Source organism: Zootoca vivipara, chromosome 10 (assembly GCF_963506605.1).
Source record: "Zootoca vivipara chromosome 10, rZooViv1.1, whole genome shotgun sequence".
NCBI lineage: Eukaryota > Metazoa > Chordata > Lepidosauria > Squamata > Lacertidae > Zootoca > Zootoca vivipara.
In genome coordinates this window covers 41,530,241-41,661,356 of record NC_083285.1, presented here as the reverse complement: position 1 = coordinate 41,661,356, position 131,116 = coordinate 41,530,241, and the positions used below count along the sequence as shown (strand labels likewise).

General features: G+C 43.8%; 6 protein-coding genes across 10 annotated transcripts; 3 read left to right on the top strand and 3 right to left on the bottom strand.

Moving 5' to 3' along the window:
* The first annotated feature begins 14,451 nt into the window (after positions 1-14,451).
* Positions 14,452-30,151, top strand: CSDC2 (cold shock domain containing C2). Its single transcript, XM_035128440.2, has 4 exons — positions 14,452-14,583; positions 23,374-23,617; positions 24,444-24,566; positions 24,809-30,151. Exons 2-4 carry the CDS (start codon positions 23,442-23,444, stop codon positions 24,969-24,971), a joined length of 462 nt encoding a protein of 153 aa, XP_034984331.1. The 5' UTR covers positions 14,452-14,583; positions 23,374-23,441; the 3' UTR covers positions 24,972-30,151.
* Positions 30,152-30,196: 45 nt separating this feature from the next.
* On the bottom strand, positions 30,197-49,368 carry PMM1 (phosphomannomutase 1). 2 transcript variants are annotated; one of them, XR_004693379.2, is made up of 9 exons: positions 49,246-49,368; positions 45,181-45,298; positions 43,276-43,352; positions 42,420-42,511; positions 41,266-41,365; positions 40,853-40,928; positions 39,331-39,446; positions 35,194-35,501; positions 30,197-31,724 (listed from the first exon to the last, which is right to left on the bottom strand). XR_004693379.2 is itself a non-coding variant. In XM_035128346.2 (8 exons), the coding sequence occupies exons 1-8, from the start codon at positions 49,318-49,320 to the stop codon at positions 35,379-35,381; spliced, it is 777 nt and encodes a 258-aa protein (XP_034984237.1). In that variant the 5' UTR covers positions 49,321-49,368; the 3' UTR covers positions 33,912-35,378. The 2 variants fall into 2 exon arrangements, 1 of the variants encoding a protein (XP_034984237.1); XM_035128346.2 differs by lacking the exon at positions 30,197-31,724 and having other exon boundaries at positions 33,912-35,501.
* Positions 49,369-54,182: 4,814 nt separating this feature from the next.
* On the top strand, positions 54,183-84,218 carry XRCC6 (X-ray repair cross complementing 6). Of its 4 annotated transcripts, none has more exons than XM_035127667.2 (14): positions 68,375-68,500; positions 70,130-70,148; positions 70,564-70,657; positions 72,468-72,580; positions 74,081-74,219; positions 75,985-76,239; positions 76,972-77,155; positions 77,414-77,600; positions 78,809-78,977; positions 79,929-80,090; positions 81,368-81,497; positions 81,627-81,727; positions 83,487-83,600; positions 83,823-84,218. In XM_035127667.2, exons 3-14 carry the CDS (start codon positions 70,579-70,581, stop codon positions 84,020-84,022), a joined length of 1,833 nt encoding a protein of 610 aa, XP_034983558.1. In that variant the 5' UTR covers positions 68,375-68,500; positions 70,130-70,148; positions 70,564-70,578; the 3' UTR covers positions 84,023-84,218. The 4 variants fall into 4 exon arrangements, with proteins under 4 accessions (XP_034983556.1, XP_034983558.1, XP_034983553.1 ...); XM_035127662.2 differs by having other exon boundaries at positions 83,820-84,218; XM_035127665.2 differs by lacking the exons at positions 68,375-68,500; positions 70,130-70,148 and adding an exon at positions 54,183-54,204 and having other exon boundaries at positions 83,820-84,218.
* On the bottom strand, positions 56,259-67,138 carry DESI1 (desumoylating isopeptidase 1). The gene is made up of 6 exons (XM_035127668.2): positions 66,758-67,138; positions 63,456-63,477; positions 62,946-63,015; positions 61,534-61,643; positions 60,780-60,902; positions 56,259-59,284 (listed from the first exon to the last, which is right to left on the bottom strand). Exons 1-6 carry the CDS (start codon positions 66,846-66,848, stop codon positions 59,191-59,193), a joined length of 510 nt encoding a protein of 169 aa, XP_034983559.1. The 5' UTR covers positions 66,849-67,138; the 3' UTR covers positions 56,259-59,190.
* A 570-nt stretch (positions 84,219-84,788) lies between the features above and the next one.
* SNU13 (small nuclear ribonucleoprotein 13) lies at positions 84,789-88,419 on the bottom strand. The gene is made up of 3 exons (XM_035127670.2): positions 88,269-88,419; positions 86,745-86,865; positions 84,789-85,514 (listed from the first exon to the last, which is right to left on the bottom strand). Exons 1-3 carry the CDS (start codon positions 88,269-88,271, stop codon positions 85,252-85,254), a joined length of 387 nt encoding a protein of 128 aa, XP_034983561.1. The 5' UTR covers positions 88,272-88,419; the 3' UTR covers positions 84,789-85,251.
* A 154-nt stretch (positions 88,420-88,573) lies between these two features.
* Positions 88,574-129,311, top strand: MEI1 (meiotic double-stranded break formation protein 1). The gene is made up of 32 exons (XM_035127808.2): positions 88,574-88,651; positions 89,425-89,748; positions 90,648-90,771; positions 91,976-92,026; positions 94,097-94,170; positions 94,454-94,559; positions 98,613-98,816; positions 99,640-99,770; positions 101,654-101,768; positions 102,267-102,383; positions 103,589-103,688; positions 104,270-104,404; positions 104,701-104,815; positions 106,446-106,537; positions 107,629-107,770; positions 108,983-109,094; positions 110,593-110,653; positions 110,961-111,058; positions 112,669-112,738; positions 112,848-112,995; positions 114,165-114,449; positions 115,708-115,873; positions 116,984-117,088; positions 117,842-117,952; positions 119,477-119,658; positions 120,924-121,005; positions 122,139-122,329; positions 123,439-123,520; positions 124,835-124,941; positions 126,419-126,550; positions 127,786-127,895; positions 129,138-129,311. The coding sequence occupies exons 1-32, from the start codon at positions 88,574-88,576 to the stop codon at positions 129,181-129,183; spliced, it is 3,996 nt and encodes a 1,331-aa protein (XP_034983699.1). The 3' UTR covers positions 129,184-129,311.
* The last annotated feature ends 1,805 nt before the right edge of the window (positions 129,312-131,116 follow it).

The window sequence follows — 131,116 nt, the reverse complement described above, 5'->3', positions numbered from 1 at the left end:
TATTTTGATACTTTCTTAAATATCTGGTTTTAAAAGGAATAAACAATTGTACAATAAAATTGCAACATAATATAGCACACTAGATAAACCTGCTATCAGAGTTTTCCCCTGACCTGACTACAACTATTCAAAAAGGGGAATGAATCCCACTAGGTTAGAAATCTAACATACTTGCTAGACCTCTGCTGGGACACCCATTGGATATTATAATATCTTGGCTTTGGGATAACAACTGTACATTGGGGTGGCTGTAATTTCCCATTGAGAAAATAACAAGTTTGCAAAAAAAAACCCCACTGACAGCTAAGGATGATACCCCTCCCAATTCTTCCTTCAACTGCAGTTAAATGTTTTCAAATGTAATGCAGTTTTGAATTACTGCACAGAAAATGACTTAAGATTATAAGACCAGTACTGTGTCTAAATCATCTCTGAGGTCCCCCATGACCTGGGTTTAAGCGATCAGAAGCTTATTCATGTACAACAACAAAAACTCAGGCTTCCTCCAACTTGGCCCTCCAGATGTTTTGAGACTGCAATTCCCATCATCCCTGACCACTGGTCCTGCTAGCTAGGGATCATGGGAGTTGTAGGCCAAAAACATCTGGAGGGCCGAGTTTGAGGAAGCCTGCTGTAACTGATCCAAAGACTATTCTGTAGTGACCCATGTAGTTGTCATATTCAGAATTGCTCTGTCAGCTACATTAAAATCAGCCAGCTTTCACAATAGCTGCCACAACCTTGCTCCTTCTATAGCCAAATAGAAATAGTTCCAGGGTGTACATAGATAACTGAATTTTAATTGATGCAGTGCACATTTCTTGAGTCACTTCCTCACATTTCTCTATACTCCCCTATGATCTGGGAATACTAGTTAGAATGCTATTATGGCTTTCTGATATGCAGGACTTATATGCTCCGTGCTTTTGATCAATCTCACATTCAGTTGTTGCAAAACCACAAAGATTAAGTGCTCAAAATATAATACACACTGGGAAGCTGCCTAACTACTATATTATTCTTTTCCTGAGTTCTCAGAGGCCTGCGATAATGTGCCCAACTAATGGAGTAGGGATTTTTTTCCTCCTCCTGCAGCACTTAAATACAAATTATTCACTGCCATATTAAAAACAAAATGGTGAGCATGAATGAGTCAATACTCACTGTGCACTTCTAAGAATGGGTTCCCCTGCTTAACTAAAATGAACCTGTTCCTTGCTTCATGGATGGAGGATTAGTACCCCTCCAGATATTTACAGGGCTGCACCTCCCATCATTTCTGACAATGAGCAATGATGGCTGGGACTGATGGAAACTGCAGTCTAGCAACCCGGGGGGGGGGACACAGGTTCCCCACCTCTACAGCAAGGTTCCTTCCACTCACTTGTCAGTCAGATACATTGCTACTCTTCTGCATCTGGAACAGGAGAAGAACCCTCCTAGAGGTCCATCTAGTTCAGCATGTGGTTCTCACAGTGGCCAGCCAGAAGCCGAAGGGAAGTCCACAAGTAAGATGAGTGCAATGGCATTCTCCCTTGTGATTCCCAGCAACTGGAGTTGCTGCACTAGTCCACTGGAGATAAATGTGGTTGGGACATAATAGTTAGTTTTAAATTGATATTCTGCCCTTCATCTGAGGATCTTTCTTTGACGATCACTCATAGCCGAGTAAGATTGTCTTCCATAAACACATTCTTAACAGCGAGTCTCTTAAGTGACTGTGGAGGCCAATTCTGGATCCCCATGTCCTTTCGCAGTGGGGGTCATAGGTTTCCAGGTGGGAGTTGATCACAGTGAGGGTTTGCCAAATGTGCCTTCCTCTTAGCATGTTTCTCCTTTTAACCCTGAGTTCGTCCTTATTCAAAGTCCATGACACCTTTGGTAAAGGCTGTTCTCCAACTGGAGTGCTCACAGGCTAGTGTTTCCCAGTTATCCGTGCTTAATATGTTATATTTTTTTAGATTTGCCTTGAGAGTCTCTTTAAACCTCTTTTGTTGTCCACCAGTATTTTGCTTTCCATTCTTGAGTTTGGAATAGAGTAGTTGTTTTGGAAGATGGTAATCAGGCATCCGAACAACACGACCAGTCAAACAAACTTGATGTTGAAGAATCATTGTTTCGACATTGGTGATCTTTGCTTCTTCCAGTACACTGGCATTAGTTCGCTTGTGCCAAGTGATAGGTATTTTTTCCCCGGAAACACCATAGATTGAATCTTTCGAGGAGTTGGAGATGGCGTTTATAAGTAGTCCATGTTTCACAAGCATACAGTAAGTTTGTTAGTACAATAGTTTTGAAAACAAGCATTTTGGTTTCCCTTTGAATGTCCTGGTCCTCAAACACTCTGCACTTCAATTGGGAGAAAACTACACTCGCAGAGCTCAGGCGATGCTGGATTTCGGCATCAATGTCAGCCATGGTGGAAAGGTAGGAGAAGTGATCAACACTTTCCAACGTTACACCACTGAGTTGGATTTGTGGCACTGCAGAGGGGTTGTTTTGTGCTTGTTGGTGCAGCACTTTGGTTTTATGGATATTGAGCAAAAGGCCAGGTTTTCCATAAGTTTCTGCGAAGACATTTAGGATAGTTTGAAGGTCATCCTCTGAGTGTGCAAACATGTTGTCATCAGCATACTGAAGCTCTATGATGGAAGTTTTGGTAACCTTACTCTTTGCTTTCAGCCTTCTCAGATTAAAGAGCTTTCTGTTTGAAGATCACAGGGCAGTTAACACTATAAAAACCACAAAAATTGATAACATAACAAACCAGTAAATCCCACCCCCAATTTAAAAGGCCATCGGTTGTTTAATTAGCCAAAGGCCTAGGAGAAGAGGAATGTTTTTGCCTGGCACCTAAAGATATGGAATGGACATAATTCTACAAATGGAGAGCCATCACAGAAAATGCCCATTCTTGTGTTTCTATCCTCTTGAATTTGAAGCTCCCATGGAGGGGGCACACAAAGAATGGTCTCAGATAATGATCACAGGGTCTGGGTTTGTTCATATGGAGAGAGGTGGTCCTTGAGGCATTGCAGTCCTGAGCTGTTGAATGCTTTATAGGTCAACACCAGCACTTTGAATTGGGCCCAGAAACAAATTGGCAGCCAGTACAGTCAGGAGAATATTGGTGTTATATGCTCAAACTATCTTGTTCTGGTGAGCATCCTGGCTGATGAATTTTGCACCAGATTGTTTTGTTCAGAACTGATGTTCAGTCTCTGAGTAGAACTTCCACGTGCCTTCAGAATTTTTTGTGACCTTGCACTGTCTTTATTCATGCTGCATGTGCAGAAATGCCAAATATACACTCAGGTGCTATAAAGTCACTAATGTTGCTGTTCTCACTTCAGGTCAGCAGAATTGTAGCCTTCTAATGTTGCAGTAGCAATCTTGCCCATATAGCTGGTGCAAGAGCCTCATACTGTACTTCATTCCAGTCTTGTACTGTATATATTTGAAATGAAAAAGGGTGACACCGTTTCCTGGATTGGCCACTGGAGAGCAGGAAACAGCATGGCTACATATTCTAGGCTTTCTGTACATAAATGCAGCACCCAGAGAGGGATAGATAAGGCTTTTCTGACAGGAATATTGGAACGATTGCTGCCTAATACAGGAAGCAGTCATGGTTATATAAATTCCTCCGTTATATCCAGCTCTCGTCTTATTTAGATGTGTGACTATGCTCTTCCAGTATATTTCAATGGGACTTGGCCTGTTTTGCACAGCAGAATATAGCCCACCCACCTCACCAAACTCAGAATAATAGCAGCCATTTTCTTTCTCAGGAACATAGTAAAGGATTAAGGAAGGGCAGCTGAATTGATTCCTGTTGCACTGTAACCATCCCAACCTTCTTGCAAACTGCAATCTGGAGACCATTTGGACAGCACAAGGCCCATTCATTTGGTCAGGACTTGTGCCAATAGCACTTTAATGTGGCTGCCTGTTTGTACAACACAGTACAGAACAGACCAAAGGGAGATTGGCAGCATTATGAAGAAGGGCCAAATCCCTCTTCCTGTCACAGCTTTCTTTATTGGCATTTCCAAGACTAAAGAACCAGATTGTTGTTTTCCAGACTGCTAATCCAATGTGTCAGAAGTGCCTCCATCTACTTTACATGCTAAGGAAGAAATGGTGCCTGCAATACTGGATAAAATGGCTGCTTACTTTCATAGTATGTCACTCCATGTTCCTCTTCTCACAAAATGCTTCTCAGGTTCTACATGAAGAAAACAGAATGCACCTCAAGTGGCACCAGGAAGGAATCTTCCCCAAACTTTGTATTATCAAGTAGCTTGAAAAAATGGAGGAGGGATTACCTGGTTGAGGAAAAAAACAAACCTTTTTGCATTCCAAAATAAGATAAACTGACAGATTTCAAATCAGCCACCATGAATCCCAGTTCCTCTGTCTGAAAAAACAATGAAGAACATTACCCAAAAAAAGTTAATTGTGTATTCTGACTGAACATAAGAATTGACATAATACCCCCATGCTGTATAATTGCTGTATTTTGTAATTAACAGTATGTATATATACTATATATGGAAGCAGAGCCGTCCTTCCTATTGGGGCTACTGGCGCGTTGCGCCAGGGCGTCAGCCTCTCAGGGGCGCCCCAGCGAGTGGGGGAGTTGCGTGACTTTGCCGGCAGCTTCCCCTTTCCTTGCATGCCGGCTCAAGTCGCGGCGCCCCGCCGCATACAGCCCGCACCTGCTGTTGCCACGGAAGAGGTGGAGGTTGGACGCGGCACCTCCCGTATCAGCTTCCCGCCCTCCCCCATGCTGCAACACGCGTGCTTCGCCAGACTTTCGCAGTGCGCAAGGGCTGCCGGGAGGCGGCCGGCTGCCAAGGGCGAGCCCCCTCTGCCCTCGGCGCTGTGTCCAAGTCCTCCGAGCGCGCTGAGGGCGCAGCAAGGCAGCGTCCGCTGCCTTCCCTACTCAACCCCAGGAGGCAGCTGCTGCCTCTCACCTTCCACTGCAGATCAAAGTGTAAAATCTTGTAAAGACAGACCTTTTTGCCCAGACTTTCCCTGACCTATAAGACTGGACCCTTATATTACCGAATTCTGTATTTATAATGTTCATGTCCATGGTCCTTCATTCTCCCCTGTCACCCATCCTCATTATTTCCACTGTCCTTTAATAATTCTCTTCAGGGCATCTCCTGCCTCTCTTCCCCTCCACCTCTTCCTTGTCCATGTTAAATATCCTCCTCAGGATATTCTTTCCCCAAACTCCATTTGGCATGTCAACCCTCCCTCACATTTCCCTCCGAACTTCCTCACCAATTCTCATTCTCTTTTTCAGTCCCTCCCCAGTCATCACCCCCAATACCCCCTTTATTGTATCCCATTATTCTCCTCAGGAGCCCCTTTTCCAGGTCCTGAGAGCTCCATTCTTCTTCTTTGGCGATCATTCGTAGCCGAGTAAGATTGTCTTCCATAAACACGATTTTAACAATGAGTCCGTAAGTGACTGTGGAGGCCAATTCTGGATCCACACGACCTTCCACAGTGGGGACATTGGTTTCCAGGCGGGAGTTGATCACGGTGTTGATTTGCCAAGCGTGCCTTCTACTTAGCACGTTTCTCCCTTGCGTCCTGAGATCGAGTTTCTTCAAAGCCCATTACACCTTTGGTAAAGTCTGTACTCCAACTGGAGCACTCTCCCTGTCAGGATATTCAAGAACCCTTTCTTTTATTTCAGGTTCTCTTCTGCCCCCATCCATTTAGCCACTCCCTTTGTTATTTTCTTGCAAGAGACATTCACTTGCACTTTACCCTCCCTCCCTCCCTCCCTCCCTTCCTTCTTTCCTTCCTTCCTTCCTTCCTTGCCTTGCTTCAAATGGGCACTTTTGTTACCCTGTTTGATCTCCCCTGCCTGTCCCTCTACTGCCCATTATTTTACTTAACAAATTCTAAATAAGCTTTCCCTGTTAAAAGGATTTGTGGCTGGTTGCCTGCTCTTCATGCTGGGCCATAGAACTATAATGGTGAGAACATGCTGTTATAAATTTATTGGTGTCTCTTGGGCTAGTCACACTTCTCTGAAGTCTCCCAGCCCCACTCACCTCACAGAGTGTTTGTTGTGGAGGAGGAAGGGAAAGGAGAATGTTAGCCGCTTTGAGACTCCTTTGGGTAGTGATAAAATGGGATATCAAATCCAAACTCCTACTCCTCCTCCCACATCCTGGTTATAAAAATGGAAGCAGCTACTGCACATTTTTTTAAAAAAATTCAGCACTCTTGAGCTGCTCAGATGATGCAGCTTGACTGACCAGCTATCAGGGATCCTGGATGAGTTATGATGTCAACCCCAGAGGGGCATAAAAACTGAGATAAATAATTTTGGTATAAAATGCATGTTACCACATATTTCTTGTGATACAGCAGGGAGTCTGAAAATATGAAAGACTGACCAAGACTCTACGGAAGCTTTGTCAGTCAGATTAAACAGTACTTGGCCATATGGACCAATAGTCTGTCTCAGTATAAGGTCTTATATGTTTATAAAATCCATTAAGGAATTGTTTCTGCTAACAGGGGATCCTAGAGTCAGTTAAATGTATCACAGTGATTTACAGAAGCCTCACAAAGAGATTGCCAGTGACTGCAAATTCTGAGATTTCATATTACCTTGGGTTAGAAAGTAAAATATCAAAGCTATTAAGAAAAAAAAGCCTCGAGCCTGTCTAAAATCAGTAGCTGAGCCACTCAACTCCCAAAAATGGTTCCACTTTACCATAATGGCCCAGTATAACAGTAAACACATTCCATAGGCATTAAATTAATCATTAATTATACACACACACTCTTGTTTTGTATTTATTTGCATTGGGAACTTGCTTTCACCTTTCTACAATGCCTAATTGTATTAGGCAGTTTTACAAACATTTCATGATAATGAGGGTCATTATAATAGCAACAATCAGGGTAACACATGGGGAATTAAGTCATTGTTCTCTGGTTTCTAAATTTGACTAACAAAATGGCTTCCCTTCAGGATCCACTCTGTTGGTTCTCCTCATACAATGTGCTATGCTGTTCTCTGCACTCACAACTAGCCGTCTAGAGACCTTCAAGGCTTCTGTGACTGGCCATGGCTGTCTCAAAAGCACCCGTCTCCTTTCTAAAAATTAAATTATTTATCATTAATTCCTTTCAGACAAAAGCTTTTTATCTCACCAAGCAGAATCTCCTTCAGCAAGGGTGAAAAGCAATGTACCAGAAAAGCACTCAAAAGGAACAACTATCAGCATCATACTTGGAAAAGTCCCATCTCCCTCCCACAAATTACATTTCTAAAAAACAAAATAAATCAAAGAATGCAGCAATCCCATTAACAGCATTCTCCAGAAAACTGCATACTGCGTCATCAGCTCCCAAAATGAATATTTCTGTTTAAAGCACTGTGACATATTTTCGCATGACTGGAACACGTAAGCATATAAGTTTATGGCTTTGCAGAGGTGGGGGTTAGAAATCTGCATGGCTCTCATCACCTGGAACATGCGTGACCCATGGTGTTGCAGAATCTGGCAGCTTAACTAGGATCCAAAGAAACAGAATTTATCAGCAAAGTTTCTCTCAGTTGCACAGCTGATTATGCAAAACATAAAAGCATCCAGTTCTAAGCAGCTGAGTGGTTGTTGTTGTTGTTTTTCAAAAAACATTCTGCAAGCTGGACAGACCAGAAATAGATTTCTTTTTATCTATAATCAGAGCAGATAGGACAGCGTTAGGAAAACTACAGGGGGAATGAAAGTTGAGTGCAAACAGCATCACTATTGTCTCGGTTAAATGTTAGATGTGTGTATTTTTAAAAATAAACACATCAAATATATGCAAAGGAAAGACATGCCAAGAAGGCCTTATTTACAATATTTATATTATATCCCCATGGAACTGACACAGTTAGAGGTTCCACAAAATATTTGTTCTGCAGTTGTAAAAAAATGAGTCTTTCAGTTTGGCAGCTCCCACACTTTGAAGCTCCCTGCCTATCAACATCAAGTAAGTGCCTTTGATGAGTTCTTTTTGATACCTGCTAAAAACAAATTTCTTAGGGGTACTCTCATTTTCCTGCTCATATTGAAATAAAGTCCCTCAATGAGGCAAAACTTAGATTCACAAAATGGTTAGGGGTATGCGTACCCCTGCGTACCCCCAGAAAAAGCACTGTATACATATATTACAAATACCTATTTTCAGCATTGTCTTCTATTTAAGGGCTGCCATATGTTCAGGAATCACTCAGAAAAATGGCGTCTGGGCAGAAAACCCGGACGTATGGCAAGTTGTGCTATTTTTATAAATAATTTCTTCAAAATCTAAGAAAAGCCCCAACATTTTATTCCCCACCCCCCAGAAAAGCTCAACAACTCTTCATTTTGGGGAATATAGCAGGCCTATATATTTACAACCAAGTGGTATATAAATGTTCTTAAATAAATAAAAGATTCCCCCCCAAGCCCAGATCTGTTTACAGAGGGTCCTCAGGCTGGTTTCCTTTCAGATACCAGCCAAGCCTAGGCTTGTTTAGCTTCAGATCACACCACTGTCTCCTGGACAGAAATAGTCTGGCCAGTTATTCATGCTCTAGTAGTGTCCCCATTTAGATAACATTAATGCATTTTGCATTAGGCTGCCTTTGAAAACTGTTTAGGAAATTCAGTTGGCACAAAACACTGCAGCTAGCCTAGAGTACTGACCACAACTGGGTATTTGGAACACATCTTGTTGGTTTTAAAGCAGCTGTACTGGTTCCCAATCTATTTCCAGGCACAGATCAAAATGCTGATTTTGACCTTTAAAGCCCTATGTAACTTAGTGACGGTGTGCACATCCCGGACTGCTTACTCCCAGATGACTGTCTGGAAACTTGGTCATTTTCACAGGACGTTTTTGGGAACTGCTTACCTTCAGAGGTGAGCTGGCGGATGGAGACCCAAGAGATAAAGCATTTCACTGGTGGCACCTGCCTCTGGAAGTTTTGTGTGGTGCCAAACCTGGTGGCCTTTTGGTGCCAGGTTAACACCTTTTTATTTGCTCAGGACTTTTATATGTCTTTCTAAAATATCTGCTTAGCTCTGGAATTATCTTGTTTTAACATCAGTTTTGTTGTTCTGATGTTTTTAATTTTGTTATAGCATTTCTATTTTTATCTGAACTGATTTAATTACTGTTTTCACCATTAGTCACTCTGGGAATCCTAAGGGGTTGCAAAATGGGCTAAAAATGTTCCAAATAAACCAATGAACAAGACCTTTAGGAATTTTCTGGGGTAAACAAAAATACATTTAGGCATTATTGATTTTTTAAATTTGGGGCTATGTATGTCCCTTTATAGGGACGTGGGTGGCGCTGTGGGTTAAACCACAGAGCCTAGGGCTTGCTGATCAGAAGGTCGGTAGTTCAAATCCCCATTACGGGGTGAGCTCCCGTTGCTCGGTCCCTGCTCCTGCCCACCTAGCAGTTCGAAAGCACGTCAAAGTGCAAGTTGATAAAAAGGTACCACTCCAGTGGGAAGGTAAATTGCGTTTCCGTGCGCTGCTCTGGTTCGCCAGAAGTGGCTTAGTCATGCTGACCACATGACCTGGAGGCTGTATGCCGGCTCCCTCGGCCAATAGAGCGAGATGAGCGCCACAACCCCAGAGTCGGTCATGACTGGACCTAATGGTCAGGGGTCCCTTTACCTTTATGTCCCTTTATTTCTCAAAAGTAGCATTTATATCTGCAATTATGTACCTAATCATTTTGCACAAACTAGTTTTAGCTCTGTAGTAGATTTGAACCCAATTCACAAAGAAGCCATCGTTTATTTGGCTCTTTATTTATTTGGTACTTATTCTGACTCAGAAAAGCATGTTATTTGGACCGGTCCCTGTGACATATGCCAATGCCCACCATGAAATAAACACCAGCATTTAATATTGCAGAAATATGCCACCTTATTAATTACACCTGGGAAGGAATTGGGCTCCCCATTACTGGCATTTGTTTCTCATTGATTATGCATCAAATGTAGGAGTGAAGAAGGAGAGAGGGGCAGCTGTTCAGCCATACAAAAGAAGGAATGGGCTGATTCCCTTTGGTAGAGGATTCACCCACTGGGTCTAAAACAGCATCTCCCCAACCTTCAATTGAGAGCATTTGCATTCAGGTCTCAGCTCCAGTCCCTTGTGAATGTGAACTTCCTGGCATCAGGACCAGCCTTCCTTTGTGTATGTGGTGCCTAGCAATCTCCCCTAATTGAAGCTTCTGTGAGAAATTGCAATAACAGATGCAAACAAAACACACTGCTGAGGGCAAGCAATTGTGAGGGCGTACTGCCAAACGGAAGCCTCAGAGATCAGCTCCACACAGGATATGGCTTGTCTTTTAGAACAAAGTAACAGAGATGCATCAGGGACGCCAGGTTGCAACCTAGAGAACCTGTCTGTTGGCTTAAAAGTTTCCCAAGCAGTGAGAGAAGAGACTGTCTCTCTGAAGGGCCACAGCTCAGTTTGATATTTTGCATGCAGAAGGTTCCAAGTTCACTGCTATCTAAAATTTGAAAAAAAATCATTATGATGGGAAGACTTCTGCCTGGAACCCTGGAGAACTGCCATATCAGAGTAGACAATAATAGATGGCAGGGGCGTAGCAAGGGGTGTGTGGTAGGTGCAGCCTGCCATGGGTGTCCCCACTCCTGGGAGTGATAAAATGGTGGGTGGCACTCACCGCAGGGCCTGCAGCATGCCCAAGACACACGTCTCTCCTGGGAGTGATGCGGTGGTTGAGCACCCACAGCCTCCGCGCTGCCCCGAACAGTCCGCTGTTGTCACCCCCTCAGCTGTAGGGTGGCTGAGTGGGAGGAGGCAGGCAGACTCCTTTGAGGCCCTGCGGTGCCCCTGCGGGCGGCTGGCCCTGCGCCCCCAGGCGGTGGCGCCCCAGACGCCTGATCAGCTTGCTCAGTCGCTGCAAGATGGACCAGTATTTTATAAAGTAACATAATCTATTAATTCATCATCTATCAATAAACACACAGCCCTGTCATCTGCTTTCTCTCTGCTTTCATATGCAACATTATGTACCAGGAGTCATGGGAAGACAGATGACAGGACTTTTAGTGCCCATAGCAGACAAATTTAAAGCACTACATAACCTTAAGCTCCAATGATAGCCTGAGTTGCCCACCCAATGGACATGGTTCCATAATGAGCCAACAACATCCCTGTTCAGGTGTTTTTCCTGAGCATGATTGTCCAACTCATCTAAGGGATAAGCCTCACTAAAAAAATCCCCTTGGGCTTTTTAGTTTAGATAAAAGGCAAGTAAGAGGTGACACGGCAGAAATGTATAAAATCAGGCCCAGCAAGGAGAAAGTGGATAGATAAAAAGTTTTTCTCCCTCTCGCATAACACTTCGTTGGACATCCAACGAAGCTGAGTGTTGGAAGATTCAGAACACATTTTTAAAAATGCTTCTTCGCAAGAACGTAGTTAAACTGTGGACCAGGAGGCAGTGATGGCCATGAACTTGGATGGCTTTAAATGGGGATTAAACAAACCAATGGAGGATAAAGCTATCAGTAGACCCAGGTGGCGCTGTGGGTTAAACCACAGAGTCTAGGGCTTGCTGATCAGAAGGTCGGTGGTTCGAATCCCTGCAACGGGGTGAGCTCCCGTTGCTCGGTCCCCGCTCCTGCCCACCTAGCAGTTCGTAAGCACATCAAAGTGCAGGTAGATAAATAGGGCCTGCTGGTGGGAAGGTAAACGGCGTTTCCATGCACTGCTCTGGTTTGCCAGAAGCAGCTTTGTCATGCTGGCCACATGACCTGGAAGCTGTCTGCGGACAAATGCTGGCTCCCTCAGCCTATAGAGTGAGATGAGCACCACAACCCCAGAGTCGGACATGACTGGACCTGATGGTTAGGGGCCCCTTTACCTTTTTAGCTACTAGCTATGATGGCTATACTCTGCCCCTCCATGGCTAGAGGCAGTATCTCTCTGAATGCCAATTGCTGGAAATCCCAGGAGGGGAGCGTTGGTTCAAGAAAAAACACATGCATATCATAGAATTGAAGAGCTGGAAGGTACTCCAAGGGTCATCTAGTCCAACTCCCTGCAATTCAGGAACTTATACTCATACTAGTCATGAAGCCCGTTAAATTAACGGGTGCTAGAACAGACCTGTTGCTCTAGCAACCTCGGGGACATGCGCAGAGCTGACATTGCTCACCCGCCGCCACTTGTAACGGCCGCTGCCGCTTAGAAGTAAGTCCACGCGAGAAGTAAACGGCCTCGCGAGTGCGCCTGTGTGGAGACACGGGGCTATCTCGCACGTCCTCTGGATTCTCTCGCGAGAGCTGCTCCGAACACCGAGAGGCTGAGCTCCCTTACGTGCCGGCCAACGCGCTCCGTCTCTGCGCTCCAAGTCCCAACGGCTGTCCGTGAGGCACATGCGCAGTAGCGCAATCCCACGGACACAGGGACTGGACGCAGAGACACTTGCACTTTATTATAGAGGATTAGATCCACTAAACTTAAGGGATCTAAGTTATTAATAGCCATTAATCTCTTTGAATAAAAGTTGGTTGAATACAAGCCTATCACAGCTATGTAGGATCCCAGGCATGACTATTTCATAGATGAAAAGCAGACTGGGCTCCTACACCTTTAATAATTGTGTAGAAAGAGGGAACCTCAGCCGGTGTAGTTTGTCATGCAAGGTTGATAGCAATAATGACACGCAGTTCTGGCTAGGGTGGTCAGATGCAACAGAGCTCCTGCACCTTTAATTGTTGCATAGAAGCAGGAATTGCAGAAGCTGTAGCTTTCTATGCAAACCACGCCTGCTGACATTCCCTCTTCTATGCAACAATTAAAGGTGCAAGACCCCTGTGTGCTGTTGCATCTGGCCATCCATGCTAGTCTTGGCTGCCCCACTGAGGTCAATGAAATTTAGAGCCTACCGTAGCTTCACATCTGCAGTAGCTCAGGCCTCTGTTACACCAGTCTTTGATTAACATATCTGTATGGTGACCAGAGTACTTATGCAGGTGCAGCCATATATCACTTCTGCGAGTCAAGTTGACCTGCCCAAAACCCTGGGGTTTTGCAAGCACCTCCATTCTTCTTTGTACTTGGTAATGTGTTGGTCCATAAGGGGGGAAAACCAGTCCCAACTACAATAAGGCAAGATCTTTATTGGGACGAACCAAAGTGTCACAGAAATGTTGCAAGCTTTTGAATTCTCCATAACTCTTTGTCAGGCAAGATGTTACACAAAGTGGGGGGATGATGACAAAGAGTACAAAAAACCAAGATGATGTAATAATAGCCATGAGGTCAACTGTTCAAGCTGTCTGCAAAGAAGGTGGGACTGTCTGGTGTGACAGGCAATGAAAGCTCCTGGGGGTTTCCTGAAACTGGACTTCGGAAAGCCTGCTCTATGAAACAGGAAGCCCCTGGGCGCAGAACTAAATCCCAGAGAGGGTGCAAAATGCATCTTTTCAGGCAGCTAGTATTTGATTTAATTAGATCAGTGTTTCCCAACCTTGTGCCTCCAGATGTTTTGGGACTACAACTCCCATCATCCCTAGCTAGCAAGACCAGTGGTCAGGAATGATGGGAATTGTAGTCCGAAAACAGCTGGAGGCACAAGGTTGGGAAACACTGAATTAGATGATCACTTGCCTGGGGTGTTTAATGTCACCGGTTTTTGCAGGGCAGCTTTTTGGGTGTGAGTGTATTGTTCCATCTGCTTTTGTGTGCTGCCTTTGAGTGTGTGAAAAGGCAATAGAAACAACAAAGGAACATGGTGTAGTACGGAGGATCCCATGGTGGCCAGCTACAAAACAGAACAGGGTGGCCTTGAGCCAGTCTCTTAGCTGAACCCACCTCACAGGGTTGTTGTGAGGATAAAACGGGGAGGAGGAGAACTATGTCCACCACCTCGAGTTCCTTGGAGGGAAGGTGGGATACAAATTTTAAAATAAATAAAAACAGAGTTTTCCCTACCCCTCTTAAGAGCCATGTATTAGCTAGTGCAGCTTGCTAGCCATGCACGACAAGACTCTTCATATTAACGCTCTCACCTGTAGAAAAAGGATTACCTCTGACAGATATTTCCTTCGGGAGTAACAGGGTCAGGGCACTGCTGGATCTGGATGGACAATTAGTATTACATCCTTAGCTGGTTCATATCCGGGTGCTCCCTCCAAAAAAGAAAAAAAGTATTGCACCCTTAGGTACCACTGTGGAGACATTTTCACATGGACCCCCAGACATGGCGGTTCCTCGTCGTTGTGAACCAGCGTCCATTGCAGATAACCCAGTTTCCTTTCCCCCTCCGTGTCTCTTTAAAGTGCGGAGCAGAAGTTCCCCCTCCGAATCCCTCCCACCTGCCTCCCTCGCTGCTCTCCCATCATCGCCCTGACGTCAGGAGGAGGAAGGCGTGTGGGTGCGTGTCACGGCCTCCCTCCCCCGTGTTTAAAATCCACCAGAAGGCTGCTCGTGAAGAGGGAGGAGAGCGAGCAGGGAGCGGAGCGAGCAGAAGCCTTGCAGCAGAAGGAGCGCCGTTGGCCGCAAGGTAACTTGCTCCGCGGGCGCGCAGGGATGCTTTGTGGATTGGCGCCGGAGGCGGGGAGGGAGGTCCCGCGGGCTTCAGACGAGGGTGGAAGGGGACACATGGGAGAGGCCACGCCGAGGAGGCGCGAGGAAGGTGATGGAGCCGGCTGCCGAATGGTCTCGGCGTGGGGTGATTCGCTTAACTCTTTTGTGTCGTGGCTCCCGGGTGGGGAGAGAAGGTCCTCTGGCGCTGGGAGCGGAGAGGCGTGTCCCGTCTGCGCGCGCCGGGCGATTTCAGCTGGGGCGAATGGCTGTGGGGAAAGATGTTTTCCGTGCAGGTGGTGATGGCGAATAGCTGCCTGCCTGTATGGTAGCTTTGCTTTGCAACCGAAGGCTGGGGTCGCCTTTCTCGATTCCTATTCCAAGGGATGAGGGATCTGGTCAGGAAGGTGTGTGTGTGTGTGTGTGTGTGTGTGTGTGTGTGTGTGTGTGTGTGTTTAAATCTGCTTTGGCACCTAACAAGTTATAATGGACACGGCAGCAAGTCAAAGAAAGGACTAATGTGAAAGCAATAACTGAAGCTTAGTGATAGCCCTACAAAAAAACCCCAACAACCTAAAGTAGTACAGTATTTGGTTTGCATGGCTTTTGATGAAGCTATCAGAAGGTGCTATGGTTGTTTGGAGTCCCCACCCCTTTTTTGGTCCTGCCTTTCTCCGCTCCGCTGCCTTTCTTCTTTTCTCTCTCCCACCCCCACCCAAATATCTTGTTTCCCAGTTCCAAGGATGCTTCTGTATTCCGATCATAAAGATGGCACTTGAATCTCATTGGATAATCGGCCTCTTGTAAATGTGACTGCTTAACCAGAGCTCCACCAGAGGGATGAGACTGGCTGTTTTTAGATAAGGGGTTTGAGGCCTTGAAGGACGTAACCCAATTTTTTTGGGGGGGTTATAGTTATTTAAAATTTATTTCTTGTTGTAGTTCTTTTTCACTGAAGAGTTATCTGTCTGGAAATGAATGAGTAGATTAATGTTCTCAATTGCATGACACCATTATCACCAGTCTTGGAAGGAAATAGGCTTTTATGAGCATTGGCTAGATAGCCTTTGTATGTTGTTGTTTTTTTAAAAAAAAACCTGCTAGATACAAGTCTATGGAGAACAGTATTGGAGAGAGAATAAATGTAACCTGTAACCTGGTTACAGGTAACCTGGAAATCTGTAACCTGGAGGAAAGGATTCAGACCCTCTTTATGAATGTGGTTTATTTAAGTCAGGCTTCCTCAAAGTTGGCCCTCCAGATGTTTTTGGCCTACAACTCCCGTGATCCCTAGCTAGCAGGACCAGTGGTCAGGTATAATGGGAATTGTAGTCTTGAAACAGCTGGAGGGCCAAGTTTGAGGAAGCCTGATTTAAGTGTTTATGGCTGCTTGTAGTCTGTTAAGAATAATCAATATGTTATAGCAAACCTCTTGGGCGGTGTGCTTTTAAGATGGGCATGTTAAAAATGGTACTCTGTTTAATTCTATGACTATGGGCCTAATAAACTAGTTGTGGTACAAAATCATGTTTATTAGTTCACGTGTATGGTCCCAGTGCATGTACAAACTGCATGTGTGGTCAGGGACTATGGTTTGTTTCTAGGATGGGGCATACGCAACCTTTTGGATGTTGGAGTGCAAGTCCTATCAACCCTGGCTGTGGTGGATGGTAGTTAAGAGTCCAACAATATCTCAAGGCCACGGGTTCACCTTCCCTCTTTTGGGGTTTCTAGCTCCATGTACAATCTGTGTATCCATAGGAACTGTATGGTCTAGTACATGAAAATTGGGAGTGGGCATTGACGCCACAATCCGGCTCCTTTTGTGCCCATTTGCTGTCTGCACAGTGATCGAGTGAAAAGCCCTCTGGCCTGGTGAGTTCATGGCAAAAGCAAGAACATGGGAACTTCCTGTTCTGGAGCTCAGCATGTGCATAAATTGACTCCATCTCTCTCCCACTGCTATTGTTTGAAGTAGAGTACACATGTTATTAGTCACAATCCATAGGTATCCTGTAGTTTATTGAGAAATACTGTTGTTTGACGTGCTCTCTCTCAAACCAGCTTCCAGTCAATTAGAAAACGGAAGCTGTGGTTAGACTGAGGAGTTGTACACTTCAGGCAGCTGTTGAGCATGTGACAGCTCCCAGGAATTGGAGTTAGGTGCAGGGAAGACAAATCCGGTGATGCACATTGGGTAAAGAAGGCATCCTCACCTTTTTCTCAGGAGTGAAAAGCAACATTAAAAAAAATGACTTGAAAAGTAGAGGGGAGACATGACCTTGATGAGCTTCAAGCTGCTAATGTGGACATGGGCAGAGGGGCATCTGCCCCCCCCCCAATTAATAAAAATACATAGCTGAGATTCTGCCCCCTTAACAAAAGACTTGCCACCCCACAAAAAATCCTGGCTACGTCCACATAGCTTCAGTCTCTTAGCCTCTGGCCCTGCCCAGATCTATAACCACAATTTAGATTGCAAGCCTGCCTGTAGGACAGAGCAACACTGTCTGCCTACACAAGTTTGGGGTTCCTCTATTTCTGGAGGCTTGCAAGCCAAGAAAGCATACTTTGTTTTCTATCTCCTTCATGGGTTCTCCCTCTCTAAAGTTTTAGGTGTGGCTATATATGGGAAGGTGCTAAGAATAAGTATGCGTGTTTATTTGGTGGAAAGGGAGAGGCTTCCACAAACACCCTGCATAAATGAACACTCAGTTCTTGCCTTAAGAAAAATAGTAGTTTTATGATGTCTTGCATAGAATATTGAGGACACTTGATGGATACCAAGAGCCGAATGTGTCTGTGTATCTCTGAAAGGGGCAGGAACCGGAAAGACTTCAATCAATTTCCACTTAAAAATGCAATTGCGGATAACTAGTTTAAGATGCAATGCTTGGAAGTAAGTTCAGAAGTAACACCACAGTGGGGTTGCATCTAAATACTGTAGATGTGTATAGCAGGAGCAAGCAATCTGTTGCCTTTGGTCTAATTTAATGTGGCCCTTAGTCTAATTTAATAGTGGCAAGGAAGAGAAAATGAAGAAAGGAGTGATAGAAAGAGACACACAAAATAGGTGAGAGGACCTCTGGCCCTTTTCACTTTTTGTTCCAGCCCTCCCAGCTTCTGGCACTGAAATTTCACTGATGGTACGTGGCCTGTGACAGATTACTCCAAGGGAACATGGCCCTCGATGGGGGAAAATATTCCCCACCTTAGATGCATAGGGGTGGTTAGCCTCTGAGAAAGGTTAGCCTCTGAGAAAGAAGATGGGAATCTTTCAGGTGGGAGAAGGCCCTCTTTTAGCCTCAGATTTTGTGTGAGTACAGTATATTTGAATTATGGTGCTGGAGGAGACTCTTGAGAGTCCCATGGACTGCAAGAAGATCAAACCTATCCATTCTGAAGGAAATCAGCCCTGAGTGCTCCCTGGAAGGACAGATCGTGAAGCTGAGGCTCCAATACTTTGGCCACCTCATGAGAAGAGAAGACTCCTTGGAAAAGACCCTGATGTTGGGAAAGATTGAGGGCACTAGGAGAAGGGGACGTCAGAGGACAAGATGGTTGGACAGTGTTCTCGAAGCTACGAACATGAGTTTGACCAAACTGCGGGAGGCAGTGCAAGACAGGAGTGCCTGGCGTGCTCTGGTCACTGGGGTCATGAAGAGTCGGACACGACTAAACGACTAAACAACAACAGTATATGTACACACACTTGTTTCAAAAGAACGTATGCATTGATACACCACTCTTGCATCTTAGTATTAGATGGGGTGGTGGTGGTGGTGGTGGTTCTGAGCAATGAAACATGAGTGTGCTTTCTGGGCAGTTGGATTCCCTTCAGTCTGACAAGATATTTCAGGTATGTAAAAAGGATAATTATGGGATTTAAAGATGAGGGGCCTGAGAGGAAAGAAGGGATTGGTCTGCGGGACAGCTAATGTTAATCAAATGTGTATGTACTGTAGTAGTTTAGCGAAAAGTGCCATCTGAGAGATTTGCCCTGCCTGCTGCAGTGGTGGCAGGGCTGGGGTGAGTCTGGGGCTGTTCTCTATGTAAGGCACTTCCACTGGGACTAAGGAGGAGATGGAGGAGCAGTGTTAGAAACTGGGATAGAAAAACTAGGAGCCAAACGGCTTCTGGGACCTGGGTTGTTAGGCGCCAAAACATAATGTCTAGTTGCCAAACTGGGGGTCAGGGGTCGGCAATACTTTTAATTTATTATTTTGATAAGCATGAACTAATGCGCAATTCACGCAAGTGACACATTATTCACACCACATTTTTAGCAGACATTGTTAATACATGTTTAATTTGGTGTTCGTTGCCTATGCTTAACATATACTTCGAGGCTTCAGATCACATACATTTCAGTAATTCTTGAGTGTCAGCCAGGCACAAAAAATGGCACCCAGACTTTTTGAGGTGCTCACAAATGGAGAATCTTTAGGAGCAAAATGCGCCTAGGTCCCTGCTAATTTTGAACCTGGAGGAGGAGGAGGAGGTTGTTGGCTGCTGCCACCCAGTGGACTGGTTGTAACTATGAAGATGGGGGCACTGGTTGAGAGTAGGCTGAGGTGGGCGGGGCAATGCTTGTGCCATATATCACAGGCCTCTGCTGCCATGTCCTATTCTTACTTTTCACCTTTTATTAATTGTAACACCTGAAAAAGCTCAGGAGGCCTTGCATAGTTGGCAGGACTCGTCTTGAAACAGACATTTTTTGGGGGTAGAATCTGTGGTGGTTGTTTCATGATGAAGACTGGTAATGCGTGTGGTGTGCCCTAGGCCTTTATAGCTGGTTGCCATCATGCCTTATCTGTGAGTTTCCCAGAGCATCTGGTTGAGGGACAGAATGCTAGATCATGTAGACCAGGCCTCTGTGTGGTCCTCCAGGTGTTGCTGCACTACAGCTTCCATTAGCCCTTGCCAGCATGGCCAACGGTCAGGGATGAGGGGAGCTGTAGTCCATCAACATCTAGAGGGCCACAGGTTCTCCACCTTGAGGTACTCTTTTGTTCCACCCACAACGGTGGTTCTTGTCATCTTGGCACCCTGGAAAGAGCTGCTGTAAAATGTATTTTGTTAACAGTAGTTCAAGGGTTTTTGAACAGGGAAATGAAGTTTGGTATGGGACAAAACAAAAATATATTATTTGGACGCCAAAGTTTGATCTTCTACATTCTTTTACCTCCTCTCGCATTTCTTCTGAATTTCCTATTATAGTAGGCCTGTTAGCAGACTTACTGCAAGACAGTGTGATTTCAAGGGATTAATGAAATAGTTCTGCTGCTTTCTAAAGCTGCAAAGTACTGTAGTTACTGATGCCAAGTGTTACTTCTTTTCATCCTACTAGCCTGCCGTTTAATCCATTGGCTATGAATATACAGAGAGTGAAATCGCACCCATAGAACATAATGATGGATATCTCTTGAGGGATGACTTCTGACTACCCGCCAGGCTCCTCTGTTCCAGTAGGGCTACAGTATATGGGCCTACAACACCCACAGTGGAAAGCCATTCCACTTCCTGTGAACCAGAGAATGGCTAGTGACCATATACATCCAGTTCCTAGGTATCCATGGCACTCATCCTTTCTTCTGGAAAAGGACTAGTGGGCCTAAAGTTGAATTAGGATGACGACTCTTAAAGATGAAACACAGCTTCTGGCATATTTTCTCCCATCCCTGCTGAGCGGAGAGCAAACCTCTTACACTGCACTAGCTAGTTCCTGGTGGGTAGGCCTACCCACCTGTCAGTCCTTTTATGTCCAGTGATGTCAAGTGACTTGATTTCACATGAAGGATTAAGAGGAGTGCACTCCAGGTGCACTCTGATTCTCCTTTCCAGCTGCTGACAGATTTTGGTACTTTTTGAATCCGCCACCTTTCTCTGTTGTCACATTCAAATATAGTGCTTAACTCTACCAGCAGCTAGAAAGGAAACATTGCTTCTTTCCTAATTCTTCCTCTGCATCTCTGCAGCTTGACCCTGTGGGTTTATCTGTTCTGTGCTTGATGCCTTATGACATCAGGTGATAGACAGGTGGATAGAAGTGGGTATAGTTTAGGCCCAGGGTTTCCAAACGTGAATCTCCGGCTGTTCTTGGACTATAGTTCCCATTGTTCCTGGCTACTGGTCCTTCTAGCTAAGGATGATGGAAGTTGTGGTCCAAAAACAGCTGAAGACCCAATTTTGGGAAACCCTGGTTTAGGCTAAATAGGGAAGCTTGGTGAGCCAAATTATGTTTGCAGACTGGAGGTTATCTGGCCTTAGGCCTGTGTTTGGCGCTGAAATACCCTTGGTCACCATGATGGATGACATATGGCAGAAGGACTGGGCAGAGGTGGCTTTAGGGTACTGTGACCGGTTTGGCTGCACTGGTTGCTGGCACTGCAACAATGATGTAGAATGGAGGGCAAGAAGCAGGGGTGGGTGGGTTTGTGCTGAATTTGAGCATCACACAGGGCGCTGCTGAAATTTGAGAGCCCAAAGTCCGCCACTGAACAGGAGAGTGTGACCTTGCCGATTCTACTGGATCTCTTGGTGACTTTGATACCACTGTATCATTCTATGTAAGCTGTCCATGTTGGTGGTGTGTGTGTGTGTGTGTGTGTGTGTGTGTGTGTGTGTGTGGCATTCCTCTGTAATGGTTGTGGTCAAATAGATAATTCCAGAAGACTGGGCTCAGGAACAGCCCAGGCAGTTACACCATGGGGTCCCATAGGGTTTCAGCTTCCATGCTATTTTAACATTTCATATGAAACTAGTGAGTGAGGTCATCTAGATATTCCAAGTGAGGTGCCATCAATATTTCAGTGGCATCCATCTCTTTTTCTCCTTTTCATCTGACTCAGGTGCTGAATCAGTGCTTGGGAACAGTAATGGTCTGGATGAGGGCCAACAGATTGAAGCTCAGTCCCGACACTCTGGCTTGGAAGTGCAGCTAATTCTACTTCACTTCTGAGCCATGCCCTGTGCTAACCTGAGTATGAAGTATAACTCTGTTAACTGATCAGATATTCTTCTGAGACAAAACTGATCAATAGAGTTGCATAAAGAATTGGTCAAAGGCAACCGTAAATTTAATTTTAATTTATGTTTTACATTTTTAATATGGAATACTTTGTCATTGTAATCTGCTTTGAGACCTAGATGGTGAAAGGAGCTGGATATAGTCTTTAAAAATAAATAAATCCAGTTAACATCAATAATTTACAAGCAACAAACAGGGAGGCTGATAAGAAATTAGTACAAGGCCAGCTTATCACAGAACAATTTTGGACTTGCGATTTTACTTCCTTGTTTAAACTATTGAGTGTTGGAAGCCTTAGTACAGCAAATTGCCCTCAGCTCTACTCCTGGATATTAGAGGGCTTCCCTTCCTTGCCTTTGGCTCTGCGGCTAGTCTTAAACTGAGTGGTTAAATACTTAAGGTCAGTGGGAAAGCATTTCACTCTAAAATGAGTGTATTTTGTTGCCTTCTTCCCCTATTGCTATAGGGACTAGTTTTTGAGTTGGCCAGGAGTTGTTCCCGTGAATCTGTTGTCTTTTGGTGCCCTAATTTAGTCCTGTCCCCTGGTTAGGAAGCTTGCATGATTTCTCTGTGTTCTACTATAGCATTATGTAAACACCCATTTTGGCGAGTGAGAAGGAATGCAAGTAAATAGGCGCCTGCTGCTAACCAAATAGCTGAGCGCTTAAATCCCCATTCTTTTGGCTTAGTGACAGGTTCGTGCTCTTTGAGTCAGCTGGTTTTCCTCTCCCTCTGTGTCTCATGCACACCCCTATACCTACCTAGTTACCTTTCTTTTCCTGGCCACGTATTGTATTGCTGTTACTGTAGCATCACAGTGCCTGCAGCATCCTTCCGTTTTTCACGGCAGGGTGGACTGGGGGGGACCACAGGGGAGCACGGGAAGTGTAGATGATTTGGGCTTGTGAGATCACTTGCAGAAATAATTCCTTTAGCCTTGAAGTGACAGCTCACGTAGCAAAAGGAGAGAAAGCAAATGATGTTATAAATCCCACCAAAGATTAACAAGCTATATATTTGGAGGATAATACTGGAGCCATGGACGTCATGCAGCCACCTTTTAATTATCTGCACAGTTCTGTGTGGATAATTAATATGGTTAAATAAGCCTGAAGCATCTGTGTTGCAACTGCATCTAAAGGGGGGGGGGGCTTTTCTTTTCTTTTTGCAATGTGGTGGTCAAAAGAGACAGACCTGAAATGTCATAGGAAGTGCCGAAAGGTAGCATTGTGTGATGGAATGTAATTATCCAAACTGAGCTGCAGCGTTTTTATCTCTTTTAGAAGTGACATTAAAATGGTCTCTGAGGTTGGGCTGATCTGTGCCTCTTCAGCATTGCAGGCTTTCTACAAGGAGTAGCCAAATTGGTGCCCGCCAGACATAGCTGGACTCCAGCTCCCATTCTCCTGACTCGTTGACCATGTTTGCTGGGGTTGATGGAGTTGGGAGTCCAACACACACTGGCTACCCCTCCATTAGGCAGTTGGTTATGATTCCAGAAGCTCCATCTGGCTGCCTTTTCAGCCCCAGGCTGCACAGTTGCTCAGTCAACTAGTTAGAACTATTTATTCCTCTCTGAGCTAATGACGACATGGACACAAGTTTTTAAGTAGCCTGGAATGCTGCTGTGGAAGTCTCCATAGACCATTGTCTTTGAGCCCACAGACGTGCTGGTGGCACCACTGTCAATCAGCTTTTCCATTACTTAAGACTCTTGTTTTTCTGTTTTCATGACAGGTTGATCCCAAAGGCTGAGAGTTGTTGATCACCTCTTTCCTGTTGACATACCAGAGGACAGCCACACCATGTCATCTGACCAGACTTCTCAGGCCACTGTGCCACCTCTCCACTCTCCAAAGTCACCTGTGTGGCCAATTTTCCCTTTTAACAGAGAGGGAAGCCGGATCTGTGAGAGAGGTGCCCACCTTCTTCGAGACTTACCCAGCCCACTTCCCACAAAAAGAACCAGGACATACTCTGCGTAAGTAGCCAGACTGTGCCACTAAACTAGGAATCACCAGGGTCATTTTTTTTCATTCTAAAATTGGTTAACAATTAGACTTTGACCATGTGGAATATACCAGGACAAGGAGGCTTGGGGAGAGGAGGAATTGAGTTTGTTCTGAATTGTACACATTATTTGATTGTGGTTGAGTTATGACAGAGTTCTTTCAGACTTTGATGGAAAGTGGTGGTGTGAGCAGACCACGATGACACTGTTTTCTGATAACTTCGGTTAATTCCCAGTCAAATAGTCCTATTGAATCATTTTGTATTCATACCCCAGAGTCTTCTGAGCAGTCATTGGCACAAACTATTAATCTTGCAGTTCATGAGCAATGCTACCCTTTCTTGGAGCCCATCAATTGTACGACCTGTGAGGCTTTGAGGAACCTTACGCATCTGGATTAGAGTACATTTCTCGGGGGGGGGGGAAGAACTCTAAAGCAAAGTAAGAGTTTCCTTACCAATTCTAATTCACTCTTACCACCTTACCACTCTTCTAATTCAAACTTTCCCCAACATTCCTAGCTATGGTGGTTGTTGAATTGAGAGATGTTAGATTGTGCAAGTTGCTTTTTAATGTAAGTTTTTTTAAAAAATGATATCCTCTGTCAGATTTCAAATTTTTTTTGAGGCTTTGCTAAATTTGTATAAAATTTTGTTCCAGCTATAGTCTGGACTGTGGGGGGAAATGGGAGCCTTGAAACCGTGAGGTTGTGTAGAAAGGTAACACATGAACATTTTCCTGGCTGGAAATGCCAGTGTGGTTCAGACTGAGTCTCAAAACTCTTTTTTCTTCCTAGGACGGCTCGTGCTTCCGCTGGTCCTGTCTACAAGGGTGTATGTAAGCAGTTTTCACGCTCCCAGGGCCACGGCTTCATCACCCCAGAGAGTGGCACAGAGGACATATTTGTACATGTGTCTGAGTAAGTTCCATGGCTGCAGAGCCTTTAACATCTTATGTTATGATGCAAGTATCTCATGTCTGAAGAGTCACTGCTCCTGTCTCTCTCCCAAACCCTACTTGTGTCAACAGTATCATTGTAAGTACACATTTATGAAGGAGCCCTGTTAACCTGGATGTTGATAGATTTATTAATAATAACGATGATGAATTAAACAGAAAATTAAGAAACTGCTGAGATGTTGTTTATTTTCTCTTTTTCAGCATCGAGGGGGAATATGTTCCAGTAGAAGGAGATGAGGTCACATACAAAATCTGCCCCATCCCACCAAAGAACCAGAAGTTCCAGGCTGTGGAGGTGGTGCTTACCCATTTAGCTCCACACACAAAGCATGAAACGTGGTCTGGCCAAATAATTGGATCGTAAACTTCTTTTTGAGCCTGCAGGACAACCCCACCGAGGAGGTGGGGTTGAATGGTGTGGTGGGTGGTGGAACTGCTGGAGCAATGGGAGAGAGCCCAGGCTGGCAATTCTTGTTTGCAGTGTGACATGTTGGCATTTATGTTGTCTTTTCTAAGATTTACCTTTTGGTTTGTAGCTGTGCTTTTTTTCCAAAATGGGAAGCAGGAAGTGGAAAAGGGTTGCTGGGTGGATTTTCTCCTATGTCTCATGAGCTCATAATTGTACCTGAATAGGCAAAGGAAGAGCTCTGGGTTTTTTTATTTGGTGTGTGTTTATCCAGAAAGGCAGACTGGTATTTGTCTCGCTGCTACCTTAAATGCATTAACAAAAGTCTTATCTATTGTGCTGCTCCGTTTAACAAATTATCCCATTGCTTTTTCAACGGGCTGGTCCAGGCAGTCCATCCAGGGAAGTTTGCATTAAGCTCTGTTGTTCTTCCCAGCCAGAGCAGGTATTAAGAGATGCAGTAATATTTTGTAGGGGGAGACAATTGCACATTGCCTGAAGACAGTGTCTCCCAGAGCCCCACACAGATTGTGCCATCTTCAGAGACACATGTAGGTATGTGCTTTTTGTCCCATCTTGTCCCCCTACCCCTACCCAGCCACCTTGCCCTGTGTAAGGGACCACATGACTTGCACTCCTCTCCCTAAGTCCACTGATGTCGCTCTTGTTGTCTGTTGAGATCAGTGGTTTGGCTACCACAGCTAGGCAAACTTTGGCAACCAGATTACTGGTTTGGTGACAGGTGCTGCTTCTCCCCCACCCCAACACCACCCACGCACACACACATAATTGCAAGTTGGATGTCTAGTATCTCAAGGATGTTGAGCAAGTAGAGAGCAAGTAGAATGCATCACTGAAGAAGCAGTTTCTGAAAACTATCAAGATACATGAAGTCCCTCTCTTGAGTGGTATCCACAACTGAATTTGTCAGATCTTTCTGATATGGCATAAAATAAATTACTTTTCTTACTCAGTCCCCTGACTGAACCAGGAGACAAGAATTCAGGGGTTGGGGATTTGCGGTTAACTGGGCACTGGGCATGATCATCAATGTGAACTTGCGATCATAAGCTGTCTTGGAAATGTCAGATCCTGTGCTGCTTCTATTTGTCCAAGGCATGATGCGAGTTACTTTGTGCCAGAAGCTCTGAGTATTAAATTCTTTGGTATTATGCGGCAGTTTAGGTACCTAATCCTTCAGTTAAATGATGAATACACATTATTGTGAAAAATGCTGGTCTGTTGTTCTCTGTGCCATTGATACGGGTTTACTTCAATAGCAGATCATTCTGAATGCTATGTTGCAAGGAGTCTTCATTTAAATTCTGTTGAAATCTTTCCCCCTTTGGCAGATTCTTGCCAGTGGCTTTTTATAAGAACAGAAATCAGAAACGGGGGAGCCGGGAAAGAGAATAAATATGTATGGACACTAGAACAGGTTTTCTCAGGGTAAGGTGATCATTTGCTCAGACTAGAGGTACACAAGAGGGTACCCTTTAGTTGTTGTGGACTACCACTCTCAGCAGCCTCAGCCAGCATGGCCAATGGCCAGGGCTGATGGGAGTTGTGGTTCAGAACACCTGGAGGCACTATGCTGGTTACCCCTGCCTTAAGCATAGCCAGTTAACGGAAGGCTAGACATCCTTTTCAGTGTTGCAAAATATGTTCCTACAAAGTCTAAGATTGGAATCTTCTTGCATTGGATTACACAAACCAATTGAAAATCTGCAAATAATACTTGACCTGTCACTTTAAGTTCTTCCATTCTAATTGGACTCTATGCTCTCCTGTACGTAGCAGTGGTTTGTTCCAGAAGGCCCCAGTTGTGCTCTGTATCTCATTCCCAGCTTGTTTCACTTTCCAGATTTCTTGATAGCAGTGATGTGGTGGTAAGGCGTTTATGGTACAGACATACAAGCCCTGCTCAGACATAGTCATGGTCTTCCTGCCTTAACTACTGAGATTCTCTCTCTGCCCCCGTCCCCCATCCTGTTACTCCTAAAGTAAATGCAGCTGCACTCTCTGATGGCAGTGCAGTGTCTTAATTTGCAACATAATGTAATGCCAGAAGAATCAATACATGTATCGTTTTCCTATTGGTTTCAAACAGAAGATAATAAGTTGGGAGAGGTTGACTTCTAAGTCTTCGCTATTAGACTATTACCCTGCTGACATTACATTTCCCACATGTATTAAAATGTAAATCCCCTCCCCAAGACATTTGTCTTGCTTAAAAATAATGCAATTAAAAACAATACTGCAGATGAAAGCGTTTTTGCTAGAAGAATAATCTATTTTAACATTTGAAACAGAACAGAGCCTCTGTGACGCATCTGTTTTATGCTCTTGGGCAATGTATGGTGGTTCTTGGCCGTGGATGTTTGCTTTGAGAATAGCATTTTGATTTTCTGCATCTCCAGAGATGTAGGCTTTAGTATTGTCTGCATGTGTTTGCGTTTCTGAATGTTGCAGATCATGTTTCCTCAAGATGGATGTTTGGACGTTCTCCTACTCTTCCTACTATTATCCTAACCTGTACATTTTGATGGCCCTCTGTGTCCCTAGTTCTGTAGTTAATGAGGGTCATGTGCACAAGAGATGGAGGAATCGTGTATCAATCACAAGATTCATGGGCCAGTAATTGATAATGGGCTCTAGTGGCATTGTATCTAGTTATGTTTTGGTTCTTGTCCAGCCTTCCCCAAATTTTACTTCTCTCCCCAGGATATACAGGGTCATGTCTAAAGCACAAGCCTGATTTCTAATAGATGTTCTGAGTAGAAAAAAAATTCCCAGGATAGGGTGTGCATGTTAGGAATTTGCATGGTGTCAATCAGTTGCTAACCTCATTCTGAACAGTAAACTGGTAAGTCTAAAGCTTCTTGGGCAATATCATATCGGATGTTGCTTGACCTTGCAGAGGGGCTGAACATGCATCGTGAAACTTTTGTATGATGCACTAGAAGTGTACACACCACTGTTGTAGGAGCTAAGAGGGGTGATTAAGTGGCAAGTATGCACGTGAGAGGCTTAATTTGAGAGTTGGAAGGAGCCTGGTAGATAGAGCCCAAAGTATGCTGGAATCGTGAGAATGAGACTGGTACAAAAAGAATGCTTTTTGTACTTGCGGTGCGTCTTCAGAGGCTTTCATGTGTGGTGTGTGGCTGTTTAATGCACACCGGTCCTCTGTGGTTCACATCTCTGGGACTTCAGTGACGTTGGTCCTCTATAGCAGCGTTTCCCAACCTTGTGGTCCAAAAACAGCCGGAGATACAGTTGCTCTACAGTATAGAGCAGAGGTGAGGAACCTTTGACCCTCCAGATGTTGCAGAACTACAACTCCCTTCAGCCCTACCAAGCATGGCGAAGGACGGGGGAGCTGTAGTTCAGCAACATCTGGAGGGCCCAAAGGTTTCCCACAGGTGGTGCAGAATTTGCACAGTTGGGTGCTGGAGTATGACTGTGCAGCCAGCATAGACTGCATACTCTGCAAGAAACAGGTGTATAATGGCATCCTGGTGTTCTCTAGCATTATAACATCACACTTTTTTCTTCCTTTCCAGGAGCACTTCTCATGTTCTCAGTTTAGCACTACAGTGGAACCTCAGGTTGCGGACGTAATCCGTGACGGAGGCACACCCGCAACCCACAGCATTCGTAAACTGCAGCATTGCGTCTGCGCACGCACATGATGCGATTTGGTGTTTCTGCGCATGTGTGAGCGGAAAAACCTGGAAGTAACCCTTTCCGGTACTTCCGGGTTTCCAGTGGTCCGTAACCTGAAAACGCGTAACCTGAAGCATTTCTAACTTGAGGTACCACTATACAGTGTCAACCCATGATCACAGGAAAGTCTGTGCAGATGCCCAAAGAGGGGAGTATTTCCCTCCATGTGTGCTGACAATGCTGGAAGATTAAATGTAGTCCTGTTAGAACACTGGGGTTATATCCACACCATACACTTAAAAGCACATGGCTTCCCCCAAAGAATCCCGAGAAGTGTAGTTTAAGGGTACTTGGCATTGTAGCTCTGTGAGGAGGGGACTGCATTTCCCAGGATTCCTTGGAGGAAAGTGTATGGTGTAGATGTGACTTGAGTAGCTTCCAGTTAAGTATGTGGGCTTTGGTTTCTAAATGAAATGAGGACTGGCCCTCCAGAAGGAGCACATGGTCAGATGGATATGTCTAGAATGGTTTTGGGTTCATCTACAGGTTAAACGAAATCATGAGTCTTTCTGGAACAGACTAAGCATTGCAGGTATATTTTTGAATATAAACCCTACATCTAGAAAAGAGTGCATTGTTGAGAGGTTCTGACCTAACCCACCCCTGATGTGCTACTTTCCACATACAGGGAACCAAAAACGATGACACCACCTCCTTGTACCTATATGTTGAAGGAACAACCTGGAAACTCTGACAATGTGAATTTTCTAAATCTGTAGCATACTATTGCAAACACAACCATGTGGTGTCGAAATAGCACTAAAAATGGCTGCCAACTACATTCTAGGGAGGGTGTTGGTTTTCTCTTGCTTCTGAGACTAGTTCTTTCCAAGTTCTAATCTGTTTCTGTGTCCTCCTTGGACTAAAAGGACAACATCCAAAACTATGTGTCTTGGAGCCAAATTGTACAGAGGGGCTTCACCTCTGTAATCGAGATAAAATGAGAGGAGTGAGGTGTTTATTTTAAAGGCCTTTAAAACTCAGATGCATGTGCTTTTGACATAGGCATAGACACTGGGGAAGGAACATGTTTTAGTTGTTCCCTCCCAAGGTGAACAAACAGCCCAATGGAGGAACGAAGCAGGAAAAGGAAGCCATTTCCCATGGTGCATCCAGACCCCTGTGTGTGACCTGCTTCCTGTGACAGCCAGAGGGACTTCCTGCTGCTGTTCTGCTTACATTAAACACCAGCAGCTCCTCGCCTCTGCCCCTCCCCTTGAAGGTGCAATAGCAGTGGAAGTGCCACAAAATGGCATCTTCTCTCTGGGAAAGCTTTTGATTCTTTCTGAAATAATCTTTGTTACCTATGGCGTGTCTGTGTTTTTACAACTTTTGGTGTGGTCCTTGCCTGTCTGACCCCGTGTTGACCTTTGTAACACCGGCAATAAACCATTAAAGTGACTTTCCCACAAGTCTCTCCTGTTTTTGCGTTTTTCCTTTATAGGGTGGTTCTTTGGTACAGATGATACCAGAATGACGTCACAAAATCTGGATCTAGGGAATTGAATTGGGTGGCTAGTCTTCAGGTGTCTGACTGTCCTGTTCAAGACAGGTGGAAAGACTGACCACCATGGGCCATATACTCTGCCCAGATGGCACCTTAGGAAATATGTAAGGACTCACCTCACATCTAAAGTCCTCTTCAGGCACTGATGTCTAATCATGTAGGAGGTGTGGGGCTGTTCTATGTCTGACCACCTCCTGTTTGGTGGAAGATCTAATTGGGATTGTAAATACATTCCACTAAAGGCACTCGCAAGCCTCCTTGTGATTGGGAGCCCCACTTGTGTAGGGTTCCCACAATCCCTTTGCAGACCTCCCTGCTCAAGCAGAAACTCTAGTGTTGGAGGGGATGAGGGCAGCATGTGTGCATCTGCCCCTCCTGCAGTTAGGCCACGTTCACACCATACATGCAAAGCACAATATCACTTGAAACATTCACTGCTTCCCCCAAAGAGTTCTGGAAGCTGTAGTGCCATAATCCCTCTCCAAAGGAACTCTGGGAATTGTGAGGGGAAGAGAGGCCTCCCAACAACTCTCAACACCCTTAGCAAACTGCAGCTCCCATAATTCTTTGGGGGAAGCTGTGGTATCAGTACTTTGAATGTATGTTGTCAATATGGTCTAAGGCAGGCTTCCTCAAACTCAGTCCTCCAGACATTTTGAGACTACAATTCCCATCATCCCTGACCACTGGTCCTGTTAGCTAGGGATCATGGGAGTTGTAGGCCAAAACATCTGGAGGGCCGCAGTTTGGGGATGCCTGGTTTAAGAGGACAACAGCCATACATGTAATCATCTAGCACAGGATGGGCTATTTTGAAGACAGTAGCTTTTCAAAGTTTCAGGCAAAGTGTTTCTCTCCCTCCCATCACGAGCTTTTATGTGGAAATGTTAGGGCAGCTTCCCCCAAGCTGGTGACCTCTAGATGTTTCGGACTAAAACACCATTATCCTTGGCAATTGGCCATAGGGATTGGGGCTGACTGAAGTCCAACATAATCCAGGCTGGATAAGGCTCTGTGAGGGAATTGTATCTGTGACCTTCACAGATACTGTAGATGGTTGGTCAAAATAAGCTGCCAAGTTGTTACTGTTTGTGCTTTTGTTTGTTTGAATTTGAGCAAATGCAAATTGACCAGAAATAACAAAAACAAATAGTATTGATTTCCTGTGCCTTCATTATTATTAGTATTTAGTTCCACATTAAGTTACAATATTGAACTACAAAGCATATAAGCCTGGGTGTAGGAGCTCAGCTGCCTGTTTGTGATGCATTGAAAATATATATATGAACAGCTGCCTGTGAGCAAAAACCCACAAATTGGTCAGTAGTAGACATCTGGTTTTCACATAAAATTTAAATAAGGATACATTTCTCATTAACTGAATGTTGCCTTTTCTTTTTTCTTTTTGTCCATTCTAAAAAACGCAGTCGCTCTGTGTCGGAATCAGTTCCTTCCTGTAAGAGTCATTTAAATATCTCCTGCTGAAAAGAGGTGGTGGGTAAAAGGGGAAAGGAGGAGTAATCTCTTCAAAACAGAGTTAAACCAGGCACAAGTGAAGATGCAGACAAGTAGACACAGTACTAGGTGAAAACATCATTGATGCAACTTTACAAACCAGACTTCTCCAGCCTGGTGTCCTCTGTTTTAAACGCCAGTGTCCATCAGCTACATTTGATTTTGGTAGCTGCAAGGCTGTCAGTCCTGGAGGGCACCAGGCAGTGACAATCACCTAAGATAAACTCCCTCCTTGCTACCCTTTATTTCCAAATATCCATTCATGCAGGTAGCAAGCTGCAGTCCTACCAAGTCCTGTCAAGTTGTCCCTTTTTTTAAAGGGAAATTCCCTTATGCTGAATCGGCTTCCTCGTGAGAAAAGGGAAAGCTTGACAGCTATGAGTCCTACACTAGTGTGTTGTATATAAACAAACCTTGCGTTCATATTCATATGAAAGTAGCTGGAAGCATTCATTGCAGATATTATGAGCTACGTAATATGAACATTCACTTTGGAGAGCTCCATGTTCCACTGAGTAGGGGAGGGAATAGGGCAGCCTATTTTCTACTCATAAGAGGCTGTCCTGCCCTGACAACTACAGCTGTCACTTTTTTCCCCTGGAGTTTCAGTTGAACTGTACAAGCTCTGATCTGCAGTGCCATACAAAGCACACAGCCTGCCTTGAGGCAGAGGGTGAGAGTACAGACACAGTTTCTGAGACCTATGGAGTGTAGATGGCTATCTTCTAGTGAGGAGTACATAATAAAAGGGTCGTGCCCTTTCTCCATTAATCTTTTTTGTGCTTTCCTCCTTTCAGGAATCTTGGAGGGGACAGCCTTGTAGGACAGCAGGTATACTGAATTGATTTACCTGTTGTTTAAAGGGCACATACACTCTACCTGTGTCCTCCTTACGCCCTGCTCAGATGTGCTATGGACTGGATGTCCTTCATGGGTGAAAGAACCTCTTCCCCTTGAGATATAGCTGGACTCCCAGTGTCCAAACCTGAAGTGGTCATTGGTGATGGGAATTATAGTCAAGTCACAGCTTCTGTACCCTTGATCTATTGGCACTGACAAAAAATCTTCATCGGCATAAATTTGTAAATATGCAAATGATCAACCCATAACTGGCTCCGAGTGAAATACATTGTTGGCTTATTGGAAAATGTTGAGATATTTTTTGACTGGGGTGAAAGAGAATGATGAGGACAAGTGTAGAAGGGAATAGGATACAAAGGGCAGACAAGACAATGACCAGAGGGGCAACTTAACAGATAGAAAGGAAAGTCAAGCCATAGCATCCAGTTCTGTGGTTTTTTTTACTGCTTGGAAGGCTTTGCTTCCAAATTCACAACACTGTGCATGGAACCATGAGAGCTAGGAACTGTTTTTTGTTTTTGTTTTTAATGAAAAGTAAGCAGCATGAAGCAACTCAATCTTACTGTGGCACAGTATGTGAAATGCATATATTAGGGCTGGGCGATAATCTGGTTTTCAACATCGTGATATAGCCACAGCTAAACATTGTGATATACCAATATATCACAATGTCTGAAATAAGGATGGAGCTATGTAGAGGCGTTGGTTGGCTTCACAGTTTTTCCCCCATCGTGATTTTTGCCAGCGACTGCTCTTGTGATTTGCTGCTCCCTGCAGGAGGCAGGGAAGAGCTGAGCCACAGAGTTAACATCATGATTTTTGCATAGCAACACACACACACACACCATGGTTCATTATATTTTGCCAGGTGAAAAATTATCAAACTAATACCATGAAATGGACTTCAAACCAGTTTTGGATGATATATCATCCAGTCCGAACACACAACATGATTTGTGATTTATGAAATTGATATCACCATATGGCCTTCAAATGGGTTTTGGACAATATATTGATGTATCGCCCAGCCCTGGCATATATAATTGTACTCTGACAGTATCTAATAGGAAGTCACCAATAGAGGAAGAACCTTTTGCAATTAACCATCACTCTTATCACTATTTTTATCTAAAGGCAACTTGCTGTGGTAGAAACAGGCAAATCTTTAGTCTCTGCTTTTGCTGCAATAGACTAACACCATTACCCCTCTGGAAACTAAAGAAAATATTTCTGTGTTAAATATAAAAATCTAGGGTTTGGAGACTACAGTAATGAAGGCTGCTGCAACGTTTGCTACAGTTTGGCTAGTCTCAGTAGTTTATAGCTAATTTCACATTCAAACATTTAGTAAATCTGAACTTTAGATTCTTATTCAGACAAGTCTAGAAGGAAATCTACATCGCAATCTGATGACTAATCAGGAATGATATTAAAGCTACAGCTGTAAACGTTTCCTCATTCATAAACCTGGTTTAATCCATCTGGATTTATGAATGTGTGAATGCATTAGAACTTGGTCCTTCTGTTGCCCTATGCTCAAACCATCATTCTCCCTATTTTCAGTGCGAGTGCCATTGTTTATGTAGACAAAACACCACATATACAGAAGAGGGAGATAGCTGCAGGTTTGGGAAGAGCTCAAGAACAGTGGATACTTAAGGAAAACAACCACCACCCAAAATAACTGCTGAAGCCTGAAGGTGCTCAGGGGCCACAGAATGCTTTCTGAGGATGGAATGGAATATCCGGGGGGAGGGCACTGAACAGGAACTCTCCACATTGCAACATTTTGTTGAAGGCCCCACTTGTCTTTAATACTCTTTATTTTGGGGGCTAAATGAACATGTTGCCTTTGTCACAAAGTTCTTTACAACAGCACAATCCCTAACGTTGCTCATAGGTCATCCAACTAACACAGCTGAAATCTGTTTAAAGATGCACAACTCAGCACTGTTGTTCAGCCTGATCAAGCGCTGGAGATCTGTGTGCAGCAGAAAGTTTCTGTACAGGTATCACTTGCTAGATCAGGAAGCACAGGCATAAATGAGATGTGCATCTCGGTGTGGATGCCAGCATCCATACTGCATTGCTTTCAATGGGTGTGAAGAGCATATCCCATCCACATTCTGGCACAATAGCCATGTGCCAATGTCTCAAAAACCAAACCAAACCTCACTCTGCTAGGAGGGGCCCATTATTTATCATTCAGGTTACGCTCTCCTTTCGCACATTAAAAAGGCTCTCAAAAATAATTTGCCAACCACATTGATGGTTCAAGAATATGAAAATACTTGACAGGTCTTGTACTTGTAACACTACAGGCCCTGCTCCCTTTTAAATATAACTTTAGTGTCTTTGTGAGATTCATCTCAAAAATATCGCCTTGGCATTTCTTCTAGAAATGGAAGGGGGTATATAAATTATTTCAATCATTATAATCATCATCTCAAAAATACAGTAGGTTCATTTGGGTGAATCTGTGGGGAAGGGTGATTACTAGCTTCCAAATAAGAAAGGAAAAAAGCCTTAACTAGAATACAGGTTTCACTTTAAACATAAACAACACTTTACCTCGTTTGGTGGCACAACTGATGAAGAGCTTTCATCATCTCCCTCCCATTCTGACACTCCAACTCCCATTTCCAAAGTGCATTTTGACCTTGGGCCTCAGCAAGTCCTGAAAGGATCCGAAAGGTGCTTTCCTAATGTGAGTGAGGGTTCGTCCGAGTGATCGAGAGCAGCAGGGACACCACAGGTCAAGATTCATTCACTGTCTCTGGAAAGAAGATCTCCTGGCACCTCCGGACTGTGTCTTGGGGAGACTGGATGCTGTGCCCCACCGTGCGAGGGTCGTCATAGATTTCATAGTCATTCCCACCCTAAGGATAAGAAGAATCTTTACCATTGGCTGCTTAGAATTAAGATGCTGGAGGTGGTGGTTAAAATGAGCAGGCAAGTATAGACTACAGTAAGTCCACAACCTGGGCACATTTAACATGTGCACATTCAATGTGCTTGGCATTAAAAAAATAATAATAAAAGGGGAGCAGAAAGGGAGTGGGTGACCAGGAAAAAAGACTTTGGCAATCTTACCTGGCATTGAACCCAATGTGTTTGGACTATACACAATTTTGGCTTTAGGTGTATTCCCTCTGTAAGTTGCAGCCTTACTATACTTGAAAAACACACAATTCAAAGTGTTGGTGCTGACCTTTAAAGCCCTAAATGGCCTCGGCCCAGTATACCTGAAGGAGCGTCTCCACCCCCATCGTTCAACTCAGACACTGAGGTCCAGCGCCGAGGGCCTTCTGGGGGTTCCCTCCCTGCAAGAAGTGAGGTTGCAGGGAACCAGGCTGAGGGCCTTCTCAGTGGTGGCACCAGCCATGTGGAACACCCTTCCATCAGATGTCAAGGGAATAAACAGCTATCTGACTTTTAGAAGACATCTGAAGGCAGTTTTTAATGTTTGATGTTTTATCGTGTTTTTAATATTCTGTTGGGAGCTGCCCAGAGTGGCTGGGGAAACCCAGCCAGATCAGCGGGGTATAAATTCTTCTTCTTCTTCTTCTTCTTCTTCTTCTTCTTCTTCTTCTTCTTCTTCTTCTTCTTCTTCTTCTTCTTCTTCTTCTTCTTCTTCTTCTTCTTCTTCATCATCATCACCACCATCCAATTTCCACCCCCCAGTAAGGCAGAATATGAGTCCCTCTGCCAGACCTCAGATTTATTTATCTACTTCAAGGCATGTATACCACACCTTCACCCCCAAAATGGATAGCGTTATACCAGTTGCTGGGAATCCCAAGTGAGCATAATGCTGTTGCACTTGGATCCCACTTCCCTTAGACATCTGATTGGCCATGGTGAAGATGCAATGATGGACTAGTTATTTTTGCACTACAATTCTCATCACCTGTGACCAGTGACCATTGGCCACTAGCCAACTGGGCAGGGCCGGTTCGCCCATTGGCCCTAGTGGCGCGGGGTGCCTGGGCGCTGAGGGGCACCCCAGCAAGTGGGGGCGTTGCTCGGCGGCCTCCCTTTTCCCTCCTCCTGCACACCGCGCCGCTCAGGGGAGAGCAGGGAGGTAAGCGAGCGGAGCAGGGGCACTAGGACCCTGTTCCGCTCTGCAGCGCCAGGATCATCCCTCACCCCGGCGCTGCGTTTCATTGGTAGAGGCAACGCCACATGGCAGCAGTTCTACCAATGAAAACGCAGCGCCAGGGTCATCCCTGTTGGTGGGAAGGCTCGGATGCCTTCCTGCAGTCTGGGGCTCTCCCCGCTGGCTTCATGGCGCTCCACTGCCGGCGGGAGGGCTCCAGCCCCAGAAAAGGGGAGCTCGCCGTCAGGGAGTAGCTGCCCGTGGGGGGCTTCTGCAAGGAGTGCAGAGACACGGCAGCCTCCCTCACACCCGCTCTGCTCGCTTCCCTCAGCCCCCCCCCACGTTGGAATGGTTTCTGCCCAGCTCCTTGCCCCCTCGGCCCCAAGAAACCGCCACCCTGGGCCGCTGCGAAGAGGCTGCCAAGCACTCCCAAGCCCCGTCTTCCACGCCCGCTGAATGGCCGGCGTGGCTGCTGCTCAGCCGAGGCCCCTTGCCGCCTGCCGGCCCCCCACGGACTGTGGGGATGGTGCTGGTGGGACAGGCGCGGAGGGAGCCTTTGGAACTGAGGCGGCAGTGGCGCTGCTTGTGAGGGACGCCTGAGAGACTTCGTTGAGGCGGAGGCCGCCTGTCCTCCTCAGGTTTGGCTTAAGTTGTTTTTTTGGGGGGGGGGTGGGGAGCCTCCCTTTTCCCCTCTTTGGGGGGGTGCCGGAGGGATCTTCGCACCACGGCGCCGGATATGCTCAAGACGGCCCTGCAACTGGGGCCAATGAGAGCTGGAATCCAGCAACATCTGGAGAGTCTCAGGATCATCACCCTTCCTGTAAAGCAGGGGTCAGCAAACTTTTTCAGCAGGGGGCCGGTCCACTGTCCCTCAGACCTTGTGGGGGGCTGGAATATATTTTGAAGGAAAAAATATGATGCAAGAGCACCACGAGCCCCGGTGGCTGCTTACCTGTGTCTTGTGAGGGGCAGGGGCTGGCCGTGGCAGCGGGACGATGAACGGCACGCGAAAGGACTCTGGAGAGGGGCTGCTTAAAATGGTGGCCGCTCGAGTGCTGCTGCTGGCACCAACAAAGACCAGCCCCCTTTCTCCTCTAGGCAGGGCAGGGAGAAGCCAGGAGGAGGGAGGGAGGAGGCACCGCTGCCACCGTGTGAGGGAGAGGGAAAGAACACGCGCGCTGCTGATCCATGTGGCGATTCCCGGACTGTCTGCAGGCCGGATCCAGAAGGCAATTAGGCCTGATCTGGCCCGTGGCCCTTAGTTTGCCTACCCATGCTGTAAAGTGTATGTGCCAGGAGGCTCAAGCCATCTGAAACCAGCAAGGAATTGAAAATAATGCAGAGCTGGGCAGTGAGACACAAAAACCACTGCTTCTGGAACAGGTCTTAAGCAGGTCAGGCGCCCTGGCGCCCTGGTGCGCAGATCGCTCTGGTGCCCCCGCCCCGCTTCTTCCGGCAGCTGGTGGTTTCCGCGCGCCCCCCTGCTAACCCGGCGCCCTGCGCCACCCAACCTACCCCTAGAGCCGGCCCTGTTCTGGAAAGCACTATATTTATTGAGCCCTGGAAAGAATATCTTCCTCCCTCTCCTGCCCCCTTCTAATCCTGAACTTGGGTTGTGTGGTGCCGATCAGATTAGGTGGTTTCTGCATACCCAAGGGACTGCAGACCCTAGTTATGCAGAATTTGTAAATTAAAGTATTTAATTGTGGGACCTGACTTCATGTAAAACCTAATCTGAAGTGATGCTGCTGCACATGGTATTGATTTTCCCCTCTCATGCATCAGTAGTCGTGACCTCACATGACCTTTAGTAAACAGATGCTGACAGGGAGGGAGGAGAGCCAATGAACCAGACTATTTCAAGCATGCTTTATATAAGTGTTTCTGTGTGCAGGTTTTTTAAAAAATAATAATAAAAAAAATAAAAAAGAGGGTTGGCTGTGCTTAATTGGTGAATCCAATCTCTGCAAAGCACCCACACCAGATACGGTAACCAGAATGTGTCCACAATGCACCTGAAAGCAATTACGTAAGGGCTGAAGTGCGGGCTGCATTATCTGCACTGTAAGATTCATGATGAGTTGCCCACTTCCTTTTCTCCTTCCTCGGAAAGCTTCTGCGCAGACAAATCCCCTTAAGAGACACTGAAATGAAATGGCACCTTAACAGATGTACTGTATTTGCATTTTCCCGTCACCGGAAGAGGGCACTGTTAGTTTATACTTGCTTTCATGCAGTCCAGGTACCAACCTGTAAGGCTGGAAAATGCGAATGAGAGCCACTTCGAACCTCACAGCCAATGCTCCCATCACACATCAGTTGTGTATTTTCTGAAACATCCAAACGGCATTTGCACATCTGAAAACAGGCTTTCAGCCATGGTCCCCAGGTCTATTTACCATATGTTTTGAAATACACAAACACCCTTTAAACATTGTAGAAAAGACACAGTTGAGCCACGGTGGAAATGGGAGTCTTGCTGGTTATTTTAATGCAACGTAGCTCTGCGGAGAGCCTGCCAGTTTAGATATGGACAACTTTATCTTCCTCGATCCCACACAGGGCTTGGCCCCTTGTCAAAGAACAGGGGTTTGGTCAGATTTACTTACTGGACTTGTCTCATTCCCAAAGAAATGGATGGTGTCAAATCTCTCATCCTCAAGGACGTCGAGGCAATAGCGCTTGTCCCAGCCCTCAGGGAAGACGTCAAAGCTGATCATCCCACCTGCCAGAGGGGGAAAGCGTGATGGAATTAAGCGAAACAGACTGAAGGTGGAGGCTTGCAGGAAAAAAGATCTCCCCTCAACACCTCAGGTGCAAATGGCTTTCATAGAATAAATTGTTCCGTGATAGATGGTCATGCACCATGGCTGCCTGCCTGCCTGCCTGCCTCTCTGACACATTAATTCAGTAGCTGCTGTTTCTATGGCAATGGGACTGAATGGCGTCAGCAAGGCCCCATCAGCCAAAGGCACAAACAACAAACTGTTGGCTGGGGAAGTGTGAGGAGCAGGAGCTTCTTAGAAAAAAATATAAGGGGGAAGGGTGGCTCTCAAGCTTTTTGGCTGGAGGGTTGGCAGGGAACCCTCTTCTAAAGTGTTCTTGTCTTCGAAGTACGGCTGGGCAGGGAAAGGAGAGTCTGTTAACTGTGGGACGAATGTAAAATGCAGATTGGTCCTAGCATTTGGATCACTGCAGGGCAGAGCAAAGGACTTTTGCCATGAGACCTCATTCACTGTCACTTTGGCAGTACTACATCTGTATTCCAGATAAATTATTCTGGCATGCTGGTGGAACAGCTCCAATAGCAACTGCCCCCACCACAAATAAAGGAAATATGGCCACCTGCCAGCCCCCTAGTAAGGGACAAAGAGCCCACTATTGCCAGCACTGTACTCCTAGTCACATGTTAGCCACACGAAGGATGCACACATGATTAGGCACAATTTCAGGTTTACGAGTACAGCCATTTCCCCCTCCAGTCTGCTGCTGAACACGTAGAGGTCAGAGGGGTGGCAGTGAAGGGGGCACACATACTTGGGATGGGGGGGGGGCAGGAGCACAGAGGGCTAACAAATGGATAGGGCTACACCCAAAACAGTGCATTGCTGCCAGACCACTGGGATATTAGGCAGAGCGCTGCTAGCCACAGACCATGCTCTGATCCTGGCAATTCTTGGTAAAGAAAGTGATCCCTCAGTTAAAACAGCAGTCCTTCCAAGCACACTAACTTGGAAGTACAGTACCGGTATGTTTCACTCAACTAAATGGGGGTTATGTCTAAAAACTTTTGGGGGTTTCAGAATAGTGTGGAAAAGAAACTCATCGCAGACAGGGATCAACACAGGGAAACCTCTTTTAAGACCTGTAACAAAGCACTTACTCAGCTTTTTAAACATACACAATGCTAGGTATGTTGCTTTTCCAAGACTCCAAAACTAATTGTACCAAGCACCCAAAGTCACTTAAAAAATTTTTTTGTCTGTTTCTAGCACAAGAATAATGAATGTGTGTACACAAAAGCACAACACAGCCAAAACAAGAATATATGCATATTCTTCTTGAATACAAAATCAATTGTTTTTCCTATCCATTCCTCTCAAAAGAAGAAAGGACTAAGAAAACTCTCACCTCGGGAAAACCGCAGGCCTTTGCCAGCAAACTCCCTCTGCAGGGCAGCTACAAACTTCTCTCGAATCCTCTCTTTCTGTAAAGGAGATGAACAGAAAACAAGTGAGAGAGGACTGAAGAGGAATAAGGAAACATCCCCCTCAATTACTTTGATCCTTGTCAGATCCCACTTTCCCCCATGAAACCCAGTATTTTGCGTTTGTGCCTTGCAATTTCTTTCAAGAACTGTGACCAGGCAGAATAATATTCCTATTTAGCTCCAGCTTACAAGCAAGGTACCCTAGCAACAAGCTTAATTCTTAGGGAAAACACACAGCACAGCACAGCACAGCACAGCACAACACAGCACCCTGGGGTTCTAACAGGCTCCAGTGTGCCACAAATACACTTGGAGCCTAATGCTCATTATTTACCTTGTCCAGTTCTGAAAACTCTATTCGTTCTTCCAAAGTGCAGCTTCGACCAATAGGAGAGATGTTCAGCATTCCATTGCGAAATTCAATAAACGTCCCCCTGAGAATTTTTTTATTTAAGGGGAAGAGAGAAGGAGAAACTTGAGAGAAGGAGAAACTTGAGTGGTTGTAAAAAAAAAATGGACAATTCTGTTGCACAGCCTCATGATTTCTTTAACATGAAGTCAAGCAGAATCTTCCCGCCGTGATACAACACAAGGTCAAACTAATCTCAAGAAGAGGAACCTCAACCTTGCTTATGGTGTGTGGCATGCAACTTTTCATAAGAGATTCCTCATGGCCCTTACCTATCGCATCTTATTTCTTCCAGGGTGATTCCCCCCCCCCCACAAGAGCTGGAGCTATTAGAAATAAATGCCTAGAATACCACTCTTTAATGTTTCATTTATTCAGGATGCAAAATTCCCATGCAGTGTGTTTGCAATGTTGGGCACAGCATTATAGTGTAGCAAAAGAACATAAACTGAGTCGAGGTTAACCTGTTTTTTTGGAAAGTGGTACTCACAAGACACAACATCTATGAAGGCTAAGTTAAATCAGCTGCACACAGAGTGGCTTTCATTCTGTTCTAAACACGGACTCTTTACAAATATATAGAAGGATATTGGAAAAAGTGGGGAAACCATAGCAACTAGTTAGCCAGTATAGTGAATAACAGGGCAATGAGTTTAAACTCCAGAAAGGAAGGAATTTCTTCTTAACATGTTACCCAACTCTAAGAACAGTTATGCAGTGAAATAAAGTGCTGAAAGAAATTATGGATATTTCCCTTTCAGGTATTCAATAAAACAGGTTTCTGTATTCTGTTATATATTATTTGAAGATTAAGGTTCTTTGTTTTAGTTGGGAGGGCTGGATTATCAACTTTGTGGTTCTAAATACTCACATAGTATCTGGAAAATAAAAAGAGAGACCTGAATCCTTTGATAGGTTAACTTAAGGAAGGAAAGCCCCTCCCCAAGCTCGAAGTGACATGCTTGTCCTAAAAAGTCTCTCTGGAGAAATTGGGGCACTTCCTGAACAATGGGACTAGGACACTTCCTTAAGGAGACAAGCCAGAGTCTGCATGCCCTTGAATAAGAAAGGACCATTACCGTTTTTTGGGCAGCTTTAGAAGTGCCATGTAGTTGAGGCAGAAGTTGATCAGATCCTGCAGAAGTTCTTCCCCAAGATGGTTCTGGATAGCCTTTAAAAAAAAAAAGCCAAAGGTCACACTGAGCCAACAGAGTGCAATTCTCTTACCAAATCCACCCACATTGTGAACGTCAGAACAGGCAATGTTGTTTTATATGTTGAATGGAACAAACATGAAAAGAGAGGGGCAGCACCAAAAGGACTAGTAAATAAAGGGAAAAAGTGAAGATTCAAAACGTTGCTTTAGAATTTTATTTTGTGCTGTAATGTACTCAACATGTTTTTGACACATCACCTTGCACTAAAAGAAATCATAACAAGGATTAGATGTCCACATTCCTGCATCGCAGGGGGTTGGAGTAGATGACCCTTGGGATCCCTTCCAACTCTACATGCATTTATATAAGGCCTGGGAGGGGCCTTCCTGCTATGGGAAGAGCCAGGAGCAACAGATTATCCAGTTGCTCCTGTGAGGAGATGTTGTGTCCTCTCAGGGACTAAAGCGTTGAGTACTCTTTACACAATCTTTATTGTCATTTCTGAGTGCTCCTGAAGGTGTCAAAATGCCAGAAAGATGCTGGGCATATTCCTTCACAAATTAAAATTATTCAAGCATTACTTCAAAGTTTTGCCTCCTTCTTTGGAGGGGGGGGGAAGGGAAACCCTTCCTCAATAAAGTACTGACCTATCAGAGCCAGATACCCTGAGAGGGTTTGGATACCATCATCTCTCTCTGAGAGATATGGCAGGGAAGGAGGGCGAGAGGAGGAGGAAATTTGCAGCCTTGGTGGCAGAGCACAAAGCCGCGGGGCCTACCTGCTTGGAGACCAGTTGCCCGTTCTTGTACTGCACGGTGCCATTTTCTGCAAAGACGTAATCAAACTTGCCGATAACTGTGGGGAATAGATTTGTAGGGGCAAAAAGGATGTTGAGGAGAAGAAGTGAAGGAAGGGAAATGAAGGTGAGAGAGAAATATCAATCAGTCAGGTGGATAGGGGCTGCAAGGGAAGTGGATGCTGAATCGCAGGATCTCTGTGGTTTTATTCTGACACTTCAGCAAAGCTTTATTTGAGGTGCCCTGAAAATAGTGATGCTCCCATTTTACAGATGAAGGTGTGCAAGTTGCTGAGTGAGAACTCAATCATCTCACAGACACAGCAACAAAGCTGAATTGTGCCTGCCCATGCTCTCTTTGTCTGGCCTCCCCCCCTTTCCCATTTGGAACGAAGTCTCAGTAACTCAGAGTGCAACTCTGAGCTTGTTTACTCAGAAGCACGTATCTCTGTGTTCAATGAAGCTTACTTGCAAGCAAATGTGCACAGATCTGCAGCCACAGGTTATTTCACACTGGCCTTTCCCAGCAGTGATAAAAAGGCCAATGCTGAATCTGCAGTTCACTTTCCGTTTAAGGGAACATTAGGTTATCTCACCTTTTCTCTAGTCTAGAAGGAAGGTTTTAGAATCTGATGTCATTCTTTGTTACTGGGGGAAGTGGCAATGGAGGGGAATGCAAAGGCATGGAACAACCGTTCTGCTTTACTTCTGCGAATGGGTGCAAGTCTTGCACTTAGGACCACGGGCTCAGAGGAACCCCACCAGCTACGTCTGGAAACATGGGCTGTGAATGAAGTCACGATGCCATTTACTGTAGGATGCCCTCCAACCTTCTTAGGATTATTGCAGGCCAGATAGGATTGACTGTTTGCAGTATAAATACTACAGGTGGATCAGCTGGTGGCTTCCTTCTCTGCATTTCTGGAAGCTGCTTCTATTCCATACGGCGCTGCATTGCAAGTGCCTGCAGTTTTCTGGATCCCTGTTTCTATGTTTGTACCAAACAAATATCCCATGATCCCCTTGGCTCTGTCCCCATCTCCGCCTTTCCCCATAGTACCTCCCTCTTTGCTGTGCTGCTGTTCCTGCTTTCTCTGCTGGGACCTTCATCTGTCTTCCCTCGTGATGTACCTGCATTGGAATAAGTCAGGCACAGCTCTTGTTGGACCTGATCAAGAGGATGCCGAAACTGCATTGGGCCAATTTAAATCCACCCCTTATGGATTTAGGATATAATGAGATGTCTTGGAAATCCTGACCTGAAAGTGCAGTGTGTAATGCTGCAGATATAGGGAGTAAGAAAGAGACAGGCTACAGGTGCCTGTCCTGTCCATGTGGCTCTGGAGGCCAGTTAACCCACTTTCGAAGGCCAGAGCTGATTCCACTTCCCACCAGTCCGAAGCCACAGGAGAACATGCTGAGCTTCCAAGGACTATTTGGAGCCTTCCAATACTGAGTTTGGCTTTGTGGATCTGCAGTCAAGTTATGTTACAGTAGCATAGAAATGCCACGACTGCGTTAGGTTTGATTCCGGTGTGCAGAAAGAGCACATGGATATTCCTTCCCAGGCTGTACCACTGCCTCTGCACATAAAACAAAATTCTTCAGGTGTGGCTTGTTTGGGTGAAGTTTAGGCCCAAACTTCTCCCCAAACTAGCTTTCCTTGAAAAAGGATGGAGGTGCATGGAGTCACATGATCCCCACCCCTGCAGTCTGAAATGGTGCAGTCCACAGCAGCCGTGCCATGTGCTTTCCTCTGCATGTGTCCATTTGCCCACCCATGTGTTCACCAATAGGACTGCTATGAATGCTTGATTTTGCAGCAGGTTGTTGGATAGGCTTCCATTAAACAAAAGCACTTAGAGAGCAGAAGTGTGTATTGCTCACCTTCATCTCCTTCTCCCAGCTGCTCAGCTATCTTGGCGTAGTCTGAGCCACCCACTACCCCAATTAACACTCTTGTACGCAGCTCTTGAAGAAACTCAGCTACTTCAGGCTTAATTTTCTGGAGGGAAAAAGAGAAAGAGTGGTAGTTATTGGCAGATGTGGGGAACCTCAGGCCTTCCAGATGTGGATGAACTACAATTCCTACTCCTGTGGCTAAAAATATTAACTGAATGGTCAAAGTGGTTAATCAATTAGTTGTTTAATATGTGATTTAAAAAAAGATTTAGCTGGAATGGAAACTGCAGTGCATGTTAAAAATAATGTGACAATTTAGATCTGATTCCAAACACATATTGAAGTTTGCTACACCCCATCCCACCCCCGAAACAATTGAGATTTCTCTGTTATTTGTCAAAAGGAACAGTTGTACTTTCATTGTAAAGGGCTAGCATCTCAGCAGCTGGCATCCTTGGGCAGCTGCCAGGGCCCCAGCGCCACAACAAGGTCCACTGTTGATGCCTGTCCTGCCTTGCCCCCTCTTCTGATCTGGCACTGAGTGCCAGGTGGTTGGATACAGCCATCTTTTTAAGTTCCCACAATTCCCCAGACCTAGGAGGCACTGTGGGAAACAGAAAATGTTGCTAGATACAGTTGCCCACTGCTACTTGAAGCACTGCACCATAGCCAGATAAGCCCACCAGGACCCACTGACAAGAGGAGGGGGCCTGCCAGAGGACACTTTTGCCCAGAGTCCCCTCTCAGACCTGGAGCCAACCCTGCCACTGACTATCATAAGGAACTCTTGTGAACTGAACTGTTACATTTATTTACACTGGTGAAAATTCACCCATCACTTCAAAGCAAAAAGGCAAGGAATCTCTTAATGATCCAACCTCTAGCTGTTGGGAACAAAACCATATATTCTTCAGCACCTACAAGAGTCAATTTAAAACACACACACAAACACACACACTTGTCATCTAGCATGTTTTGCAAATGAGTTTAGCTACGGCAGTAGCAGACTTTTAAAAACACCACCTGCATCTCATTTATGTCTCTTACTTTGCAAAATCCACACGGCACCAGCATCCTGCCACAATTAAAACATTAGATGGTTAAATGAACAACCAAACACTTAAGGGGCAGGCTGGTCTAATTCAAAGGCATTGTCAACAGAGCAATGAGAGCTCACGTGATCTGCATGCAAAGGAAGCCACTCTGCCAACCCTTCAGAGTTGCTTGGACATACTCTCTCATCCACAGCGAAGCAAACCGCCTGTAGTGCGCCAAATCCAACACTTCTCAACATGCCCTATGCCCCTCCAAGAGAGATAAGACTAGAATCTGAGTAAATCAACATTGTGGTCACAAGGCAAATAATATTCAGGTTGTCTCCTTGGTTTTTTTCTCACTAGGATTTTAACACCCAGTGAATCTAAAAATAAATAAATTTGAGGGAACAGCATTATGAAGGAACAGATGAAGGCAGCAACTGATGTCCCAAAGCTGCAGCAAGACTTAAAGCAGTGTTCAGGGACTTGTCTCTCTCCAGATGTTGTAGCCAGTGATCATGGATGACTGGAGTTTGAGTCAAACAACGTCTGGAGGGCTACAGGTTTATCCTTAGTGGGTAGGGCACCATTTGCACTTCAGGCAGCCAAATGGTTTGGGCTGACAGTGATTATAGTATCATATACTTGTGAATGGTGAGTGGCAACAGCTGTCTAACTGTGCTCTGGAGTTGCCTTAAGAGCTTACTAGTTCTCCAATGAGAATATCAATAATGGCAAGCTTCTCTGACTGACAGCTTGGCTGATATGATCAGTATTTCCCTGCAATGTGCCGCATCAGGTGAATCCTGTGGGTCTTCCAGGTTGTTGTGATACAGAACCACCCCACACAATTTCTTTAGTCTGCCGTCCAAGTGGACCAGTTAGGTCCTTCCTGAACCTTGGCGTACATGCAATCTGAGCCCTCCTCTGAGATGTCCTGTAGGTTAAGAACATCCCATGAACTTAGCACCTCAACCACCCATCTCCCAATTTCCAAAAAGTGTTAAGCTTGCTTTCTTGTGTATGTGCAATGTCAATCACAGTCCACCTGGTCCTGGACTCCATAAATACTAAATTTGCTGCCTCCGGGGCCAATCAGAGGTGGAGGGGGATAGTGCCAGGAGGGTAATTTGGCCTGAGCCTCAAGCTCAAAGGGGGCCTGAGTTTTAGACACGTTAAATTTTGGATGAGTCTTGCAGCTTATTTCTATACACATTGGACCAAAATGTGATACGTTCTCTCAGCTCAGTTCAGCAAATTTGGGCATATCAATGCAGTTTAATGCATTATTTTGCTTAAAATTTAATGGAATGCATCAAATCTTTTTATTTGATGTGTTGAACGTGTCTTCTGCTCAAGGAAGTGCTACTTTACCCTTTGAGCTAGAATCTTGTGAAACAGACATGAAACAATCTGACACATGGGCAAGAGGTTGCATAAGAGAAGCTTAAGGGCTGCTATTCAACCTACCAATCTGGCACTGCACAACTGTTCTTAGATGAACAACACTAGGAGCTCTTTTATTTACTTCCATGTGCAGTACGTTGGATCCAGCCCAGTGGTCAATACTTTGAGGTGGCTTTCTTTTAAATTTTTTTTCTCATCCTTCCAAAGAACAGTAACAATTAAAGTTGATTAAAGGACACATTTGTTTTTCTCAGCAAGGAGCCCTAATGTGTTCTAATTGCCTAGCACATCCACCTTGCAGTTTGAGGAGGTGGAAAGGCTTAAAACTGAAGACCAGTTTCTACATTGGACATAATCAACTGCTAAGGCTTTCCTGCACTTGTGTGCAACTACAGTCTGAACATATGTACTGGTCTCCAAGCCAGCAGGGACCCAAAACTCTTAGCTTTGGTTTGTTTGTTTTTAATAGTCAACCAGACATCTATTTTAAAAAGTTAGAAAGCAAACTGTGGAGTCAACACTGTAAGCCTTATTAGGAAAATAAACAACTGTTGCTAAAGTCTTTTAATCACTTTTGTTGAGCAACCAGAGGAAGAAAAGCTGTCTGTTCCCAGGTAGGACTTGGAAAGGGAGCCTCCCAGAGCATCAGGGGAAAAAATAAGAGAAGCTTGCTATTGTTGCTGCCGGTCTGACACTGGATGGAGGAGAAGAATCTGCTTTTTTTAAAAAAAACTACTAATACTACTACTTTCTTTCTCTTATGAAATTTTGCACCCCTAAGAATTTTGCATCCAGGGCAATAGCCCCTGTTTATGTCACTGTGATTATGCTATGCCACTGCGATTAAGCAGCAGTTCTTGCCAATGCAAGGACCCAACCCACATACAGCATACAGGAAATACTGTTGGCATCCCTGCCTCCAAGTTCCAGATCCTAGGACCAAGAAGCAAGTAATTCTGCCTTGCTTGTGAGCTTCCTACCGGTAGCTGACCAGTTTGTGGAAACCAATAGCTCAAGCCTATGTCTGCTCAAAAGTTGCTCCCAACGTGTCCAGCTGCGCTAAGACTGCAGCCCTCGCTCCGACACTCTTGCTAGGAAGCAAACCCCACTGAACACAGCGAGACTTCCTTCCGAAGAGACCTGCAGAGGATCGCGCTGTTAAGTGCTGCAATATTGCAGATGCACGTCGGCGGTCCGGTCCAATGCGCACCATTCTTACGTAACCGTCCAGCGGAGATGCCCTGCAGCGAAGCCCAGACCTGACCCGGCAGCCTGTCTGCATCCTGACGGACCTCTTGGCCCGCGGTTGAACTCTTTCGTAACCGGTTGCAAGAAGGAGAAGAAGAGGGGGGCGAGGAGGAGCGTCGCTCTTGCCTTCCCCTCTGCCGGGATTGGGCGAGATGAGTCCGGACTCCGGACTCCGATCCAGGCACCAGCTCTGCCCGCTAAAGCGCCAGAACCCGACCGCAGCCGTCCAGTCATCCGGGCGCAGGAAAGCCGTGACTCCGGCGTGGGGTCTCTCCATTCATTCCAAAGATCGCCCAAGGGCGACCCAGACGCGCCCTCGAAGCGGGGAAGGAACGGGGTGGGGGTGGGGATACACTACCTGGCGAGGCGGGGTGAGGGTCCCATCCACGTCGAAGAGGCACAGGATCCGCTCCCGGCTCCCGGTGGCAGCCATTGCAGCCGCGGGACTCCTTCCCTCCCTCCCTCCTCCTCGGCGGCGGCGGCTCCGGCTCCTTTGCAGAGACTAGGCTGCAGTTGGCAGGGAGGCGGGAAGAAGGCGGGAGGGAGGCGGCGGCCCGAAGGCGACCCAACTGCGGCGCGAAGGGCTGCCCATGTGACTCGTGTAAACCGGCCTGGCAACACGTACACCCGCTGTGGGGCGGAGGGACCTGGGCGCCAAGGGCAGGCCGGCTCGCTCGGCGGGACCTCGGCGCGGCTCCCTCGGCTGGGCTTGCCTCGCCCTTCCCGAGGAAAACGACGCAGAGCCGGGCAAAGATTCCCGCCGTTTCCCTCCGGCGGCGGCGCCGGCGGTGTAAGGGACGCCCGCGGTACTTCTCTTAACGTGTTGCCATAGTCGACTTGGTTTTCCCGCCATCGCGTTTTAGCAAGGAGAAAAAACCGACGCGGAACACAGAACAAAAACACTGCCACGACGAGGAATTCTATGTTTTCAGCCTCGAGTCCCTGTCAGGGGAAAAGGCGGGATATAAGTCTATGGCAGCCTTCTCCTCCAACTCTGTGCTCTCCAGATTTTTGGGCTACAACTCCCACCAATCCCAGCATGGCCATCCGAGGTGGGGTTGTTGGAAGTTGTAGCCCAAAGCAGATTCTGCATGGCACTAGATCCTGTCTGGGTTTTATCCGTCTTCCACTGATACTTATCACTGAAGTGTGGAGTGCCCTTTGTGAATGTTAGTTTTGTGTTCTTTAAGATAAAATAGTTAAATTACTGTGCATTGGTAATGCAGAGTTGCTCTGCTTGTTCCACTTTACTAGCCTGTTCATTGTTATTCTGGAAATAGTGAGACTCCTGTGAATTTTTTAAAAAGTATATATTTTATTTCTTGGTTGCCTAGCCCCTTCTCCAAAAAGTCCCAAACTGACTCGCACAGTAGAAAAAAACGAACCCATATTTATATCAGTATTTATATCAGTTTTTCACGTCGGTAAAGGTAAAGGGACCCCTGACCATTAGGTCCAGTCGTGACTGACTCGGGTTGTGGTGCTCATCTTGCATTATTGGCCGAGGGAGCCGGTGTACAGCTTCAAGGTCATGTGGCCAGCATGACTAAGCCACTTCTGGCGAACCAGAGCTGTGCACGGAAACGCTGTTTACCTTCCCTCCGGAGCAGTACCTATTTATCTACTTGCACTGCATGCTTTCAAACTGCTAGGTTGGCAGCAGCTGGGACTGAGCAACGGGAGCTCACCCCGCCGCGGGGATTCGAACTGCCAACCTTCTGATCGGCAAGCCGTAGGCTCTGTAGTTTAACCCACAGTGCCACCCGCGTCCGCCATGTCTGTACATGACCTTTATCCTATCCACTCACCCAACCATATTTGATAAGAACTGTCAACTTCCACTTTACTGCTACTTACTTTGACATTGTCATGCCATAACAAACAGCACACCCCCTTTCTTTGTTTATTTATTGCATTAGTCATTGCATTAGGTGGCTGCTGGAAGGTTTCACACTAAATTTCACCCTGATGCAATTAGGGACATGATCAGAGCTGGCCCTGAACATTTTGCTTCCTGAAGCAAAGGACAAATGGCCTCCCTTATTCCATGTATACTTGTGGCTGGTTGAATCTTCATTCAACTGGTTCTTTGCTCACAGTATCAGACGATATATTTTTACCAGCCACCCTGATCTCTGCCAAGCATTATGAGATTCCATGGGTTTTGACACTTAACCAGGGTTTGTGTTTCCTTTGGGAAAAATGAGGCACAGTGTAGACTGTGGTCTCTTTTTGAAATATGATTTGTTTACACATATTTAAACCTGAGTCTGGATGAAGAGAGGGTTCTGTGCATCACATCTCAAGAGGCGCTTGCTCCCCACAGCAGCACAGCTTTGGATTAAAAAGCAGGCAGAATGCCATATCTATGTCTCCGCTACACAGATTGTCCCTCAGCTTGCATCGCATCTGGCCCCACCCTTCTAGTTCACTAAAACCAGGCTTCCTCAACCTTGGCCCTCCAGATGTTTTTGGCCTACAACTCCCATTATCTCTAGCTAGCAAGACCAGTGGTCAGGGGTGATGGGAATTGTAGTCTCAAAACATCTGGAGGGCTGAGGTTGAGAAAGCCTGACCAAAACCCTTGCTAAAAGGCAACCCGTCTCATGCAAAAGGGGCACTTTTTCCTGTGGTGACAACATGCCCCCTGTAACTCTGGCAACCTCCCCCTCCCAACTCTGCTATTGTCCTTTGCTAATTAACACACCACTGGGTGCCTTTTGTAAGGGTAATGACTTTCCCACCACCTGTTTTGTTCTTTGATGGCACCTCTCTCAGCCAATCTCCTGACGAAGTTGGCTTGAGTTATTTTTTAGGTGTTGCTAAATCCATTGATCAATTTCGGAAATTATGTGGAGAACATGGCACCCAGGAATTTTAGGGGATCATCCCCCACCCACTGCAAACCCATAACAATATACCACAGGGATGGAGAGCAAAACTTCTAAAATTCTAGTATTCTAGAACAGCATTCCAATCTGCATTAACATCTAAATACTGAGGAAAAAACAGGTAGACTGATAGAGCAATCTGGAAGCTATCAAACTGAAGTAGGTCCAGCCGATTTCAAATAGAGGTATAGGATTCCAACCCAAATGATGCTGAAATGCTTCCTGCCTTCAGGGCTGGGCATATTGTTTGCAATAATAGTTAATTCATGCTGATAGAACTGGTGAAATCATAGGAAAGATATGACTGTCCACTCTCTCAGATAACAATGAAGTCATCTGTCTATGCCTGATAGCTGCATGGCATGATTACATTTGTTTATTTGTCCTGAATGCTGGAATGAGCCTGAAGCCATCAATCATCGCATTTGGATGCAAATGATAAATCAAATATGACTGTGTCGGAGTTGTGGCAACGAAATGCTCAAACAGAACAGTTGTCAGTTGTCACAAGTGCTAGCCTTGCTCAATGCAGGCATTATTATAATGTATTTATCCTTCTCCCAGACCTGGCAAAATATTTGGCTTTAGAAGGCAGCTGCGGTAACTCATTGAAATTATGGTGAGCTATAATTTAAAGAACTTGTTAAAGATTAAATAGCACTGATGTATTATAGAATAAAACATAAATACATTTTCCTCCTGAATAATAATTGCTGGAGAAGTAATGATAGCCATGCAACCGAAAGCACTATATTTTGGATGCCCTAAGTTTAAGTTATTGGGACATTATTTTGAAACTTTTTAAGAAGCATGAATGGTCACCATATTCCCTTTTGGATCCCAACAGGGATCTTGGTTCGGATGGGGAATGCGGCACAGGGCACAATGCCTCAAGAGAGGAGGCATTAACGCTCAGTACCAGCCATGATTTCCAAGTGCTCAGGCTAGTGTGATATCTTTCACCTGTCATCCCTCTTCTGTTTTTATGGTTTTGGAAGTGGCCAGAGAAGGAACAGAATGTTTAGCTGCATGCATAGCTCTAGAGGATCATTCCAGGGTCACATGCAACTTCAGAGGGTCGGAGTCCACCTCTTGGCTGGGTGATGCACATCATTTTCTGCAATGTATTCTGGAGCATGCTTTTATGATTCCAAGCTCCTTCACTGCTGCATTTAAAATAAAATGTTGCCGTGCCCAAGCAATTGTGTAGTTGGGATAGGCCAAGCTGTGAATTGCAGCAGGGTTCCTACAGATGTTAGTCCACAAAAACTTATTGTTAACTGCTCTGAGGTTTTCTACAATCAAGCGGTATATCAATTTTATGAAATAAATAAAAATACCGTAAGTCCCCCTTTATCTGTTTCTGCTACGTACCTTTTAGTGCTGCCCTGTGTATGGTTGTTTTTTTAAAGGCTAGATTGGCTAAGCTAAGTTTTATCTTTCCCATTTATTTTACAGAAGAGTATTGAGGCTTGACTTGCTTCAAACTGGTGGCATGACCAAAGGCAGTCACTCAGTCTGTGGTGCTGCAAGTGGAAAGTTATTAGAATGATAATAGTGCAAAGGCATCCCATGTGTGGGTGCAGGAACAGAATTACTCAAAGTTCAAAATTAAGCAGACATTTCAGTTCAAAAATCTAGTGATAGCACTTCATCAGGAAATTGTGTCCATTAAGGAACTATTTAAAATTTATCTGAAGTATGTGTGTTAAGAAAATACCAAAGTTGAATAAATAAAAGATTTTAAAGAACAAGTATGGGCCACAGGCAAAACTGGACCACTAGGCATTGTGAACCAGCTATTTTAAGCAGCTGATCTTGAGTTTCATGAGAGGGCAGCAAATTGTTAGTTCTTTACCTTTATTCTATTTTTATTGCCAGGCCATATCCGCAGCATAAAGTTAAAGTACTGTACTATGATACCACTTTAACAATTTTGGCTTCCCTCAAAGAATCCTAGGAGCTGTACTTTGTTAAGGGTGCTGAAAGATTTTGGGATGCCCCTATTTTTCCCCACAGAACTTTTTCTTTTTGCCTAAGGAATCTCACTCTGACAGATATATGAGAAATGAAGGCTGAGCACTAAGGAACCAGGTTCAGAGTTACTAAATTTGGAAAGGGTGCAGCATGGCCATTATAACTCTCTCTGTGGATATTTGCTATTGCTCCTTAATGAAGCTGAGCTTGGCAAAAAGCCAGCCACAGTCCCAAGTGATTCTGGATGCGTCAACACTATACAGCCGCTAAGTGAGAAAGTCAGGATCCCTTTGCTCCTCTGTAACCTAGGAGAGAGAAATGCACAGCCATCTTACTACCTTTACCAAGGCTGAACTTGTGCAAGGATGCATGAAGGCGATATGGTTTTTGTCCTGCCTTTGATCACAACCATAATTCTCTGGTGTTCAAGAGAGAACAGAAGCTGAGAGGTGAGTTTGATATTTGATTTGCACCTCCTGCTGTGACCAGAGATCATAATATGGGCAGATATTATCTGGGAGAAGCTAACTTTAGGCAATACAAATGCCAGTGGCAGGGGAAATGAGCTTTGGGCTTCAGAGGAAAAGCAACAACACAAGCTAATACCGCTTGAAGGAAGCAGTAGCCCCACCATTCCTTTAAAAGACCTCTCTAACCTTGAGAAAGTTAATAATTATCAGCTGGTCACTAATACCCTTTTGGGTGTTGGTCGTTCCTGATATCCCTATTCTGGGATAGAGACAGAGGGAATGCAATTGTTGATTCTGCTGAACCTCTCAGTGGGTTTTGATTTCATTTATCATTGTGTCCTCCTGAGCTAGCCATATGAATTAGGAGTAGGAGGCACAATGGTGCAGTGAACAACTGCATAGCATTTTGCTGTGGGCCTCACAAATATTCTGTGCTATTTAAAAATCTATATGAAGCCACTGAGAGAGAACTCCGTCTGTCTAAAGCATGTACATCAGGAGAGGCAGTGGGTAAATCTAGTTTGATTAGATTAAATCATTTGAGGGACCAGTCCTTCTAGTCTCTTGCCTACAAGCAGGACAGAAATGGAATCAGCGGTGCAGTGGGATGGGGAACTTTTGGCCCTCCAAAGCTTGTTGAACTCCCATCAGCTCCAGCCACCATGTCAGGGATGATGTGAATTATAGCCCAACGTGAGCCAGGGGTCCATTTACACATTAGCTACTTCTGGTCTGAGCAGATAGTAGGCCGGAGGGTGGTTGGCAGTAGAAAAAGGGCATCTGTGGAAAGGTTTAACCACCCACCAGGTGCGCCGGGTTCTGCCCAACATTGGGCGAGCCCAGTGCGCGTGTATGATATCATGTGTGTGGTGCACATGATGTCACATGGTGGGAGGAGCTGAAGCTACTTTTCCTTATTAAAAGTAGGGATAAAGTATGTTCCCATGCAGACGTGTGTAAGGCCCAATACAGTGGTACCTCGGGTTACGAACTTAATTTGTTCCAGAGGTCCGTTCTTAACCTGAAACCATTTTTAACCTGAGGTGCGCTTTCGCTAATGGGGCGTCCTGCTGCCGCTTTCCATTCTCATCCTGGGACAAAGTTCTTAACCCGAGGTACTACTTCTGGGTGAGCGGAGTTTGTTACCCGAAGTGTTTGTAACCCAAGGTTATGTTAAAGGTCTGAAGAACTAAGAACAGGCACCTGCTAGTGCCACCTAATGGTAATATAAGAAATGAATTGACATTCTACCTAGCTGGGGTTTTAAAAGCCGGCATAGTTGTGACAAATTTATTGCTAATATTACATTCATCTTCTGGTCAGTCATAATCTTTCTGCTTCACTCAATCTTTTTGGATGTAGCTCTTTATACAGCTTTCATACCATTTTTATATTGGCTAGAAGAGCACTGTATTCCTCCACTGTGGCATCTTATGTGCATCAGGAATATTTTACGAAGGATATGATGAGACTGGAGCTTCAGCTCCCTTAGTCCAAGCCTTAGATTCTAAGGCTTTGGGTTATTCCGCATGTATGTACGCATGCACCAAATTCAGAGCTAAAATACCCCAAGTTCTGCACTGTCGTGTTACATTTGCATGTATTTGCTCTTCATAATTCCTTCTAATTGTGCCTCTTCTGCCAAAGATGGGAAACAATTAGGAGCTATAGCTACCTTCCGAGTCGTGGAATCTTTTTCTATCTCAGGCTTCTGAGGCCCCTTTTCCAGACAAGCATCTTCCTATTAAGAAGGCCTAGATAATCTCATCAGTCCCAGATGGTATGGCCAATGGCCAGGGATGATGGGAGGAGTAGGTTCTACCCCTGCTCTTTTCCCTAAACTGTTTGTTTGATTTGTTTTTAATATTGTTTTTAATACTGCAACCCACCCTGGGACCTTAGGGTGACGGGAGGGTGTGTGTGTTAATAATTATGTTAATAAATGCTATGACTTGTATAATACAGTACCATTCCAGACTATTATCTATCAAGGTAAACAGGAACAGTGATGATAAAACAAACAAACAAAAAAAAACAACGAGAGACCAAACTTATTTCTGGCAACGGCTTTATTTTAATTATAAAATGGCAAAACGGAATCCCCAGAAATGACAAGATCCATCACTTGGACCAAGACTCTGCTCTCATACAAGAGCAGATTCAGGTTCCCCTGCCCACTGTCAGCCAGTTTAGGCTGGAAGTGTATCTATCCATTTACACACATATACATGTTTCATTTTTTTATAAATACATGGGACTGAGTGGAATGCTAGGTGTGAACATGGCTGTCCTGTCTAATCGGTTTAAAACAAGCCCTTGACTATGGAATATCCATACTCAACCATGTTAACTGGTAGAAGATACAACTGGATAATTTAGGCCCTAAAATGCAGCTTCTTCTAGAACTTCCCTAGATGCAGAGGCTCTAATCATTATTGCACACAAGTGAAGAAAGAGCCCATACACATTACAGAACAGAAAAACAGGCTCATCTCTTTACTGGAAACAGCAGCAGGGGACAAATTAGGTTCCATAATGCAAGAGGCATCAACTACTTTCAGTCCCAGTGAAGATGTCCAAAGCTGCAATCATATATGTACTTGCTTGGGAGTAAGGCCCATTGAAATCAGTGGGATTTACTTCTGAGTAAACATACACCAGATCACACTGCACATTCCTAAAGTTGTGGGAAGGAAAGTGCTTAGATTAGGGTGGTCAAGTAAGTTCCAGGACTTATTCCACTTCTGCATCTGGCCAGATGCACCAGTCAGCTGGAGAATGGCATGTAGGAAGGAATAGAAGGAATGCTTATGATACACAAAGGTAAAGACGAACTGCTGGCATTTCTCAAGCTGAAAACCTAAAACATGCTTACTACAAAGTATGTTCCATTGAACTCTATGGACTTAAGTAGGAAATAAATAAGCTTTGGTTGTGGTTGTAGAAATGGAAGGAAAAAACTTAAGCATAGAGTTGTTCAGTGCTCTGGCAACCTTCAGCAGGATGGTTTTTTAATGGTTAATAGATTTGCTGTTCTTCTTTCCTACCACAAACCCCCATCCACTGCAATAAATGAGGGGAGACAAGTGTGTTTTTACAAGCAGAAGATGATCTATTGAAAGAACATTCAGGACCAGATTTACTGCTACCCTACTTTACACATAGAAATGGTCATCAAAACAGGTTTAAAATGCTACCAGCAGAAAACATGAGGTTGCCAGGTGGCAATCTGGAGATCTTGTCCAAAGGTTCTGAAGCAGCAGAGGAGGTTACCCAATTCCTTCACCATTCTCTTCATCCCTTCCTTTATTACCTGTCACTGGAAGAATTTCATACCAGGGAATAGATGAATGGTGGTGGCATGGGGCAAGAGAACAGCCTTTCCTGCTGCATCAACCTAAAGGCATACACACTATATTCTCAAATGGTAATCTAGCTGCTTGTTTAGGGTTTTAATTAACAAATTATTGAATACTGCTGTATTTTAGGGTACTGTACATGTGATTATTATGACTGAGCATTAACAGTCCCCCTGTTCCTGCCATGTCTGAACAGAAAATTATAGCTTTTCACTGTGCTTCTTTCAAGAGCATTAGTTATTGGGGGTGGTGGGTGGGAATCAGCCTATTGTTAAAAACAGAAAGAGCATAGACCTTTCAGAGTTGATTGATATTCAATAATGAATTGATAATGAATTGATCATGCTGAATTTGGAGAAGGCCTTTATTAGGCAGACAGGGCATTTTCAAATGGTAGCAGCTATTGCTCCAAAAGCCTTGAGAGAGAAGAGAAAAGGAGAGGAAAGAATGATCCTTTTGCTTTTGTTCCTGAATAGATGACCCTCCAAATATAATCTTCAAAAAATCTGGAAGACACATGTTTTGGACTATATGTGACTTTTAAGGAGATGGTTCAGAAATGTACTTAGATCAACCGTGCCTCTGTTTGCAAAAGCAGCAGCAGGGGCTCCTGATCCAGATTGAGACCATGGTGTGGGAAAAGTTCTTCACCACTGAACAAACATGACATGGTCAGTCCAAACAGATATTTTTCAATCATGTTCTTAAGACATGTCTAGTTTGAGAAACAAGTTCCCTCTTCCTTAAATAGTGGGTGATAATATTGATTTTGGACTTTGTTCCAGAGCAGCTATTATTTAGCAATTAACAGCCCATTAAAGAAATAATTGTGATAGCAGGTATGTAATTAAACAGACTTTTCTGTTTATAGAGATCCCAGTTCTAACACATTTTTCTTCACATAGGGCTAAAAATGATTTGCGGGAATGATCTCACCTGACACTGGAGAGAACATACACAATCTCCAGTCCAGTTTAGGTATTGCAAGACTTGAATGTCTTGCAGTCACTCATACCCAGAATTAGAACTCAATTCAGTAGTTTACCGTAGAGATTACTGCCATAAAGGAGCTAACCTATATTATCAAATTAAGACAGAAATTAGTTTACAGTGACTGTTTTTAGCTCCCCCCCCTACAAAAGAATTAAAAGAACATTCAAGCTTAGCACTGAGTTAGTATTAGGAACTTCAGTGTTGCAAGACTCACACCTTTTGGGTTATTTCTGCCAGAAATACACTAACAAGGGTAATAGAAATAAGCAAGTCTTGCGAGGAATGGCTTAGACTAGCATACTCAGTGCCACTCACATTACTTAAGTTGTGCAATGGGTTTCCTAATCTCCACTTTCTCAGCAAGGGATATTTCAAAAGCACCCAAACATAACCAAGACAAAAACAAATTTAGTAAGTAAATACGCTATTTGACTTTATGACCATTTTCCCCCGGTAGCATTGTATCACATGCAATCCAGTAAATGCTCTCCCTGGAAAGTCTGGTGCACCATCTTGCTGTTAACGCTGGCATAAATGATAAGATAGGAATCTGGTACGCTGGAGTTTAAAAAGTAAATGCCATGGTAAATTGAGGCACTTTCCACCAGGTATGCTAGCTCTGTCCATTATGCCTGCTGAAATTATTTCCTCCAGGTGGCTGGATCTGAATAGAGTCGAGGAGAGGTCGAAGAGCTTGTCCAAAAGGTCTGAAGCCACAAGAAAGACATAAGGGATGGTTGGGGAAGAGAGAGTTTAAGTTTTCCAAGCACTCTGAACACGAACGGGTTCTCAACTAAAATTAAAAACAAAGCTGCTTATAGAGAAGAATGAAGGCAAACTACTAAGGATGTTCCTATAAAACGATACATGAGCTGAGCCGAGCCCATGCCACTATTTCATCCATCGGCAAATCAGATGGAGTGTAAAGGAGATCAGCACAGGCCTCACTTGTAACACCTGGAAGTACAGCAGCACATAAGCATTTCTTTGTCAAGTCCACCTTTAGGGCAGGGGGTGGGCAATCTGTGCCTCTTGGTTGTAGCGGTAGAAATGTCTGGGTTGGTGTGCATTTACTCAAAAACATGTTGCCATCCCACACTGCAGAGCCCCAGGGTTGCTTGCAGTGTAGTATTGGCTGCTGGAGCACGGAACATAAGCTGCATGTTGCTATGAGCCAAAAGTTATGCCCCAGTCTCCACTGCAACAGGTACTGGGTGTCACACCTCTCCATTTGTGCCACAGCTGGCAATGTAATAGGCTGAGAATTGTGTTCCAACATTCTCCCATATTGCAAGCCATATTGGGGGATATTTGTTTCAAACTGCATGCTGCATCTACTTTCCATCGCTATGTTTTAGATGGGGCTAGACACATAACAGGGTGTGCAACCCACTGAACCCTCTACAGATGTATTTTTCAAAGCAATGCAATGCTTGTAATGCTCATGAGCTAGTCCAGCCCAAAGCAGACAGGACTGAAAACTGACAATACTCCTAACTAATGCAAGTAACAACCACATGTTCCAACAAGTTTCATGTCCAAAGAAGTCCTCTGTTTGCACAGAGTTTTGAGTAAGTCACTTCAAAAATAACTTTGGTAAGAGCACTTACTATTGTTTCTCTGCCATCTGCCCCTACAGCTTGCTTGTTTTATAAAAATAGCCAAAGTCCTAAAAGTTGTGATGGCTCTTTGGAGAATTACATTAACTGAGATGAAACAGTACCCCTCTTAGGCTTAAACAACATGTTACAATAAGCATGCTTTTTAGAAGCATGCTTGAACCAGCCACTTTTATTTTATTTTGATGAAAAAGCAGCCACAAGGACCTTAACCAGATTAAGGCCTTGCCCTGGTTTCCTGTGACAAATAACCTTCCCTGAAAGCGCTGTTTATTGCAAACATCACCTCTGGGGCAAACAGAAGCCATGGAGGAAACCCACACAGACTCCCAATATTGATCGGGAACATGTTCTGGAATGGTGCCCTGCAGTTGCTTTTTCAGTTGCAGACTGCTTTTTTGGGGGAAAGGGTGTTTATCATAGCTTAGATCTTAGTGTCATTTGGTTGGAAATCAGTCTGAAAGATATATCTATATTCCAAGCTAGTAAAATCTGTGCCATGTCCTCAGTATTCCTGAAAAACCATGTCTGTTAAATTTGGCATCAATGATATGGATGTAATAAAAAAGAGGACTCTACTTACGTTGCAAGAACTTCAGATGGAAGGTCAGTGATGTAGGAAGGGATCTTCCTCCCTGTCAAGAATTGTGCCACTTCATTGCTGAATGTATTGCAGTTATGGTCAAAAAGGTTATAAGCCTCTCCTCTGTGACCCCAAGAAAAAGAATTTCAGAGAGAATAATAATGAATGAATATAGCAAGACCGACCTCTTTTAGAGGGATTATAGGAAAATATACACTCGTGTGTGTGTGTGTGTGTGTGTGTGTGTGTAAAGCTAATTCACCCCATAACACTCAGACCTGTGTTAAGAGCAGCTATGCAGGGGGAATGGCAAATGGAGAAGCTAGAGGTGATATTTAACCTGTTTCCTGCTTTGCAACTTCACACCAAACTGGCCTCTCTTCAATTGCTTCCGAATGTATATTTGCCTATTTGGGAATCTAGAATGGAAAGGCTACAAGCAGGAAATGAGTTAAGCATTCCATCCCCCAACTGCTTCTCCACTAAAAATCCTTTCTTCTCTAAATAACTTTTTAGTACACAAAGAGTGTTGGGACTTCAATCTACGTGCAGTTGATCTCAGTTGTGTACTGAAGTACAGAAACTATTTAGAACTCACTTACCATTCTAAGATTATGAGACAATTCTATATTAAACTAACCATAACTCAATAGTGAAGCAGCTTGGCACGAAGGGGTACACGGGCATCCCTTTCAACAGGAATTACATGCAGTCACCAGAATATTAAAATAGAAAGAAAGCAGCATTCTCTCACCGGAATATAGATTCACCCAATGAGGACAAGTATTCCAAGAACAGCTCTTCTGAAACTTCTGAGCATCCCAGGTCTACAATAGAGTCTGGGGGCCCAAGCAGAGTCCCACCCTGTGAAGTGTATATGCAGGAGGATATTCAGAAATCAAGAACAATTTACCAGTCTCCTATGGGGAATATATAATGCTGAAATATTTCTGCATCCCTCCCCCCCCCCGAAAAAAATTGCTCACATCAATTACCATATTTCCCAAAACACTAGTAAGAGCTTATAGCAGTCAAGTTCCAGAAGGACTCTTGCACATACTCAGTCTGGAGGTGGTGAACAGAAGGAAAAAGATAAACCAAATTTGATTCCTACTCTGCTTTGTTGCTTACCAATCAGCTTTAAAATTTGTGGATTAAGGGGGGCTTAGGACCTCAGTATCAGCTATGAGAGGAAAGCATTTCAGTTTCATTGTACATTAAAATTACACCAAGTTTGATTGAATAAATAGTTTAGAGCGGGGGTGGGGAACTGGATCCTGTTGATGGCCTAGATAACGGTACTTATCTTCCCCCAACCATGGACCAACTTTAATAGGTGGGTTGGACCATCTACCTGTCAATCACCTGACATAATAAAGACTTCAGGTGACTGGCACATGTCAAAGTTAAAAGAAAGTTGCTGTTAAAAAAACGATTAGCTGATCAACAGTTAGAACAGCCTCTTTTCAATATATCCCTTCAGTGCCAATGATTGGCACTGGGAGCACCTTGAAATAAGCTCCTTCTAATTAACAGTCAGCTGATTTTTGATTAGAGGGAGTCACTTTGAAGTCTCTGCAGAGATGGAAATGCTCCTAAAACTGGACCATCTCCTCTGCAGCGAAGGCTGTTTGAAGTGCTTTGAATACAACAATTTCCTTTGGAAATAAAATAAATGCTCCTTTTAAAAATTGCACATTTTTCTTTCTTTCCAAAGGAAGCTTATGCTGCCCCTTGTGGAGTGATTTCCATGTGCTAAGCACTGGGCTTGTAAAGTACCTTGAACAGCATTTCTGAAGTTCTGCCAATCAACTGACTGTTGGGCGCTTGGGAAGCGCTGTGAAAAAGGCTGTTCAGCAATGCCTGCTAGTCCCTTTCGTTTAAAGCCTCATCTTTACCTGACGTCCTATATAACCAGGTGTAGGGCAAGTGGGTGTATCTTGGCTGAAATTGCATCTCAAGCCAACTGAGGAGCCTGCAAGCTGGAGCTTCCCCACCCTTGCTTTAGAGCATGATGTACTGGATGTTTGAGAGCTGGCCATAATGCACTAAATATTCCAGTTACTTGCTATTTTTCTGAATGGGATACAGAAATAGATCAACAAAAAATATTGGGAAAAATAAGAGAGGAAAAAGTAGGTATAGAAAAGAAGTTCCAAGACTTACAGGTGGACAACTGGCGATCCCACCACTACCATAGAAGAACTCATCCCTGTGAACAACTATGGAAGTGTGCCTGAAGGGGGTGGAAACAGGACAGGTAGAAACATATAAGTAGTGAGATACACCAGAGATTGAACATGACCAAGTCTAAAAGTTACCTGCAGCCTCTAGCCTCATATAGTCCTATATCAATCTGTTTAGGAAGACTATTGAAAAACAAAAAAACCCCAGATCTTTACCTAATTTCAGACAGCATTTTCTGTCCTTACAAATTGTGAAAATAATGAGTCTCTAATCAAATTGCCTAGAAAGTGTGTGAATGAGCCCTTACTCCAAAAAGTGAGGCACCCCCATCCAGCATTGAAAGGACCATGCAAAGCACCTAATAACGTGGCCTACCTAATTTGATGTTGCTACTTTCCTGAACACTCATGAAATAGTTTGTGTAGCACATAATTGTGGAAATGTTTTATGGTATGAAAACACCAATTAATGTTAAGTCTAGCTACTCACCAAATGCCATCCAGCTGCTTACCTGCATATAAAAAGAAAACTATAATCAGCAACTCAGTTTGCATGTTGCAATCTGTTACTCACTTTCCATGGCTACTAATTCACATTTCCCTACAATACACTTACACGTAAATTCATAACAGTGCTTTTCTAAAAGAAAAAGCAGGAAAAATAGTGTTCTCCCCCACCCACAAGTTGGTAGTTGATGGAATTAGGAATAGCTTGTGCTCTAACCCCTGGGTTTTATGATTACAGGGGAAGAATTCAGACTTTCTGAATAGGACACAGTGCTAATTCCTGAAAGCAACATGTTTTACTTTACAAACAGCTCAGAAGATGAGACGTGATGCAAAAGGTCCTATAACTACTGTATTAGACTACAGATTTGCCAGGCTTGCAAATAGTTACTGGCCTGCAGTGCATATGAATGTCCAGATAACCAGGCAGAGCAACTTTTTGTAAACTTCTGAAAGGTGGTTCTTCTCACTTCTGCTTAGAATGACAATTACCGGTACTAGAGAAATTATGGGTGGGACCTGGGGACAAGGGTAGGCTGTGAAGTATAATGTGTAAAACCCTATCATGATGATTTATTGTAAATGTTAATCTTTCTTATAGTACAAATCATGTAAATCGACAAAGTATTTATTTCTCTCTTTTTTGTATTCACTTCTAACCAAACAGTATAGAGTTTTTGTATCTTTAATATTAACCTTCAAAATGCATGAAGTTTAAATACAACAGTGAAAGTACATTTTTTAAAAAGTCTAACCTGGGGAAATCCCAGTAATATTCTCCCCTGCCCAATTCCCTACATATTGCTGAGGCTTCAGTCCTGTGCCTGTGCACTTCATAGTAGGTGTCAACATACATGAGGCTGCAGATTTAGCTTTAGTATACTTGTACTACTAGCTTGATGGTAGAGACAGAGATAGCTGAAACAATATAAATTAAATTGGAATCATTTGTGTGAATCAGTTCTCATTCAGTTTCCTAGTGGCTACATTTAATCTAGATTTATTGGGAAAAGGAATTATTGTATTTATCACATACAAATATACTTCCCCTGTTTTTTGGGAAAGAATGCGGAATAACTTGCATAAGTCTGCAGTACAAAAGCAAAAGCCCAGCCTTAAGTAGAATAGAGTTCAGTGTGGGAGGTACTTATATTCCATGCAGGTTAAATGGATAATCTGTTGTGAAACTTTCCTTGCTCATAGTGACAGTGCAAACTCAGATGTGGAGATTTCCTTCAGTGAGCTTCATTAAGTTAACTCATTTTAGGATGCAAACTATTATTCTAAACTTCTAGTCTGTATGCACAGTATAAATGAAAAGCTTCTATCTCTGTAATGTTGTCCTTTAACTCCCCTGCCTCTCTTAACTCATGACAGACCTATTGTCGAACAGAAATTTTGCAGTGAAATGTAAATCTTGTAATGGAATTGCAGAACAATGTTCATCTTCAGAAAAGTATAAAATACATATGTTGCTTTTTGTATGTGAGCCTTCCTCTGCATACAGGCATATGCCTGAAGGAGTAATTTATGGTAACTTTGCACACCCTTACTTCAATATCAAAAAGCAATCACACTCTACTTTCAGGTTGTGTGATATTCTTCAGGTTGTTTCTGAAAGTGTCTAGGAATTCTCTCTAGAAATGTTGGACACTTGTGTCTGGGTAGTGTTGAGGGCCAATAAACTGAGGCTGAATCCTGCTAAGATGGAGGTGCTGTGGGGTGAGCAGTTTCTGTTTTTCTCCTTTTCTGAAGTCCAAAAACTAGGTGGACAACTTGTTCTGTGAGGGGTTGCACTCTCCCTGAAGGCACAGGTTCATAGCCTAGAGAACTCCTGGACTCTAACCTGTCACTGGAGTCTCAAGTAGCTTCTTTGTCTATGAATGCATATGCCCATGGCTGTTCCTGGATAGCCTGGACTCAGTTGTCCATGCTCTGCTGACTTCCTGCCTTGACTACTGCAGTGTGGGGCTGCCCTTGAAGATGGTGCTGCCTTGTTGGGAATGACCCATGACAGGGCATTTTGGGTGGCTGTTTCCCCTTTATGAAATGCCCTCCCTGATGTGTTTTGCCTGTTTCCCTCACTGCTAACATTCAGGAAGACTTAAAAACCATTCCTGTTTACTTAGGCATTTGATGGCTTAGAAATACTGTTCTTTGTAACCTTGCAATTACAAGCCGTGTAGGTATGCTTTACATGTTTCGATAAGTCTTTTACATATGTTTTTAGTTTATTTTTAACTGTAGTTTACTGCTTTGGTGTTTGGTGTCCTGGACAACTTTCAGAGATAGACATTTAAGTAAAAAATAGGAGGAAGAGCTAAGAATGTGATAAAAGAAGCATATTCTCACAACACTATATATTTCATAAGGCAGTCCAATGCTTTGCTCCTATATTCTTTTCTTAGTTAAACCACATAAAAAGCATCACTCATAGCAAAGTAGTTAAAGTATTCTAGGCTTGTTAGATCCGTTATGACTAAGCATCTAGAACTGCTTAATACAAGGAAGTAAACGATTTAGACCAGCAGCCCTTTCCAAACACAAACCCCTAACAGTTCTGTGCAGTACTAAGAACAGTCCTCCTTCCTCTGCTAGCTTTCTCCTCCATGAATTAAGACCAAAATGGATAGTACTTCTGCAACAAAAGGTTTCCATGCTTATGGACCTAATGGATATTCAGACAGTTAATATGTCACTGCACAGGGACAAGACAAGTGTGATTCGTACTGGGGGGGGGGGCGGCGGGCGTACGCTGGAGGTGTGTGCAGATACAGCATATCATTCCTGATACTGTACGTTGAAAGGGTATAGTTGCTGCTGTTCCTTAACGTAACCCCTGTCTACCCTCCACCTTTGAGTTGTGCATCCAGCCCTCTACCTCCCCTTTGGGACGAGAAAACAGAGAAGGTTGTTCGGATTGCGAACAGGTAAAATTACCACTTTCCCTGTTACTTCGGGTCACCCTCCAAGCCCCGAAGAAGCCTCTTACGTAACGTATGTGTGCAGGGGGCGGGGGAGGAGGAGGGCGCCCGTTAAGGATCAATGTAACACAGACGGCGGTTAAGGATCAAGACCCATATCACCTTCTTCCCCACCCACCCCCCACCCCGGCGAAGGGCTGTAGGACCCCTGCCCGCCCCCTCCCATTTGAGCCATCAGCCACCCCCTTCCCCAATAACACGAGGAGGGCAATGGCTTCCTCTCCACCCACCCCAGGCATCATCTGACAGAAACCGAGGCGACGGGGTCGTCTCTCCATCCCACCCCCGGGGCTCCTCTTACCGAGCATGATGGGGCTGAGGCGTCGAGCCATGCCCTTGGACAGGTCGTAAACATAGAGCTTCACCGGGTGCAGCATCGGGGGCGAGTCCATGACATTGGCGGAGGGCGACAGAAAGAGGACGGAGGGGCAACGGGGAAGGAAGCTCTTTGCCGAGGCCAGTGGTAGTGGTGTTTAGTGGGCGGGGGGCCGGGAAAACGGGGAGCCCAGCCGGCCCGGCTCCTGCTCCTGCGGCGGGTGATAGCCAACTGACAGAAGGGGATAGAGAAGATGGGAGGAGGGTAGCGGGGAAGGGAGCGTTCGCCGCACGCATGCGCCGCCCCCACAAGGCGAATCCAGGTTGCCAGTCACGGCGCCTCTATGATGGAACGGCGCTAGGCAGCCGGTGGGCGGGGCCAGGGGCGAGCGTGGTTTGGTTCCATGTGGGCGGGCATCAACGAGGACAATGTGACCAGAGTTCTTCGGGGCTATTGGTTAGGAAGCGGGGGGAAGGGCGGAGTGTATAGCCATTCCCGAGCAGTAACAGGTTGCATAGTGACTGGTGGGCGGGGTTACTTTACGCAGAGGTGGGGTGAGGGCATGACTTGATGTAACTGGGAGGTAAAGGACCTACGAGCAAACTTGAGGCTGCCAACTATTCCTTAGAAATAGGAAAGATGAGAGTAACGAATTCCATTGTCCGAACATGGATATTCCTGGTTCCTTTAGGCTCTTTCCCCCCTTCCCCAGGCGCACAGCTCACGGAAAACAATGAATAAGTGTACCGTAGGATTTCACGTAGCGGCAAAAACAGGGGTTCATGTTCTTCCTCATTTATTTCGTATTACGATGTGTGTTGTTGCTTTTTAGAGTTGTTAATTGCCAAGTAGGCCGTTACATTTCATGTTGCATATCGGGAGGGCCCGCTGGGTCTGCGAGAGTGGTTTGTGGCCCTTCACTTCTTGCTATTCTTCCTTTCTTTACAAAAAAAATTACACCTCAGCTTTTTACCATCTAGGTCTCCAAGCGGCTTAAGTTAAAGCAAGATACAACGGACAAAATTTTAAAAAAACACATAAACCTTCAGGATTATTGCAAGTTAGAGAGCGGATTTTAGAAGGCTTAGTTTTTTCATTCAGAAAACTCATGCAAGACACATTTCAAGCTACAGGAAGAGCAAGTTTTGCCCTTTCAGCTCAAATTCGGCGCTCAAGTTGTAGAAGCCTTGCACGCTGCAAGCGTTGCGTTTTAAAATGTTTTAAAACTTTTAGGCTGCAACCCGATGCAGACTTACCCGCGAGTAGGTCCCACTGAACTCAATAGGACTTAACTGTGGGTAGATAGGAATAGGATCCCCCTCCAAAGAGACATGTTTGAAAGGGCAGGCAGGACACTCGCGTTTGCTGCTACTTTTGGTTTTGTGGGTGGTTCGCTGCTTCCCAGTCTCAGCTAAGCGAAACTCCCCGAGACAATCATTTTATTTTGAAGGGCTATATGCAATCTTAAGTGGGGGCGGGACGGGGCGGGGGAAGGAGAACAAGCTGTAAGGGAGCCCGAAGTTGAGAAGCCAGTGTGAATCTCTCCTTTTTAAAGTCTATGGTGAGTTTTGATGGAGGGCTACGGCGGGCGGGTTTAGGATAAGACATAGTCTACTTTCCCCTCCCCATTGGACAAATGCGCTGTTAGGGGAGGGGGTTAGGCGTGACTGACAGATTCCGGAGCTAGGAAGGTGTCGGGGAGGAAAAGAGGCGCTCGGGGAAACTCAGGTAGCTGCAGTTTTCGCGCCTGCTGGTTGCTGCTGCGGTGCAGCCTTTCCATGTCTGAGGGGGGCGCCGCCCCCGAGCTGGTGCACTTAGTGGCGGTGGGTTGGGAACGGACTGCTTTGCGGGATCTTAAGGAAGCTCCTTATTCTCTGATTTCTGCCCCAGGTCTTGTTCACACACACACACACACACACACACACACACACACACACACACACACACACACACGTGCATATTGTCTTGTGTTTGGGGATGCCAGACTTCCCTAAATTCCTGGATCCAGTATGTGTCAGATTTTAATCAAGCCTCCTGAACTCCTGGATCCAGCAAGGGTTTAAATAGAAGGCCGGCCGGCTTCCACATGAGGAAATTGCCTGGGTGTCGGGCTATTAAGAGAACGAAGGAAAGATGATGAGCCATTAAGAAAGCAATGGAGAGGAGGCTCTGTGCCAGTGGACAAATGGGTGGGGGCACTTCCTCCAGCTCTCAGTGAGTTAGAACAGGGGTAGGCAACCTAAGGCCCGTGGGCTGGATGCTACCCAACCGCCTTCTAAATCCGGCCCACGGACGGTCCGGGAATCGGGGTGTTTTTACAAGAGTAGAATGTGTCCTTTTATTTCAAATGGATCTCTGGGTTATTTGTGGGGTCTGCCTGGTGTTTTTACATGAGTAGAATGTGTGCTTTTATTTAAAGTGTACCTCGGGGTTATTTGTGGGGCATACGAATTCGTTCATCCCCCCTCCCCCCCCAAAAATTAGTCTGGCCCACCACATGGTCTGAGGGACGGTGGACCAGCCCACGGCTGAAAAATGTTGCTGACCCCTGAGTTAGAGGGACAAAAGCCAGAGTTGGGAGTTGGCTGTGTTGTGACATAGACTAGAGAAGAAAAAGGTTGCAGGCTGGAAAAGGCAGGGAGAAAGCCATTGTTAATTTCTGCAAGAAACCAAATCTATAGCTATAGGAGAAGCAATATCCTCTGGGGGTATTAATACAGTGAAACCCTCAATTGTAGGCTCTGGTTATACAGTGGTACCTTGGTTCCTGAACGGCTTGGCTCCCGAACAAATCAGCTCCCGAACTTCGCAAACCCGGAAGTAAGTGTTCCGGTTTGCAAATGCTTTTTGGAAGCCAAATGTCTGTTTTGGCTGTCAGCATTGTTTCTGGGGCTAATCAGCCAATCAGAAGCTGTGCCTTGGTTTGAGAACGTTTTGGAAGTCAAACGGACTTCCAGAACAGATTGAGTTCGGGAACCAAGGTACCACTGTATATATGTGTAAATAAACCATATATCATAAAGACACCACAATCTCCGCTGTGCCTCATTTCCAAAGGGAAACATTAACCCTGGGCACAGCATTGGAAACCACTAGGATCTCGTCCTGCTTGGAGATTGGAGTGGTGGGCAACAATATGTTTCTCCTGAGTCCCCCTCCCCGCAGCTGTCATTGTATTTAACAATGTGATGAGTCTAAAACTGGCTTAAAATAATAGTTGTGATTCTTCACACATGTCTGATTTATTTTTCAACATATGCCAGTTTCTTACCATGCCACTGTAAAAATTAATGTGCTGGTTAAATGAATACAACAGAGCTTACTTGAATTTTTTCCTTTTCTCTCTCTCTATGGCAGACCACTTATTTACTGATAGGTAAGTGACTTTTTTCAAGCTTCAAATTACCTCCCTGCAGTAGTGCTGTATGTAGTGTTGTATTTTAACTGTAAATTTGACACAGATGTAATCATATTCCATTCATAACTCATTTTATTCCATGTGTCACAGGAAAGGTTATAACATGGGCTGCTGTTGAGAGAGCCTTGTGATACGAGATGGGGTTTGGGGATGCCAGACAGGGCCAGAATGTTATGTGTGGGAGATACAAGAACAGCCTGAGGACTTTTTTGTGTTTGCTGAAAAGCAGCTGTGTAAGACTGCCAGCTTGAAAAAAAGCAACAGCATTCCTCTTCTCTCACCCACTGTTTATCCTTTCAAAGTCATGATTTTAGGGGATGCCTGGAAGAACATGTAATATAGTATATCTGCCTTCTTTGTTCATTATTCTTAGCACAACGTGAAAGCCATGGCAGACTGGCTATCATACTACAAAAATGAGGAAGGTGAAGAAGAAGAGGAACAAAATGAAGATGTTGAAACAATTGGTAAGAATTGGTCTAAAGCAGTGGTTCCCAACCTTTTTTTGGCCATGCCCCACCTAAGCATCTCTAAAATCCTGATCGCCACCCCCGTGAAATATAATAATTCTTATTATTAATAATAATAATTCTTATTATTTAAAAAAGTGTATTCCTATTCATGTGGAGGAAGCCTAAAAGGCCATTCACTGTTAATAACTCATTCTCAAATTGCCCTCCTTAAAAATCAAATTGCCCCCCTGGTGTTGGGAACCACGGGTCTAAAGGCTTATGTGGGCTAATTATTTATTATAGATGAGTTGAAGCTATTTTAGCTTGCAGCTAATCTAGCACATCAATACTGAAAATTTCTGGGAACCAGTACAGCTGATCCAGTAGTTCAACTGGCATTTCTTTATGTGAAACACTTTGTGGCATACTTATAACATTTTGCTACTCTTGATTACCGGTGTAGGATGCTAAGAAACCCGGGATGCTTTTGCTTTTTTAAGAAGGCAAGTACTTAGCCTTTGTGGGTACAGAGGTAGGTGAAAGCATGAGAGCACTGTCTGCAAAAGGCTGATGTCACTTTACGTGCTCTTAGAGTGAGCTGCTGTATGCAGTGTCTTGGTAAGACAAACACACTGACCACTGCAATGCCAGTGAAAGGCATGATGAGCCATGGTGCAGGCAGCCTATTGAGAAAAAGCAGTCATCTCTTAGCCCATCATGGCTGTACAAATGCATACCCTTTCTTCTACATAAGGCTAGAGATGTGAAGGCCCGGAAAAAAACCCCGGAAAAATTCGAGGGGGGGACGGGTTTTTTCTGTTTTTTCCCTGAAGCCTTTTTTGTTTCCCCCCCCCCCAAAATAGAAATATTGCAAAAATAAAAAATAGATTATGGAATGTTTTATTTTAACATGATGAATGAAATATTTTAAGATAAAGGGGTTCAAATATTTTATAAATAATTTTTAAAAAAATATGCATGGTATCAGATTATTCTAATTTCTGTGAGGACAAGCAAGTCCAAGGTTACAAACTGAACTCTCCAATGCAAGAACAAGATACATTTCTTCCTTTAGGAGGTGCTGTTGTCACCAGAAAAGAAAAAGGTTTCAGTTTTGTTTTTGCACGCGTGTAGTATGCATTGGTTCAGTTCCTCTTCACTAGGCCTCAAAGCACTGGAAGATCATTACAGCTCAGAAAATGATTCTGATTAAATTTCATGCCCATTCATTGAAACTTAGTCCCACTTCTTTCTACCGTTCTTTTTATGAGAATGTTTTTTAAAATACTGTGAAGAGGAAATATGAATAATTGTTACTTCTGGATTCTTAAAAATTGTTTTGTGGAGTTTGTTTTGTTCCACATAAACTAGTAAACAGTTCAGGAGATTGTTGCTCCATTTGTTACAAATACAAATAAATATTATTTTAAAAGTAAATTCTGTTTGTAATAATTGTTTGGATACACTATATGTTTAATATGCTAGTTGTGATAATTTTATGCCCATTAAAATTGTCAATAGTTATATTTTATGTTTTTAAAGAACAGAATGACCTTCAATCTGGAAAAGAAAAAAGGTGCTAATGTAGCATTTTTTTCAATTTTTCCGAAAATTTCCGTTCCCCACCCCCAAAAAACTGGAAAAAACTGGGCTTTTTTCTGAGCTTCAAAATTTCCAGAAATTTTACATCTCTACATAAGACCAAGGTTAATTGTGCATAGTCTAAAGAATGTGTGAGTTGTAATAAGGCAACATAGTAAATACAACAATTGAGTGAAATGACAATGATTTGCATGCAGGGTTTGACTTTTTTTCCCCTCTGTAGGAGAATATAAATATGCAGGTCGGGATACCTTGGTTTTCTTAGTGGATGCCTCAAAAGCCATGTTTGATTCCTATGATAATGGTGATTTGACTCCTTTTGATATGACGATCCAGGTAGGATGACCCTTCAGAAATTTAATATTACATATTGTATGTTTTGAAAGTTCCTTAAACGTGTTGGAGCAGCAGTAGTATAACCTGATAGAACTAGCTGTCAGTTCTGTTTTATGTTTTGTCAGTTGCCATATTACTCCATTTTCTGTAGGATAATGAAATACATTTTATGCAGAGAGACTAAAGTCATGCTGAGTTCTACTTTTCTGTTAAGTACTTTTCAGTTTGTAGAAATTTAGATGAAAGTTGTGTTCTTAAAATTAAAAACCAAATCTGGAAGCAGAGCAACATTCTCTGGAAATGGTTGTCTTCTGTCTTCATCTATGGGAGAGTTTAAACACTTGAAAAGCAAGCAATTGCATTGTCCCTGTGCTGTGCTACGGTACAATAAAAAATACATACTTTAGTCTAAGCATAGTTCCTGAGTTCTGTATCTTGTGGTACTGGGGCACTTTCCCGAGTGCTATTCAGCACAATTTTACGCAGTCTTGAAAATCCCTCTCCATCCCTGGGTTTGCAAATGGAACACTTCTAGAAGCTGCTGATTCTCTCCTTTCCCACTGCTTTTGCCAGTTTATTATACGTTCTAAATGTTAGTTGCTGATGTGTTCACCAAAACCCCCAACAATTCTGGTGGTAGTGGCAAAAGGGAAAAAATAAATAAAGTAGAACAGTTCTAAGGTGAGCAAAGAAGATTCAAACTCTGCCCAGCCTAGTGCCCTGATGGGGGATGCAACCCACCCCCCACTCCCCATGAATCAGAATGATTATTTCATCAGTGCAGAGGGAATTATAACCCCCCCCCCCACTTTAGCTGATCTGCAGTGATCAGCTGAGGTGTGGACTGTGAGTGTGCAGTTGTGAGAGTGTGGGTGGCTACATCCACTACTGGTAAGCAGCTCCCTGGAGGGTTGACTGTGGGTGAATGCAGCCCTTAGGCCCAAACAGTTTATCCCTGCTTAAAAATGGATGGACCTTGGTTCTGCAAAAATCAAAGTGTGAGACCAAAAAAATTAAAAGAAATGAAATCTTGCATATATTGGTTCAGGAGTGAGGCCCGCCTGTGTCCAGTTGCCTTGCTTCCATGTAAGTGTGTGTAGGATTGCAGTCCAACACAATTCTGAGAATACCAACAAGATAGAATGGAGCGGAAGGCCATTGATCAGTGGTGGAACACATGCTTTGCATCTAAAAGGGCCACAGCTAAATTTATGGCATCTCCCGGAAGTGCTGGGAAAGACTCTGCTATGAAACTCTGGAGAGTCACTACCAGTCAATGTAGACAGCACTGAGCTAGATGGGCCAATTCAGTGTTGAACATCTTCTAGATTCTCTCATCTATAAATGTCCTGTGGAGGTAGGGCGTAAATGTCTTAAAGCACTGTGGCAGTCTTGGAAGTATTTCTAGATGTTTTAACACCATCTTTGATGTGTAAATGCTGTTTTCTTCGGTGGTCCTTTCCCTCTCTTTTCCTAACTCACTTGAACTTTTTTTACCAGTGCATTAAGAATGTGTACACAAACAAGATCATCAGCCATGACCGGGACCTTCTTGGTGTTGTGTTTTATGGTACTGAGAAACATAAGAATTCTGTGGATTTTAAACACATTTATGTTCTTCAGGATTTGGACAATCCAGGTAAATATATAATAATATGTGTAACTGTGAAGGAAGAATACAGGAATGAGGCATGGTACTTTGAGTAGCAGAGGTGGCCCACTGTTTTATTCTGCACAATGCTTACGGTTGATGCTTTTAAAATACTTAAATTCTGCCAGTGTTGATGCTTTATAAATACTTGATAATAGTCACAACTGGAGGAAGAGCTCCTCCCTATGGCTGTCTGCTCCCCCCCCCATTCCCATATTTGTTTAAGATACAATTTTCTAAACCAGTATCAACTCAAGTGGCTTTTGCAGTTGGTGACAATCTAAGGTACTGCTCATGTCAGAGTTCAGTCTGTAGTGAAGTAATTGTGTTGTAGCGGCTTGCTCCATATTTAGTATGCCCCCATCAACCCATTTGTGGAATCTTTGGCGTGTGCCACACGGCTTGACATGTAGCTTCAGACACTTGCAAGCTACAGTGCAAAATCCATTTCAGTAAACTAATGTTAGAAGCCATAAAGAAACTAGCTAATACAGGCATCCCCAAACTTCGGCCCTCCGGATGTTTTGGACTACAATTCCCATCTTCCCTGACCATTGGTCCTGCTAGCTAGGTATCATGGGAGTTGTAGGCCAAAACATCTCGAGGGCCGCAGTTTGGGGATGCCTGGGCTAATAGGTTAAGTGTAATGCAGCCATAGGGACCCAGGTGGCGCTGTGGGTTAAACCACAGAGTCTAGGGCTTGCTGATCAGAAGGTCAGTGGTTCGAATCCCTGCAACAGGGTGAGCTCCCGTTGCTCAGTCCCAGCTCAAAAGCACATCAAAGTGCAAGTAGATAAATAGGGACCGCTCCGGCGGGAAGGTAAACGGCATTTCCGTGCGCTGCTCTGGTTCGCCAGAAGCAGCTTTGTCATGCTGGCCACATGAGCCGGAAGCTGTCTGCGGACAAACTCCGGCTCCCTCAGCCTATAGAGCGAGATGATCGCTGCAATCCCAGAGTCGGACGCGACTGGACCTGATGGTCAGGGGCCCCTTTACCTTTACCTAATGCAGCCATTATTCAAACCAGAATAGTTCTACAGTAACTCCTCCTTGCAAAGTGGAAATCCACTTGTGCAATGGGACCTCTGGTTTCACGTCTCCCTCCAGCCCACTGTGCACCCCCAAAACCTGCTACAGAGAGTTCCCCAATCCTTTGTAGCAGATTCATACTATGCTCAATCTCACCCATAGGTTTTTGTGTTTATTATGGCATTAGGTTCTGCAGGTAGCTGCATAGGAAATCTCATATCTCAGAAACTACAGCTTAGTCCAGTTTCAAAAAATGTATATAGTTCTAATGATTCCAAAGTTTAACTCTAGATTTAATTAAAACCATAATCAACATGGGTAACCAAATGCTATTCAGCCATCCATTTAGATATTTTGTTGTTTCTTCCAAAATACTCAAAAAGTTTTTTGTGGATAAGGTCTATCACCAAATGTTGAAGTTACTTCGTTCCTCTCTGATATCTTCAAGCTTCACCTAGCCAAACTTGCAATTTCAGGCTTGTTCCAGTTTTGAGCCAAGTTTCATGAGCAACTAAGAAAAGGCAGTAGCCCTTGTTGCACACAGAGAACTGCTACACTGAACACTTGATCTCTTTTCATAAGTTGGACGAGAAACTTCATAGACAAGCTACTGAAAGATTTGCAAATTCTGGCATATCATGGCTTAAAAGAGTAGTGCTCTTTTGTTTGTGTTTTGTAGGACAACACTGAACTGTAGTCATTCATTTTCTGTTCTTTTTTTAAGGGGCAAAACGAGTGTTAGAGCTGGCCAAGTACAATGGAGAGGAAGGGAGAGTGCTCTTCCACAAATCCTTTGGCCATAGTGCTGGCTACTCACTAGGTGAGGCATTCTGGGTTTGCTCTAACCTCTTCAGTGATGTCCGCCTCAAAATGAGCCACAAAAGGATCATGCTGTTCACCAATGAAGATAATCCTCACGGTCAAGACAGCATGAATGCCAAATTTGCTAGGACCAAAGCTGCTGACCTTCGAGAGACAGGTCAGTACCACAAACTGAAATGGTGCCGCCTCTTAGTGGACTAAACAGTGTTTGCAAAACTGGTTCCCAATGCTATTTGTTATAAGTAATCTTAGGGCACAATCATTTATTACATTTCTCTCCCACCTTTCTTTCAAGAAATTGATGGAGGCATGCGTGGTTCTGCCGCACCCTCCTGTATTCTTACAACTCTGTGAGTTAGGTTAGTCTGACTCTAAGGGATAGTGACTAGGCCAAGGTCACCCACTTGAAAGCTTTATGGATGAGTGGGTATTTGAACTTGCTTGTGCATTCAGCTTCTTTTAAGCTGTTTAGCACAGTGCAGAATGTGATTGGTGGCTGAGTTTGAAAGCAGGTTAATGGAGAATGAAGGTGTGCATTGACCCTTGCTAGTATGAACTCTATATTCTTTGCTTCATGCCACGGGTACCAAGTATGCGGAGCTGTGGGGACCAAGGCCCCTCCAAATCCCAAGTCAGAGGGACCTCGTCCATATTTCTTTGGCAGCCGACATCATGCACACACACCACAGAGTACAATGATGTCACGTGTATGGCACATCGATGTCACACAGCCAAGGCCCTCTCAGTTAAGGCGGCACGCATGCTTCATGCTCCTTTCCTGACCCCTGTGCTTCGTTCTGGGACTGTTTAAGCTATTTTGCAAAAAGAAAACCTGTAAAATTATAGGAAATTGGTAATCTATATTGCTCCAATTCTGTTTTGACTCCAGGTATCTACCTTGACTTAATGCACTTGAAGAAGCCTGGGGGGTTTGATATCTCCTTGTTCTACAGGGATATAATTAATACAGCAGAAGATGAGGACTTGGGAGTCCAGTTTGATGAGTCTGGGAAGCTAGAAGACCTCATGAAGAAAGTACGAGCAAAAGAGACCAGGAAGCGAGCTTTAGTCAGGTGTGTATTGAGAAAAAAATTAAATTCTCCTTTTGTGGGGTAGTGGTCAAGAGAGATTTTGGAGAAAATACTTCCTCTCAATAAATGCCAATCACTTAACAGTTATGTTAAAGTACATAACTGTTAATGCTAAGTTGTGGAAAGTTTCCTTTGTGATGTTTTGGAATGTTTTCATATGCTTTTATCTCTTTAAAGTAGAAACTGAAAGACAGTACAGGATCTAGAAGGCTTAAATCTGTATTTGTTGATTCTTGGCAGGCTGAATTTGTATCTGGGAAAAGATGTGGCTCTTTCTGTTGGCATTTTCAACTTAGTGCAGAAAGCTGTCAAGCAGCCACCAGTGAGACTTTACAGAGAAACCAATGAGCCAGTGAAAACAAAAACTCGAACCTTTAACCGACAGACGGGTAGTTTGCTTCTCCCAAGTGACACCAAGAGGGCTCAGGTAAGGTACTTTGAGAATGATTTACTCAGTCTCCTCTCCCCCATTTCCCATTGGCAGAATTTGCAAGCCCATTTTAAAAAATGGAAGAAACATCATAGATTATATATGTACTGATTTTTCTTCCCTTTTCCCAACAGACTTCTGGATTGGGGTACGAAAGTAGAGGAATAATTTTATAAATAATTATTTGCAAATAATTGGGCCGTATTGTGTCATACACTGGCAATTGTTTTAAGCATTTTCTCTAATTTTCCATTTTCTTCAAGCATAACTTTCTGTCTTTTGGCAGTTAGTTCTCACTAATTTCCAAAGTCTTGAAAGGACAGCCAGCTAGTTTTTTGTTTTTGTTTTAATGGAAGTAGCATGCAAATAAATGGCCTCCACAAGGAATAAAGCTAAGGCTATATGTTGCAGATCAGGTGGCTCATGTTGCAAAAACGTTTTTGGCAAGCATTTAACAAATGTGTGTTCATATGAATGGTTTTGCTGCATGACCATTTTGTTTATACAGTATTGTGGTTCTAGTTCCAAGGACCTCAGAGGTCCTGCGCATCATGGACAACCTCTGGCTCTCCTCTTGAGCCTGGAATTGTGCAGGAGAACCAGAGATTGTCCCCAGACGGCTGCTTTTTGAAAGTGATCTAAGCCTGAGGCTCCCTCGAGTTGAGAATCAGCTGGGAGAATGTTGGGGAAGGGTCAAAATTTTGGCTGGCTACCAAAGCCAGCCTAAATTTGAGAACCCCTGGAATAGCTATTCCCACCCTGAGGTGCAAAGAGAGGGAAACCACTGCAAATGGGAGCTTTTGAAATAGGAGTGACTAACCTGTGGTCCTCCAGATGTTGTTTGAGTGCATCTCCCATCAGCCCCAGCCTGCATGGCCAGGAGCCAGGGATGATGGGGGTTGTAGCAGTTCAGCAACACCTGGAGATCAAGAGGTTAGCCATCCCTGATTTACAGTATGTGGATAAAAACAGGAGTAGCTGTCTGATAAAATTACTCTTAGTGAGTGAGACAAGAATGATTTCACCCAGAGGCTTGCCATAGATCTTTTTGCTGACTTTCTACAGTGTAACTTCAGATGTGCTAGACTCTATGCGGCATGATTATGTTTCCACTAACACTAGACCTATACTGTATTTTACTTCACTTGGGCCCGAGGCTTGTTATTTTTCTATATACTTTTCTTCCCCCTGCTCCCTTTTTGTAGATCTATGGGAACCGTCAGATTGTGCTGGAGAAAGAGGAGACGGAAGAAGCAAAAAGGTTTGATCCACAAGGCTTGTATCTGATTGGCTTCAAGCCCCTGGTAATGTTGAAACAACACCATCACGTCAGGCCTGCCCAGTTCATCTATCCCGAAGAGTCTTTGATTAGTGGTAAGCCTATTGTGGGAAAGATAGTTTGCCTTGTATTTTGACAGTGAAATTTCATTGTGCAGAGCAGGATTTCAAACATGAAAATGGGGGATGATGCTACGAGGTCGACTTTCTGGACCCATACTAGTCAGGGTACAGTACAGGATTAGGTTCAGTGCCATTAGCATATTGATAATGTTGCATTCCAAAGTACCAAACATTATATATATGTTAAAAGCACTCAGGATGAAACCTTGTGGCTGCACAGGTTAAATCTCATGGAGCAGGACAATAGTCATCTAACAGCAAGTAGCTTGGTCGACTCCCAACACCCACCCTGGCACCTTGAGATAACATCCTGGAGGATGGATAAGTAATCAAATACATAACTATGTTTACGGTATTTAATTTGTTGCCCTTCACCACAAGGTCCCAGGGTGGGTTACAGTGGTTTAAAAGTACAATGTTAAAATGATTCCAAAACAAAAACCATTAAAAGAATAGGGTGGGGAAAGAGGTGTGTCTTTAGCATGCAATGGAAACTACATAATGAAGGTGCCAGGCATACCTCTGGGGAGAAAATTCCAAAACTTAAAAAGAGGTTGCCATGGACATTGCCCTCTCTCGGGCTTCTGCCCCCCCCCCCCCGGACTAAACTGTTGAGTTGGTTATTGCTACCATCTACAAAAGAAGCACATTTACAAAAAAGCCAGAAACTATACCTTTCTGTCCCAAAACCATGGTAACATAGCTGTCAAGTTCTCCCTTTTTTTTAAGGGAAATTCCCTTATGCTGAATAGGCTTCCTCGCGAGAAAAGGGAAAACCTGACAGCTATGCATGGTAACCAGCCACACACAGAGAGATATAGTTGCATATATTCCTCTGCAGAAGCTTGATGTAATTATTTCAGATGTGTTTTGAGCCACCAGAGTTGTTTCATTAAAGTAACAAGCATGGATTTTTGCTTTTAGGAAGCACCACGTTATTTAATGCCCTGCTGACAAAGTGTCTGGAGAAAGGGGTGATGGCCATATGCAGGTACACACCCCGTCGGAACACTCCTCCTCGGTTTATAGCCCTGGTTCCTCAGGAAGAAGAGTTGGATGAGCAGAATGTGCAGGTGGCCCCCTCAGGTAACTGGAGTTGTTGGCATTGCTGTCTTGCAGATGGCTGGTGTGGTGTTGCTCTACCACTGCCTGAAGTTTTTTCTGCCATCTAATTTAAGGAGCGGAGGTTTATACTTTTATGAGCAGCATGGAGTGGCTATAGATTTATTCCCCATCTTGTAGAATATTAGCATTACTTTTTATGCACTGGTGTCTTATATAGTTTCCAGTGTATGGTTTGGATTACTTTGGCTGCTTCTGATGAATTCATTAAGGGTATCTCATCATCTCCTACAGATAGGTAATCAATAGTACACAAGATAATTTTTGGGTTCATTTCAATATCCCACTATTTAATTGCATCAGGTTAGTTCCTCCAGACTTAACAAGACTGGACCCAGAGATGCCTTAGTGAGAATATTTCTGCTTCTGTAAGGTAATCCGAATACCAATTTCTACACTCAGTGCAGACAGTCCTGCCTGCCACCCAATAGTACCCTATTTTGGAAGTTACTCTTAACTCTCAATAACAGATTTTTGGGCCAGGCAAAGATCCTAGTCAGCCTCCAGTCTTTCCTTTCCCCAAACTCCTTCAAAGTCTCTATGTTTTGGGGATCTTGGCTCTGCCTGTTTCACCTTGCAAACTTCCATAAGCTACATCTTAGAAGCTGCTGAGATCTTCTTCCTAGCCTATATGATGTTTCTCAGAACAGGAAATTCTCTCTTCTAGCTGAGATGATGGCATCTCTATCATGAGATACTGTTATTTGTGGACTAGTTTTAGAGCAAAACCAGAATGCAGACCAGAAATGTTTATCAATAACAGTAAAAAAAATAATCCTTAATTGCCTGTGGGGTGAAATACATTTTACTCTTTGGTTAAGTAGTATAACATAATAAAGTAAAATGTACTTTATTAGATATTTCCTGGCTTATTGCTCACTATGGGTATTTAAAGATGTCTTATCCCGAGATGTTTCTAATAAAATAAATTTAGACATGCTGTAGCTTTTTTCTGGTCTGCCTCTGTTAATGTCTTTTGCACATTATGTCATTATTCTGACAAATTATTCTGTTGTCTTCAAAACGTTCCCATTCACTGACACTCGAAACAACTAGTTCATAATTGGTAGTTTTAGTTAGTAATCAAGCATTCACATGTTGATTTTAATCTAAGTGGCAACCCTAATGATAATGTGACTTCAGATCTGAAGATCATTTGTCAGAGATCTGAGCATTTGGGGACAGGAAGCATTTTTGAGTATCTAATTTCTCTCATTTATATATTCGTTCCCTCTATTTAGGGTTTCATCTAATTTTCCTACCTTTTGCGGACGACAAACGGAAAGTTGACTTTACAGAGAAGCTCCCAGCTAATCAAGAACAAGTAAGCAAAATGAAGGAAATAGTTCAGAAGCTTCGGTTCAAGTACAGGTGAGTAGAGATGGGAGCAAGGTAGGATTAATGCTCATGTGCCCAGCAAACAGTTCTTGGACAACCCAGTGGTGCTGTCTCTATTTCTGGATAGTGGCTCATTGACACTTTATCTTGGGATTTCAACAGGAGTGAGAGCTTTGAGAATCCAGTTTTACAGCAGCACTATATGAACCTGGAGGCCTTGGCTCTGGACTTACTGGAACCTGAAAAAGCTGAAGATCTGACAGGTAAGACTAATTTAGTGAGTGTAGTTTGACATTTTTCCTGTTGCAGTCTCTGGAATTTCCCACTATTTAATAAACAAGCAATGAGCTGTTTAATCCAATTGTATGTTTGCGATGCACATCATACAAAAAATTACAGGTTTTATACTAAAGCGAGTTGCCGTTGAAGCAAATGTGGGTAAACTGTGGCTTACATGAGACCCTGGGGAGCCGTGTTCATTTTTTCACCACTACCTGACAGATTAACCATCAACTGTATGGTGGGGGAAAGAAAGGTGTTCCCATCCTGCTGGTGTGTGGAATCTTTGGTCCTCCAGAAATGGCTGAGCCACAACTTCCATCATCCAACGTCCATTGGCCGTGTTCTCTGGAGCTGATGGAAGTTGCATGTCAGCAACACCTGGAGGCCAAAGGTTCCGCCCACCTTCTGTGCTGCTAAGCAACACATGGATATAGCAATTTTGACTCCATTGGGATTGCACACCATGCAGCCAAGATACTGGCACATGCTGCTATTAGCCCTAAGCAGTATTGGGACTGCATGCATTTCGGATCATTGGGATGAGTAGGGAGAGAGGTTGAAACCTCTACTCTCCAGTAATCCCAATGCAGCCAAGTTTGTTGTCAAGCTCTGAGGGAATCTGGAGTGCTGGGGACGTTGAAATGCATGTGCATGTCAGAGAGAGGGGTGGGTGGGGAGAGATGTCAACTGTAATATTATTATTAATAATAGTGAGTGGGGAAGGTTGTGGGCCTGTGTGTTGGGGAAAGAATTGGTGAATGTGAGAATACGTTTGAATGAGAATATGTTTGTCTCAATTCACCCTTGGGGGTAAAGACTACATAAGAACAACAACGTGCCCTTCATGTCATAAATTGATAGCTAAAATTCAGTTTTGAATCTTATTTTTGACTGCATGAAATAATCAGGATCTCATAAAAATGGGCCTTAGACGTCCCGATTTCTTGAGGTTTTGGAATCAGGGCCATGGGTTTGAGCCCACATTGGGCGAAAGATTCCTGCATTGCAGGGAGTTGGACTAGATGACCCTTGTGGGACTCCTACAACTGTATTCTGTGATCTATGGTTCCTTCCTTATCAGTGTAAGCACCATTTTTGCTAACAGACCTGATTATTAGTTCATGAAGACTGAAGCAAAAATTAAGGACCTCTTTAACCTTTCCAGTATTTTCTAGCTTTTTGCTTCCCCATTTCATTGTGGCTCACTTTTGTCTTAAGACAACGTCGTTTTCCAAATTAAAATGGTTTCATAATTTGTATTCATTTCACCTGTGCTTTTGAACTATCTACCTTAAAGCTCGGTGGGGTTAAACCACAGAGCCTAGGGCTTGCCGATCAGAAGGTCGGCGGTTCGAATCCCCGCGACGGGGTGAGCTCCCGTTGTTCAGTCCCAGCTCCTGCCAACCTAGCAGTTCGAAAGCACGTCAAAGTGCAAGTTAAATAGGTACCGCTACAGCGGGAAGGTAAACGGCGTTTCCGTGTGCTGCTCTGGTTTGCCAGAAGCGGCTTTGTCATGCTGGCCACATGACCTGGAAGCTGTACGCCGGCTGCCTTGGCCAATAATGCGAGATGAGTACCGCAACCCCAGAGTCGGTCACGACTGGATCTAATGGTCAGGGGTCCCTTTACCCTTAAGCTCAGTGTTTTGTATGTTTCCTCTGTAGAACCATTATTTCTGTATATTTGATATTTTTGCTTTTCTGAGGTATGGTATGCAGACATTTCCCCCCTTTTCTCCAGTGCCCAAGGTTGAGGTGATGGATTGCAGACTGGGTAATCTTGGAGAAGAGTTCAAACAACTAGTTTACCCTCCAGGCTATGATCCAGATGGGAAAACCACAAAGCGTAAACAAGGTAGGATTGCAACAGAACCCAAAGAGGTGGTTACATCCTCCAAGTTCATTCCCTGCTCAATCACACCAGATTGTGGTTGGATTATCATGGGCTAGGGAGGAGACTGTCTTGACACTGTCAGTGTACTTTTGCAGGATATATTGTAATGGCTGTATAAGATGTATTTTATTTATAACAAGATATTGGAAACACATAATTAATCCAAAAATCTCTTTCCAGCAGGGGATGGTACCCTACCACCAGAAAAGAAAGCAAAGATCGAAATCTCTGAAGAAGACCTGAGGAATCATGTTCAAAAAGGCACTTTGGGTAAACTGACTGTGCCAGTTTTAAAGGAAGTGTGCAGGAATTACAAGCTGACAGCAGGAACAAAGAAGCAAGAACTCTTAGATGCTGTGACTGAATATTTTAGTGGGCACTGAGTGTTCTGTGCTCAGTCTCCTCCCTAAGATTTTGACAAAAGGGGTGCAGCATCTTTATAGCCATAGATCAAAGGGAGCAGGGAATTATTTTTTCTTGAGAGGTTATGACTCTGTAATAATGAGGATTTATTAATGGGAAAATGCTTCATTCTCCCCACCTGTTTCTAGACTTAACAAAAACTTGCCTTAATAAATAAGCTTGTTTTGCATATCTGTCCCTGCTTTTCTTTTTCTGTTTCTTTTGCTGTTTCATAAACATATAGTGAGCAGAACCTGATGCTGAAGATTCAGTGGAGAAGTGGCCACAGCACAGTCAAATTATATGGGATCAGTTTCAGTTGTTGTGGCCCAAGGAGGCTGACACGATGCTTAGAAAGGTCTGGCTGACCATGTACCGTATGTCCCTCAGCCCTTGCCTTTATGGCAATTATTATCATTATTATTATACTTTCCACTCTGGACTCACCTACCAGTGGCACATGGCTCTCAGCCGAGAAGGGAATCAGCCCTGGAGCTGAAAAAGGTTCCCCACCCCCAGTCTGTTTGAAGCCGCTGGGGATTGTTTTCATGAAGAAGAATTTATCCAGGTCACTACCACCTGATGAATTATTTCTTCCCTCTTGCAGAAGACGCAAACATTGATAGCTTATATTCATAGGAACTTGGTCCCATATAAAACATAGTGACTAATGCTTTAGTCATCCAGTTATATTCGGGCCATCCAGCAAATATTTTAAACCAGACAAAAGACTCAGATCACACAACATACAAACATAATTGTATTTTTAATATATATAAAAAGTTAAAGTCACTGCCTTTGACAATATTATTTCATCTGCCCTTTATTTCTACCAGTGTTCTATCAAGCTGTATTAGGACTAGTATTTGAAAGATGTATACCATCAATGGGTGAAACATCATATTGACCAGAATGAGGTCATATGTTTTGTATTTGCAAATCTTCAGCCTAATCTTCTGCAAATGAAATTTGTTTATTGCCGAAAAGGATAGGCTAACTAAAATTCCACTGGGGAGAGTTGCATCAGAATGAAGAATTTAAAACAAAAGACTGGGCATTCTCTTGTTAAACATCTAAATGGCAAGTGTAATGGAGACAGGCAGAAGGGAGATCTGGTAGAAAACAAAAACAGTAGTAAACATTGTACAAGTGACAAGACTCATCTTTCACAGAGTTATTTTAGTTTAGTAAGTGAGTGGTCTGATAAGATTTAGACCAATAGTCTCTCGATAGCTTGTTGGACAGACTGAATCTGTGGCTTTAGCTGTGAGCCTTCTTTGATAGTAATTGAACAGGCAATGACTGGCCGAGAAACACCACATGCCCGCCCCAGGGCCTGCTTGGAGCGCACAAACACATAGGGCACATTCTTGTCCTCACAAAGCAGTGGGAGGTGAAGGATGATCTCAAGGGGCTCTGCATCTGCAGCCATTACAATGAATTCAGCAATGCCTCTGTTCAAAGTTTTAGTGGCTGTGGAAAAGAAATTGGTACAATGAAAACTCCATTTCCTCACTTTGCCAGGACTCACTCAGTAAAATCAAACAAGCAGCTAGTTTCAACAGTAAGGGAGCAAATCCAATATAAAAGGTTTTAAGTTTCAGTTACTTGTCAAAGACACGCCAGGGATTCAAAGAACTTTTGGGTGGATCCTAAAACTCCCATTTGCCCACTTGAATTTTAAGGCAGATATACATCACTTTTGAAGCTTCTGCGAGTAGTCCTTACTAGCTTGGGAAATCCAAGCCCAAAGTTGGGTGGATAGAATTAGTCATGTGGCTCTTTGAAGCCTGACCCATGTTGGGGGTGGGGAACCAAAATATTCTATAGCTGCAACATTATGCACTCAATACAGGTATTCAATGAGAGAGCAATTGAAGGTGGTGGAAATAAAATAGGCAAAAAACAATCCTCAGATGTAGGATTGTTTTTTCAGTTTGGACAAGAGTTCAAAATGTGACTTAAACACTTGAATAGCCCTCAGCTCTTAGTGCTCAATATAAGATTTATAATTGGATTTCCTTTCACTAACTTGAGTGGCATACAAGCCAATACTAGATGACTGCAAAGATCCATCCAACTACCGGTAGCAATGACTTTAGTATGCAAAGGTCCCCATATTCTGAAGACAACAAAGGCAATGTCTGCTCCTTGCTAATGTTACATGAACAAAGCAATCTCCCCAACTAAGAATGCTTATTTGTGATAACCTTCCCACTACTGCCCCAAATTTTCAGAATAGTGAGTAAGAAAGGTCAGGGTGTCTGGACTGATAGTAGCAAGTTACCGTTAATCAAATCACCATGGCCAGGATGACAACCACAGAATAGGTAGAGGTGTATAGGGGCATATTTAGGCAAAATATGAACTACTTTTTCCACAAGCAACAATGCAAACCTAATACTCCAGAACAGGGGTCGGCAATCTAAGGCCCATGGGCCACAAGCGTCCCACGGGGGTCGTTTAACCGGCCCATGAGCCGCCCCTGAACTGAGCCACCCGCTTGGCGAGTCCCCGTGTGGTGTGCTAAACCGGCGCAGTGCAACACGGGGACTCACTTCCGTGGTGCCAGAAATTGCACGCGTGCGATCCGGCCCATGGAGGGATCTCCGCTGGAGTGAACTGGCTCAGGCAAGGTAAACCTTGCCAACCCCTGCTCTACAAGAATGGGCAATTAATGGTACAAACTCAACCCAATCTCACCTTCATTGGCTCCTTTGCGTAGCTGTTTGTAGTTACAGGACTGCTGTACAAGATCAAGCAGTGTCTTGGTGAGCTGAGCATCAGCTAGTGGATAAGCTTTAGGATTCACTTCTGCCTCAGTCTATAGAAAGAAACAGAATCAAGGTACAGGTAACAATTTCTCTTCTTCCAGGCATTTGCTGTAACAGTTACCTCTTTCTGTGTAACCTAAGATAGTTCTATAAGTTTGCGAGTTCCTACAACTGCTAGGTTAATGTGAGAAGGGCCACACCTGGTTCAAAAGAACTTTTCACTGTTCGGGTAGTCAATTTTTCCAGCTTCTCTCAAGCCAATGAGGAGAAAAGGCAAAATACATACTGGCCACAGAACCCACACAGAGTCTAAGTACTTATTCAGCCATGAAACTAGCTGACAATCCTTGGGTCATGGGTCAGCCACATGCAATCTGCCCAACCCAGAGGTTTTCAACCTTTTTGACTCCATGGCGCCCTTAACCAACTACATCTTTCTGTGGCACCCCTGTGGGGCTCAGGTCACCCCTTGCCTGCAGAGCTGGCAGCCTCTCACCCTTTTTTGAACACCCTCCCTTGCGGCGTGTTTCCTCAGCCTCCTCTCCTTAGGAGTCCTCTGGGCAGCTGCCGCCACCGCCGCCTCTGGTCTTTGAGCTGCACCCCCACCCATAGCTGTCAAGTTCTCCCTTTTTTAAAGGGAAATTTCCTTATGCTGAATAGGCTTCCTTGCAAGAAAAGGGAAAACTTGACAGCTATGCCCCCATCCCAGAGAGGTGCCTCCCAGAGGCACCATTCGCCTGTGGAGCTAGCAGCCAGCTGTGCAGGCCTTTGGGAGGCAGAGACGCATCTGAGGGAGGGAGGGAAGAGGGACAGAGGCCAGTGTTGTCCACAGCACCCCTGACCATCATTCAAGGCACCCCAGGGTGCCACAGCACACTGGTTGAAAACCACTGGCCTAACCTCACACGGGGCTCCTATGGGGGTTGGTGGTGGTAAAGCCTTGATCCTTACGTGCATGATCATGAGATGGTTGGTGGTGGGGAGGGGCGGAATAAAAAGAGCGGAAGTCAACCGGAGAAGCGAGGCAGTAGGAGCACGTGGGTGCTAAGATGAAGCACAGGCCTCCCTAACATGACTACAAAGGCGCTTCCAAGCGGCACGAGTGACGACCAAGTTTCTCCAATAAATCAGTGCTACTTAAAAAAAGCGCATCAACTTAAATAAAACATTAAAAAAGCAGCCGCCTTGTGAGTGACGCCGAGGCTTCTTTGCTTCGCACGTGGCACTCCCCCCCCTTCACAGGAAAGGGGCAGGCCATTCCGGGGAAGCCTCTCCCTCATTCCCCACGCGTGACATTTCCACGGGTAACCCCTCGCCCCCCGCCAGTACAGCCAGCTCGGCGTCCTCAGCGACCCCCCCCCCAGCGCAGACAGAAAGCGGGGTCCCGGCGTACGCCCGAGAGGCCTTTCACGAGCCCCGCGTGCGCCGCCCGCCTCGCCCCGAGTCCACTCACCATTTCTGCGAAGCAGAAGAACCACTCCAAGCGCCTAGCTCTGGATCGATCCTCTCGGCCCGAAAGCTTCACGGAGGAAGAGCCTCGCAACGTTCTCAAACGCAAGGAAGACGCGCGCGCTCTTGGAAGTGACGTCGCGGGGGGAAGGGCAGGAAACACCGCGCAGGAAGAAAAAAAATGAACCCCCGCAACCTCGCCATTGCGACATCTAGCGTTGGCGGACTGCGAAAGAAACTCTCAGGAACTGGACCGGACCTAAGAGGGGATGCGGCAATCTTATGCACATCCACCAGGGAGTAAATCCCATGGAGCCCAGCGGGATCGCCTCCTCCATAAAGGCGTTTAATGAATTTGATCCGGTGGTTGTTTTGAGCCAGCCAAGAGTACAACTATGTTAGTGCCTGGTCCATCCACAATGTGCTTTGATTCGAATTTAGGTTTTACCTGTTCCCCACTCCTGTGCAGTTGGCAGCGGGGAGACAGAAATTAAAACAGGTGTGACTCTCGTCCTCAAAATTACATCAGGTTGCCAGGAATAGTTTAACCTGAATTTACAGACCATGAGGCCGGTGGAAGCTGCCTTATGCTAAATTAGATCATCGATCACCTAAGTCGAGGATTACTTACACCGAGCGGCGTCGAGTTTTCAGGCTTCCAGAAGGATAATTCGACATGGAAGTGCCCGAGATTGAACCTGGGAGTGGACTCCCTGCCTACAAAGCAGGTACTTAACCACTCAGTTACAGTGCTTTCGGGGAATTCTAGAGGATTAGTTTAGAATCCTGCCCAAATGCGCACATATGGATGCAATCCTTAAGGTCCAATTCACTTGACAGTGCAATTCTATGCAGTTAGCATGAAGAAAGACCCGCCGAGTTCAATGGGACTTCCACTCCTTAAGTGGTCGTTAGGGAATAAAGCACAACGCGCTCCTTGGGATTTCTGAGAAGGCATGCTTAGGATCGCGTGGCAAGGCACGCCTTGTTTCTGGTGCATTTTACTGGCGTGCAGGATTTACACGCCACGTTCTTCCAAGCGTAGGAATTCTAAGCAGTTTTTTCAACACATAGAACTAAAACACACCCACACCCCAGCACCCCACCACCTTTTAAGAAAATGATCAACCTGTGCTGCAAATAATCATTCCATTCCGCAGGATGGCTCCATCGCCGGGCAGTTCAAGTCCGCGAAGACACCAGACGGCAGCCTCGGAAGCGCTACAGATTCCGCGGCAGGCGCTGCTCCTTCGGACGGCGATGCGCGGCAGGCACTGCGCCTGCGCAAACTTTTGCCGCCAAATCTCTCGCCGGTATCCGAGAGAGGGAAGGAGAGCAGGGAAGGGATGGAGGCGGCGGTGGCGGAACTCCTTGTCTGCGAGCGGTTCCACCCGCGGCACGACCCCCGCTGGCTCCTGGAGCTGCCGCCTTCTCCGCTTTGCTTGGCGTGCGCCATTGAGACGCTCCAGGATGGCGGGGCCTCGGTGGGTGTGCCCGTCTCTGAGGCACCCAGCCAGCAGCCCTCATTCTCCCTTGCCTCTTGCCTTACCTTCCCGGTGGTCTGTGTGCCCTCTATTTTGGGGCTCTGACCTATCTGCAATGCAAGGCCTCCTGTTTACTCTTAACATTTGTTACAGTAATGATGATGGCGCCATGTACAGGTGAAACTTGGAAAATTAGAATATCGTCGAAAAGTGCATTTATTTCAGTAATGCAACTTAAAAGTTGAAACCAATAAATGAGATAGATGCATGACATGCAAAGCAAGATATGCCAAGTCTTTATTTGTTGAAATTGTAATTATTTGTCGTTAGGCGGGTCAATTATAAATGGAATGTAATTAATGAAATGTAATAGCGATGTTTCTTTTTGTATTATTGTAACTATTTGTTTTATTACTGTGGAATTTCCAAAAGAAAGCATTTGTAAAAATAAAAATAAAAAGTTGCATTACGGAAATAAAACACTTTTCGACGATATTCTAATTTTCCAAGTTTCACCTGTACATACAATAGGCTTTACCATTTTAAAATGTATTTTGATGTGTGTTGGAAGCCGCCCAGAGTGGCAGGGGAGACCCGGCCAGATGGGTGGGGTGTAAATAATAAATAATAAATTATTATTATTATTACAAAGAGGCTTACAATTAAGTAAGAAAGCGGGGCGTAGCAGGTGGTGGAGCTGGATGAGTGGATTGTGGAGGACCCAGGAAGGGATCTATAACGGTTATGGGGGTAAAAGGCACAAGGAGTTTTATATCCTGTGTTTCATTCTAGGAGGAAATTAAGAGTGAATTCAAAAACTTCCAGTACAGGTTGGCACACAAGGCTTTAAGCTTTGCTTATTTTTCTCAATAAATAACATAGTTTTCTTTTCTAATTAGCTGGTACGCAAGAAACATGTGCTTTCCTGCCTTCGGGATGTTCTGATTCGGCATGCAACCCTGGTCATGCCATTGCTTGCACAAGACGAAAGAGTATGTGCTCATTTCATAGCAACTTTGTTTGGTAAGAGAAAAGCATACTAACTTGGTGAATGTAACTGGTATAGAAGTATTACTTATGGCTTTTCTGGGATAGAAGATTGGAAGCAAGTATTTTATTCCACTATGATGTACCATGGAGGCTAAGATTATGAGCTGATGGAAAGGCCAAACTAGAATGTTAAATGTGTGATTGTGTTTAACATGTCTTATTATTTTCCTCTGCCCCTGGTAAATAACAACTGTTGGTCTAACTTTTAACCACAATGAATTATTTTCCAAGTGCACTCCAATCACAGGGATTTGGGGAGGGATGTTGAAGTTTAGAGGGACACATTTTCTCCCTGTTAATTTCATCTACTTACATAATGAGAAAGAAAAATTATAGCCATTTTTGCATTTCCCACTAAAGTCAACAGGGGTGAAACAGAGCTTTGGATTTAACAGATCAGATTTGCACCTTAATAATGAATCAAATTGGAACGATACATGTGCTAGTAAATATTGTGGTTGCTGTACACCCCTGGTTATACTCATTCATGAAAATGGCTTCGGGAGTAATCCCTGAGGAGAAATCCATCCCCACTGCCTTGCAGTCTCTGGGAGAAGAAAAGTCTATGGAGTAAACACTACACAAATCTGGAGTGGAGTCCCTAAGATAATTGGATGGCGCCTTGTGTGCCTCCTGGCAGTTCCTGCAGCCAAGCTGGTGCCAAATATATTCATTTCATTTCCTTTGCTCCACATCAGTGAGGCTGGAAGCCATAGACACAGCCACTTCTCTTTTCTTCAGCAGCAGCGGTAGTTGATCTGTTGGGTGGTTGGATCTGCTGCCCCTGTGGATCTTGCCAGCTGAAGCAGAACTGCTTCATATTGCCTCATTAAAAGGCTGACCCTGTGTGCAATTCTAACCCTCAGGTATACCACATCCTAAACTCCCCCAGCTGATTTACCGGTATATTGTTTCCTGCTACTCAAGAGCTGTGACTCCTGACCAGAAGCCTAGGTTCATGACACCTAGAATAGGGTTACCAAAAGGGGGAAATGTGATAATGCTAGAAGAACCTCTCTTTCTCCTCTGCCCCTATGATCTTCATAAAAATTTCCCAGCCCTGCAGCACGATCCTGTGTATGATTACTTAGAAGGAAGTTCAGTTTTGTTACAGATGGGAGCCCCAGAATAGATTACAAAAAATAATTGTGATTAATCTGTGGGTTGATCTTAACAGAGATATTGCAAACTGTGGAAGACGGCAGTGTACTGGATTTACTCATTGAAGGTGAGAAGCGAATGGTGAATTGCTGTTGGGTAAGGGAAGCGTGACGGGGTGAGCTCCTGTTGCTCGGTCCCAGCTCCTGCCAACCTAGCAGTTCAAAAGCACGCAGTGCAAGTAGATTAATAGGTACTGCTCCAGCGGGAAGGTAAACGGCGTTTCCGTGTGCTGCTCTGGCTCGCCAGAAGCGGCTTAGTCATGCTGGCCACATGACCCCGAAGCTGTACACCGACTCCCTCGGCCAGTAAAGCGAGATGAGCGCCGCAACTCCAGAGTTGGTCACGACTGGACCTAATGGTCAGGGGTCCCTTTACCTTTAAGGGAAGCAATTATTATTTTTAGGTCAAAATTGTATTAGCTTTTTTATCAGCATACAAAGCTCCAATCCAAATGAAATGAGAAATTTCATAAAGGTTGCAATCCTAAACTCACTTTCTTCAGAGTAAGTTTTATCAAACAGTGTTTGTTAATCTGAGTAAACACGCTTAAGGTTGCACTGTGTAGAGCAGGCATCCCCAAACTGCGGCCCTCCAGATGTTTTGGCCTACAACTCCCATAATCCCTAGCTAACAGGACCAGTGGTCGGGGAAGATGGGAATTGTAGTCCAAAACATCTGGAGGGCCGAAGTTTGGGGATGCCTGGTGTAGAGAGTAACTCAGCTTTTAAGATTTTCATACAGTCTTCTGAGAAAATAAGTATGGAAATTAAATATTTCTGTAGTAGTAGCTATGGTTAGGGCAGAGTTTACATGTCAGGACCCCTTCCAACTCTGCAATTCTATGATACAGATTTCAATAGAAAACGACTCAGTACAGATATTGTCATGACCAGGGTTCCTCAAACTCGGCCCTCCAGATGTTTTTGGCCTACAACTCCCATGATCCCTAGCTAGCAGGACCAGTGGTCAGGGATGATGGGAATTGTAGTCTCAAAACATCTGGAGGGCCGAGTTTGAGGAAGACCCTTGAACCCGCCAGTCCAATCCATTCTTGAATTGGGTTGGAATTCAAATTGTTATATCAGGTGAATTGGCATCAAATAAGTAAGTGGAGCACACTCTAAAGTGGCTTTCTTCTCTCAAGTGTAGTTTAGCAAAGAACCTAAGGAGGTTGACTGTAGGTCTCAGTTACTGGAATTCAAAGAACACACCCAATTCTTGAATCAAAATTACATTAATACTATTTATGCATACTAGGAAAATGATTTACCAGCTTCATATGAACCATCTGCTGCACTCTTCTTAACAAAGCCAAGGTTTTCCATGAGCTTATTTTTTGGTAGAACAGATGGAATAGGATCACTGTGCAATGATTGTGAGCCAAGAAAATACGTCTCAGTTGGTGGGTGTTGAGGAACTGAAACACATGCGATATGAATACCTGACAAATTAATTTATGATTCCTGAGTTGTATTTCTCTCTCTCTGTTCTGCTCTTCATATGTGGAGGAGAGAGCCTAGAGTATATTTATGAGAAAACAGTTTTGCCCTCACCTAAGCCTGAAAAATCATTCACTTAAGAGATTTGCTGACATCAGGACCTCTATTGCTCTGGTTGTGTGTAGGGATTTGCTATTTCTTGATTTCTCTTCATTATAAATATGACACATCACTGTTGACTTCCTTTCTGTTATCATGTATGACCTTATGATGTAGTGCTTGAGTTAAAGGGAAAGCGCAAGATGCCATTTTCTCTGATAAGGAGGCCACATCTTCTCCTCCACTCCTTCCAGACAAATGCTCTGTAGGGAAGAGCTGCACTGGAAAGGCTGGTGAGGCAGGTGGGGTTCAATATTTTATTATGTAATTATGCCAGCTGTAGGGCTCATCCACACTTCATTTGCCCTTCTCGAAAACCCGCGGTTTAGCGCTGAATTGGAACCAATGACAATCGGGTTTTCTGTGGATTGCAGTTTGTTCCAATTTAGTGGTAAACAGAGGGTTTCTCGGGGGAAAGCAGAAGGACAGACACAAAACTGCTGGGACCCGTAGACAGTAGTCACAGCAAAACCTATTACTGTACAGTAAAAGCAAGTGAGAAATATATTGTGCCTAACCTTTTCCCCCCTTGTGTTCAGTTTTGGTCCTGCTGGTAGTAGGACTGAAGTTGGAGCGATACCTGCACTATCTATTGGATGAATGTCAGAAAGAGGTTGGTACAGATTATTTCCTTGCTGCTTCAAATGTACAGATTCCCACCCCTACTTATGCACATTCAGTATGGCTCTGCGGGGGGTGGTGTGAGGGCACTACCTTCTGAATAGCAAGTTCAAAGCATGCTATATGGACCCTGCCATTCAAGTTGCAGTGGGACTGTATCTGTGAAGTAAAGAACATTTTCAAAAAGATAGTCCGCTGAATTGTCTGTTGTTTTTAATAAATGTAAGGACATTTTCTCACTGCTTTGATTTTTCACTTGTTTGCCCCCACTATAGTTATGCAAGGTAGCTGCCACAAGAAGCAGCTTGCCCATGTTTATTCTTCTTGGAAAACTGGCAGACTCCATTCCAATTTTTGCTGATGTATGGGTGGTTGAACACAGTAAGTATTACAAGTAAATGCAATGTTGGAACTAAGAACTCCTGTGAAGGTGAGAGTTTACCGGTATATGTCTTTTTAAATGCTCCTAAAAAAAGTTGTGGCAGCAAACAAGGAGACTAAAATGTAATCTCGGCAAAGCTCATGAAAGCCATTCATTCACAAGACTACCTGTTCTTTTTTGGAGAGGTCAGGGTCAGCCTTGTAAATTTAACTACGGTAAGTGGAAATGAATGTTTAGTCTTTAAGGGGCATATCTTTAAGGGGCATAAAACATTTTGTGCTTTAATAGGAAGCCTTTCCATATAGCTAATAGTGACTCATTCAACAAATGAGTCCAAAAATACTTTCAATTTCCCTGTATGAGGAAAAACCACAAGCTTATGTCAAGATCCACAAATAAGGTGTATTGAAACTGGACATGAGCAGTCTTTGTGAGACTGGAATAGTAGATCAGCCTGTTTCAATTTTGAATAAGTATCCAAATGAACAAATCCAGACAACGTTTTGGTGAAGGAGAATGTTTTGTGCATGGCTATATGTGCAGACACTGGGTGAACTAGAGAAGGAGAGGCACACAAGTGTAACATGATAAGCAGCAGCAATACCAAGCTGCTGGGACACAACAACTGGAAACATGGCAAAACTCTAAGCTGAGAGTAGTTAGCTTGGTTGACTTACAGGTCTGTGTCTGCAGAGGCAATAAAAAGATCCAGGAACTTAGACTAAGGGCAGCATGTGAGGTAGTAAAAATGAAAAGAATGGAAGCAGCACAACTGTGGGATGACCTTACATCAAGGATGACTTGGAGATGATTAGGGTTTTGGTCATCTGCTAGGTACAGTATTTGGAAATAGCTGAGTATTGGCTTTTGTAAGACTCCCATTTCACAAGCCAGTAGGGTCCCCATTTGTGTATGGAGGAAAGATTCAATAAGGTGCAAGGTTAAATTGTGAAAAAACCCAGAGGTTAAACATACATACATACATACATACATACATACATACATACATTGTGTTTATTTTGATATTTCATATTAGCTATGTTACCAGTTATCAAGAATCCAAATTGTTGTTTGTGCGTTTTTTAAGCAAAGGGATTTGCACCAGGCGTCCTATTGGGAAGACCCAGTTCTCTGAGTGCATGTTCTGGAAGTTGGGCAATAGAGGCAGTACAGGATTCCTTTTGGTGTACCGACCTCCCCGCTGCACCAAGGATTCCCTGCCCGAGCTGCTTCAGGTCGTGTCGGATGTGCTCCTGGAGACACCTAGCTTGGTTGTCTTAGGGGATTTTAACATCCATGCCGACACGACCTTACAAGGAGCCGCTCGGGACTTCGTGGAAAGCATGGCCACCATGGGGCTGTCCCTGAATAAGTCTGGCCCAACTCATAGCCGCGGACATGCCTTGGACTTGGTGTTTACCTCTATGGATGTTGGTGATCTGACATTAAGTAAAAGCGAAACAAAAGAAGTGCCATGGTCAGATCACTTTCTGGTGCAACTGGACTTCTCCGCAACCCTTTCCCTCTGCAGGGAGGTGGGACCGATTCGGATGGTCCGCCCCCGCTACTTAATGGATCCAATTGGCTTCCAAAGAGTGGTAGGGGATGTTTTATCCCATGTCGATGGCCTTTCAGCTGATTCCCTGGTGGCCCGCTGGAATGCGGAGTTAACCAGCGCTATTGACTGTCTGGCTCCGAAGCGCCCTCTCAGATTGCATGGAGCCCGGACAGCCCCGTGGTTTTCCCCGGCGCTGAGGGCAATGAAACAGTCGTTGAGACGGCTAGAGCGCCGGTGGCGGAAAACTCATTTTGAATCAGACCGGACACGGGCTAGAGCTCAACTTCGAGCCTACCAAGTGGCAATGGCGACGGCGAAGAGGACCTTCTTCACCGTCTCCATCGCATCTGCAGAAAACAGCAGCAGGAGACTCTTCCAGGTGGTTCGCAATTTAGCGGAACCACCTGCTCCATCCAGGCCCAGTACGGGCCACATGATCTCCTGCAATGATTTTGCAAAGTTTTTTGCAGATAAAGTCGCTCAGATTCGGGAAGAGGTAGACTCCACCGTGGGAGCAGGGCCGGGGCGGGGGAGTGCTAGAGTCCTGTCTAGTCAAGTTTTGTGGGATCAATTTCAATCTGTTACCTCCGAGGATGTGGACAGGCTGCTTAGACGAATGAAACCAACCACCTGTCTCCTTGATCCTTGCCCATCCTGGCTTATAAAAGCTAGCCAGGAAGGGCTGGGCGATGGGCTTCGCGGGTTGGTAAATGCTTCTCTCCATGAGGGAGCCTTCCCAGACCCGCTGAAAGAGGCGGTTATTAAACCGCTTCTTAAAAAACCATCTTTAGATCCGGCCAATATGGCCAACTATCGCCCAGTCTCAAATCTTCCATTCTTGGGCAAGGTGATTGAGCGAGTGGTTGCGGAACAACTCCAGGCACGCCTGGAAGAAGCGGACCATTTGGATCCCTTCCAGTCAGGATTCAGGCCTCATCATGGGACTGAAACTGCCTTGGTCGCACTGGTCGATGATCTCCGGCGGGCTAGGGACAAAGGTAAGAGCTGTTTCCTTGTTCTGCTGGATCTCTCAGCGGCTTTTGACACCATCGACCATAACATCCTTCTGGACCGTCTAGAGGGCTTGGGAGCTGGGGGCACTGTCATGCAGTGGTTCCGCTCCTTCCTCCTGGGCCGTGTTCAGAAAGTGGTGGTGGGGGATGAGTGTTCAGACCCCTGGGCGCTCACTTGTGGGGTGCCTCAGGGTTCTGTCCTCTCCCCCATGCTTTTTAACATCTATATGCAGCCACTGGGAGAGATCATCAGGGGGTTTGGGCTGGGTGTCCATCAGTATGCTGATGATACCCAGCTCTACCTCTCTTTTAAATCAGAACCAGTGAAGGCGGTGAAGGTCCTGTGTGAGTGCTTGGAGGCGGTTGGAGGATGGATGGCGGCTAACAGATTGAGATTGAATCCTGACAAGACAGAAGTACTGTTTGTGGGGGACAGGAGGCGGGCGGGTGTGGAGGACTCCCTGGTCCTGAATGGGGTAACTGTGCCCCTGAAAGACCAGGTGCGCAGCCTGGGAGTCATTTTAGACTCACAGCTGTCCATGGAGGCACAGGTCAACTCCGTGTCCAGGGCAGCTGTTTATCAGCTCCATCTGGTACGCAGGCTGAGTCCCTACCTGCCCACTGACTGTCTCTCCAGAGTGGTGCATGCTCTAGTTATCTCTCGCTTGGACTACTGCAATGCGCTCTACGTGGGGCTACCTTTGAAGGTGACCCGGAAACTACAACTAATCCAGAATACGGCAGCTAGACTGGTGACTGGGAGCGGCCGCCGAGATCACATAACACCGGTCCTAAAAGACCTACATTGGCTCCCAGTACGTTTCCGAGCACAATTCAAAGTGTTGGTGTTGACCTTTAAAGCCCTAAACGGCCTCGGTCCGGTATACCTGAAGGAGCGTCTCCACCCCCATCGTTCTGCCCGGACACTGAGGTCCAGCTCCGAGGGCCTTCTGGCGGTTCCCTCATTACGAGAAGCCAAGTTACAGGGAACCAGGCAGAGGGCCTTCTCGGTAGTGGCACCCACCCTGTGGAATGCCCTCCCACTAGAGGTCAAAGAGAACAATTACCAGACCTTTAGAAGGCATCTCAAGGCAGCCCTGTTTAGGGAAGCTTTTAATGTTTGATGGATTTCTGTATTTTAGAATTTCTGTTTTTTTTGGAAGCCGCCCAGAGTGGCTGGGGGAACCCGGCCAGATGGGCGGGGTATAAATAATAAATTATTATTATTATTATTATACCTCGATGTGCAGATGTAGTACGTAGGCTCAGTTAACTTTTAAAAAAATCAGTTTGCTCAGCACACAGAACTAATGAGCTTTCTGGGGATAAGGGTGCTCATGAGGAATAATTGCATGAAAGTCAGGATGAGGGTGACTGTCTCCTCTGTCTTCCTTAAATGATGGCCCTGTTGGCCAGCCCACAATTGACAAAGTTATCAGTGTTTTCTCTTTTTACAATTGCCTTTTCTGTTCTCTCTGCATGTAACATGATGGAGCATCTGGCTACAGGTTTGATGTACCCAAATGAGAGCATAAAGGCTGCTGTATGTTATCTTTATGGCAAGCTATACTCTGTCCCCAGTGCTGCAGAGAGGCTGTTTGTTCATTTCACAGAGAGGCTGTGTGGCCTCTTTCTGACTACTCTAAAGAATTCACAGACCAAGGAGCTGCAAGTTAACTGTATGGGTAAGGTGCTCAATCAGTGGAATAGGAGGGGAAGAGCTTGGGATGTTTTCACAAATGCTGCTAGTAATGCCTTTCATTCTGGAATGCTTTGGAATAGAAAGTGGAAGAAAGCAATTTAAAAATCCAGTCTCTTTTATCATTCACATAAAATCCAGTCTCTTTTATCATTCACATAAAGATTTAATTTGCCTTTCAGATTCTGATCCCATGTGCAGGCATGTTGCTAGTTTTTTTTCAAAACCAACCCCCCCAACCCCCCTCAAGGCCAGGCACCTAACACAAATTTGGATATGCTGTGCTATACTCTTATGGTCAAATTTTAAGCAATAAAAGTGGAATTGATTGATTTTTATATGTATATATGCAAATTTAGATCTATGGCATATTAAGTTGGTGAATGGCTGGGTTCTTGCTGGCCCTGCACTTTGTAGAATGCCCAGCTGCCCTGTTAGCAAAATAAAAAAGTTGGTTTTTTTAAGTGGGGAAGGGGGCAGGAGATTTGGAATTTAGAAGCGTAACTCCTTCACAGCTAACCATCTGTTCCAGGCAATATCAGGATTCAGTTTGACTTTACAGAGCCAGGAAAAAAATGTTGAGGGACAGTGGCTTTTTGCTTTTCTGATAGAAAATCGAAAATAAATAATCTGATGTAGATATCTGTATAGATAATACAATATTGCTTATAGAGTGGTAAAAATATTGTTTGGTAGTACAGCAACAATAGAATCGGAATCATAAAGACGTTTCAGAACCCAATGATGTGATGTTTAAATATCTCTTGTTTTGTTAGTTTCTCATTTTCTTTCCCCTTGCTCTATTGCAGGTTTGCTAAAGCAGCTACTGAAATATGATAAGTTTGTTTCAGTTATTATGAGTAATTCAGGAAAAGGAGCAGATTCTGCAAGCCCAGAGTTGTTTGAGCAAGAAAGTCCATTACCTTTAATGATCAAGAAGGTAATTGCTAAAAAGATTTAACCCATCCTCCTAATATCTGGTGCCAGGTTTGTTATTATTCGGAGTTGACGCATTAATGATGAATGCTGAACTTGCTTAATGGCAAGTTTTTGTTACATATTCCCTAAACATAGGTATTAGTGAATACCTTGTGTTGTAGAGGAAAATTAAAGGTGCTATGCTACATCTAAATGTATTCTGAGAGAATGGGTGGGAATGCTTTTTCCTGGTTGCCCATGGGGTCATTTTCATAATACCGTTATGAGTTTGTGGGTGCAAGACACCCATAACTCTTGGATTTAGTAAGTGTTGGGGTTTAATCAATGCTTGGAGTATTAAGATGGGCTGCCAGATGCTGAATTTATCCATGTCAAAATACAGGCCAAACTAGTTTTTCTGTGCTTGAGAGATGGGCCATCAGCAGAGAACAAAGATAGGGAGGTGGGCCATCATCAAAGCAAAGACTGTGCAAGCCAGCAAATGGGGGGAGCCCCTCCCTGAGCTTTGAGATTGTTAGCCAGAAGACAGTGCTATTTTTCGAGGTTTTCTAGATCAGTTCCTTGTGGTGTGATCAAGGGGGAAAGGGGTCAGCCTGTGAAGCTGGGGTCGGGGGTCGGTCGGGCAGGGCAGTCTAAGCATAGACTGGGAGAAATAGACTAAGCAGCAATGGGAGAAATCGAACCATCATGGAGTGTAATGCTGGAAGCCCCTCCGTTGTAGACTCAGGTTATATATATGTGTCAATAAACCATATATCATGAAGACACTACAGTCTCTGTTGTGCCTCGTTTCCAAAGGAAACATAAACCCTGGGTAAGCGCCTGGACCCCTAGAACCTTGCACCGCACATAGATTGGGGTAGTGTGTAACAATACAATGGACGACGCCCATTATGATTACTAGACACAGCATATACAGCTGTTTGATTTACAAGTATTTGTCCATAGTTTTGTGATTATTGTAACACTATTTTCTCTAGTTACAGGGAGGTATCCATGTTGGTCTGTCGTAGTTGAATCAAAATTAAAAAAATTCATTGCAGTAGCACCTTAGAGACCAACTAAGTTTGTCATTGGTATGAGCTTTCTTGTGCATGTATCTGAAGATGTGTGCATGCACACGAAAGCTCATACCAGTGACACACTATTTTCTCTGTTCAATTTAGAAATAAAATATATTCAGATGGTTTGGTTTGCATGCCAGAGTAAGCCTAACCATGGTTTAGTGTAAATGCATGAGTGTGTGGGCTCCTAGAGAGGCGTTTGTGGTTGGTTTGCTTTCCCCCAGTTTTCTTGCTGCTGTGTTGTACTGAGCTAAGCCATGGTCCAAATTCGGGCTTGTGGTTTAGGTCACTAGATTAACCATGAATTGTAACCAAGGTCTGTCATATTTTTTTTAACTTGTAGTGTGTTTGGGAGAACTAAGCCAAGAGCTATAGTTTGCAGCAGCAAAATGTCCCCAAGAGTTTTCAGTGAAGCAGCTGCTAAAATGTAGAAAAAATCCTCTTCATTTTAGCAGCATCTTCCAGTTTTTGAGGTGATATCGGATGATTGACAGGTAGGTGATCCTACCTCGTGTCAAATTTGGCCCACGAGGCACAGCCTGATCAAGATCTGGCCAGCAGAGCCAAAAAGTTTGTCCACCCCATGCACAGTGTGACATGCGAATCAAGACATCTGAATAGTTAAGAATAATTTTTAAAATAAATATTTGAATGCTAAACCATGGTTTAGCTTAGTGTGGCTCTATGACAGTAGCATTTCTTTTTAGCTTAAATTATTATTCTTGTTCTGATTTGCATTTGGTCAACACATGTTTTCTAATGCTGCAGTATTTTAGTGTAACAATGGCTCTTTTAATACCTGGTCTTATGTTTTTCACAGCTGTTATTGTCTAGAGATGAGGTATTACAGGTAGCAAGTGCTCAGTGTATGGCTGCTGTACTAGTGCATTCTCCAACAACATATGGTCCTGCCTTTATCAGTGCCGATATCCCAGGTAACAAAAAGAATGTGCTGTTGTTTATTGTTTGCCACTTTGCAGGTTATCGCGGTACCGTATGTTTGGAATAGTTGCAGCTATTGCAGCACTGTTAACCAATAATACTTTAGAGTGATGTAAACTAGAAATTTTAAGTATAAGGAGAATTTTATGTCCCATGAATAACACTTTGCAGTAATCTAACCTAGAGGTTACTAGAGTAAACAAACAACAAGAAACCCCCCACCCCCATTAAAAACAGTTAAAATAATTGTAGCAGCAGAGTTGCAACTTGCGCAGCAGTCAGGTCAGTAATAATCTTTTTTCGCCTTTCTTTCTCCTTCACAGGGAGATGGCAGGGTTCAGCACTCACCTCTCCCCCTGGTAGTTTCAAGATGTGGCAGAGTTTTAAGTTAACATTTACTTCTTTTGTGTTTTTATTTTCCCTCCTTTTGGGAGTAGTTGTGTTGGGCTCAACTGATGCTAGAATACATTTATTTTTATTTTTGTTTGCAGAGTTCCTGTTTGAGTGTCTCTTCTGCATGAGCGAAATTCTCATCTGGTCAATTTATTGCTGTCTGCTGCTGCTAACTGAGGAACAGCTTTTCTTTTCCAAGTGTCACACTGTCTATGGTAAATCACCATTCTCCACAGCCTGATGGAGTTGCTGCCATGTCATTCAATATTTCCACACTAGCCATTTTGCCTGCAATTGCCACCCATTGTTCTCTCATCATTCTTTGTTCATTAACTTTTCAGAGAATCCAGATGATGTCATTGCCCAATCATTGCATTCTAGGGTTTTGTTCGTTGTCCTTCCATGAGTTTTCGAACTTTGTTTGTGGCTGTTGTTCTGCAGTGTAATACAACTGCAACTCCACAAGTACTACTAAGGCTTTTTAAAAGCTGCAATGTCTTTAATCAAAAGCTACCTGTTCTGATCATTTATTTTGTCCTGTTCAGCATAACTGGGAGACAGGTGATGAATTGCCCCTTAATTGCTCGGCTTTGGTTCCCTGTGGCTTTCCTTTCATTATTTTCTTTTCACTTTTATAGCAAGATAATGCCACTTCTCTGTAAAAGGACTGGGGGGGGGGTAACCCAGATTGAGAAAATAATTGAGTACAGTAATTAAAGTTTCCATCCCCTGCAAAATGGGGAACCAAACCTGACCAAGAACACGACCTTGAAATCCTGCCATCTTCCATTCTGATGATCAAGGCAGCTTAGACATCATTGAGACAGGATGGTGAACATGTTGGGAATGTGGGCTTGGGAGAACACAACTTTGTTAGAAATTCTGTCCCTGCCATGTGCTACCCCAAATCCTTGTGATGCAGTGCATGTGGAAGGTGTTGAGGCATTGCTCCTGGTGGCATGTGGAAGGTGTTGAGCATTGCTCCTGACGGTTGAGGCATTGCTCCTGACTCTAGCAGGAAGAAAGAACAAAGAGGCTTGTCCACCGTGCTCAGCCTCCTTTCTTCGGCCTTACTCCGCCCCCTCCGGCCAGGCGTCCTTTGTCCTACCTGGCCGGGTGATGGGTCATAGGCCAACTCACACAGGTGGGTGGTACCAGCCAGGTAAGCCCCGCGCGGGTGTCGCAAACCCCGCCCACCTGAGGGGAGGGGTGAGGGCGGATATTGCCCACGACTCACTTCTATAAAACAGCATGCTCAAATTACTTCACATCTGTGGTGATGCGCTAAAGTGAGCCCAAACATCCTCTATCACTTGATGTTCAGGAAATAAGTCGCCCAAATCTTTCCACCTTTCTACTTCACTATAGGAACCCCCTTCATGGATTGGGGCTTCCTTAAATATTTTTGACTTTATTCCAGGCATTGAACCTGTTTTAAGGAGCCTGAAAGAAATCTTGCATCTCAATAATGTGGAATTGCAAAAGCAGGGGCTTCTGCTTTTTACTGAAATTTTAAAATGGTAAGAGATTTCAAAGTTCCAGGTTGTCTTTAATTTGCAAAATTAGTGGGGGAGCACCTTCCATGAATGATTTTTTTTGGGGGGGGGGGGTTTAGGTGAAAGGGATGTATCCAGGGTATATTCTCATAAGCGATAACACACTGTCCACTAGCTTGCTTGTGAATTTTTTTTTAAAGTGGATTTTTTTTATCCCGGTCTCCATTTGTATTAGACATGGAATTGTATACTGTATATACATGCACAAATATTTATTGTTGCTGTGTTTATTGTTAAATTGCTTAGCTATGTTTTATGTGAAGCGATTCACTAAATAAATAAATGTGCAATTTTGGCAATGAAGTCACAGCTTAACTGTTTGTTCCTGTAGGTATTTTGTAGCAAAGGCCTTCATGTTGTTCATACAAAGCAAGTTTAGGATTATTATTGAGAAACTGTTACCAATAATATAATTTAAAGCTTAAGACCAAATCCCAACTGAGCAGTAACCGATAAAGAATTTATTGCTATACTGGTGTGCATGTGACAGTCATTCCATAGGAGGCTATGATTTAAAGATTTGATCTGCATTTCTTCTTTTTCAGGCAGCCAGCAGAAATCAAATTATTTACAAATACATCTGTCTTTAAAGATGCAGTTAGTGTTCTTCTAGAGGCTTTAAACTGTCCTGTTCTTGAAGTAGCAGCTGAAGCTGTGAAAGCTGTAGCTGCAATATTGAGGTATGTGGCAAACAATTTGGTGAACTTTTTTTTTGGTAGCTGGACAGCCAGGTTAGTCCTTTCGTGCACTCTTGATTTTGCTGACGTCTGGACCGCCATGTTAGCCCTGTCTCCCCTGAGGTTTGCTTCCAAATTACTTTAAGGTTACCAGATTTTTTTCAATGAATCCAGGGACACTTTTCAACTTCCTACTAAATAGATGGATTTTGTCAAGGGACTGGTTTGTAAATCCGGGGGCTGTCCCCGGGAAACGGTGACGCCTGATAACCTATCTTGTCTTACTCTTTTTGCTGCAGAAAGGATCATGTGACCATCCCACCCGTACTATACAAAGAGTTACAGAAGCTGGTTGAAGGTGTATTAAAGCGGTGTAGTGATCTTCCACTGCCAATTCTTAATAGGAGGCTCATGGTTAGTCATTCACTGTTGTGTTTTTATTCTGATTGGCAGGTAATGTGGGCCAGATGTGTGATGAAGTCCTCTCTTTATGCTCCCCCCCCCAAACAATGGTGGGATTCTGGCAGTCCTTCCCATGAAAAACCCTCCTCTCAAGTTAGCAAACTTGTTGCTATGCTTGAGATAGTTGATCTGCCGCACTCCTTTCCGAAGGGTGTTCTTTGAATCTTTTTGATATTTGGGACTGAATTTTCCACTTGGATTTCCTCATAGGACTAACCTGGTAACGTACTTGCAAACAGCAGGCATTTAAAAGAAAGCTGGTCCAAATAATGGGACGGCAAAACGTGTTTTCAACAAAGTTTAAAATATATAAATAGAGAAATGAATACATTTTTGCCTTATAATGTAGCCCAAAGTCAGGAGTACTATACTGGGGATCGCAGAGACGGTTACAAAGTGTCTTGATGGAGAAGAAACAAATTCTTGTCGTTCCAAAATACAAGAATGAGTGACACCCTCTGAACATGCACCTGATGTTTACCTGCTTTCCAGAACATTGTGAACATGTGCAGCCAAATCCTATTTGTATTTACTTGGAAGTATCGTTTACAGAGTTCAGTTGGAGTTCCTCTACAGTAGATGTGTAAATATTGCAACCTTAATTGCAATACCACACATGTACTTAGGATAGGATGAGCAATTCACAAAATGTGACTTTATGTGCATGTTGCAGAGACATTACGCAAGTATTGCAAGTATATGTGCAGTGCAGAGGCACATTTTCAGAATCAAGGGATCAGTTTGCAATGACAGTAAAACAGAAAGAGGCTAATCTCTAGGAGAACTTAGTTTTATTCTCTCCTGTTTTTATAGTGTGATAGAATTGCTACTTTTATCTATAATGTGCTGTAACCCAAACACTTGGGAGTTACGAAAACTTCTTGTCACGGTGGCTGGAGAAGGCTACTTCAGAGTAACGACTCTACACAGCTCTGCATTTTATGGTTTTATTGGTGCTGAGTATTTACAGTGCTAATGGCAGTGCTATTTACAAAGACCCATCTGTTTAGCTTGAATCAGAACCTCCCAGTGGCTTTTGGCGCGTTTTGCGCCAACATAATAACTTGGGGAGACCCATCCTCTTCCCCCGACGCCTTTTGCGAAGTTCCGGAGTTGGGGGGACTGGCCTGCCCCCCTTCCTTTCCCCTTCCTGTCCCACCTGGGACGATGGCTCTCTTTCCCTGCCAGAGCCTTGGAACCCACTTCCTGTTTCCCCACTTGAGCTGGAGCTTTCCTTCTTTTCAGCCTCGCTCGGGTCTGGGCTGGAACTCAGGAGGGGAGGGGCTTCGCGATATCCCTTGCCCCTCACACTTCTATTGTTATTTATTGTTGACTAGAAAAGAGGGAAATTCTCTTCTGCCTTTTTCAGTACAAGAAGCTGGTGCATCTGCTGAGCAAGAATTAACAGTGACTCATGATAGCAAAAGAGAAGAAATGGATGAGCAGCCTTAGTGTTTCAGACAATTAGAGGGCTTTTCAAGCTAACGTTTGGTGACTGCAATTGTTAATTTAACTTGATATTCTGGTGGCATGAAGTAGAAGGTCCATAAGAAAGTCTTTTTCTCTCATCTCAATGTCACAGGGTCAACCAGGCAGCAGACATCAGAACAAAACAGTTTCACAGCAGGGACAGTTCCTGCAGAGTGCTTTAGAAAGCTTCAGAAATGCTTGTAGGTGAGGAAGCTCTGTCTGTCTTTGGCCTAAGAACATTTAAGAGAGATCAGATAGCAATTTGTTCACGACTTTTTGAAATTGTAGGGGAGATGCACAAAGCTTGCCTCTCTGACTGAGGATATGATTAAAAGGGTATGAACTAGGGTTTCCTGCTTTGCTCTTCTACATTCAAGTAACTCAAAGGCTGATGTATTGGAGATTTACTCTTTGTATGTGCTAAAAATAGGCCTACCAGCAAGCCACCAGGGGTGGGGAGTGGAACCCAGTGGGGCCTTTCAAAGTAGGCTGCCTCACCCAAAGAAGCACCATTTATTTGTTGGTTGTGCTGTGTTTACACTCTACCCATCTTCCCAAAAGTTCATAGCAGTATCCTTAAGATTATATTTGTAACAACTCTGGAATTTAGGGAGGGTTGAGTGCAGGAGTCATACTCACCTCTTCAAAGTGCATGGGAAGTGAGGCAGGAACATACCTGGTGGCCCTGTCCTTTACATGTTCAGTGGAGGATGTGAATGGAACTCTGCTTACAAATATATGGCTAATATACAACTGCATGTCTGTAGAGCTCTATCTTCTGCTGAATGTGCAGAACTTTGGAGGGGACAGTAGGCACAGTCTTGGTTTCTTTCCCCTTTCATGAGTTTGATGAACACATTTTGAAGACGTGAGAAGGGTTCTGCTGACATAAAGCTCTCTGAGTGGCCATTAATACCAGAGAAGAGATTGAACCTGTGTTTTTACACATTCAAGATCAATATTCTTGCCACCTCATGAGAAGAGAAGACTCCCTGGAAAAGACCCTGATGTTGGGAAAGATTGAGGGCACTAGGAGAAGGGGGGCGACAGAGGACGAGATGGTTGGACAGTATTCTTGAAGCTACGAACATGAGTTTGACCAAACTGCGGGAGGCAGTGCAAGACAGGAGTGCCTGGCGTGCTATGGTCCATGGGGTCACGAAGAGTCGGACACGACTAAACGACTAAACAACAACAATTCTTGCCACAGCGTCAGAGTTTAGGTCCAGCCAGGATGCCGTAGAAACATGATGCAATAGCTTCTGTCTGTCTGACAGTCCTGTGTGTATTTCTAGATTAGCTGTGGAATCACAGAACGACCCTGTGGCTCAGGAGAATTCTTTCACTGCTCCCAACTCGGAGAACGAAGATACACTGAAAAGCTTTTCCGAGTTTCTGCTGAGGATCTCTGACTCTCTTTGCATTCCCATAGTCATGGTAGGGTTTCCTTTTACCCCACCCTAGCATCAAGTGGTTCACATATGTTTACAGTGGTGCCTCGCTAGACGAATTTAATTCGTTCCACGGGTCTTTTCTTATAACGAAAAATTCGTCTAGCAAATCCCATAGGAATGCATTGAATTTTTTTTTGCCCATAGGAGCGCATTAATTGAATTTCAATGCATTCCGATGGGAAACCGCGATTCGCTAGACGAATTTTTCATAAAACGAATTTGTCTAGTGAGGCAACCTCCGCTCGAAAAATCCTTTCGTTAAGCGGAAATTTCGTTAAGCAGGGCATTCGTTAAGCGAGGCACCACTGTATACGGAAGCAAGGAACACCTAGTGTTCTCACAGCAGCTAACTAGATGCCTTAGCATGACCTGAGTACACAAGTACTAGGAAAGTGAGCATGACGGAGTTTGTGCCCCATGCAGAAGAGACTGGCCAGTGGAGGCAGTGCTGCTGTGCCCTTCCCTCTACGTCCTGCCCCAATTATTAGGTATGTGGGGAATAAAGAGGAGCATCCAAAGATTAAAAAGGTAAAGGTAAAGGACTCCTGACAGTTAAGCCCAGTCGCAGACGACTCTGGGGTTCCGGTGCTCATCTCGCTTTACAGGCCGAGAGCCGGTGTTTGTCCGCTGACAGTTTTTCCGGGTCATGTGGCCAGCATGACTAAGCCGCTTCTGGTGCAATGGAACACTGAAACCAGAGCAGCGCACTAAGAGATTGGGGGGGGGGCTGGCTTGTTTAATCTCACTGTAAACAAGTGGTACAGTGACAATTAAGTATTTCTATTTTTCTACCCTCCTGCCGGAGCGGTACCTATTTATCTACTTGCAATTTTTTGGCATGCTTTCTAATTGCTAGGTTGACAGGAGCTGGGACCGAGCAACGGGAGCTCACCCCGTCGTGGAGATTCAAACTGCCAACCTTCTGATCGGCAAGCCCAAGAGGCTCTGGTTTAGACCACAGCGCCACCTGCGTCCCTTTCCAAAGATTAAATTAAGGCTATTGTCAGAAGTTATTGTAGATCTAGATTCTTGTTACAAGCTGTTTTTGGACAGGAGCTTTCTATTAGACCATGCCCTGTGGTTTGGAGTTATCAAACTTGTCAGGCCTATTAAAAAGATTTCCTCATGTCTTATCTGAGTTGCATGTTATTTCTTTCTGTAAGAGTGAAAGTATATTTGTCCCCTTTCCCTGCAGAAATTTTCAGAAAGAGCTGTCCACCCAGCTCTCATGGAAGTCTTAATTTCGATCCTCAACATCTTATTCAGTGTTATGCCAGACTCATGTAAGAGATTCTCCATGAAGCTGGGTAAGAAAAACTGGAAGAGGCTATTTTCTATATTTCTTTCAGAAGTATATTATTAAGCTGTATAATTCGTTGCTGCTGAATGTTAATGTGGCATAAAGCTCAGTAAGAACCCATAACATTAACGAAGCCTCTATTAGAGTAGATGTGTTTTTGAAATGTCTCGTTCTCCAATCAAAATGGAAGTGTTCTTCTGTACCTAGAGTGCCTCCAGGTTGGTGGCTCAGTTCTCCCCAATAATTGGTCTTCTGCTGTAAGCTACATGCAGAATTGAAATTTAGCTATCACACTTCAGGGGATATAGCACTTTGTATGTTTGTGTACATACTGCTTTGTTCCATCCACACTAGTGAATTTGACATAACCTTGAAGGAAAGGATGGGAAATTGAGTTAAAAATCATAGCCATTTTTTATATTCTATTTAATTTGTACAAATACACTTTTTAAAAGTGTTCTTGCATGATTTATTTAATCATTTTTTAAAGAGGCAGACAAACTGCATTGCAGGGGGTTGGACTAGATGACCCTTGGTGTCTGTACGACTTTACAATTCTATTCTAAGTTTAAAACTAATTAATTAATAATACCATGATGGTAAAATTGTGCCCTCTGGAAGGGCATCATGTCTTTAAACATTTTAAAGATGTGATAAAATGCCTTTTCATTTAAGCACTATTTGCACAAACAAATTTTTAAAAATCTGTTAAGAATGATTTGATTAAAGGCTCATCCACACTTCTGCTTGTCCCGTGAGTGGAAAGCAGGGGTCCATTAGGTTTTCCACTTGTCCCGTGCTTTCCATGCATGGGCACAAGCTATTTTCCATTTGTCCCACCACTTTCCCCAGGAAAACCCACTGTATACCGCTGAATTGGAGTAAACCTCAATCCACAGAAAGCCCAGCTGATGTTTGTTTTAATTCAGCAGAAAAAAAATGTTGGTTTCCTCGAGGGAAACGGCAAGACAAGTGGAAGTGTAGACAAGCCCTCCATGGGGCCAGTTGGAAAGGTAACAATGAAGTCAAGCCAAAATGTAGGTGCTTGTGGACAGGCTCACCTGAATACGTCACTGTGCACTTCAGAACCACACCTTTAAAAAGGCAGAGGAGTACCCGTACCTGCAGAGACTACGGTACTGTTTGGCTCTACCATAAATTTGGATTATCCATGATCTGAGGAAGAAACAAGGAGCATGAGGAAAATGCAGAAGGACAACAATTTGATGACAGTATCATGTAAATGCCCCATAAAAAGTAAATAATTCCATAGTGGCAACTCTGGAATCATCTCTAATGACGCTTGTAAATGTCAGCGAGACATCGTGAGACATGAAATCATGTTTAGTATGTAGAGAATCCTTTAGAATATTCAGAGCCTTGAAATTATTGTTGCCTTGGCTTGTGTAAGGCTTAGCTAGGTACTCTTCAGATTCTCTTAAGATTGTATCATTGAAAATCCTAACTCAAACATTTTGTGTGAGCACAGTTATCCTTCCCTCTAGCATCTTCATCTTTCATCCAACTGAACCTGGAGCTGAAGGCCAAATTCTGCACTGCACAAAGGTATTAAATTAGTAAAACTAATTCTCACGCTCAGATCTCTTAAAACATTTCTCTTCATTCCCCATGTTAACCTCTAGACATTCTAATAGATTTGTAATGTTGACCCCTAGACATGAGATTTATGATTTTCATAGAGCAGACAGGTTAATTTTGGATGTTCTGGAAATGGCAAATAAAGCCTACAATTAACTACTGCCTTAAGGCTTGGTGACTTCAAAGCTAATGATATTAATAAACTAGAGATGGTGTCTTGACCAAGTCTGCACCTCCAGTTTCTCATTTTGCATAATTTATTTTCTCTTTCAAGTAATCCTGGTTTGAATCATGCTTGTTCAAGCTTCCTGCATAGCATATGCCTCAATCTTCATTCATCCTCAAAGAAGCTGGAGGATTCTTCCCAAGAGGGCAAGTTTGATAAAGTGATTTCTTTGTGTGTGGTGTGTCTTTGAACCTGGCAGCAAACAGCTGGGTCTGGGAACAGAAATGGTGGCAAAAGGTTTGGGGAAGATGTGCTCTTTGAGTTGGCTACCTACAGTGACATTAGCATGCTGGCAATATAAAAAGATTTACGCTGTGTATACAGGTGAAACTCGGAAAATTTGAATATCATTGAAAAGTGCATTTATTTCAGTAATGCAACTTATAACTTTTTCTTTTTCTTTTAATTTTTACGATCACTTTCTTTTGGAAATTCCAAAGTAATAAAACAAATAGTTACAATAATACAAAAATAAACATTGCTATTACATTTCATTAATTACATTCCATTTATAAATGACCCGCCTAACGACAAATAATTACAATTACAACAAATAAAGGCTTGACATATCTTGCTTTGCATGTCATGCATCTATCTCATATACAGTGGTACCTCGACTTACGAAGACGATCCATTCCGCGGCCGTCTTCGTAAGTCGAAGTCTTTGGTTGTCGAAGCGCCGCTTCTGCGCATGCGCCGACCATGCATGCCGTTTTGCGCAGGCGCAGAATGCGCGCGCTGCAAAAAGACTTCCGGGGTTGTCTACTTTGGAAGTCGAAACCTTCGGAAGTTGACTCGTTCAGTTGTTGAGGTACCACTGTATTGGTTTCACCTTTTAAGTTGCATTACTGAAATAAATGCACTTTTCAATGATATTCTAATTTCCCGAGTTTCACCTGTACATTGCTAGCTTAAAGTGCAGCTAGGTCATTCTTTTTCTCCATTTGGATTGAAGCCGGTTTGGAGGAAAACACATCAAAATGTAGTATTTCTTAAGAATCAACAGGATAGATACAGGACAGATATGGGATTGTGACCAAAAGCCCATCGCTTCCCAAACCAATGATGGGAGCACACTCAATGCAGAGTAAGCAGGATGTGTGTACACAGCCTTGCAACACCTGCATGGCCCATTCCGCCCCCCCCCACCAAATCTTTAAAACAATTGAATGTAATCACTTTCTGGCCAGTGGTCTCATATAAGATAGCATGAGCCAAGGAGCATATTTTATGTTCCTGTCTCTTTTGTGGAGTAAGGTGGAATAGAAGGGCAATATGAGAGAAGCATGGACTATTACAGTGGTACCTCGGTTTACAAACACCTTGGGTTTTAAAGACTTTGGGTTACAGACTCTGCTAACCCAGAAGTAGTACCTCTGGTTAAGAACTTTACCTCAGGATGAGAACAGAAATTACGTGCTGGTGGCGCAGTGGCAACGGGAGGCCCCATTAGCTAAAGTGGTAACTCAGGTTAAGAACGGACCTCTGGAACGAATTAAGTTCGTAACCAGTGGTACCAGTGTATTATCAATATTTCTTTTGGGGGTAGGGGGGTAAACAGACATTGGGCTTCTGTGCCCCCCAGCTTTTTATTTTGTGTTTGTGTGCTGCTGCCATTTTCATGCCCTTTTCTGATTGCCTTTATTTTTAGTGCATGACCTATCAGAACTTTTGCAAAAGAGTCTGCCACAGTTGAACTTCGGGATGCAGGAAAGCCTCAGCCTCTTATCTGAGACCCCAGAATCTTTCTGTTTAGATGAAACTCTTCGTAGTCACCAGTATAGTCTCCTGCTTCTTTTCTACTTTGCTTTTAGTCAAGGAGACAAGTAAGTGAAGTGACTGGAACGGGGGTGGGGGTGGGGGGTGGGATCAGTAGGTGAGATCAATCCACTTAACTTAAAAAAACAAACCAAAATCAAACCCTCTTGCTCTCAGATTTGTTCCAGAAACAGAGCTTTTCTCAGCTATAAGAAGTTTCCTCCTGTCAATCCAAGACCAAGGAGACTGTCCACCCCCATATGTCTTCAAAGCTGTTTTGTACCTTCTGGCAATCTGCCAAGACAAGACCGAAGCTTTAGACTTGGTAATCACTGCTTCCAAGAGCAGCTTTTAGAATCTACACCATCACATTTCTGAAAGTTTGTTATTGATGTTCCTTTCCAGACAATTAAAAGTCACTGTTTTGTTCCCTTAGTACTAGTATCCAGGATACAGCACCAGCAGCACAATATCTCATCTACTTTCTCATGAGAAAGTAGCCTTGCTGTAGGAGAATAGCCATCATTCATTTTGGAATTATTATTATTTTTGTAAATACATCTGGATTTGTACTCGTCTTCTGGTTTTGTGTAGTGTTGTAGTGTAGGACCCATCTAGCAAGGAGAAAACGCCTCCTGAATACGTTTGTGGAATAGTGAGACAGTACAGGAATACAGTATTGGATGTCTACTGTGTTAGATACCTGTTCCAGTGCTGTAGTAACACATTCAGAAGTGAGAGTGCAAAACGAGTGTACAGGAGGCACCAAAAACACTAAAAGAAACGAGGCAAGCCTTTGCAAAAAGATAGTGAGAGGATTGTCCCCACCCACAAGTACAGTACTGTCATAAATTGTATCCAGAATGTGCTGTTTATATTTGGAAAATACATAGCTGTTTACTTTGGTTCTAGTATTCAAAGTATTATAGGAGGCAGTTTTTAATTTTTAAAGAAATGTGCATGTGATGATATTTATTAATGAAAATGGTACTGTCTGTTTGTGAAGCTGTTGACTTCAATATGCTTTCATAGTACTATTCCCCTTGTATAGATGAATATAATGTTGAAATTCTTCCTGTTATAATGACTTTTAGGAGGATTATGTTCCTCATAAGAGGGACTATAAATGTAAAAGGTAAAGGTAAAGGGACCCCTGACCATTAGGTCCAGTCGTGACCGACTCTGGGGTTGCGGCGCTCATCTCGCGTTATTGGCCGAGGGAGCCGGCGTACAGCTTCCAGGTCATGTGGCCAGCATGACTAAGCCGCTTCTGGCAAACCAGAGCAGCGCATGGAAATGCCGTTTACCTTCCCGCTGTAGTGGTACCTATTACTTGCACTTTGACGTGCTTTCGAACTGCTAGGTTGGCAGGAGCTGGGACTGAGCAACGGGAGCTCACCCCATCGCGGGGATTCGAACCACCAACCTTCTGATCGGCAAGCCCTAGGCTTGTTTTGACTTTTCTTATTTCCCCTTCCAACTTTCCAAATCCAGGCTTCGCTCTCTGCTATAAGGAGGATCCTGGATAGTATATCTGATCTGAGCCTGGTGTATGTCCATCATCCTCTGCTCCTCAATTTTTTTTTACGCTATCCTGAATTTATGGGAAGATTTGGTCACCGCATCCTTCATCTATGGCTTTCCTGTGAAGACTACAGCCACACTGAATCTGAAGATACCGACAAAAGACTCTCTGCTGGCTTTTCTGACTCCTTAAACAACTTTAACAGTTTGCTTTGCATGCTGAAGGGCAATCCCAGTACTTTACTTGTCTTGCTGGTATGTGATATTTTTTTAAAAAATCAATACAAGATCGCCTTGTAGAAATACTTAGATTGCCTACATGGATTCCATGTGTTGGAAAATCTGTTCGTTTTCATCATCATCACCATCACCATCATTAAATATCACACACATTTAAAGCAGAAAAGAAGCATGCCTCAGGTTTTGTTTACTTAGAATGACGTTCATTGGAGACTGTGGTGTTTGTGATGTATGGTTTTATTTGTACATACAGGCTGAACATAAGATGGAAGGGTTTGCAGCATCAACACTCTTAACAGATCTAGCCATAACTTTGTTTTTTGTTGTTAAAAAAAGTCATACCAAAATACTTGCAAATATTGATACACAATAATGTTATAAAGCCTTTCATACATGCAATATTATCCATACTTATTAGAATTTAGTATTCCATAAATTTAATTAATATTCCTCAAACTGGAATTCCTTTCATATCTACAAAAAAACCCTTTTAATTCTTCTTCCTTGTCTTTCTCCATCTTTAGTCCAGTAAATTAACTTAGCCAGTTTAATCAGTGCTCAACTTTCCAAGTTATTATTTGGGGGTCTTCCTCCTTTTTCCAATTACAGGCTATTCATATTTTAGCTGACACGAATAGAATATAAATCAGTCCTTTTTCCTTCTTAAAAACCTAATAACACTTATGAGATAGAATCATAGAATTGTAGATTTGGAAGGGACCCTGGGGGGGGGTCATTTATTCCAACCCCCTGGAATGTAGAAATACTGCCCACAGCCGTCCCTGGGTGCCTCCCATCACTCCTCTTCATCCAGTCAGGCCCTTGTTTGTGCTACTGGCTTCAACAGACAAGAAACACATTCTAATGACCTTAATTGTGCATTATACAAACATACAAATAATTTTGATCTTAATGGTTTTAAGATGTGTCGCTAATTTGACTGCATCGCAGCAGAGCCACCCAGTTTTCTCCTGGTGGGTGGGGGCTGTGCTTGACTGCACCTTGGCTTTCATTTTAAATAGTTAGGCTACAAGAATTATTTTTGTAATTCAGACTTTAATTGTAGCACAACCTGTTGATTAAAAAAGTACTTCATTTGAATATCTGCATTGCTATGATGTGTCATGCATCCAGGTTAGTATGATAGCTTGAAGATTTTGGAATTTGGCTTCTAAGTAGAGGTCCAGATCAGTCTCTGTGCCATAACCATAGAGAGCAGCAGCAGCAGCAGCAACATCCACTTAAACTGGGCCTGATCTGCTTTTCTTCTCAGGATCTAGTCTGCGTTGGCACCAATGAAGTAGCCCACAAAGTCCTCATTACCCTGAAGGCCTTCCTGAAAATAGATGAAAATGTCCACGTCTGTGACCTTCTTCGAAGCCAATTTCTACAGATTCTGCAGAATCTTCTTGTAGAAAACAATTCCAGTATTTTGCAAGGTGAGTGACAGACCTGCCTTAAGTGCAGGAAGCTGTGGTTGGGTACCAAATACCCTCAAGTACAGTCATACCTCGGGTTAAGTACGCTTCAGGTTGAGTACTTTCAATTTAAGTACTCCACAGACCCATCTGGAACGGATCAATCCACCTTCCATTACTTTTAATGGGAAAGTTCGCTTCAGGTTAAGTACGCTTCAGGTTAAGTACGGACTTCCTGAACCAATTAAGTACTTAACCTGAGGTACCACTGTAATTTAAATGCTGCCCACAGGAAATCTTGGGTCAAGTATTTCCCTGTTCCTATGTGTCAGAGCAAGACAATATTTTAGGGAAATCTAACAGAGGAATTTGGGAATTTTTCAAACCATAACTGCAAGTTTAACCCTTAGCCATGCCTGCTAATGTCTCTTCACCTAATTTGCTTATTTGGTGGGTTTCTCTCTCTGAGAAAAGCCTACTATTTGCCACACAGAGGGTTCATAAATGGTGCCCCTGGACATGACGTCATCATCCCTGTTGTGAAATAAGTGGTGGCTCTTCCTCCATTATACTACATGGTTCTTCCTTCTTGATTGGGATAGGAATTGTCAGATATGTGATGAATTAGCACTGACACAGTTTTTATCAAACAAACATGTTTTACACCCATCAGTTGGGCCAGCACTATGTTTGATTCAGGGCAGACATTGAAGTCTTTACTAAGAGCACATCTGTTTGCAGGGCAAAACATGTTGATCACTGTGCATCCTTGATCATCTGATATGCAGCATGCCATATGTTAGTGTATATCAGCGTCCTTCTGATGCAAAATCAGCTGACCCTCTGCTGTAATGCAACACAGCCTTAGAGTCAGTCTCACGTTCTGATTTGAAATGGTACATGTTGTTTAGGACAGCCCACGGCATCCTGTTACTTTAATTATAGCTTTTCACTGCTTCTAAAAGGACATAATGACTCGTTAGCTCTCCAGATTAAAAAAATTGGTTTCTGTCTCTGACAAAGAAGGTGTTCACCATGTACACAGAAGATAGTTCCTGCAGCACTTGTTTGTTTTATCAGTTTTTGTTGTCTAGAGGCCATTAAGTAATTTTCTTTTATGTTTCTTTTTAGTCAACCAGGCCCAGCCCCTTTTATTGAACCTCCTCTTCCTGGTTCAACTCAGGCATGCGACTGAAAGAGAGCTGGACAGCACAGATTTCAGATTGCTTCATCTGGGTGAGCTTCTGAATTTGTTCAGTCTGGATCTTTGGTTTAGAGATGAGAATATTTTATCTGGTGCATCTTAGTTGACGGGCCTAATAGCTACAGTGTGGTGTTGTGGCTAGAGTGCCAGATTAGGGTAAAAGAAATTCAGGTTCAAATTCCCATTCAGGGACTAAACTCACTGGGTGACTTTGGGTGAGACATTTATCTATTTGTCTAATCTCAGGGAGCTTTCTGTAAGGATAAAATAGGGATAAATAACTCTGAGCCACTCTGAGCTCCCTGGAAGATTTATAGATTTATTTATTATTGCATTTATTTCCCACTTTTTTCTCCAAGGAGCTCAAAGTGGCATACGTGGTTCTCCCTGCTGGTTTCACAGATCCTAGTCCAACATTCTAACCACTAGGCCACTCTGGCTATGTGTCAGCTTTCGCCCGGTTTTCTACATTCCCTGTAGTGTTTCTGATGGTAGCAACAGTATCCTGCTTTAACCTCCAAAATGTATGCTGGTGAGGAGTTGTAACATATATCCTACAGTAATTATGATGCACAGCTGTGGCAATATTTATTTCAGGATTTCTTGTGTTCTGCTTTGAAGCCAGATGGATTTTGTCAGAGTCTGTGAATTGCATTGCACGCTAATTTGACTGGCGGTCTGAGCAGGTGTAGCTGTTTTCGTATCGAGCCTCCCCCCCCCCAAATATTTAGCATATTGGAATTTGAAAAAAGATGAAAATTATATTGAGGATTTCTATCACACAGTCAGCAATTTGTCTGGAAAATGCAGCCCAACAGACCATGAAATTCTGCACCCGTCCCTCAACTACCTGTATTGGAGCCTTCAGCAGACAACACCAGCCAGCCAGAAAACAGGTAAAAAGTGAAAAATGGATTCTAACTGCCCACTCCCCCTTCAACCTTATTATTAATTAAATTTGTGTACTGCCCTATACCCGCAGATCTCAGGCCTGTCCCTACTGGAGCACTGTTGCTGTTTGAATCTACATTTTCCCCATTTGAATTCAGCCACTGTAGTATACACATGTGCAAACTGAGTTTGTCCCCCTTGTCTGAAATCACAGTTTCTCTGGTCCATACTAGTAGGTGTTTAGGGTTGCCAGACTCAATAGAGGACAGGACTTCTGTGCCTTTAATTGCCCTGCTCTCTTTTGAGTCTGGAAACCTTAAAGAGAAACCAGCAGACCCTTTGTTTAATTTCCAAGCAAAGGGTCTGCTGGTTTCTCTTTAAGGTTTCCAGACTCAAAAGAGAGCAGGGCAATTAAAGGCACAGAAGTCCTGTCCTCTATTGAGTCTGGCAACCCTATAGGTGTTGGAGCCATGTGCAGAGAAGAAAGGAGGAGGCCCCAGGGCTCCATCTTGTAAAAGCTTGAGGGAAGCAGAAGGAGTGGGAAGTTCCTGGAGTCCCCTCCCCCATTCCCTGCCAGTGACAGGGTGGGAGGAGAGAGAAGAAGGGAGGGGCATCGCACCTTCAGGAAACCTGCCCCCACACAATGAGGAGCATGTTCCATATGGCCAAATACATGGCAGGAGCGGTGGGAGGGCTGCAGCCTCTGATGAGATTATTTAGCCAAGTCGCTGCAGTTTAGCAAGAAAGTATGGAAGCTACTGAAGGTCCAGCCACACACCCAACTTCCCACCCAGCATAAATCCCTCCCCCAAAGTGAAGAAGTGGAATGAATATGCTGTAGGCAGCTGGTTGTGATGGAAGGCAGGAGGGGGATATCCTTCTTAGAGGCTGTGCCTGGGGCCTTTCTTTGAATGCAGTGCAGATGCCAGAACCTCCGTCTTTCAACATGTAACTATGAGGACTGCTAAAGACATGGCATGACAGGAGAAAAGGCTATTTAAAAAGACCTCTCTCCTACTTGTTCATTTTGCACATATATCTCATTAAGTTACTTTCTATTTAAAATAGGTATAGAGCACAAACTTAATTGTGATTTCCACTACATGATGCAAATCTACAGGAGCCCTTGTAAGGGACACGGGGTGGACATTGAACATCAATTTTCTGACATGCTGGGGCATTTGTTCCTTCACTGGCATTAAAAATTCTGAATATTTTGTTTGCCTCTCTTGTGCAAAAAAGGGGGAGGACAGTCACATGTATATATATAATCAAGAGCCTATTTGTACTTAACAAGCATCGTTCGGTATTACATTGGTTAGTAAAGGTAATACGCATGTAGTTAAAATATATTATTTGATAGTCCAAGAATCTCAGGGTTGTGGTGGACTTGGGGCAGAAAAGGACGGTGCCCTTTAATTTCAGTAGCTGCTCATGACTGGCCCTTCCTGGTGTTCTTGGTACCGTAGCTACTGCCTTTCTGCTGCGCCTGTTTCACATGGCTTGTTAGACCCTTTCTTCCTTTACAGTGGTGGCTATGTTATTTTCCAACACACCTTTGCTAGAGCTACTTGAGAAAATTATCCATCTCACTTGGTTGCCAGCCTGTTCTTCTGAACCTGCTTTGCCCTCATCCAGTGAAGCACTTCTCTGCTCTGCTTGGCTGCTGATTTCTTCTCTCTTGACTCAACAACATATTTACAATACAGAGGTTAGAAATACTGTAAAACTTGTGCATTAGAAAGTACAAATAAAAATTACTGCTTTTATTCATAGGCACAATGCACAAAGTTTAAGCATTATTAACTTCTTATTATTGGTTCCCTAAATCTATTGTATTAATTAACTGTAGTCCCAGTCTGAAAGTTCATATTGGTTTATTAAGCTGAGATAATAATTAGCCTTTGGTCTGCATAGGCAGCCCTTTGCTCCCCTCTTTGCAATTTGATCAATCAAACCAGGAGGTCTCTAACTAGCCATTGTTTTCTTTTTCATCGAAAATGATGGTTGTGAGTTTTGAAACTACCCAGGACTTAAACAAACTTCAAATTAAGGTTTAGGATTAATAGTTTCCCAGTTCAAATGAAACAGGAAACCATGGTTAATTGGAGACTCGAGAATGTAAGATGAGTGTTGCTAGATGAGACCAGAGATCTATCTGGTCTAACTTCCTGTTCCCACAGTGGCAAACCAAATACCCACAGACAGGATGTGTATGTAATAGCACTCATGCTGGTTTTATTGTTTACGCTGTGAAGGGATTGGTGTATAGCAAAGACCTGGTTCCTATCTTGGCTTAATAATGAACAAAGACATAGTTTATCATCCCCTAGCCTGGGAATAATTTAGCCCAATGGCAAAACCAGCATTTCAAGTCCCAAACCATTTTATTCCGTAAGATAGAGAGGTATTATATGTAAATGAGGCATTACATGAATGGCTTAGAAACAGGTGATATAAGGTCACTGCATTGATATCATATTCAGAACTTAAACTTTAGCTTATCCTGTGTGTGAATTAGGATAATTCCTGATGGTCTCCTGTAGTTGTTTGATGTTGTTCCCTCAGTTTTGGCAAGCACAAAATGTTCAGAATAGATAGATGGATGTGTCTAAAACTCATGAATGTGAGCTAATGTTGTGCCGTTCCCTAATCCTCTGAAGGGGAAACAGCAGTTTAGTAAATGATTAGCCTCATTCATTTTACCAGAGTGTTAATAATGAGGATGACTCAAAAGCAGATTTGCATAGCTGACTGCCTGTGTTCCCTCATTCTGTCTATAATCCCTTAGAAGTCATGGAAGCTCTGTTTAATTCCATAAGTGAATAATACTGGGAATACATTTAATGAGCTGCAGATCCAGTGTCTTTTGAGGTGTTGGTAATAGACGGCTGGACAAAGAAAATTAGCAGCCCGGCTGCTTCCTTCACTCCAGTGGCTCCCATCACCAAACATTTTCTGATTCATTTCTGAAAGGTTGATCATATTATCTGCCTTGACGTGGACCAGGTCTTCAGCGCACTTGCCTTCAAGAGGAAGAAACCCACACTGTTCTTTGGTAGGCTGCATATTTGCCAGCATCAGCTAAGAGAGCACTAAAGGTTGCTTCAGAATTTATAAAAACAGAAGTCACTTTTGCAAAGAAATGTCATAAATCTGGCCTAATGTAGAAATCGCTGGGAAGCTGCAGTCCTTTGTGGTTTCCCAATTTATTTATGTGGGCAGGATCAGGGCATCTTATCTATATGCAGGGGTTGCTCAATTCCTACATGAAACTGTATGTCGTTATTATTATTAAATTTATTGGTTTAATATAATGGTGAACATTCATAAGTAAATATGGAACATCCCCCCCCCCTCTCGAACATGAAACTGTATATTATTAAGCAAAAAACGGAGGAGACTTGGATTTTCCTCCCCTTTGACCTGTTATTCTGTTTCAACATCCCAGACTGTTCTCAGTGGTTGTCTGCCTGAGCACTGATCAAATTTACACACACTTCAACAGTGCTGCATCATCAAATGCTCCCAGGCCATTCACTGGACCCCAAGTGGCTTGAAGATCATAGCAACATTTGAATACACTATAGATCACTAAATAAAAGATGAGGGGGGGGGGAGACTTTCAAACATTAATTTTTATTTTCTGAGAAGGTCAATCATTAAAATGGGTTTTATGTCATTTTCAGATGCAATTTTTTCCCTTTATAATCAAATCAAATTGAATAAAAGTACTTGAAATTAACCCTGCATATATTAGAATTGAACTGATGCCTTCATATGGGTTTAATTGCCTCTCTAAAGTTTATGCAACACTATTCCAGAAAATAAGTCAGCTAACCTATCTTCTTTCCCAAAACAAAATGAAAAGATTAATCCAGGCATTCACATGCAGAGGCCTGATAGGCCAGAGAACAGTAGATTCAAAAAGAGGTATAAAATATGTTTAGGACAGGAAAGAGTGTGTTTTTGAGATTTTGGGGGATTTTTCTTCTTTTTCTTCTTACATATTCCTTGGGAAGGCTGTGCTAAACATGCTCTGCACATGTAGGATTGGACAATGTACGTAAGTTGCTTAGAGCTACCTGTAAGAAGGGTAACTAGCAAATACAATTGTCATAATGCTAGAATAGTAAATCTTTGTTGCTAATGGTATGGATGTAAAGTACTAATAGATGGTTTTATACCCAGTCAGCATCCTTCAGTTTCTGAGAGCCTTCTTTAGGCAGAACCTCTGTTCCTCCTTTGTGAAGTTTGCTGTCCGGTCTACAGATGAACATGGGAATAAACTGCCACAGTCAAAAGAGGATGCCTCTCTGTGCCCAGTAGCCATGCGGCATGTAGTGCCCTTGGTTATCCGTCTACAGAACCTCCTACTCCAGGTAGAAGTCTAGTGATAATAACTGAAACCATTTTGCCATCAGCAACACTGTTGATCTATTTCAAACACAGAGGAGAAGGCATACAGTCCACTGCCGTTTCACCCACTGTCCTTGTTTGTAGAACTGAACTGTTTCATTATTGAGAGGCTTTTGGGGTCATTATTTAATTTCCAGTGTAGAATAAATATACCGTATTTTTCGCTTCATAAGACACACTTTTTTCCTCCTAAAAAGTAAGAGGAAATGTTGTGTGCTTTATGGAGCGAATGCATGGTCCCTGGAGCCAATTGCCCAGGGGTGAAAAGCAGATCGTGCTTGGTTGTTGTTGTTTTTTTAAAAGAAAGAGCTAAGGGCTAACAAGAGGGAAGGAGGGTGTTTAAAGGAACCCGCTCAGCAGCTAATTGCAAGAGATCAGGGAGGGAGATAAGAGACGCTAGCTCCCTTCCTGGCCCCGGCCCCTTGCCCAGGCATCCATTGTTGTGTTTCCCCAGCTGATATGTGACTGGCTGATTAGATTATCTGTCTGGAAACTGTAGAAATGGCTCCCTTTCCTTTCCTAAAGAAGCTGCAGAACTGTGAGTTGAACCCATAAAAACAGGATTCCCCCCCCCTTGCAAGGTAGGTAAGCTCAACAACTTTGAGCTGATCCTCAAAAATGGAGCTTTCCCCCTTTGCAAAAAAACCTGCACAACTGTGAGCTGATGCTCAAAAAATTGGGGCTTTTCCCATTTGCAAAAGAAGCTGCACAACTTTGAGCCAATCCCAAAAACCAGGGCTTCCCCTTTCCTCCTCTAAAAATTAGGTGCGTCTTTTGGTCAGGTGCGTCTTATGGAGTGAAAAATACGGTAGATCCCAGGACTTTGTCTTTTAAGTACTGTACTGTAGCTTCATACAGCTTAAGTCCCTAACTAGCAACAGCTTACTTCTGCTACCTTACTATAGAGGCTGTCATGCAATCTTAAGAGTTATCTGAGCAAAATTTTGCATTCTTTTGATAGTGGAATGGGGGTAGGGAGCCACTTCTACATCAATTCTAACCTAATAAGTAGTTTTGTTGTGGGATTTGGTGGCAATGATTCATGCCCTCACCCTTTCCTTTATATTTGCAGAAGGACCTTTTGCTATCTCAAACAGTTATTGGCTGTCTTGAAGTCTTGTTGGAATACCTGTATTCAAGGAACCCGATCACTGGTACCCCTTTCAGAATCCTTATATGTGTTCACTTCATTCCTTTGCTTTGCTGTGATTGTCTGCATCTTCACCAGTTGCAGGAGAGATATTTTTTTGTAGCAGGGGAGGGAAGGAGCTGCCCTCTCATTTTCCGGAGTGTTTCTTGCTTTGCCTCAGAGTGTTAGGTGGTTGAGAATGCCCTCTACATAATGGAAAAGCAAAATGTAAGTTTCCAGTTCTAGGAATCTCATTCAGTTCCCAAGAAAACATTGCAAACTCTCTTGCCTATATGGCAGTCTGGGTCAGACCCAACAGGATACGTTCTGGTCAGCCTTTACCAAGCAAAAAGGTGCATTACTAGGACAGAGAGTGTTTGGTAAATTATTCTATGGATTAATGGTAACCAGCAGCATAAGGGTGTCTCTGACAATTGGGTTAGAAAAGCACCTGGGCACAATCTGCACCAAAGCTCCTATCCGAAGATATTCCTGTACTTTTTGCAAATGCAGTTGTTGCTCAGTGATCATGGCGTTGTTCCTTATCACTCAATTCCATGACATCCACCACTGTAATTAGTTTTAATTGCACGAGGAAGTGGGTGGTATTTGAAAGATGTTTTCGTTTTACTCAGTTAAAGTGCATGTGCACCTGTGCAGACAGTCATTTATGCTTAAAATGTGATGTGCTTTCCCCCTTTTCCTCCTTGAAGGCAAACACATGCACCTCTGCATGCCTATTAAATAACTACAGGTAGGGAGGTGTGTCATGTGACCCACCAGAAGCAAGCAAAAAGTGCAAAATAACACTGATATGGATTGTACACTGGTGTAGGGAAGAGTTTTATGGAAGGTTTCATTTAGGTGGATTTGAAATGGTGTGTCAATGACCACTGTGAAAAAGCTTGTTCAGTATTAAGGTGGTGTCATGTGGCGTTTATAATGGTATATTCAGCAGTGAGGTAAAAGTAGCTTTATTGAACAACTTTCATACTATATTTCACATAGATAATATTCCAGGGGTCTAAGCTCAATAATGATAACATAGTCACTTTCCTAGACCTTGCCTTCCCTGAAATTATTATTTCTTTTCCCTGCTTCACTACTCCAGTACATTTTTGTTGTGAATGAATGAATTAGGTAAGAGTTTAAATTATTACCAGCAATATTTTTTGCGGGAGGGGGGGCAGGGAGGTGCAATAGTAAATTTTATCTCCGGAAATTCTTTTTGATGACTTCAAGGAAGTTTCATTCCTTATGAATAAGTATCTTTAGCTAGAATGTTTTCCACTCGGTTGTTTTTTTAAAAGCTAACTGCGATTGCTTTCTACATTTCTAGCATCCCATATTGTCTCACAACCATGGAATAAATTCCTGCTGATCTCACTCCTGGATAGTGTCGATAATTCATTTCTTCACCCAGAAATTCTAAGACTAGTTGCTTTGGTGAGTATGGGGGCTATAAACTGCTATCCTGAAAGTTTCTAGTACAGTGGTACCTCGGTTTATGAACACAATTGGTTCCGGAAGTCTGTTCATGAACTGAAGCGAACTTTCCCATTGAAAGTAATGGAAAGTGGATGAATCCGTTCCAGATGGGTCCGCGGAGTACTCAACCTGAAGCGTACTTAACCCGAAGCATGGGTGTAATTGGTTACGGAAGTCTGTTCATAAACTGAAGCGTTCATAAACTGAAGCGAACTTTCCCATTGAAAGTAATGGAAAGTGGATTAATCCGTTCCAGATGGGTCCGCGGAGTACTCAACCTGAAGCGTACTTAACCCGAAGCATGGGTGTTATTGGTTACGGAAGTCTGTTCATAAACTGAAGCGTTCATAAACAGAAGCGAACTTTCCCATTGAAAGTAATGGAAAGTGAATTAATCCATTCCAGATGGGTCCGCGGCGTTCGTAAACCGAAAATTCGTAAACCGAGGTGTTCGTAAACCGAGGTTCCACTGTATATTGTTAAAGAACACAGTGTATCTGCAGGTATTTATGCTGTGTACATTAAAAATGGGCAACATACAGGCAAATTCTGTAGCCCTGTAGTGTTTGTTAGGGCCAAAACAGGTATAAATAATTGAATTTCCTGATTTTAAAATCAAACAAAAACAATCAGATATAGTTGTGGTTAGCTCTTATTCTGATCAGAGCTGTGGCACTGGAGAGAAGTTATTTGTCCCTTTACTCTGCACTCTTTCCTTGATCAAAATCTCCCCCCGCCAGCTCTCTATAGTGTGTCTTCCACTCCAGAAAAGCAAAAGCAGCTTCAGTGTGCGAGTGGAGTTTTCCACCAGGGAAATGTTGAAGTAGGCAGGATTAAGCGCCGCTTCCCCAGTGCTCTTGCTCGAGTCAAAATTGGAGACCCACTTAGCCGTATTTAAATAAAAAACATTTTTTTTTAAAAAAAGTTGGGGATTTTGTGAACAGGAAGGAAAGATACCCCCCCCCCGGACCAGGGTTAAGGAACCTGTTGACCCTCCAGATGTTGCTGGATTCAAATTCCCATCATCCCTGACCACTGTCCATGCTAGCTGAGGCTTATGGGAGTTCAACAAGACCTGAAGGGTCACAGCCAATTCTTCATCCCTGACATCTCAGGCTCAGCAAGTTCTGCCAAAAAAATGGGGTTGTTTTATGATACCTCTGGAGCATAGGAGCCAATTCCTAGGGGCCGTGGGGGCTTTGGCTCCCACAATAAAATATTTGAGGGGGCCAGCCCCCACAAAGTTGATGGGCATTCCCATTCAAACTGTGTGTGATCAGTTATGCAGGTGGGGTTTACCTGGGCCCCCACAATATTTTATTCAAGTTGGCACCCCTGCTGTGGAGCCAGGGTTTGTATCATACTTGACGAAAGCTGAACTATGGAACTCCATGCCACGAGAAAATAAATTAACTTTCATTACTATGTTTTAAAGTTTATAAGGTTTCAGAGCACTAGAATTATTTCTCCAATTGAAATTGGCCGCATACTTGAAGAAGCAGCTAGTACTAAACTGCCAGAACTTTCTGATGTCACAGTCAGTGCACTTCGCTCCTTTCTTGTTCAGGTGAGCCCTTTGGAAATGATCTAGTAACAATAAGCAGTAACTTGAGAGTGATATCATAAGAATGGTTGTTATGGGTTGTTGTTGTTATTGTTGCTGCTGCCATCATCATCATCATCATTATTGGAAGGTCATTTCACAATACTGTACAGCCCTCACAGAAAATGACCTGAAGGTAAGGCCCATTTTGCTCTTTCAGGTCATTTTCTATGAGAACTGTGCTGTGAAATGATAGAACATCCTTGATAATAGCAGTTTTCTTGAAAGGCAAACCAAGTTGATGGACTATGCCGAAATGGCAAGATTAACTGGGAAGCTCAGAAGTCAAGAAGATAAGAACTTTAACAAGGAATGGAAAATGTTTATAATTTATTTCCAAGACCACTGCAAGCAGGTTAAAACGTTAGCAGGATTTTAACCACACTTGTAAAGTAATAGTATGTATGGATAATTTAGAAGGATTAAAATTTTGGATAAGTATTGATATGCAGTTGTAAATAATATAGTTAGGACCCATGGAAGGGATGGGGGGAAGTTAGGAGATTCAGAGCAATCTCGATATTTGGATTCGTAACTGTTATTTGTTGTATGTTTATGCTTTTTAAAATCAAATTAAAATATTAATTTTTTTAAAAAAGATAACAGCAGTTTTCTTAACTGGTATTGTAAACTGCCCTAGGATATTCATTAGGAAGGTAAAAATAAATACCTTAAATAAGATGCAGTAATTGCTCAATGAGAGTACACTGCATGGTGATTCTGAAATGGTTCTAACAGCTTTAGCAAAAGCCACTTGCTTCAGGCAGCAGATTGCAGAGGGTTTGGTAACTTAAGTCCAGGCATCCCCAAACTGCGGCCCTCCAGATGTTTTGGCCTACAACTCCCATGATCCCTAGCTAACAGGACCAGTGGCCAGGGAAGATGGGAATTGTAGTCCAAAACATCTGGAGGGCCGAAGTTTGGGGATGCCTGATTAAGTCAATTAATTTCATTGGTCTCCTCTGAGTATGACTAATGTTAGATTCCATCTACAGTTACTTATTCCTTAATTTACAGAAGTGCTCTTTCCATGCAACCTTTGTTCCTCTGGTTCAGTACTATAGCACTAAGCCAGCATGGAAAGCTGACATATGGCTATGCCTTTAGCTTTTATTGCTATTGTAGGAAATGAAGGAAAGGGAGATAGGAAGAAACAAACCTGTTAATTATTTCTGTAATACCTTTCACTTTTATGTAAGCTTCAAAGTGGAAAATGTCAGGTGGATTCAACTCAAGCAGCATCTGTTCAGACCTTGCTGGAGAGCCTCCCATCAACAAGCAGGAGTCAGCCGACCTTTCCAGGCATGATGTATCCTTTCAGCAGGATGTGTGCGAAGTTACTAGGGCCGCCATCTGTGTAGGTCTGAGAGGCTGAGACTAGACCGGCTATTTTGTGCCATCCACAGGGAAGAGTATGAATATATTTTCAAAAAGGTAAAAAGAAAACCCTGTCAAAAGTGCCTTTTGCCTTTTCAGCACTTGCACTCAGACAGTAGGATGTAAAGCAGTCAGCATTAGATATAAAGGGTCCAGTTTACTTTAATTACTTAAGTCCTAAATAAAGTATAAAGTCCGGTTTTGAAAAAGGCAACTCTGAAGGCAGGCAAAAGCTTGCTGTTTGCCTTCCTCATTGTTCCATTAATATTCTTCATTGTTCGGAGTAGATTGCAAACAAAGCAGTGCTCTAACTCAGGAATCCCCAAACTGTGGCCCTCCAGATGTTTTGGCCTACAACTCCCATGATCCCTAGCTAACAGGACCAGTGGTCGGGGAAGATGGGAATTGTAGTCCAAAACATCTGGAGGGCTGAAGTTTGGGGGTGCCTGCTCTAACTAGTAATGTTTGCAATGAAGAACAGGGAGTCGGTTTTGTGGCATTGTGCAGAATGTCCATGGGTGCCTCCAGATTACTTTTTTGCATGAGCAATTGAAGTGCATACTGGAACTTTGGGTTTGTGCAGTTTAAATGGATTAATGGGTTCTGTTGCCTTAGCACAGGCAAGGCCAAACTTGGCCCTCCAGATGTTTGGGGACTACAATTCCCATCATACCTGACCACTGGTCCTGTTAGCTAGGGATGATGGGAGTTGTAGTCCCAAAGCATCTGGAGGGCCAAGTTTGGCCATGCCTGCCTTAGCACAAATAATGCGCTTGGGGAAAAAACACAGGGAGGAATTGAACATCATGCTATGTTGACTGTTCAGTCAGGGCATGCTTGTCAGCTTGCCAGATGCAACCACCCCCCTCTCTTCACCTTGTACAGCTGTTCCAGGGGTTCTCCTGATGCACACACCCCAAGTGCGGATGGATATGGAGTGTAAACACTCCATAAGTGTTTTCTGGACATCAAAGTACTGTGTATAGGATAGATTTAGAATACATTCAAAACTTCTGAGCAACTTTAACTTTAAGATATTTTCTGCTCCCTTGCCAACATGTGTTCATATGGCAAATATCTCAGAGTTTTAGGGGAAAGAATAAATGAATACATTTTCTAAGCAGCATATTATCCTTTCAACACTTTATTCTTTCACTCAAGCCTTTGAATTCAGATGTCTTGGAGGAGTGGCAGTTTCTCTCTCACATATCAGAGACTGAAATGAGAAGGCAAACATTACTGAGCAGAGAACATAATGGATAAAGCAACTTGCCGTTATAATTTCTTACCAGCCAAAGGCTTAAAGGAATATAATACAAGTGATTAAAGCCTACAGGAGTGATTTTGTAATCTAGTCAGTAGTTTATGTTTAAACTTGTAAATTAAAAACTTAAAATCTTTTTTTTGTCTGCCTTCGAAATGTGTTAAGCGAAGCATGCATTTCAGAGTTGTTTTCAGCACTGATAAAGAAAAGAATTCGCAGGCACTTCTGATAAATTCCCTAAGTGCTTGACCTCAGTAAATAATCTATTTTGCTACTTTACGCATCACCTTCTTAATATTCAGGTGCCATGAATCATTGTTTTGGTTAATGCGATATGATACCTTGTTAAGGTGAAAGTTGTGGATGAAGGGTTTTACCATATCTAGCCGAATTCAAAGTCAGCACTCATTTGTTATTTACACACACACACACACTCCCGGTTGGCAATAGCAACAGTAACAATGCTCTCAACCCTTTTGGTACAATAGCTGAGCATTCTCTGAAATCTTGCCTCTAAGGGCTGATTCTCAAATGTGACTACTGGGAAAATCTATAGTGATAGATCGTAATAGGATGCACCCACATTGTGTTGCTCAAATTGTGCTTATTGTAGCATTTTTTAATATGTTGAAAGGATGTTCTGCCTTTCATTTAACAAAATATTATTGCCTGATGCTTCAGGAGTTATATAGGTTACCTGTATGTATAAAATCTCTAAAACCAGTATACAAAAAAGGCAGGAGTGAAACAGCCACTGCCCATATGTTTACAATACAACCAAAGGCTTACAACCTAATCAAAGACAAGACACACTGTAAGGAAAGGGAGGTAATATAAAGGAAAGGAAGGATGATCAGGGGAGGCATGCCTGCTGCTAAGTGGAAGGGCACTTTCACGGCACAGAGCGGCAAGAGAAAAGGCCACAGGTGCAACTCGAAGGGTAATCTTAAGTGTAACAAAGAGACTGGTCAAGTGAAAACTAGAGAATTAGGCAGTATCAAGGAGTGAAACAATATGAATGGCAAGTGGGAAATAGAACAGATAACAGCAGAAGAGGGCTAAGAATAGAAGCAGGAAGCCAACAAGAAACATACAAGAGTAGTCTATTAAGGAAATAAAATTAACCAGAATGGTGGGCTTGACTATAAAGGAATGTGAATCCTAGCTGTACTGATCAACTGAAAATGGAGAGTTCAGCAAGAAGGACATGAATACACAGGATAGAAGAAAGGCCTGTAGCTCATTGGTAGAAATCCTTTGCATGCCAAAGCTCCAAGGTTCAACCTCTGGCATCTCCAGGTAGGGTTAGGAGAGACCAGTCTGAGCCCCTGGGCAGCTGTTGCAAGTCAGTGTAGACAAGTTTGTAAAATCTGGTGCCCCTCATATGTTGGACTACAATTCCCTTCATCCCTCACTAATGGCTATGTTTGCTGGGGCTGAGGGGAGATGGAGTCTAGCAGCATCTGGAGGGGATTCGGTTGCTGAGTTAGACGGTCCAATTGCCGACTTGACGTAAGGCAGAATTAGCATAAGAAAAACCTTTTTAGAAGAATCAAGCAGTTATTCGTGTTCCATGGTTCTGAACTTGAGAAGATCAACATTACCAAGAATGTGAGAAAGTGTTTTTTTGAAAAAATGGGGATTTGTCCATTGAGAGAATAGCGTATGGCTATTGTAGTAGAGGGACGCGGGTGGCGCTGTGGGTTAAACCACAGAGCCGCCCTAGGGCTTGCTGATCAGAAGGTCGGCGGTTCGAATCCCTGTGACGGGGTGAGCTCCTGTTGCTTGGTCGCAGCTCCTGCCAACCTAGCAGTTCGAAAGCACATCAAAGTGCAAGTAGATAAATAGGTATCGCTCCAAGCGGGAAGGTAAACGGCATTTCCGTGTGC

Excerpts from the sequence above, each read along its gene's own strand:
- CSDC2 (XM_035128440.2), top strand. The coding sequence starts at position 23,442 with ATGTCATCTGACCAGACTTCTCAGGCCACTGTGCCACCTCTCCACTCT. Across the intron at positions 23,618-24,443 it reads AGAACCAGGACATACTCTGC|GACGGCTCGTGCTTCCGCTG; the intron begins GTAAGTAGCCAG and ends TTTTCTTCCTAG. Across the intron at positions 24,567-24,808 it reads ATATTTGTACATGTGTCTGA|CATCGAGGGGGAATATGTTC; the intron begins GTAAGTTCCATG and ends TCTCTTTTTCAG.
- PMM1 (XM_035128346.2), bottom strand. The coding sequence starts at position 49,320 with ATGGCTGCCACCGGGAGCCGGGAGCGGATCCTGTGCCTCTTCGACGTG. Across the intron at positions 41,366-42,419 it reads CTAAAGCTGCCCAAAAAACG|GGGGACGTTTATTGAATTTC; the intron begins GTAATGGTCCTT and ends AAAAATTCTCAG. Across the intron at positions 40,929-41,265 it reads AGTTTTCAGAACTGGACAAG|AAAGAGAGGATTCGAGAGAA; the intron begins GTAAATAATGAG and ends TCTCCTTTACAG.
- DESI1 (XM_035127668.2), bottom strand. The coding sequence starts at position 66,848 with ATGGACTCGCCCCCGATGCTGCACCCGGTGAAGCTCTATGTTTACGAC. Across the intron at positions 60,903-61,533 it reads TTGGGTGAATCTATATTCCG|AGGAGAGGCTTATAACCTTT; the intron begins GTGAGAGAATGC and ends TTGGGGTCACAG. Across the intron at positions 59,285-60,779 it reads CCATCTGAAGTTCTTGCAAC|ACCTTTTGGACAAGCTCTTC; the intron begins GTAAGTAGAGTC and ends TTGTGGCTTCAG.
- XRCC6 (XM_035127665.2), top strand. The coding sequence starts at position 70,579 with ATGGCAGACTGGCTATCATACTACAAAAATGAGGAAGGTGAAGAAGAA. Across the intron at positions 78,978-79,928 it reads CGAAGAGTCTTTGATTAGTG|GAAGCACCACGTTATTTAAT; the intron begins GTAAGCCTATTG and ends TTTTGCTTTTAG. Across the intron at positions 83,601-83,819 it reads AACCACAAAGCGTAAACAAG|CAGGGGATGGTACCCTACCA; the intron begins GTAGGATTGCAA and ends ATCTCTTTCCAG.
- SNU13 (XM_035127670.2), bottom strand. Across the intron at positions 85,515-86,744 it reads ACGCAAAGGAGCCAATGAAG|CCACTAAAACTTTGAACAGA; the intron begins GTGAGATTGGGT and ends TCTTTTCCACAG.
- MEI1 (XM_035127808.2), top strand. The coding sequence starts at position 88,574 with ATGGAGCCCAGCGGGATCGCCTCCTCCATAAAGGCGTTTAATGAATTT. Across the intron at positions 98,817-99,639 it reads GCTGCAAGTTAACTGTATGG|GTTTGCTAAAGCAGCTACTG; the intron begins GTAAGGTGCTCA and ends GCTCTATTGCAG. Across the intron at positions 107,771-108,982 it reads TTTGCATTCCCATAGTCATG|AAATTTTCAGAAAGAGCTGT; the intron begins GTAGGGTTTCCT and ends CTTTCCCTGCAG.